The sequence below is a fragment of the Calliphora vicina genome, chromosome 4, assembly GCF_958450345.1.
Source record: "Calliphora vicina chromosome 4, idCalVici1.1, whole genome shotgun sequence".
In the NCBI taxonomy this organism is placed as follows: domain Eukaryota; kingdom Metazoa; phylum Arthropoda; class Insecta; order Diptera; family Calliphoridae; genus Calliphora; species Calliphora vicina.
In genome coordinates, this window is record NC_088783.1 from 102,753,865 (window position 1) to 102,898,043 (window position 144,179).

At 30.5% G+C, this 144,179-nt stretch overlaps 11 protein-coding genes and 1 long non-coding RNA gene across 13 annotated transcripts; 6 read left to right on the forward strand and 6 right to left on the reverse strand.

Annotated features, from left to right (window-relative positions):
- Window positions 1–21,644: 21,644 nt before the first annotated feature.
- LOC135958627 (gastrula zinc finger protein XlCGF8.2DB-like) lies at window positions 21,645–22,472 on the reverse strand. Its single transcript, XM_065509520.1, has one exon. The coding sequence runs from the start codon at window positions 22,470–22,472 to the stop codon at window positions 21,645–21,647; it is 828 nt and encodes a 275-aa protein (XP_065365592.1).
- Window positions 22,473–24,390: 1,918 nt separating this feature from the next.
- Window positions 24,391–25,667, reverse strand: LOC135957975 (protein FAM50A-like). Its single transcript, XM_065508823.1, has 3 exons — window positions 25,078–25,667; window positions 24,959–25,015; window positions 24,391–24,834 (listed from the first exon to the last, which is right to left on the reverse strand). The coding sequence occupies exons 1-3, from the start codon at window positions 25,555–25,557 to the stop codon at window positions 24,421–24,423; spliced, it is 951 nt and encodes a 316-aa protein (XP_065364895.1). The 5' UTR covers window positions 25,558–25,667; the 3' UTR covers window positions 24,391–24,420.
- Window positions 25,668–29,575: 3,908 nt separating this feature from the next.
- On the reverse strand, window positions 29,576–33,341 carry LOC135958990 (zinc finger protein 227-like). Its single transcript, XM_065509959.1, has 4 exons — window positions 32,746–33,341; window positions 32,626–32,682; window positions 31,970–32,447; window positions 29,576–31,157 (listed from the first exon to the last, which is right to left on the reverse strand). Exons 3-4 carry the CDS (start codon window positions 31,997–31,999, stop codon window positions 30,207–30,209), a joined length of 981 nt encoding a protein of 326 aa, XP_065366031.1. The 5' UTR covers window positions 32,000–32,447; window positions 32,626–32,682; window positions 32,746–33,341; the 3' UTR covers window positions 29,576–30,206.
- Window positions 33,342–42,284: 8,943 nt separating this feature from the next.
- On the reverse strand, window positions 42,285–44,030 carry LOC135958858 (uncharacterized). The gene is made up of 2 exons (XR_010576462.1): window positions 43,178–44,030; window positions 42,285–42,632 (listed from the first exon to the last, which is right to left on the reverse strand). It is a non-coding gene; the product is annotated as an uncharacterized LOC135958858 (long non-coding RNA).
- Window positions 44,031–46,463: 2,433 nt separating this feature from the next.
- DMAP1 (DNA methyltransferase 1 associated protein 1) lies at window positions 46,464–48,633 on the reverse strand. The gene is made up of 5 exons (XM_065506654.1): window positions 48,428–48,633; window positions 47,975–48,364; window positions 47,310–47,911; window positions 47,082–47,236; window positions 46,464–47,018 (listed from the first exon to the last, which is right to left on the reverse strand). The coding sequence occupies exons 1-5, from the start codon at window positions 48,526–48,528 to the stop codon at window positions 46,929–46,931; spliced, it is 1,338 nt and encodes a 445-aa protein (XP_065362726.1). The 5' UTR covers window positions 48,529–48,633; the 3' UTR covers window positions 46,464–46,928.
- Cadps (calcium-dependent secretion activator 1) lies at window positions 47,123–61,126 on the forward strand. Of its 2 annotated transcripts, none has more exons than XM_065506653.1 (3): window positions 47,123–47,256; window positions 55,519–55,623; window positions 55,845–61,126. In XM_065506653.1, the coding sequence occupies exon 3, from the start codon at window positions 55,983–55,985 to the stop codon at window positions 60,186–60,188; it is 4,206 nt and encodes a 1,401-aa protein (XP_065362725.1). In that variant the 5' UTR covers window positions 47,123–47,256; window positions 55,519–55,623; window positions 55,845–55,982; the 3' UTR covers window positions 60,189–61,126. The 2 variants fall into 2 exon arrangements, with proteins under 2 accessions (XP_065362725.1, XP_065362724.1); XM_065506652.1 differs by lacking the exon at window positions 47,123–47,256 and adding an exon at window positions 54,893–55,176.
- Window positions 61,127–76,447: 15,321 nt separating this feature from the next.
- LOC135957296 (zinc finger protein 140-like) lies at window positions 76,448–94,536 on the forward strand. Its single transcript, XM_065508017.1, has 3 exons — window positions 76,448–76,854; window positions 92,675–92,953; window positions 93,054–94,536. The coding sequence occupies exons 1-3, from the start codon at window positions 76,522–76,524 to the stop codon at window positions 94,413–94,415; spliced, it is 1,974 nt and encodes a 657-aa protein (XP_065364089.1). The 5' UTR covers window positions 76,448–76,521; the 3' UTR covers window positions 94,416–94,536.
- LOC135957297 (uncharacterized) lies at window positions 78,500–84,602 on the reverse strand. Its single transcript, XM_065508018.1, has 3 exons — window positions 82,426–84,602; window positions 82,147–82,361; window positions 78,500–78,838 (listed from the first exon to the last, which is right to left on the reverse strand). Exon 1 carries the CDS (start codon window positions 84,084–84,086, stop codon window positions 82,566–82,568), a length of 1,521 nt encoding a protein of 506 aa, XP_065364090.1. The 5' UTR covers window positions 84,087–84,602; the 3' UTR covers window positions 78,500–78,838; window positions 82,147–82,361; window positions 82,426–82,565.
- A 6,131-nt stretch (window positions 94,537–100,667) lies between the features above and the next one.
- On the forward strand, window positions 100,668–107,403 carry LOC135958121 (zinc finger protein 135-like). The gene is made up of 3 exons (XM_065508986.1): window positions 100,668–101,010; window positions 104,537–104,767; window positions 105,917–107,403. The coding sequence occupies exons 1-3, from the start codon at window positions 100,720–100,722 to the stop codon at window positions 107,252–107,254; spliced, it is 1,860 nt and encodes a 619-aa protein (XP_065365058.1). The 5' UTR covers window positions 100,668–100,719; the 3' UTR covers window positions 107,255–107,403.
- Window positions 107,404–110,521: 3,118 nt separating this feature from the next.
- LOC135956974 (zinc finger protein 432-like) lies at window positions 110,522–113,528 on the forward strand. Its single transcript, XM_065507612.1, has 6 exons — window positions 110,522–110,915; window positions 111,390–111,584; window positions 111,643–111,720; window positions 111,787–111,852; window positions 111,917–112,003; window positions 112,065–113,528. Exons 1-6 carry the CDS (start codon window positions 110,625–110,627, stop codon window positions 113,466–113,468), a joined length of 2,121 nt encoding a protein of 706 aa, XP_065363684.1. The 5' UTR covers window positions 110,522–110,624; the 3' UTR covers window positions 113,469–113,528.
- Window positions 113,529–120,476: 6,948 nt separating this feature from the next.
- LOC135958170 (zinc finger protein 615-like) lies at window positions 120,477–124,405 on the forward strand. The gene is made up of 3 exons (XM_065509044.1): window positions 120,477–120,790; window positions 120,954–121,118; window positions 122,990–124,405. The coding sequence occupies exons 1-3, from the start codon at window positions 120,503–120,505 to the stop codon at window positions 124,331–124,333; spliced, it is 1,797 nt and encodes a 598-aa protein (XP_065365116.1). The 5' UTR covers window positions 120,477–120,502; the 3' UTR covers window positions 124,334–124,405.
- A 6,778-nt stretch (window positions 124,406–131,183) lies between these two features.
- Window positions 131,184–134,646, forward strand: LOC135958628 (zinc finger protein 615-like). Its single transcript, XM_065509521.1, has 3 exons — window positions 131,184–131,528; window positions 131,655–131,804; window positions 133,180–134,646. Exons 1-3 carry the CDS (start codon window positions 131,247–131,249, stop codon window positions 134,515–134,517), a joined length of 1,770 nt encoding a protein of 589 aa, XP_065365593.1. The 5' UTR covers window positions 131,184–131,246; the 3' UTR covers window positions 134,518–134,646.
- The last annotated feature ends 9,533 nt before the right edge of the window (window positions 134,647–144,179 follow it).

A 144,179-nucleotide genomic window follows, 5' to 3' on the forward strand; every position in this document is an offset into this window, starting at 1 on the left:
TTTAGCTGTATTAATTATAATTCTTTTAGGATGATTAGAATAGTAATTAATTATTCTTCCTGAAGAAGTTGGTTTTTGGTACCAATCTATTAAAATACAGTTTTTCTTTCTTATTACCAAAGTATCTAAATAAGAAAGCATTGATTTGTTTTCTTTTTCTATTGTGAACTTAATGTCAGGATGAAATGCATTAAATTTCATTAAAACATTCTCTATTTCATTATCTGAAATTATACAGAATAAATCATCCACATATTTTGTCAATATCTTAGGTTTAATAGTCAATTGTTCAATGCATTGGTCAAGTAATGTTTCCATAACAATATCTGCTATAATTGGGGAAGCTGGAGAGCAGATTACCAAAAATTCATAAAGAAGAATTTCCTTTAAGACCAATTTGTAATTGTATTAACTCTCCTTCATATGAACTTTGTAAATATATTACTAGTATTCTTAAAAAGTTTACTATAAATTCTAAATATAATGTAAGGAACTCATTAGAATTCAAGGATAAGATAGGTAAAATTAACCTTTCTAACAGATTAGTTTCATTTGATGTAGTATCTTTGTTCCCTAGTATACCTGTAGACTTAGCTATACAAATTATAGATGAAAAGTGGAACAAAATAGGAGAACACACAAATATGAATAAGGATCTATTTTTACGAATTCTTAAATTTTGTATTATTGATAACCGTTATTTTCAATGTAACAATAAGATATATTTACAACAAAAAGGACTTCCAATCAGGAATTCCTCAGACAATTATATTTTCAAAGAACTAGCTGATTTTACTTTGCAAATTATTTGTATGCCATGGTCAAATGCGGAAGTGGAGCGAGTTTTTAATCAGCTTAATAATGTAAAGTCAAACTTAAGAACTTGTTTGCAATCTCAGATGGTTAATGGAATTTTGACAGTAAAGTATATGTATTTTAATTTAATCAAATTAATTTTTATTAAAAATTGCCTTCGTCGCCATGAAAAGTGCTGCTACGATTATGAAGTTTCATGAAAGTTGTTAAATTTGGTTGGTACCTCAGAAATATACTCGAAATGATAGTTTTTAATAGATTGATCTTAATTAATTTTAGTATATAACGTTTTTGGCACACATTTTAATTTAAAATTTAATTATTCGTTAAATAAAAATTCAGTGGTTTTATGCGTTATTTCAAGTGCAATCTGGTGGGATATGGTCTTAAAGTTTTGGCAACACTGGTGGTTAGCTTACACAATTGTGCTATGAAATGGGCTTCTCTGTTCTATATACACTTGAACAGTATCTAAATTTAGTTGATTTTGTTCTTGAAATAATAAATAGGTAAGTGTTTGTCAATTCAAAAAAAAAAGTTTTAACAAATTCATAAAGAAAAATCTAATTTTAAAATTTTTTGTTTGTTGGCCATTCCTTCTTTTCAAGTGTATAAAAAAATCAAAAGCATAAATTAAAAAAATTTTATCAAAAATTATATTAATTCTAGAAAATTAGACTCAGTGAAGTTAAGGAAGTACAGAAAACTAATAATTTGGAAAATAAACACCGTACACATTTCGCCAAAGCAATATTATTGATTCTAAATCGTAATCCCAACAGAAAGTATAAACCAGTAATTTTAATAAACTTTTTCACCATGTATTCGATTCATAATACTTTGCATATCGCATTGAATATGAAGATATTTTTTTTAATTGCATTGATTTGTACAACAAAAAAAAAATAATGTATTATTATTGGAGGCACCATATTAGAAAAATAGACCATATAATGGTAAATCTAAATGGCTGTGAGGAACAAATTATTATTATAAAAGTAAAACCATATTATGATGGTTGTGACCATTTTATGATAAAACATTTTATCAATTTATTATTGTGAGAATAATGTTATAGTTCCGTAGGACAATATTATGATAACTTATAAGAATCATATTATGTTCCTCATTGCGAAATATTTTACATGTTTGTCATGAAGATAAATCCAATCATTAATGATAGTTTCAGATTCTGATTCCCATAACTATGTTTTTTCTTTGCGTGTGTCTTTAAAAAAACTCTGGGCTTTTTTAAAGAAGATGTTAGGCAAAAATGTAATCCTCATATGTTAAATTTATCCATCCATCTGCCAAAAAGTTTGAAATGTAGAAAATATATTAACGTCCTCATTAGATAAATTGGCATTCAAAGCGCTATGAATTTTTTTTCATAGTCCCTTTGATGTTTTTCTAACAAGTTTTTATCGATGTCATCCGGAAGTGGAAAAGGGATAGTGATAATTCCAACTTTTTATATGAATATAAAATTCGTGTAGAACGAGCACATCTTCTGTCATACCGTCTAGCTTCAGATCTAATAATTTTTCCGACTGTAGCTGTACATTAAGGTGGAGCGATAATGTATGAAATTTTTTTTTTGTTTTTTTTTTAATGGAATAGCGATATAAAGTTGCCTTTTAATGAGTAAGTTAAACGTACGAAATATTACTGACCTACTTTAAGTTTTTGAGGCGCCCCAACACAATTGAAAATCCAAAAATTGCCTACTTTTCATATGGTCATTAAACAATCTTATGCTTTATAAACTTTAATTTTTATTGAATATAAATATTTTTATGTATTGTTAGGCCAATACAATTATATCCAATAATTAAAAAAAAAAAAATTTTATACGAAATAATTTGATTGGGATGTTTGGGGCAAATATGTTTGAATTAGGCTGTAGTAGAAACAGTAGAAAAATCTCAGCCACTGGCGAAAAAATTAAAAATATTCCAGTTGGACTGCCCGCACAAGTTTTCTCTGCCAATATCCTTGAAGAGGAGAGAGCAACAAATCACAAAAAATAATCATTCCAACAGCTTTATTATTTGAAGGGGAGTTAAAAGAGCAAAAGTGGCATAATCTGGTAATAGAAAAGTTAAAGCTTAGGGAAGTTTTTAGTTTTGTAAGTGATTTTATAGTTTTTTATAAAGAGTACAGAGCAATTGAAATGTAATTGTGACACCTGTGAATATGCCAATGTGGAAAAGTGGAAAAAGGTAATTTTTGTTACAACAAGAGGAAAACTGGAGTGATGCGGATAAGGTAAGGCGCACAATTACCCAGCTAAAATCCCAATGGACAACCATAAAAACGAGAAGAAGGAGGTGTCCAATTTCCGTGCTAAAAGCAAACAAACTGAGGGAGGCCAAATACCTCCAGAAGTACCATTATCACATAATGATATTAGTGTATGGCTACCCAATGAATTCGTAGTTGATACAAATGAATACGACTGTGAAACTTAATTTAAATTAATTTCTAAAAATGAGTTTTCGTTTTTTTTTGGATGTAGAAAATATTTTAGATTCTCTACCAGAAGTTGAAAAACTGAATACCAAAGTAAACGAAGTTGAAGCAGAAGTCAATATCAACAAAGTTACTCCATACAAAAAAAGTTTGTATAAAAGTAAAAAGTTTACATGTATTTCTTTCAACGATAGATTTAAAAAACTTAAAAGGGGTTTCCTCCTCTAATTGTTTAATACAATTATATCACGCCGACAACAAATATGACAAAAATTTAAAAGTAGTACCTTCAGTTTTCGAGATATTTCCATGCCTGTGATTTAATCACTGTGATTAAAAAAAATCAATCACAGGTAACAACAGTTACTGAATATTGCAAGTACATTTAAGTCGTACTTTAATATTTTTCAACATTAACTCAAAAACGGATTTCTCAAGAACTATTTATTTAAAAAACGAGCTTATGCACTTCTATATACATTAAGGTGGAGCGATAATGTATGCAATTTTTTTTTTTTTTAATGGAATATCGATATAAAGTTGCCTTTTAATGAGTAAGTTAAACGTACGAAATATTACTGACCTATTTTGATGTTTTGAGGTGCCCCAACACAATTGAAAATCCAAAAATTGCCCACTTTTCATATGGTCATTAAGCAGCCTTATGCTTTATAAACTTTAATTTTTATTGAATATAAATATTTTTATGTATTGTTAGGCCAATACAATTATATCCAATAATTAAAAAAAAAAACAAATTTTTTACTTGAAAAACTAAATTCACATTTCATACGTTTTACAGACCACATATGCCAAATTGGGTATTTTTATACCCAATCCACAAAATCGTACTTGTAGCTTAGGAAAGTGGGCCTAATCACTTGGTTATTTTTTTTACTGATGGAGGACATCCAAGGCTACTAGACATAAGGAGGGCATTGGGGACTTCCACTCCCCCCGTTTTCTAGAGACATTTATTTCTGTATTATAATGATGTGGGGCACCTCTATATATACGATCCACCAAATGAAATTTTTTGTGAATATTTAGGAGTTAAAAAGGCAACTTTTAACAGGTATTCCTAAGCGATTACGAAAAAAAATCAAAATCGCTCCACCCTAATGCACATCTCTGATGTTCATATAATCTAAAGGACTATTCATATTATTTATGTCAACAAAGTTTTTGGTTTTGCAAAAAAAAAAGTCAAAAATAGCTTATTTTGAGTTACAAAACATTTATTTTGATAGATATCGAACTCGCATCCCACTAAGCGACCAAATAGGCCTCGAGGAAAATATATAAGCTTTCTTTTAAGAAAAAAAGTTTTTGATTTCGGAAAAAAAATATTAAAATTTTTTTTTTTTTTTTGAAAGATTGAAGAAATTGAATATTCCGGACACATTTTGCTAAGAGCAATAGGTAATAAGTTACATGGATGAGAAAAAAAACACATGTTTGGTCAAATTTTGACCCCCTATAACTCAGAGAGTTATTGACCGATCTTGTTGAAAAATTGTATCTGACTTACTATTCAATAGGTCTAACCTTGGTGCAAATTTCGGAAGACATCGATTTTAAAAATTGGTTCACTTGACATGAAATCCCCGATACAGATATGTTGTATGTTCCACATACAACAGCGCCTAATATTTAGGCCCTAATTTTGTAAATCACGTCATAGCATAGCAAAATGTCAGACATTTTAAAAATTTGTTTTCGTTTTATGTACAACATTTTCAAATTATGAAAGGCAGATCAACTCTTGAATATTGGTGCGGTTGTTTGGTTCAGAATTTGTATATAAAACAAAAACATATTTTTAAAATGTGTGAAATTGTTTTTGCTATGCATATAAATATCACTTTGGTGACGTGATTTACAAAATTAGGCCTTTATAAAATTAGAGCTGACGAAAAACATCACTCATAGTTACATACACAAGTTTATTAATAAATTCGCGTTAAGTCTGTCAATGCAAGCTTTCTAGGTATATTAGGTATATTTTTTTTTTCACAATTTTCAAGCAATTTGTTACTTGTTGTATGCTTATAAGCATTTCATAAATTCTCATTTTCCTTGAGTTGTTGAATACGCAAAATGTCATCTCAGCGATATGTTAATGCACGGAATATCTGTTTGATTTTTAATATTATGTTACTTTAATTATCAAATAAATAATTTTTCAATATGTTATAAATCTGTGGAGAGAGTGTGCCATTTATTCCATAAGTTCAATGTTCTTCAGTTTCATTGCTGCCATTCAATCCACTTTTTTATCTTCCAACCCAAACAATTTAAGAGATTCCATAATCTTTTCACCAAAACTGTTTGCAGTGTGTGGGTGAGGGAAATACTCTGTTTTTAGGGAAATGCATTTTAAATTAAATTTATCAGACAAATGGATTTTTATGTTGATGTAAGACCTTTTTTTTTTACTCATCCGTCCACATATCCAAAACCAAATTCACATTATTTGGACATATCGACCAAATGGTGAGCCTGTAGCCAAAGTTATTGAAGAGGGTAATTAAACGGTAGCATCAATGTGTCTGACATATTTTTGGAATCCAGTTCTTTGGCATGTATTAAATGGTTGTAGGTCAATACAACACATTTCGGCTAGCCGTCTATCATGCGATAATTTGTTATTTTTGGACGTTGATGTCATGTTAAATCATTTATTTTGTAATAATTTTGATGTCTAACATCCATGTCACGTCAAACTTTGAGGTGGTTGCTGTAGTTGGTGTTTGATCCCTAATCTGCTTTAAAACATTGAATATTATTACTAAATTTACATAATTTTTATTCTTTAAATAAACCGGATACTTTTGATTGCAAATAAAAGCCGTTTAGTAGTTTGAAAATTGTAACAACTCTTTATTTCTTTAAAATGTACAACAACAACAGAATTAAATAGCCACTCAATGTTTTTTATACACGTTTATAAATTCTCAGAATTACAGACACAATTTATAATGTACACGAATTTACTTGAAAAACACAACACACTTTAAGGCACATAGATGATGTTTATTCGAAAAGCGTCTCTGATAAACTCACTAACGACTGCAACCTCTGCTACTATTTATAACACTGCCATCTGCACTCTAGATTTCTCTTTAACTGTCTAGAGGTTTCTAATACATACGCCATCTGTGGTGTACTTTCTACAATGTTCTTTAACTGAATATTCGAAATCGAATACAGCGTTGCCAACTTACGATCAAATCAACTGAAGCTGCATACTGGGGAACCACAGATGGTGATACACCCTCAAATTGCAGCCGGGCGTATTGCGGACAGGTTTGTTGAGGCCATGCTTGTTTTGGCCAGGCGTGTTGCGGCCCAGCATGATGTGGCCACGGTGGCAAAACCCAGGCCTGCAGGTACCAATTAATCTACAAAAAAAATTAATTTTATTTACATACATATAAGTATTTTTTATAAATTATAAAATAATTTAAATACTTACCGCGTCTCTTCTGGCACTGCCTCTTCCACGTCCCCGTTTTCATCACTTTTTTTGAAGAATCAATTGGTCATTATACAACATACTGAGCTAATGAGCTAAAAGAGCTACCTAGTTCATTTCAGTGAGCTGAGCTGAAAAGAGCGGTCACTTCACTGAGCTAATAAACCCAACTCTATTACATACATTACAAACATTACGCACATTATATGCATTATAAGATACATTACATATTCCATAGGTGTAGAGAATGGTATGTTAAACCTAAAGCCAAAAGATCGAGGTGTAACATCAACAGAAGCTTGAGAAAAGATACATTATTTGTCTGTTTACCAAATAATACTATTCTGTTATCTGTGGGTTCAAAATGGTCACCTGAAGTTCATTCAACACCAAACACAGATCTCCTTGCAAACATCTGTTGACTTCAACTGATTTTGCAGGGAAGTTTGCGTATATTTTTCATTTCAAATTAACATCGTAATTGGAGGCGAAGGTGTTATAGTCGAAATAGATGAGTCGAAAATTGGTAAACGCAAACATCATCGTGGTCACCATGTTGAAGGCCAATGGGTGTTTGGGCTGTGGAGGATAGGAGCCGCGAGACACTTTTGCCAATTATTTTTAAATATATTGCAAAAGGTTCAGTCATTGTATCCGATTGCTGGAAGGTAAATAATACAGCATAGGTATTTTTGTAAGTTTAATTAAAATAATTTTTTTTAGTCTTACCATACTTTGTATCAAGAATGGTACACTCATTATTCTGTAAACCACTCTATATCATTTGTGGATCCGGAAACTGGTAACCATACAAATACCATAGAGTGTTTGTGGCGACACCTCTATTCCGGAATACAACCGCAGAAAGTCATTTTTCAATGGATATTGTTACGAAATTGTACTTGAATTCAAATATAACGATTTTAAAGGCTGATTTAAAATGCTTTCAAATAACAGTGCTGTAATGGCAGACTGTAACATATCTGTGGGCATTGTTAAGTAAAAGCTTTCAGTTGATTTGATCGTAGGTTGGCAACGCTGTATTCGAATATTCAGTTAAAGAATATTGTAGAAAGTACACCACAGATGGCGTATGATCTAGAATATTCGAACTTTGACAGTTAAAGAGCTTTCTAGATGGTAATGCAGTGTTATAAATAGTGGCAGAGGTTGCAGTCATGAGTTAGTTGATCAGAGACGCTTTTCGAAGAAACGTCATCTAAGTGCCTTAAAGTGTGTTGTGTTTTTTTCAAGTAAATTCGTGTACATTATAAATTGTGTCTGTAATTCTGAGAATTTATAAACGTGTATAAAAAAACATTGAGTGGCTATTTAATTCTGTTGTTGTTGTACATTTTAAAGAAATAAAGAGTTGTTACAATTTTCAAACTACTAAACGGCTTTTATTTGCAATCAAAAGTATCCGGTTTATTTAAAGGAAATAAACCAGCGTTTTGAAAAGGTTAAAAAGTAACAATATGTTAAAAAATATATATTTTTGAGATGGTGCAAGGCCAATAACCGCGACCCATTTATTGAATTTTTAAACATTGCCGGTCGCCTGTATTATCCAATCGAACCGGCAAATGAAACACTTAACATGGTACAACTCCTTGCTTCCACAGAAATTGAAATTGACACACTTGAATTTGATACTAATACGGACCCTAGCAATGAACCAGAAATTGAAAATGACACCCATAACTTTGATACAGATACCGACCCTTGCATTGAACCGGAAATTGATATGGATTACGACAATGATAAAACCGACCCTTGCGCTGTAACTGACATATCTGTTGCTACCCTTGCACCGAACCGAAAATTGATGTTATTGACATTAATGATAATGACCCTCTTTTATAGATAAATAGCTACATATCTCTTTATCTGTATATAGTTATTTTGTAAACTTGAAATTTAAAAACAGAAATTGGTTTATCACTACATATTTCTTTTTGATGAGTGAAGGTGGTGCTTCACGAAATAGTTATAAATTTAAAATATGTATGGCAAAAAAAAAATTTAAAAAAATCGAGAGATTTTTTATTAAAAAACTTAAATAAACAGTCCTAGGCTTACAATGGGCCATATTATCAGTTGAAAGGCCTTACCGAGCTCTTTCGAATGATACCTATATTAATAAAATTTACTTTTTATAATTTTATGATTTATAACTGCGTAATTTAAAGGGCTAGGATTAAAACTTATATATCAAATGAAATCCTGAAAGGTTTTCTACAAAAATGTATATAACATAAATTGTGGTTATATTGGTTAATAAAAATTATAACTATCTTCCTAAAATATATATTTTTTTAAATGGATACTATATTTTTATTATTTTTACCAAAATTATAAATTAGGAAGAAATTTGTATGGATCTACAACGTAAATCTCAAAAATTTATCGTTTCAACTTATATTTTCAAGTAATAAAATACATACAGTAGCCCAATAAAGTCTACATACAGGAATTCAAATTAAATTTCTTTCGTTTAAAGCTGTATTTGTAAGTTAAAAGTAGTGAAATATATTTGTTAAAAAAATAAATTCACACTAAAAAAAATTAAAACAACATCACTTAAGTCGGGTTTAGCAACATTTCCTATCACTTCCAAAATTTCACCGTCATTAAATTTTTTGATTCTGAGTCAAATAACGAACATTTTGTTTGGTTTTTTTGGCTTTAATGTTCAAAATATTATGAAACTTAATAGTCCCGCCCACCCAAAAGTAGGCGTGACCGAGAATAAATTTTTCGTTATTTTACTCAGAATCAATAACTCTAATAACGGTGAAGTTTTGGGCGTTATTTGAATTTTTTTTGCTAAAATCGACATAAGACATTTGTTATTATATATCTCATAAAAAAACTAAAAAAACTGCTTTAAATTAAAGTAACATAATAATTTTTCCTGTATGTAGACTTTCTTGGGCTACTGTATATGATAATAAATTCAATACCTACACCCGCATGGAACGCGAAACATTTGATTTATTAATTAAATTAATTGAAGAAAAGGAAATATAAAAGCAATAAAATTAGAAGAACGCTTAGCCCTAACTTTAAGATTTTTGGCATGCGGTAATAGCTATACAGACTTGTCGTTTTTAACAACAATTTCTCCAAATACAATTACTGGTATTGTGTTGCAAATTTGCCAAGCCATAAAAGGTAACGTATTTAGTAATATAAACTAAATTTTTATTAAATTATAATAATAATTGTCTATATCGCACAACCAGGTCAAAAGTGACACAACTTAAAATAAATTTTTCGTTATATAAACCCGAAAAAATAATTTTGAGCTTAAACTATGCACAATGCACTTGTTTATCTATACAAAAAATGTCAGTGCATTCTGTTGTTGTTAACTGTTATGTTTCCATTGGTATTTATTTATTTTCGATTTCTGAAAAATTAAAATTTTGAGTTGTCACTTTTGAACTGGGTGTGCGATATGGCAGTTGTAAATGCCAAGAGTTTTTAATGGTGGACATTGGAACAAATGGCAGAGTGGGAGATGCTAGCCTAATAGACAATACACAATATTTATCACAATTGATTACCAACAAACTTCAAATTCCATTACCTGAATATTTAAATAACAGTACAATAAAAGCTACATATGTCTTCTTAGGGGACTTACAATTTCAATTAAAAAAAAACCTAAAACCGAAATCAAAGTTAATAACAATGACATGTTGTAAACTACATAACATTCTTCAATGTAAAAAAACAAAAATATGTTGTGATGAAGTAGAGACAGATTTAAATTTACCGAATTTTACTAAATTCAAAACTTATTAAAATACAATTGACCAAATTTCTGTACTAATATTTGAATTTAAAAACAAACAAAATCAATCATCAATCAAATATTTTCTACTGAATTTTAAGTTTAGAATTTGATAATTTTCATTATTGGTTTATCATTAATTAAACAAGTTTTTGGAAATACATTTCTCGTAATTGAAAACACAAATTAAAAATAAATTTGCAATTTTCCTAAAAGTTGCTCACTTTTTTACCAGTAGTACCAACATACATAATTTTAAAATGTGTTTTTCTATAGATATATGTTGGTACTACTGGTAAGAAAGTGATGGCAACTTTTAGGAAAATGGCAGATTTAGTTTTATTTTGTGCATTCAATTATGAGAAATGTATTTCCAAAACATGTTTAATTAAAGTTAAACCAATAACGAAAATTATCAAATTCAAAACTTAAAATTCAGTAGAAAATATTTGAAGGGTATAAAAAGAGATAAATCACATATTATTAATTTTTAAATCTTGACGTATTACATCAAGAACAAATTTATTTTAACTAAGTTTTAGTTTCCCATTTTTGACCTATTACATCGAGAACAAATTTATTTTTACAAATTTTAGTTTATCCCCTTCTTCGAAAATTAAATCAGGGTTTATTTTAAAATCGCAATCAAAAATGTTGGGTTTTAATTGGCGAATTGTTGTTAGCTTTTCCCGGCAAACGAATTACGTATTTTTTGGACTTAAAAAGAAATTTGGAAATAAAACAAAAACTCAACTTACTCCTCTAGGAAGAGGTGGAGGAGGCGCAGGATACTGCCCCTTTCTTATCGTCTGCTGAGGTAGTGGTTGAGATGGTGCTGCATGCTGTTGTTGTGGTGTTGTCGATATTTGTTGTTGGTGTAGTGATATTTGTTGTTTTTGTGCTGCTTCTTGTTGTTTGTTGTTGTGGTCCTGCTACTTTTTGTTGTGGTGCTGCGGATTGTTGTTTCTGTGGTGCTGCTGATTGTTGCTGTGGTGGTGCTGCTTGTTGTTTTGGTGGTACTGCTCGTGCTGTTTAACGTAGATTTTTCTGTAAATATACATTACTGCGGCTCCCACCTTTTTCTTTTTTTGAAATTTCGTTTTGGGACGGCTGGAGTCTGCTGCTCTCAAAATAAAAATAATAATTATTAATTACATAAAAAATTCTATAGGTTACAATGCCTAAAAATATAGTATAAATTCAACTAAGCGCAAAGGTAGAATGGCATTTACAAAGTCATATAGTAAATATGCCTAAAATTTTAGTTGATTTCCTTGTTCGAAAAATCGACAAAAATTTTGGTTAAACTCACTTATAAACTTTCAAAATTACAAAGGATAGCAAAGCAAATTTATTTATTTTATTTTTGGTAAATTATCTATGTAATAAAATATCTGTTTAGTTAAATTAACTATTTTTTCTATGCTCTAGTACTAATAACAATAAAATTTATTTTTTATTTAATTTATCTTTATTTTGAACATTAAAGCCCAATGTTCATAATATTGTGAAACTTAATAGTCCCGCCCACCCAAAAGTAGGCGTGACCGAGAATAAATTTTTCGTTATTTTACTCAGAATCAATAACTCTAATAACGGTCAACTTTTGGGCGTTATTTGAATTTTTTTTTGCTAAAATCGACATCAGACTATTATTATATATCTCATAAAAAAACTAAAAAAACTGCTTTAAATTAAAGTAACATAATAATTTTTCCTGTATGTAGACTTTCTTGGGCTACTGTATACAGTAGTTTTCGCTTAATTGATTTTCAAAAATGTTTCAGTTTTTGCTGCAATTATCCGAAAAATCATTTACCCATATTCTGTTAATTGATTCAACAACTCAATTAAAAGACACCCGTTTATAATTAGTCCAATGAATCAATTAAAGGTTCATATATTAATATACAAATAAAATGCATTATTTTACCAATTTTTTGTTTTCTTCACTCAGTATGCAAAGATTTTTTTGACACCATTCATATTGAAAAAACATATATTTTTGTTGTTGGTGTTGTAACGCGTTTGTCAATTTTAAATATGTTGGTGGAGTCAGATAGTCGTAAGAGGTCCAATAACGGAATGTGTGAAAAAAAAACAAAAATGTAATGAATTTATTCTTGGAATTCTTAAATGAAAATAAAATTTTAAAAATATGTTTACTGTGCAAAGATATTTTTGACAAACTGTATATTTTTGTAGAAAAAAAAAGCGGTTGTGTGAGGCAATACTCAGTCGTTGCCTTGAACTGTTAATTTGTTATGTATTGAACGGTGTTGATTGGTAAATTGTGCTTTGGACAAATTTGTCGATAAAGTGTATTTATACTACATTTAATTGTTTTATACTCTATTTAAAAAATAAAAAGACAGCATCTCAACAACGAGCATCTACACATGCAGCACCTCAACCACTACCAGGAACAGCAGCAGCTCCACCACAAACACAACAGCAACAAACACCAAGACCACCAACTCCACAACAACATCAACAAGCACCACCAACTCCACAACAGCAAACATCTCAACCACTCGAGGCAACAACAAAGAAGCGGCAATATTCTGCCCCTCCTCCGCCTCTACCGAGAGGAAACTATTAAACTTTATTTATTTTGCATTTTTACTTTTTATTTTTTACTTGAAATAATAATTCATTTTTTTTACTATGAACTAATAAATTTTTTTATTAAACTTTTTATAATATCACCCTTATCGTGGTTGGCGTAAACGTCTTACGCCTACGACTGTTTCGTACTAGATTAAAGATAAAATGCAAACTGTTTCTTTAATCTAGTACGAAACTGACGTAATCGTATGACGTATACGCCAACCACGATAAGGGTGAATACCTTAAATATAATGTCATTATTTTATTGGTATATGTGGTACGTATATAAAAACCTAATAATTTAGAAAATTCCAATTTTATTTCAGAAATTTCCAATTAAATTCCAGACTTTCTAAAGTGATATGCATTTAATCAAGAAAAGGAGCTCGATCTGTGATCACTCATATTTCTGACTGTACAAATAGGGAATTTGTACTGACCATAAATCGATTTTTTATATAAAAACTCAAAATATCTAAATTCGATAATAACATGGCCAATAAGCGTTTAATCAAGAAAAGGAGCTCGATCTATGATCACTTATATTTCTGAACAAAAATCGATTTTTAATGAGCGTGGTCAACATTTTTTTCGGCACAAGTAAGAAACAAAATTTGGTACATTTACTTGGTAGAATTTTATGTTTGGTTGTTTTATATAGTTAAAGTGGACACGTAGTTTTGCATATATTTGGTAAGAATTTAAGCACATTTAGATTATTAGATAAAAAATAATTTTTTACCACTGTAACCCAATTTCGTGTAATGTGGACCACTTAAATTACTTGATTATGTACTACTGGTCCACATTACCCGACAATAACCATGTACTTTCTAAGCCAAGAACGCGACTTTTTAGTTTTAATCATTCATGATTTGCTGGTTCATGAATTTTACGTATTAAATACTAGTCCACATTACCCTCATATGGTGTTCCACATTAACCTCCAATTTTTTAATGCTGGTTTTTGGGTTCCTTACAATATTTTCACATAAATTTTTTATCCTTAGACGGAAAAAATTCTCAACTACAAAAACAATTAGAGAATACATTAGCTAATTTATTGCTTCACAGCTTCTTTAATATCCATATTTATTGTGGCCAAAATTTGGTTCATGAATTTTACGTATTAAATACTAGTCCACATTACCCTCCAATTTTTTAATGCTGGTTTTTGGGTTCCTTACAATATTTTCACATACATTTTTTATCCTTAGACGGAAAAAATTCTCAACTACAAAAACAATTAGAGAATACATTAGCTAATTTATTGCTTCACAGCTTCTTTAATATCCATATTTATTGTGGCCAAAATTTAGAAAAAACAAAACGGTAGTCCACATTACCCGAAGTTACTCTATATTATATGTATTTTTTTGTGAAAAGTTTTGTCCAAAAATTATTACACATAATTGGGGTATTCACACGGTCTGCTATTATTCATATTGTCATAATATATTATAATAGTTGTTCTTGTGTTTTAAACAAAAAAAGTATTATTTTATGACAAAACAATAAACATAGTTCAAATAGTCTTATTAGTTTAGAACTATGTTGTTTGAAACACAACAAAAATATTATTAAACTATCATAAAATATTAGGACATTATGACAATATGACCAAATAGTTGAAATATTTGGGTATTCACACGGTCTGTTTTAGATACATACAATAAGTATTCGAATAATGAGTTTGTTTACGTTTGAATTGCATCACTTATATGTTTTGTTACCTGTATTTTCTCTGTGTTATTTGTAAAAAAACGATTTAAAGTGAAAAAAATTAATAAATTATAATAAAAATTAATGGAGAAAATGAATTAAAAAAATTTAAATGGAAAACAAGGTTTGTAAATACATATGTATTTATATTAACAGTCCACAGCCCATATATGGGCGTGGTAAACCATGTACATAAAAAACCTTTGGTAAAGCGAAGCCACGCCCACAAAAAAGTAAACGTGACCTAAAATAAAATTTTCGTTATTTTACTCAGAATCAATAACTCTAATAACGGTGAACTTTTGAGTATTATTTGATTTTTTTTTGCTAAAATCGACATAAGACGTGTATTATTATATATTTCGTTAAAAAAAAACTAAAAAAAAGCTTTAAATTAAAGTAACACAATTATTTTTCCTGTATGTAGACTTTTTTGGGCTACTGTATATTTTTGTAGAAAAAAAAAGCGGTCGTGTGAGGCAATACTCAGTCGTTGCCTTGAACTGTTAATGTGTTATGTATTGAAACGTGTTGATTGGTAAATTGTGCTTTGGACAAATTTGTGGATAAAGTGTATTTATGCTACATTTCATTTGCTGAATACACAACAATTTGTATCGTGTATCTTGTATTAAATACAATTTTTGTTTATTAGTTTGTGAACACCCATTGTATATTGTATGAATGTTTTTGAAAGCGTAGTATGTATAACAAGAAGACCGACTCTCATTTTTTTCAAACTACTCTCTCACATATACCTGTATATGTGTGCTCAGAGAAATTTATAGCTGTAAACCAATACAACTTTTTAAAAACATACAAAATAAAAGTGTATAAGTGTATTTAATTTTTGTATGAGCATTTTCAACAACAAGCTTACACTATTGCATTCTAATACAATAATACACTCAATACACTCGATATTACTCAGTGCTTTCGCGCTGAGTAACAACACACATATTCTTATTCTCTTTAAAAGAGCGTAACAAATGTCTCATTTTTTCAGAAATTCATTAAGCATTGTTGTTGGTTGGTTTTTGGACGAAGCATAGCAAACACACGCGTTTCAATTACAATTGAACACAAAACAACAAAGTCAGAAATAAATAAAAAATTTTAGAGAATTTCGGACTTACAATGTATATTTTTTCATTTCCTTAAAATTTAAATTACATTCATTTAATAAATTGGTTTTATCTAGCAAAAATTCTAAATCTAAACATTCTTTATTTTGTTCTTATTTTAAGTGTTTGACATTATGTTTGCTGGGTAGCTCTCTCACCAATACATCTTCATTTTTATTTTTGAACATCACTGTTATACAATAACATCAGTCCTTAAAAAAAAGGAGAAGGCCAAACGCAGGCTCTATTTAAAAAATAAAAAGACAGCATCTCAACAACGAGCACCTACACATGCAGCACCTCAACCACTACCAGGAACAGCAGCAGCTCCACCACAAACACAACAGCAACAAACACTAATACCACCAACTCCACAACAACCGCAAAAAACACCACAAAAACAGCAACAAACACCAAGACCACCAACTCCACAACAATAGCAACAAGCACCACCAACTCTACAACAACAAACACCTCAACCACTTGAGGCAACAAAGAAGCGGCAATATTCTGCCCCTCCTCCGCCACTACCGAGAGGAAACTATTAAACATTATTTATTTTGTATTTTTACTTGAAATAATAAGGGTCCTCATGTAAACGCTTAAATGCCTCGCAAACTGTGCAATCTGTGCATTTTTACACTCTCGCAAATGAACTGTCAAAAAATGTATGGAAATTCGTTTGCACAACCCCGATAAAGCTGGCCACACACGGATGATTTGTTAGTCCGATTTGTTCGTGTTCGACTAGTTAATGGGGCTGTGCGCGAACAAAATCACAAGTAATTGAAAATTTTCAATCACAAATCAGGCGAACAAATCCTTCCGTGTGTGGCCAGCTTAAGCAAACTTGAATTTATTGTGCATTTGATGAATCAGCTGCTTTTGTTTACTTTTATTAATAAGAAATAAAAATCAAATAAAATATAAAAATGTTGTACATGTGAAAATTGTGTAACTTTGGAACAGAATGATTGTATTAAATGGCATTGTGTATGAAAACATTAACCAACAGCTAGAATATAAACAAAATCTTGCAAACTCTGTATATCACCGTTTGTTCCAAAGATTTAACTTTCATTCAACATTTTTAAAATTAAAATTTATACAATTTGAGAAATTTGTTAAGGCTTTTGTTGAATTTATTTTTATTTGACATTTATATTTTACATTATAATTTAATGTATAAACTTGCACAACATTGATAAGGTGGGTTCATGAAACACGTCGCGCAAATTTGCACAATTGAACAAATGGCAAACATAAGCGTTTAAATGAGTACCCTTAATAATTTATTTTTTTTACTATGAACTAATAAAATTTTTTATTAAACTTTTTATAATACCTTAAATATAATGACATTATTTTATTAGTATATGTGGTACGTATATAAAAACATAATAATTTAGAAAATTCCAATTTTATTTCAGAAATTTCCAATTAAATTCCAGACTTTCTAAAGTGATAAGCGTTTAATCAAGAAAAGGAGCTCGATCTGTGATCACTCATATTTCTGACCAAAAATCAATTTTTTTATATAAAAACTCAAAATATATAAATTGGCTAATAACTTGGCCAATAAGCGTTTAATCAAGAAAAAGAGCTCGATCTGTGATCACACATATTTCTGACCAAAATTCGATTTTTTATATAAAAACTCAAAATATCTAAATTCGCTAATAACTTGGCCAATAAGCGTTTAATCAAGAAAAGGAGCTCGATCTGTGATCGCTCATATTTCTAGCCAAAAATCTATTTTTATATAAAAACTCGAAATATCTAAATTCGTTTATAACTTGGCCAATAAGAGAAAAGGAGCTCGATCTGTGATTACTCATATTTCTGACAAAAAATCGATTTTTTTATATAAAAACTCTGAATATCTAAATTCGTTAATAACTTGGCCAAAAAGCGTTTAATCAAAATAAAGAAGGAGCTCGATCTGTGATCTCTAATATTTCTAACCAAAAATCGATTTTTATATAAAAACTCAAAATATCTAAATTCGCTGATATCTTGGCCAATAAGCGTTTAATCAAGAAAAGGAGCTCGATCTGTGATCACTCATATTTCTAGCCAAAAATCGATTTTTTATATAAAAACTCAAAATATCTAAATTCTCTAATAATTTGGCCAATAAGCGTTTAATCAAGAAAAGGAGCTCGATCTGTGATCACTCATATTTCTGACCAAAAATTGATTTTTTATATAAAAACTCTGAAATCTAAATTCGTTAATAACTTTGCCAAAAAGCGTTTAATCAAAACAAAGAAGGAGCTCGATCTGTGATCACTTATATTTCTGACCAAAAATCGATTTTTATATAAAAACTCGAAATATCTAAATTCGTTTATAACTTGGCCAATAAGAGAAAAGGAGCTCGATCTGTGATCACTTATATTTCTGACCAAAAATCGATTTTTAATTTAAAAACTCAAAATATCTAAATTCGTTAGTAACTTTGCCAATAAGCGTTTAATCAAGAAAAGGAGCTCGATCTGTGATCACTCATATTTCTGAACAAAAATCGCGTTTTTATGTAAAAACTCAAAATATCCAAATTCGCTAACAACTTGCCCAATAAGCGTTTAATCAAGAAAAACAGCTCAATATGTGATCACTCATATTTCTGAGCAAAAATTGATTTTTTATATAAAAACTCAAAATATCCAAATTCTCTAATAACTTGGCAGTAAGCGTTTAATCAAGTAAAGGAGCTCGATCTGTGATTACTCATAATTTTATATAATTTTCTTAATGTAAGTCAGAACCAATAACAAAAAAATAGTTCGGAATAAATGTGGATTAAATTGTTCCTAATATTTGTATTCCTATTCTAATTTTGATACAAATTTTAGTTTTAGAATCTTAATAAGGACTGAGATCGTAAAATTCTTAATACACGTTTTTCATTAAAACTTTTAACATAATTATTATTTGATTTTTGTTATCAAGTTACCTTTGTAAAGCATTTCATTTGTTGTTAACCTGATTAAAATGTGTGACCAGAAAAAAGTGCGTACTAAAATTATTAAATATTTTCAACAAAACCAAACTTGGTTCTACAAAAAGTTGGCCAAACAGTCAAAGGTATGCTATTAAACTGTTTCCAATGTTATTAAACAGTACCGGGAGAACTTGTCCTTAGATAGCGAACCTCGTTCAGGTAGAAGGAATGGTCCAATTGTTGTTTCTGAAGCCAAAAAAATGGAAAGCATTTTCAAAAGAGCTTCCAACACCTCCGGTAAGAAAGCAGCCCGGTTAGCTCAGTACTCGGACTATTTGGTACGAAAAGATAAAGCCAATGCAGTTTTAAAAATATACAAGGTTCAAAAAGTTCCTGACAGGAACTTTGCTAAAAATTTAGAGGACAAAGACAGAGCACGGAAATTGAAGTTCTAGCGTTATGATGGAATATTTCTATTTTATGTCTGCCCGCGTATTCTGGCCATTTTTAATTGTAGTTACGCTGCCACTTTGTTAATACATCTTGCTTATCACCACAGTTGCCAGATAATTTTGGTATAAAATCGCCAAAATATTTTTGAAATCGTCAAAAAATATTTTGTGAAATTTTTCGGTTTTTTTTAGAAAAAACTAATAATCCAATAAAGAATTCACATATTTAATGAATTAATGTTGTAAAATATATGTATTTATATAATACGAATTACTTCACCATGAGTGGTAAGAGTATATACAGTGCCGGACTTAAAAATTCACACACTTAAACGAAGACCACAACTTTCGTACGGGGTTCAAAAAAATATTTATTTACGTATAACTTATTGAAATATATGGAAAAACCAAACATAAGTTGGCACATTTCAGAAAAAAAAATTTAACTAATGTTTCGAAGTTCGATTTTAAGGGGACAAAAATATTCACAGTTTCTAATGTTTAATAGGAAAATAGTTTTTTTTAATAGTTTAAAATTTTGTGGAGTAGCCTATCTTTTTAATGACTTCTTTTAATTGTCTTGGCATGAATCGACCAATTTTTGGTGACGTCTGCTCCAATATTTTGCCATTCTTGTAACAGGACTTCTCTAAGTTGAGTCTTACTAATAATATGGTGCTTTCCTGCACGTTCGGCAAATTTATCCCACAAATGTTCTATGGGATTCATGTCAGGTGATTGGGGAGTAGTCGGGAGAATGTGGGGAACATGATGCACTATTCATATTCGGACGTCATGGGCAGTGTGTTTTGGGTCATTGTACTGTTTATAACAGAACTATTCCCAAGCTTTAACTTTAGAGCGCAATGTAGTTGGTTTTCTTTTAAAATATTAAGGTACACTGTTTTGTCCATTGAACTATCGATGCGAACTAAGTTTCCTACACCAGATGGAGCCATACAACCCCACAACATGACCCCTTCTCCACCATGTTTGACAATGCTTACTACATTGTACTTTTCCAATTCAGTGTTTGGCTTTCTCCAAACTGTTACTCTGCTTTTGTTTACCTAAAAATATTTTAAATTTTTATTTTGAAGTATAATTTGGTGAAGGGTATATAAGATTCGGCACAGCCGAATATAGCTCTCTTATTTGTTTTTTAATAAATTTGTTGCATTGAATATTTTTATTTTTTCATACAAATTTATATTGATACGTTTTTTTGTTTCAGAAAACAACCATGTGAAATTTCGTAACAATATCTCCAATAGTTCCCGAGATACCGAATTATTTGCACAAAAATAAACGTTTCTAAACCACTGTGTGTTGAGTCGAATTACTTGTTATGCTTTGGTTCATAAAAACCAAACCATCCAGTAATAAAAATAAAACACTCGAAAAAGAGTGGAAGGGAAAGAAAAAATATTAAATATAATATACATGTATTTTACAGTTGCATGAGTTAGATTTTTGATATAAGACTTACGTTTTTCCTTTAATTAATAATGCTTCTTACTATGTATATTTTATTCTACACTCGTGAATATTATTTAACTTTATTGGTTTTTAATATGAATTGTGACCAAATATTTACTATTATATTAGCTAAATAAAAATTAAAGATCAAAATAATTTAGATTAAATTTCAAAGTTTATACATATTAAATTTTATAGTGTCACATTAGAACATTGAAACACTGTTTAATTTATATAAAACAGAACAAGTAATAAATTCCATATAAAGATTTTCACCATAATTTTTAGATACCATTATGCACTTACATAATTACATATTACAAATACAACAATATTTGTGATAACTTTGGAACCAATGGGCATATTTAAAAATAATTTGGTAAGTAAATCGTAAAATGAACAATCAGATGGTCAAAGAAATAAAATTTTGAAAAATTACACATGTGACTTTATTGGGGCAACGACAATAAAAGATCATGACGGTGATTTCAAGATCATTATAAATGTAAACTTTGCTCTTTTTTAAATGAATCTGAAGAATTATTTTATTTTTTATTATATAAAAGTACTAATACTTTCAAATAATTATTTTTGGGAAATCAAAGATAAATACTGTATTTTTGTAAAAGTGAACTATTGAACATTATATTTTAGTGAAAATACAAAATTATTTGAGTTTGGAAGAATAAATGCGGTCAATAGACTGTAAATATTTCTTGCAGTCGAAGATATTCCTTGGATTTTACTCTGCATTAGACTCCTTTCTCTCCTTTTTCACTTGAACTGCAACCGAATGTGTTTTATGAAGTTTACGATGTGCCCGTAGTCCAGCTCCCTGAGCAAATTCCTTTCCACAAATATGACATTTGTAATGTTTTTTATCTTCATGTATTAGTTTGTGATTATTAAGGTATCTAGTTGCTGTAAAACCTTTACCGCAGATATTGCACAAAATATCACGCACATTCAGATGGGATTTCACGTGATCATTTAGCGTATGCAAATGATTGAAACCCATTTTACATATATGACATTCGTAACGAAAACGGTTTTCGTGGCGACGAATGTGATTGTCATGGTCTCGACTGGTTCTAAAGCCTGTACCACATATTTGACATAGGAATGGTTTTTCGCCTGTATGATATGTCAAATGTCGGTCCAACTCAGATTTCTTAGGATAACCTTTACCACATATCTCACAACGATGACTATTCTCGCCAAGATGCCGTTTTACATGCGATATACATGTATCGAATTTTTTAAAAGCCAATTCACAAAGTGGACATTTAAACGGCCTAGAGTTAGTGTGTTCAGCTACATGTATGTGATAATTTTCATACTTTTTGATAATTTCATTGCAATGGGGACACATAAATGGCCCCTGGCAATTACTGAGAAATGAGAGATCGTTATAAAATTTGGATGTGGGTGAAAAGTTAGATTTCGACAATTCGCACTTCAATTGGAGCTCCTTATCTTTCGAATATAACCGATTTAGATATTGTATGTGATTTCTTAATCGCTCGAAATTTAAATCAATATTCCAATTTAATTTCAGCTCTTCTTGCATCTTGTTAAATATTTCGTCTCTTTTTGCTGTAATTCCAAAAAATACACTATTAACCTGCCACAAGTCCTCATACTTTTTGTAAAGCTCAATAAAAACTGGTAAATGTGACTCCTTTATATTTCTCTAAACATAAAAAGAAAAAATAGCAAATGTATTTTCTTTTAGCATATATACTTTTCTATGTATTTATTTTTAGTTATTTTATTATGTTGAGAAGTAGAGTAGAAGCAAGGCGAATATATATAAGGTGGAGTCAGTCAAACGCTGATAATTTTTTTTTGCTATTTGGTTCTAACTGTCAAAGCTTGTTTTTATATTTAAATATCTACATATTCTAAGCTTATTAACAAAATATTTATTGTTTACATAAATAAGTAAAGCCCTCACTATTCAATTATCTACACTATATTAAGTTTAAATACTTATTTGTTTAATTATTCGTTTTGGTTTTTTAACATTTGTTAAGACCAATCGTTGTTTTTGTAGAACTGACACCAGCTTGTATGAATTCGCCTTGAGTAGAAGAGTACACACAGGTCTCGCTTTATACGATAGATGCGTTCCAAAAAATCGCATAAATTGAATTCGCATAAAACGATACTCTAGCTTCATATAAAAACTAATGATTCGTTCCAAAATTCTGAAAAACCGCATAAATTCAGATTTTAATTAAAAAACCAAAGCAAAATCGCATAAAAAAATCAACAAAAATATATTTATTTGATTTACTTAAACAGTAAAAACAAATCCCGTTTAAAAAAAATAAACAAAAATATAATATTAATTCATTAATTACAGAAAAACAGAAAAGTATCCAAAAAATAAGCTAAAACATTTTTTAAGAAAATTCTGTAAATATGTATGATTAATCTCTGTATCACTGAATAATTGTCTGCATCACTTTGGATTTTTTTCAACGTCGCTTGCATCACTAGATGATATAATCATATTGTAAAATATGATTTTCATCACTAGAATTTAAAAAAACATCAAAAATTTTAAAATCTGTAGAAATTCTAAAAAAAAATTGTTAATTTAAAAATCGCATGTACTTGAATCCGCATAAAACGAGACCTGAGTGTACTTGATAAAAAATAGTTGGGCGAATAGATTCTACGAAGAATTCTAAGCAACTTTGTTCTAGAAACCGTATGTCTAAAATAGATTTTGACATTGCCGAAATTCAAAAATTTGTAGTAAGTAGTGCTTCACTGCAATGTTAGTATAAAATTTGCGTTAACAGGTAAGTATTGCGAACCAGCATAATAATTCATGACATTTTTCTTTAATTTATCTATTCAACGTCCAATCGGCTCCAAATTTCTGTTAATTTTATTAACACGTCTCAAGAAAAACTTTTGTTGGAAAACATTTTTTTTAGTTATTTAATATGTATTTGCTTATTTCAGCACTAGCATTGTTTCAGTATATATAGGTTATATGTATAATCATTTATAATTGAAAACTATGTGTAACTGATTTACCACAAGGTAAATATCTATTATACCCATTATTTCTAGGGCCAAGTTGTTTAGAATTCTTCGTAAAATTTTACACCCCCATGGTATATGTTAAATGGTCGAAATTAATTAAAAAACGAAAATGTTATTTTAAGATCTTTTCGGTGCATATAGGTCCCAATACAGATGAGAAATAATGATATGATTCTGCTATCTTAAAATCATTGATTTAAATTTTTCTATATTTTCCGATTATTAATTCCGATAAAAATAAGAAACATTTTTAGCCAAAAATTGCTTTGAAATGTTGAAAAAACTATAGTTTTTAGGACCTACGTGCGATTTTAGAAATATCTAAAAGTATGCATTAAATATGTATTTTATGTATATATAGTGTATTATTAATACTTACAAAACGTTTCTTTTTAATCTGAAAATACATTAAATAATGAGTTAAATTTATGTTGTTAAAAAATATTGAAATATATTTAACTTGCCCTATCTTTTGTCAATGTGTCGATATTTTGCTGCAAATACTTTATATGATCAGTGTACCAAGGCAACTTAAAATCTTCTCCATTATGTTGTTTTTCAATTTCGTAAGAGCACTCAAATCGCATGTTGTTTATTCGATTTTTTGCAAAATCCCATGTAATATTGGTATCAAATTGATCGTTAATTTCAATTGCGATTTCTTCATAACCCTTCTGACAAATGGCTTCATTTTTACACTTTTCTTTTACGTCCCAGAGATGGGGTTTTTTCTCAAACGCTTGCAACAAAGCAATATTTAAATCTTTTTCTTCAGAATCTATAGCTAACTCGGGAATGGCTTTATTTGCTTTGTGGCGCTCTAGTTTTATTTTACGGCGTTTTCTTAACTTTTTTGGTTCCTCTTTGGACTGTAAGAGATATTAACTGAATGTAATTAAATCTTGGAGTTTAATGATTTTAAAGTAATTTAAAACCAACTATGTTGGAGCTATGAAAATTAATTACGTTAACTTTATTATTGTATGTATTTACCTCAGAATCGTTATCGTTAGAATCATCGATTTTTTCTTCACATGATGAACTGTCATCCTATAAATAAAATACCAATTGCTTGCTATTTAAATACAAATGCTTATATACAAATTTCTTACTCCTTTAAATGGTTTATAATCATCATCATTGTCATCAGAATCATTTTCGTACATTTCTTCGATTTTAATATTTTGTTCGGTATCAGTGCATTCTTCATCTTCGTCTTTAACCTGAACTTCGCCATGTTCATTATTATCTGATGTTTTCATTTTGTTAACATGTATAGCTTCTGTTTCCAAGGGATCTTCTTTTACAATATCTGTGAGCAGCATTTTATCATCTATTTCTGGAATTTTATTTTCAACTGGCGTCTCAATTTTTATTTCCGGTTCATATATCATTGGAAGTTCATTTGTTTCCTCTTCAAAATGTTGTAAATGTAACTCCTCTAGATGCATTGAAAATTTTTTCATTTGGTCCCATGATGTCTCACAAAATGTACAATGAAATGTGTATGTTTTTGATTTCTTATTTTTCTTTTTTAGATTTATTAGTATTTCACCACACTTTTTTAGATTCGATTTGTTATCTGCACCCATTTTCACAAATTATATTTTCGTTACTCTTGTAGTTTTATTATACTTTATTTTAATATTTTTCTTGTTTTTTGTAAAAGAAAGTTGTTTTGTTTGTCGTATTTACAAGAAATTTGTTTATATTAATTTGTAGTACGTTCAGTTTTTGTAACAGCTGTTAGGACAGTATGTGTTGTTGTTGATTAGTGTTACCATACGAATTCTTAGATATTAAGTGTGAGGGTCGTATAATTGAAACAAAAAGTCGTCTTTTCGATTTTTTTCGAATTTTGAAAAGTCGACCTTTCGAACTTTGGTAATTTATGAAGAGTCGACTTTTCGAATTTTTGGCTTTTTTCAACTTTTTACCATTTCTTGTTTCATGGTTTCTACATTTATTTTTGTAATGTTAGCAGTAAAAATGAAATGTATGAAGACGATAATGTATTAAATAATATTATGACTTTGGTTTCTAATAGTTAGATTTAAATTTATAAAATAGTAAATTTACATTACTAATTTGACATGTTTGTTATGTTGTTGTTGTAGCAGCAGTGATTGCCGGTTGTTATGGGAATGACGAAGGCGTATTAACAAGGTGAGTGCATAAAATCAGCTGTTTCTTAATTCGCTGTGGTTTTATGTACACTATATGTCAAACATTGTTTATGTTTACATTTGTTATTGTAAATAACATTGTAATATTTTAATTCGCCTTGATTTTGACATTTACCGTACATTTTAACAAAAACAAATTGCCTGTTGTTTTTGCATTGTTGTATTTGTTGTCGGGACGCACTCACCTTGTTAATACGCCTTGTGAATGACATGTTTGTTATGAAACATTTTCCTTTTAGTTTTTATAGAAGAATTTTGTGTATTTTGTTACTTAAGGCTTTTATAGACGGCATACTAAGTATTAATATTTGTCAAAAACTTATGTATCATAATACAATTTTACAGTTCAAAGAAAAATTGTATTCGATTTTCAAATAATACAAATGATTTTTTTTTTATTTACGTTCGGTATTTATAAATATGTTAAAACAATTCAAAAAGTTTCTATTTCCAAATGTGTAAATACAAATAAACAATTAACACGAAGAAAATATAAAAAATAAATAAAATTTTCAGAAAAACATCAATATGTAATCAATACAAAAAAAAGCAAACATGAAATGTTATTTTCAAAATGATTTCTTGACAAACTGCATAATTTTAATATTTTAAAATTGAAAGTATTAATACTCAGTATTTCCTTCTATAAAAGCCTTTATCTATTAGTTTTGAATACACTAGAAAAAATGAAACTGTTCCAAATTATAATAACATAAAATTATTTATGTTATTGTGTGCATATTTAGTTTTAGTATAATGATGCAATTAAATATTTTTTACAATCTAAAAGGTCGACTTTTTTCGACTCTGACTTTTGAGTTAACTTAATCCAGGGCACACTTAGAAAGGTGACTGCGATGAAACAGCTGATTATTTTTTTATTCAGTTTGAATTGTCAATTCACTTGTGGTTGTTGTGGCGAAAAATACAACAAACCCAAAAGCAAAAACAACAACAGGCAACTTTGACAGTTCACCTACTTTTTAACAAAAAAAAAGTACCTGTTGTTTTTGTATTGTTGTAGTGATGCAGTCACCTTTCTAAGTGTGCCCGGACTTAATCGATTGTTCGAATATTTTCCTACCAAAAAGTCGATTTCGACTTTTTTAAAGCAAAAAGTCGATTGTTCGAACAAATCTGCTTAAATTATTGTATAGACCAGGAATGGATAAACTTATACGATTGTACTTTTCGATATCATTTCATATTCAAAAGTATGATAGAACTCCTCGACTCATTTTATAATGGAATGGAAAAACTTATACGATTGTACTTTTCGATATCATTTCATATTCAAAAGTATGATAGAACTCCTCGACTCATTTTATAATTTCTAAAAAAGTTCATTACATATTTTATGTAACAGGAGAAATGAGAATGTTGTGAGATCTCATCTAGTAGATTCTATATATATATATACAAATATTTCAAATCGGATCGAGTACAAAAATTAGTCATCATTTTTAATTTGTAATAATCCCGAGACACCCCAATTTGGGGTCTTGAGTCTCCGCCCTACCTTAGTGTTGAAAGTCCAAATTTAAAACTTAAGCTCAGCAACACCTCCTGTATAATCGTTGGAAATTTTATAAAAATCGGATTATCTTAGAAGTTACAGATTTATTTGAAATTTTTTCGGTTTTAGGTTCTCGCACAGCCACGATATGAGATTTTTTAACCGTCCTCGGGTGAAGTTTATTGTTAATCTTCCCCATTCAAAGATTCATCTTTTCTGAATTTCTTTCATTTCGAACAAGTCCAAATATAGTCAAGTTTATTCCAAAAAATTATTTAATTTGTACCAAACTGAGCATAATGGTGAGTTAAACCTAGATTATATAGTAAATAAACAATAAGTGAGAAACACAATTTTTAGTTTTATTTTATCCCAGAAACTAGCTCTATGAGCACAAAATATAACTGTGGTTACACTTAACCTACCTCTACATGTGTATTTTTAATGTTGTTTAATAGATTATTACAACAGCAACAATAAATTTAATTAAATTGTTTGATTTAATATTTAATCCACTACTTAATAATGCAAAACTAAATTAACCAGTTTTTTTCTTCCGGCTCGGTTGCTATTTAAAATCGAGAAAATCGGTCCACAAATGGCTGAGATATAAGGAAAAAACGAGCACAACCGCGATTTTTGACCTATATCTGGATTTCTAAGTCATTAATATAGACAATCTGAATATCTAATGATAGATATTTCAAACACCTTTGCAACGACATATATAAGACCATAGTAAGTTGGACCTACAATGGTTCAAAATCGGAAAAAATATTTTTGAACCCGAATTTTTTTTCACTAAAAAAAAAACTTTGTAAAAAATTACTTTTGTTTACCTAAAAATATTTAAAATTTTTATTTTGAAACATAATTTGGTGAAGGGTATATAAGATTCGGCACTGCCGAATATAGCTCTCTTACTTGTTTTTTAATAAATTTGTTGCATTGAATATTTTTTGCAGTCTTTATGAAAATTTGTAATTTTGTAATTTAAACAAAAAATTTAAAAAAAAATATATATATTAGGTCTATCATAGACAAGTTAAAGTATACTTCTGACGCTGAAGTCGACTCTAAATATAAAACTAGTTGAAGTTGTTTTTAACTCGTTTAACAACAGCATCATCTGTACTTCGCCGAGTAAAAAAGTTCGTCACAAAGTAAAAAATGTTTAAGTTACAAGATATTGGTAGAGATTTTGAAATTATTGAACAGTTATCAATAAAATTAGTACCAAAATATCGTAATTATTATTAATTAATCTTATCTCTTCCATTTTTCCACAACAAACCACTTTCTTTAGATGTCCGGTTACTTTTTTTATTTACTTTTATTTAATTTTGTATGTCAGCTGTTGCCACTTGTCTGTTTTTTGTTGTATATTGTATGAAAACATTTTCTACATTTGCGGTGGCACCCAGTTAAAGTCGGTTCAAAAATTAATAAAAAGCTGGTTTTTATTTTAAAGTTGATTTTAAAAAGAACCGACTTTAGTGTTTAACTATGATTATGGGCCCTTTTTAAAATAAAAAAAAAATATTTTTATTTAAGTTTTTATTTTTTCATACAAATTTATATTGATACGTTTTTTTGTTTCAGAAAACAACCATGTGAAATTTCGTAACAATATCTCCAATAGTTCCCGAGATACCGAATTATTTGCGCAAAATTAAACGTTTCTAAACCACTGTGTGTTGAGTCGAATTACCTGTTATGCTTTGGTTCATAAAAACCAAACCATCCCGAAATAAAAATCAAACACTCGAGAAAAGAGTGGAAGGTGAAAGAAAAAATATTCAACATAATATACATATATTGATCTACATGTATTTTACAGTTGCATGAGTTAGATTTTTGATATAAGACTTACGATTTTCCTTTAATTAATGCTTCTTACTACGTATATTTTATTCTACACTCGTGAATATTAATATTTCTTTATTGGGTTTTAATATGAATTGTGACCAAATACGTTTGGTTAAATATTTACTATTATATTAGCTAAATAAAAATTAAAGATCAAAATAATTTAGAATAAATTTTAAAGTTTATACATATTAAATTTTATAGTGTCACATTATTTTATGTTTATTTTAATTTATATAAAACAAAACATATAAAGATTTTCACCATAATTTTTAGATACTATTATGCACTTACATAATTACAAATACAAAAATCTTTGTGATAACTTTGGAACCAATGGGCATATTTAAAAATAGTTTGGTAAGTAAATCGAAAAATGAAATAAAATTTTGAAAAATTACACATGTGACTTTATTGGCGCAACGACAATAAAAGATCATGACGGTGATCATTATAAGTGTAAACTTTGCTCTTTTTTAAATGAATCTGAATAATTATTATACTTTCAAATAATTATTTTTGGGAAATCAAAGATAAATACTGTATTTTTGTAAAAGTGAATTATTGAACATTATATTTTAGTGAACATACAAAATTATTTGAGTTTGGAAGAATAAATGCGGCCAATAGACTGTAAATATTTCTTGCAGTCGAAGATATTCCTTGGATTTTACTCTGCATTAGACTCCTTTCTCTCCTTTTTCACTTGAACTGCATCCGAATGTGTTTTATGAAGTTTACGATGTGCCCGTAGTCCAGCTCCCTGAGAAAATTCCTTCCCACAAATATGGCATTTGTAATGTTTTTTATCTTCGTGTATTAGTTTGTGATTATTAAGGTATCTAGTTGCTGTAAAACCTTTACCGCAGATATTGCACAAAATATCTCGCACATTTAGATGTGATTTCACGTGATCATTTAGCGTATGCAAATGATTGAAACCCATTTTACATATATGACATTCGTAACGAAAACGGTTTTCATGGCGACGTATGTGATTGTCATGGTCTTGACTTGTTCTAAAGCCAGTACCACATATTTGACATAGGAATGGTTTTTCGCCTGTATGAGATGTCAAATGATGGTCCAACTCAGATTTCTTTGGATAACCTTTACCACATATCTCACAACGATGACTATTCTCGTCGAGATGCCGTTTTACATGCGATATGCAGGTAAAGAATTTTTTAAAAGCCAATTCACAAAGTGGACATTTGAACGGCTTAGAGTTAGTGTGTTCAGCAACATGTATGTGATAATTTTCATACTTTTTGATAATTTCATTGCAATGGGGACACTTAAATGGCCCCTGGCAATTACTGAGAAATGTTAGATCGTTGTAAAATTTGGATGTGGGTGAAAAGTTAGATTTCGTCAATTCGCACTTCAATTGGAGCTCCTTATCTTTCGAATATAACCGATTTAGATATTCTATGTGATTTCTTAATCTCTCGAAATTTAAATCAATATTCCAATTTAATTTCAGCTCTTCTTGCATTTTGTTAAATATTTCGTCTCGTTTTGCGGTAATTCCGAAGAATACACTATTAACCTGCCACAAGTCCTCATACTTTTTGTAAAGCTCAATAAAAACTGATAAATGTGATTCCTTTATATTTCTCTAAACATAAAAAGAAAAAATAGCAAATGTAGTTTATATATAAGTTTCTTTTAGCATATATACTTTTCTATGTATATATTTTTAGTTATTTTATTAAAATGAGAAGTAGCGTACGGATTAAAAAAAATCATAGGGGCGATAGATTTAATCGGCTCCAAATTTTTGTTAATTTTATTAACACGTCTCAAAACTTTTGTTGGAAAACATTTTACGTAGTTATTTTAATATGTATTTGCTTATTTCAGCAATAGCATTGTTTCAGTTTATATATATTATATGTACCTACATGCACTGAAAAGATCTTAAAATAAATAACATTTTCGATTTTTAATTAATTTCGATCATTTAACCATGGGGGTGAAAAAAATGTTCGATTTTTTTCACAAAAAAACATGGGGGTGTAAAATTTTACGAAGAATTTGACAATGGGTATAAAATAGATATTGACCTTGCGGAAATTCAAAAATAGGTTATAAGTAAGTTACAGATTAAGGGTATTCATTTCAAAAAAAGGGAAAATTACACTCTGATTTTTTTTTACACTTCTACACAACAAAAAAATGAAAAAATTCCACAAACAAATTTTTTTGATTTTTTTTCTTGTGTTTGTTGTGTAAAAGTGTAAATAAAATGTTTTCCAACAAAAGTTTTGAGACGTGTTAATAAAATTAACAAAAATTTGGACAGATGAGAAATAATGATATTATTCTCTTATCTTAAAATCATTGATTTAAATTTTTTTATATTTTCCGATTATGTATGTATTAAATATGTATTTTATGTATATATAGTTTATTATTATTAATACTTACAAAACGTTTATGTTTAATCTGAAAATACATTAAATAATGAATAAAATTAAATATTGAAATATATTTAACTTGCCCTATCTTTTGTCAATGTGTCGATATTATGCTGCAAATACTTTATATTATCAGTGTACCAAGGCAACTTAAAATCTTCTCCATTATGTTGTTTTTCAATTTCATAAGAGCACTCAAATCGCATGTTGTTTATTCGATTTTTTGCAAAATCCCATGTAATATTGGTATCAAATTGATCGTTAATTTCATTTGCGATTTCTTCATAACCCTTCTGACAAATGGCTTCATTTTTACATTTTTCTTTTAAGTCCCAGAGATGGGGTTTTTTCTCAAACGCTTGCAACAAAGCAATATTTAAATCTTTTTCTTCAGAATCTATAGCTAACTCGGGAATGACTTTATTTGCTTTGTGGCGCTCTAGTTTTATTTTACGGCGTTTTCTTAACTTTTTTGGTTCCTCTTTAGACTGTAAGAGATATTAACATAATGTAATTAAATCTTGGAGTTTAATGATTTTAAAGTTTCATATATAAACGTATGTCAAGGTGATATAAAAAAACTGTGTTGGAGCTCATGAAAATTAATTACATTAAGTTTATTGCATACATAAATGTGTTCCTTAAGTTAAACATTTTTGTATTTACCTCAGAATCGTTATAGTTAGCATCATCGATTTTTTCTTCACATGATGAACTGTCATCCTATAAATAAAATACCAATTGCTTGCTGTTTTAAATACAAATGCTTGTATACAAATTTCTTACTCCTTTAAATGGTTTATAATCATCATCATTGTCATCAGAATCATTTTCGTACATTTCTTCGATTTTAATATTTTGTTCGGTATCAGTGCATTCTTCGTCTTTAACCTGAACTTCGCCATATTCATTATTATTTGATGTTTTCATTTTGTTAACATGTATAGCTTCTGTTTCCAAGGGATCTTCTTTTACAATATCTATGAGTAGCATTTTATCATATATTTCTGGAATTTTATTTTCAACTGGTGTCTCAATTTTTATTTCCGGCTCATATATCATTGGAAGTTCATTTGTTTCCTCTTCAAAATGTTGTAAATGTAACTCCTCCAGATGCATTGAAAATTTTTTCATTTGGTCCCATGATGTCTCACAAAATGTACAATGAAATGTGTATGTTTTTGATTTCTTATTTTTCTTTTTTAGATTTATTAGTATTTCACCACACTTTTTTAGATTCGATTTGTTATCTGCACCCATTTTCACAAATTATATTTTCGTTACTCTTGTATTTTTATTATACTTTATTTTAATATTTTTTTGATTTTTGTAAAAGAAAGTTGTTTTGTTTGTAGTATTTACAAGAAATTTGTTTATATTAATTTGTAGTACGTTCAGTTTTTGTAACAGCTGTTAGGACCAAGGTTGCCAACTCTTCAGCTCAGAAATATTCGGCTGTGCTAAATACATACTAAATACAAGACCTACAGTGATGAAGGTTTGTGTATTGAAAAAAACAACAAACAAATGTATTCTAAAAATAAACCAAACGCACTCAAATACATACAAATTATGCACGCGTGTCTTTGATTTGTAATTCTCATTTCATTCCACATTGTAGAATGTTGTTGGGTGTTTGTGCTATTTACGTATGATAGAGTTGCTCATATGAGAACTCATTATAAACCAGAGACCAAAAATAACTGTTATTAAATTTTTTGAGATATTCATAATAAATATTTTTTTCGTTGCTCATAACTTTTATTTTCGATTTATATTTTTTACGTTGCCTAATACCCAATTAATGGGTATTTTTAACTCAGCGTCGAATTAAGAAAATCGGGAAGTAAAAATACACAATTATAAATACTATGGGTAGGGGCTTGGTTCAAGCCGTATTATGAAAGTAGACCGTTTTTGGAACAAAATGAGCCAATCGTGCTAAAAATCGTGTGATTGGTTCCTGAAAAAATGGGTTCCTCCAAAATGGCCAAAAAAATCGTTCCAGAGAATTGGTTCCAGAGAAAAATTACATCCTCCAAAATGTCCCAAAAAAATCGTTGCTGATTTATTACGGGGAAGTGGCTCGGTACAAGCCATATATATTATGAAAGTAGACAGTTTTTGGAACATAATGAGACAATCGTGCTAAAAATCGTGTGATTGGTTTCTGAAAAAATGGGTTCCTCCAAAATGGCCAAAAAATCGTTGCTGATTTATTACGGGAAACGTGGGAAGTGGCTCGGTACAAGCCATATATATTATGAAAGTAGACAGTTTTTAGAACATAATGAGCTAATCGTGCTAAAAGGCCTGCACATGTCATCGCGCCACGAAAACCGTGTTGTACCATGTCATGCCTATAACTATTGATGTTGCTGTTATTATGTGTGGTAGCTTAGTTGAATTGATGTTAACAACAAGTGTCGCATTGTTAGGCAGAATAAAATTGCAAAGCAGAATGAAATTGTACGCAACTGCTGAAAATCTGAGAAATATTATTATTTAGCATTATATTTTTTTTTTTTAAATATTTAGAACAAATAATATAAGGATTTTTAAAAAAATATAAATAATAATGTGTAAAAAAATACGCAAAGCAGAAAATGCTCTTTCAACAGAAATCCGTTTAGCCGGCAGTGCATAGATTCTCTTCCTAATATTGCAACAAATTGGCTTTTACGTCCAGTCTCATAGGTTTAAAGCTCTCTATTTCAGCTATAGCTGCTAACAACTCTTGCGATGTATTGCCTTTGTCATCTTCTGAAGATAAATCCACTTCAAGTTCTCTAATTGATGTTCCGAACAACGATGACATATTTAGATTCGTTGATTCGTCAATCAGAAAATCGGATATTGGTTGAAGTGGAGATACTTCAGGTGAAGTTAAATCGAAAATAAAAGTTATGAGTAACGAAAAAAAATATTTATTATAAATAACTCTTATTAGGATACGTAAAAAAATATAAATCGAAAATAAAAGTTATGAGTAACGTAAAAAAATATTTATTATGAATAACACTTATTGAAAAGCAAAACTTATTTTCATTGAGAATAACTATTATTTAAAGAAACAAAAATTTATTTCTACAATATAACAGTTATGGCTAAATTTGTTTAGATATTTCTTATAACAGTTATGTCTCTGTTATAAACAACTCTCTCTATTTTGTTAGAGAAGATTTACAAAGAAACAAAATAGAATTGCTGAATATACTCAATGTGTATTACACACATCTACATACATATATACACACAACTAAACTTTTGTTTTCTTTTTATTATGCTATTATATATGTACATGATTTCATGAAACACTAACAAAATACATGGGTTTTTTGCTTATATCTCGGCCATTTGTTGACCAATCTTCTCGATTTAAATAGCAACCGAGCTGGAAGAATTACGGAGATTTTGATGTATCAATTATGTTTGTAAGTTATTTAGGGGATTTGGAAAGTTGATTTCAACACACAGACGGACATGGATATATCGACTCCGATATCTATAACGATCCAGAATATATATACTTTATGGGGTCGCAAATGAAAAATGTAGAAATTACAAACGGAATGACAAACTTATATATACCCTTGCCACTCATGGTGAAGGGTATAAAAATGGTTAGAAATGGCTAAAACCCAAAAATAACTGAATACGAATTCATAAATATTACATTTTTTGCCCACATTACCAAGAAGTCTGGTTATGTGTTAACTAATAGTTATACTATCAGATTTCAAAAATAATTTTTACCGACTTCGTGTTAATGGGGTTTAGCAGATTAACCCCCATTTTCTCAATCTCCGGTTATCGTTTTTCGTAACGATATACTTCCAATCAGGGCCCACTTAGAAAGGTGACTGCGATGAAACAGCTGATTATTTTTTTATTCAGTTTGAATTGTCAATTCACTTGTGGTTGTTGTGGTGAAAAATACAACAAACCCAAAAGCAAAAACAACAGGCAACTTTGACAGTTCACCTACTTTTTAACAAAAACAAAGTACCTGTTGTTTTTGTATTGTTGTAGTGATGCAGTATTGGGTTTATATAAGTCGATTAGGGTTCTATAAGTCGATTGTTCGAAAAATCGGTCGGAAAAAAGTCGAATAGTCGATAAAAGTCGAAAATAGTCGATAAAAGTCGGAAAAAGTCGAATAGTCGATAAAAGTCGACTTTTTAGATTGTTAAAAAAAATATTGCACTTGCTTTTTTTGTAGTGTATGCTAATATATGTAAATAATAAATAAATGTTTATAAAATAAAGCTTTTTTCTACACAAAATTCTTACAACATTATTCTAACTATTATCGCCTTGATAAATTTAATTTTTATTGCTAAACATTACAAAAGGCACATCAATAAATGTAGAAACCATGGCCCATAATCATAGTCAAAAATAAAGTACATTTTAAGAGAATTAAACTCGACTTTACGGAAGAGTGGACTTTAGGTCTATCATAGACAAGTTAAAGCAAAGTAAATTAATAAAGTAGACTCAGTAGAACAGCTGACTATTTTTTTTATTCAGTCTGAACTGTCAATTCACTTGTGGTTGTTGTGGCGAAAAATACAACAACCCCAAAAGCAAAAACAACAACAGGCAACTTTGACAGCTCAGACCTTAAACCAAAAACAAAATTGCTTGTGGTTTTTGTAAATGTTGTATTTGTTGTAGTACTGTCGCTACTTTATTAATTTACTTTGAGTTAAAGTATACTTCTGACGCTGAAGTCTACTCTAAATATAAAACTAGCTGAAGTTGTTTTTAACTCGTTTTTGTGTTCTTCGCCCAGTAAAAAAGTTCGTCACACTGTAAAAAATTTTTAAGTTACAAGATATTGGTAGAGATTTTGCAATTATTGCACAGTTATATAAAATTAGTACCAAAATATCGTAATTATGATATTGATCTTATCTTTTCCATTTTTCCACAACAAACAACTTTCTTTCTTTAGATGTCCCGGTTACTTTTATTGTTTACGTTTTTTGGATTTTTTTTAAATTTGTATGTCAGCTGTTCAGCGTTGCCACTTGTCTGTTTTTTGTTGTATATTGTATGAAAACATTTTCTACATTTGCGGTGGCACCCAGTTAAAGTCGGTTCAATTTAAAACATACTTTAATTTTGTCTATGGTTGCAAATTAATAAAAAGCTGGTTTTTATTTTAAAGTTGTTTTTAAAAAGAACCGACTATGACTATGATTATGGGCCCATGTATTTTTTACAAGAAATGGTAAAAAGTTGAAAAAAGTCGAAAAGTCGATTACCTAAAAAGTCTAAAGTTGGAAAAGTCGACTTTTCATAAACTACCAGAAGTCGAAAGTTCGAAAAGTCGACTTTTTAAAAAACGGAAAAGTCGAAATGTCGACTTTTTTAAAAACGGAAAAAGTCGAAAAGTCGACTTTTTGTTTCAGTATAATAATTTTTTTCAGGGTTTCGATATTCAGCTCTAGCACAATATTTCTTACATTTGACTATGCAATAAATATGAAATTATCTCATTTCATCACAATCAGCTAATATAAATATTCATACTGTTCGTTCGTATTACTATTAAAATTGCAATGCTAGTCTGCAATTTTTAGTAGCAAACACAATCCATTGCATATCCACCAAAATATATGTACGTGCTTTAGTAGCACACACAGTTTTTTTGTCGTGCTAATATTGCACTCCATTCGTTTTATTTTGTTGTGCTGGCAAACTTTTCTAGCAAAAATACACACTTCTGTAGTTGTGCTATAGCACAATTAACATTTCTGCAATTGATGCTATCAGTTGCTGTTCTTGATAAGTGCATAACAACATATCAGTAAACACACCCAATGTACAGTTGGGCAGAATCAAAATTTTTTTGAAATAAATCTGGCATTTCTAAACGGCTGATCTGATCAGGATAAAATTTGACGCGGGCGTAGCCAAGGTGTATTCGAGTTTAAATTATTGAAATGGGCCCTACAAATGCCCCAGGGGCGGCGCTATGGGGGCTCAGAATAGGGTACCTTCGACATGGAAAATTTTTAAACACGTCCCATTTTTTTGTTTCCCATTTGATTTCAAAGAGTTTTATATGTTTAGAAAGCGCTCGCCTATGTCTTGAAAAAATATGCTTGCGTGTGCTATTTATCTCTTATACTTTTCGAGTTATAGGCATTTCAAAATTGAAATTTTAAAATTTTGCCATACCTTGGTCCGCTTTTTTAAAAATATAGGTCGTACTTTTGTACCGAACGGGCTCGATTTTTTTTGTTAGTTAGACAACTAAATTATCAGTAATATACAAAATATTTCAGAGTAATATCGATTATAGATCCAAAAATAAACGATTTTCAATTTAAGAATTCAAAAAATAGTAGATTTTTGCTGTTTTTTGGATGAAAAGGTGACTTAACTCTTTTTTATTAAAAAAAATCTTTCTTTAAGAACATATAACAATTTTATGTTTTTCTGTAAGGTAGCTTTACAGAGAACATTTTGGTATAAAAAACATGTCCTATTTTTTGAACATGTTGCCCTTTCGTCCTGCGGAATTTGACCTATTTTTTGATAAAAATTTCAACTTTGGGCCACATGTTCTAAAATCCCAAAGTTGGGATCAAAAAACGGAAAGCACTTTAGAAACCTTGATGTGTTCCTTATTTATCCCCAAAGTATTTTCCCAGCCCCGAAGGAAATGTAGACCCTATGGTTAAAATTGCAAAAAATACCATTTTCGGGATTTTCGCTTAAATTTTTAGGAATTGTGGGATTCCTTTTGACCTTTTGAAAAGTTTTTTTACACTTTGTAATTTGGAATGTCAAATTTAAAAAACGTTGAAAATTTCATTGAGTTTTGCTAATAAATAAAGATTTTATTACATATTACATATTTATTGAGTTTCTAAAACTAAAATTTTTATCAAAATTTTAATAGGATTGCAAATACATATTAGGAACAATTTGATCCACATTTATTCCGAAAATTTTTTTTTCTTGTTTAGATATTTTAATTTTTGGTCTTACAAAAAAAATGCAAGTCAATATCTCAGTTAGATTCAAAAATATTTACACTAATGAATAATCGTTATTTCGTATTACATACTTGACAATAAAATAACTAGCAGCATCCAAATAGCCAAAAAACAAGAAATATCTATGCAACCATAGCAGAGCAACCAAAGAAATGTAAATTGCTGCCAGAGAAAATTGCTAGCACAACAAAACAAAAACGAATGTTGACGCGCAATATTAGTTCGGCAAAAAAGTGTGTATGCTGCTATAGCACGAACATATATTTTGGTTGTTGTGCTACAATAACGAGTGGACAACTGGTTGTATCTGCTACTAGAAATTGCAAACTAACATTGCAATTTGTATAGTAATATATGAATATTAACAGCAAATTTATATTAGCAGAGTTATACAAAATTATAATAGTAACTATATTTTTAGTATGCAGATTGATAAAAATGTATATTTACTGCAATTACGGCTAATATAGTAGCAATTGTAAACCCTGATTTTTTTCTTTTTGATAATTAAACAAAATTCTGGGCATTTCAAAATCGGATCCATTGAAGAAATGCAAAATTGATTTTTGAATATGCCTGATGTGTTTGCTTTGGAAACAATTTCGAAGCCTGTTTTCATAAAACCAATAATATTCTCATCAAATCATCAACAGACGAATTTGTTTAAAAAGACTGTTTCTTTACCGTTTGATAAAAAAACCTGTTTTATTTTTAAAAAATTCCAAAAATGTTCAAGAAAAGTATAAAATAAAAAAGGCTTAGACAAAATAAAATGGCTAGATATTCCGGCTAGATTAAATCTAGAGATATTTTTATGGCTAAATGAAAATAAAATCTCTAGATCTAGCTGGAAAATTGCTAAATTGGCAACTTTGGTTAGGACAGTATTTTTTCGTTGTTGATTAGTGTTACATACCAAAAATGTAATGTATGAAGGCGATAATGTATTAAATAATATTGTAACTTTGGTTTCTAATAGTTAAATTTATAAAATAGTAAATTTACATTATTAATTTGGCATGTTTGTTATCAAACATTTTCCTAAAAGTTTTTGCAATTCGAGTATACAGTCCGGACTTAAATATTCACACAGCATACAGATTTATCTTTAATCGTCCATATTTTTTAAACGAAGGCTCCAACATTCGTATGGATTTCAACAAAAATATTTATTTACATATAACTTATGGGATCAGTTTTGAATGGACCCAAGTGAGCTGCTTGAAGAGTGGCTACCCATGGAAATATATGGAAAAACTAAACATAAGGTTTAATGTTTCGAAGTTCGATTTTAAGGGGGACAAAAATATTCACACAGTTTCTAATAGAAAAATTGCAATAACAGCAAATTATTTATGTTACTGTATAATTAAATATTTTTTTAACAATCTAAAAGCTCGGCTTTTTTCGACTCTGACTTTTGAGACTTTTTCCGACCAAAAAGTCGATTTCGATCTGTGTATAACAATATTTTCGAAAAAAAATCCTAAAAATTTCAGTTTCAGTTTTTATAGAAAATTTTCAATATAATGAATTGCTACAGAAGATCTTCAGTATAACAATATATTCATTTGCAAATTTTCAGTATAACAGTATTTTCTATAAAAAAATATTTTGTATACCAGTATTCTATTAATTATATCATAAAAAGAAACATCAGAGTTTGTTTTTTTAAAAAGAAAGTTCTTCTTAAATGTTCCATCATCCAATTGTCAAGCCCAGATGATTATGGTGTTTTCCAAAACCCTTGAAATTACAGACTTTCTAAAGTGAAAAAATTACCCAATTTTTTAAATTAAAAATAATTTTAGAGTTTTTGGACATTTTTAAATAGAAGAACTTTTGTAGATTATCTTATATATAAAAAGAAGTGTACATTTTGATGTCACCACTAACTGCGAAAACGGGTCGACTGATTTCAACCAAAATTTCAGGGTACGTTGGGGATGGTCTGTAGATGGTTTATGTGGAGTTTGCACGAAATTGGCATAGTGGTTCCGGAGATATGGCTGGACCGATTTTTATCAAATTTTCAGTGAATCTTCAGATTTTAGGTCTGTGGGCGGAGGGGCGTTGTAAAATCAAATTTTTATACTATACCGCTAATGATTTCAAGGTCAGTAATTGTGGACAAACTTTTGCAAATAAAAAAAAATCCAAAAAAAAAAATTGTCAAAAAATTATTCTTATTTTTTCATTCGAGAAATAAATGCTTTTTTTCATTCCCAACGATCAAACAATGCTAATTTTAATTTCGTTGCTTAACATCATTCTAAAAATTTTAATTCACAGTGGTGTACTCTGAAGCGAATGATTTGGTGTAACATGTCCGGTAAATACCAAATTTTCATATCGTTCGATAAAACAAGTAGGCCGCTGTTAACATTGTACTATAAAAGTGCTTTTATATTATCAACAGATGATAAACCAAATTTTCGAAAGTACAACTAATATAGTAAACAACGTCGACAAATCAGATTTCGTTCCCGCCGAACTTCTGCCAAATGCAAATGAATATTCACAAGTCTTACAACCAACTACAAAAATTCGGATTGGCTGTGAGAACGTGCAATTTTGCGAAGACGTAATGATTTCACGCATACCAAAGATTTCCAACGATAAAGCATAAGGCCAATCGTTGACTATTGCTGGCTTACATTTTGAAAATTCATGTTTTGTATGTGGTTTGCTCCCGAGTAAATAAAAAAAAGAAACGTATATCCCCTGTCCTTAAGATGAATTCATAAATATATCCCATTTTCCTTAAATACATCCGTTTCTTTTTTTTAATGGCATGCCACTGTACTTATAGATATCTGCTACAACTTTGTCAAATGACCACCTCAGTGTTTCGGGTGCGATGTCAGGTCGGTGGAGTCCGTGCTTTTTTTTGTCCGACACTGTATATTGAAATCTAGATGCAATATAAAACAGAATTATTGTAAGGACCAGCAACGCGGACCGGGTTCAGCTAGTTTAAAATAAAAATCGAGAAAAATAAGAGCTCAGAAAAGTGCAAACATCAGTATTTCCAACACCTGTATATAAATTTCTTTATAACTGCCACAAAAGTAAATTTTTTGCTTACATTAAATGAATACAATGGGCTATTTTCTAAAGGTTTTAAATATTATCAGCCCAATTATGAATACAAATTCCGCGGGAGTTTTTTCACTTTTCTCATTTTTCCTATTCAATTTCAATGAGAAAAAAACTCCCGAGGAACAAACTCCCGAGGAACAAACTCCCGCGGAATTTTTTATTCATAATTGGGCTGTATTTGTTTTAACATTGGAAACAAATACAGAGTTTTCTGTTCTGTTGCAATTTCATTCCGCATACGTTAATAGATTTTTTATTTTAGAATTTTCTAAAATTTTCAATGCATTTACAAAAACGTTGATTAAAAAAATTCAAATATCTTCAAACTTACTTTATCAGTAGAATCTTTCAAAAATTACAAATCTTAACGTTATTGTTTTGATTGATGAGTTTTCGATTTTAACAATTATTTGAAAATTATCAATTTTCTTCCCATCGTGTTACAGAACTTATTCCGTCTTCTAGTTTTATTGCTGCTGATTGTTTTATTTTTTTTTACGCATACGATTGTCCATTGTTGGGAAATCTGCAGGATCATTATCAAAAACAACTAATCTGAAATAGTAAAGGGAAAAAATTTAGGAAACCGGTATAAATCAAGATCAGCGAAACAGCTTGCATTTTTATAATTTCTTTGGTGTCGATAGCTCTCATAATTAGAAGCACAAAAACGTTAATATTTTTGCCTGCTCTCTCTTAGTTTAAGAGTTATATGAATTTAAAGTCAGTACATATAATAGTACATTTCTCATATATTTGGAAAATAAACTGATCGTTATGGGTATCATTGAATAGTGCTTCACAATACCTTTAATATGATATATAATATGGTACAGTTTATTAATATTGTGAACCAAAAATTCGTTATTGATTTTATATGACAGTACTTCAGAAAATTTTGATATACAGAAAAAGTGATTTTAGCGAAGCCGGTGTTCGATACACCCCAGAGTTAAAAGTCCCTTCACTTGGCCGAAGGCCGGCAATACAGAAAATGTGAATATTAACAGAAAAAAATTATGAAAATATAAACTGTTACGGGGATCTTGATTTGTTCCAGGAAACCTAAAAAATATAATAAAAAAATAATTTGTTCTTACTAGATAGATTTTTTTAATGGTATTGGAATACAAAATTCTGCACTGCTTACACAAATTTCAATAGGATGTGATTTTATGAATTGTTCAATTGTACTACATATTTCTCTCTGAGAACTTTCCAATATTGGGACCTGACAATGTTCATTATGTTCATAATTATTATTAGTAATAGAATATGATAACTTATCTTCGTCTTCTCGATAGCATTCATTATAAACTGGCATATCTTCTGGTTTGATTTCGATATACATGGGAATATCTTCATTTCCTTTAGTATTTTCGAAATATTTATTAGCAACGGAATAAGATAACTCATCTCCTCGATAGCATTCATTATAAACCGAAATATCTTCATTTCGATCAGTTATATCAAATTTGCTTTCTCCTTGCTCTGCTTCATTCTCTCGGATGCACACAATTTTACTCTTTTTTTTACTATCCTTTACTTTTTGGTTATATATTCGTTTTTTGTAAAGCTCTTCGAGGTAAAATTCTTCATCCGTTCGTCGTAAAGCCAACCTTTTTTTATTTCTTTCTCGATCGAAACCTCCATGCGTTTCACGGTATTTTTTTAAAGCTTTACGCATTTCACGCCTGCGTCGATCATTTGATCTTTTGCATCTTGGCATTATTATCAAAAAATATTGCAGTTCGGTTTCTGGACCTATTCTATTTGGATCAATATTTTTCTTATTTACCTTTACTATTAGACTTTTTTAATGTTGGTGGTTAACTTGTGTATTTGTTTCTAGTTTGTTTATGTTGATTATAATTTTTGTGTTATTATTCCTATTTTTTTTTTGTAAATTTTGTTGGTTTTGTGCACGATAAAAGTAAATTTTTATTGTGATTCTGGAACATATGTGCCAGGGATGGCAAATGGAGTTTAAAAATTGTACCATTCAGCATTGAAAATTGTACTTTTTCGACATTAATTGTACCAAAACTAGGATTCCTAGGGGTGATTTTTTTAGAAATTCCCGTGAAGTTTTTTCACTAATTTAAACAATCGGTTTAATTTTGTGAGCAACATGTGAAAATTTTAAAATAGAAAAATAACAAAAAAGCCAAAATAGGAGACAAATTTTTATTTTTGTCTATACAATTTAAATTTCTGTGAAAACTAGCAATATTTATAACCTCTAAGGATATTCATATTTAAAGAAAATAATGACAATAATAGCTTAAATTTGTGTATGTACTTGAGAAATATTTGAATAATGATTAAAACTAGGAGTATGACGACCGGTCAAATGCCACTATTGCTTTTTTATTTCAAAAACGTTTGTATTAATTGATATAAATTACATTATTTAATAAAGCAATTATTAGAGATATCATAATTATACTTTTAAGCAATTTATTTGTTGATATTCTGGTAATTGTTAGAGAACAAAAACTGAATGTATAAAACTTCATGATGAACAGCAATTCCAAAATTTGTTTCAGTGTGAAATATATTTACAAATTGTACCAAATAAGTCATTGGTGTACCATTGTACTTTTCAAGATCGAATTGTACCAAAAAAAGTACAATTGTACCAACTTTGCCATACCTGATATGTGCGCATGGCGAATAACAAGGCGTATTTAACAAGGTGACAGCAGTGGCGAATTGAAATAAATACAGGCGAATTAACTTATTTTTTATATATAGAGTTTGACATACGGGCGTACGGGCGGATATTTTTTATATATGTAGTTTGACATTTGTGCGTGCTATTTCTATAATCAGCTGTGCTGCCGATGGCACCTTATTAAATGCACCTTGAATTGGTCTTAACAAATGTCAAAAAACAAAAATGAAAAATTAAACAAATATGTATTAAAACTTAATATAGTCTAGATAGTTAATTTTTATTTAAACGATACGAGTAAATACAAGTCATATCGATACTAGGCTTCTATAGTTGATACAAAAAGTCGACTCTTCGATTTTTTTCGTTTTTAAAAGTCGACGTTTTCGAGATTTCGACTTTTTTCGTTTTTAAAATGTCGACTTTTCGAGTTTCGACTTTTTAAAAAGTCGACTTTTAGTTATTTATGAAAATTCGACTTTTTTTTGTAAAAATATACATTTATTGATGCGCCTTTTGTAATGTTAACAATAAAAATTAAATGTATCGAGGCGATAATAGTTATATTTCAATTCATAAAATAGTAAACAAATTTACATTACTTATTTGGCATGTTTATTATCAAACACATTCCTAACAATTTCAGCAATTCCAGTACATATATACGATATATAAAAACCTTTTACTTTTTATAGAAGAATGTTGGAAGAATTTTGTGTAGAAAAGCTTTATTTTATAAACATTTACCTATTTATTATTTATTGTAGCATATACTAGAAAAAATGGTATAATGTAATTCTTTAACAATCTAAAAAGTCGACTATTCGACTTTGAGAAAAAAATCGATTGTTGAGTTTTTTCCGACCAAAAAGCCAATTTCGATTTCAGCAAATTGTCGATTGTTTGAACAATCGACTTATAGAACTCTAATCGATACTTTTCTTTCGATACAAAGTACCAAGGCGAATCTAAAAGAATTCTTGATTAATTTAAATTAATCAATAAACCTGAATATCTCTTCGACTAATAGAGATAACCTACACATGTTAGCATATTTCAGCTCATTCGGATCATAAATGGAATTTTGGCGATTTTTTTTTTAAATTTGAGACCGAGGTGATCACGTTTAAGGGGTTACACACAGGTCCCTATTAGCGCTAGGAAGCTGAACAAACGTAAATCAACTCGAAAAGACCTCAGGTCCAACCATGTGAAATTTCGTAACAATATCTCTAATAGTTCTAATTCAATAAGAAGCTAACATCCATAGCTATATATGTTATACAGCCCAATTATGAATTAAAATTCCCCGGCAGTTTTTTCCCTTTTCTCATTTTTCCTATTCAAATTCAATGGGAAAAAACTCCCGGGGAACAAACTCCCTCGGAATTTTTTATTCATAATTGGGCTGATATTGTTTCCAGGACAAAAAATGTTTCTGATTACATTTTAAGATAATTTGAAAATCCGAATACATCATAGTAAGCAAATTCCATTTGAAAATATTTTTACATTGTTTTTCTTTTATTGTAATTATTGCAAAATAAATCTATTTTTTTGAGTTAATTTATCAACAAAAAGAATATAAAAAAATTATTATTTTGAATTGGCCCTTTATTCAAGTTCAAAATAATCAAATTGTTTTATTTAAATTTGGTTGTATTTTGAGTTGATACCAAAATACAACCAAATTTAAATAAAACAATTTGATTATTTTGAACTTGAATAAAGGGCCAATTCAAAATAATAAATTTTTTATGAAAATATTCGATGTATTTCTATTTAAATGTTTGTATTAACTCAAAATAATACCTTTTTGTTGATACAAGGTAGTCACTAATTATCACGAAAATGCAAAAAGTGAATTTTTAAAAATTTTGAGTTAAAACAGTATTGTTGAACGAGTGCGATATATCTTTTATAAAATTAAAATATAGTTATGAATTTTGGATGTGGGCCTTATATGGGTGATATAGTCCATTATGGATTGATTTTAATACAATTGTGTGGTGTACTTTTACTAATATAAGACTGGTTTACGTTGAATTTTATATGAACCTCGATATATTTAAGACATTAATCAGGGCAATGCACTTATTCCGGGAGGACATTGGTATGGGGTAAAATTATTGACCGATTAAAACCATTTTCGATAGACAACTCCCAACGATTTATTAGGTCGTACTAGTAGACGAAATATTCTCAAAGGTTTCTGTTTTTATTTGAAGTCCTGCTGGTATCAAAGAGGGAGGTATGTTAAGCGTCTGAATAGTAAAAATATTAGTAAACAAAAATGTTATATTTAATTATTTATAATATTAACCAACCTTTCCAGGACAAGATGCTTCATACTGATGCTTTAAACTCTCAATTTCGTAGACACATGTGGACAATGCTGTACGCAGTTCACATAATAAAACCATATCTGATCGTAATTCATTGAAAGCATTACAAATTTCTTCAGACGGAGGCGGCGTAGGATCTATGGACAAATGAAAAAGTGTAAGTGTTTTTCGAAGTTTTGTATTATTGTAATTTGTAGTTCAATAACATACCAACTTTAAATTCTTGTATAGCTTGTTCAAGGGCCTTAACTTTACGTTGTCCAATATTGGCGGGTAATTTCATTTTCTGGGATCTCAACGATACACCCGTACCACGTAAATCGGAAAATTTAATTCCACTTGTGCCAACCTCAATTGCATTTACCACAGAATCTACTTTCGATGGTCTTGGCTGATGATGCAGTTTTTTCTTGTGTAATTTCTTTTCATACTTCCTAGCATTTTGAGCATTGGCTGAGACATCGCCTTGCTGGTCAGCTTGTGATATAAGCTTTTGTAAGTCTTGCGTTTTACGCTCGCGTTCCTTTTTGCGAGCTTCAATTTTTCTCAGTTCATTGATAAGATTTTGTTCTTCTTTGACTTGTTGACTTGTACGTTCAAAAAGTTTCTTGAGTTGTTCTTTACGACGGCGTTCATGTTCAACATCAAATACAAATGGTTTTTTGTCTCCGACATTTTGAGAATTATTTCCCTTCGATTTAGCCAATAAGCCAATCACTTCATAATAGCGTTCCTTTAGGTCTTCTACATTTTTAATCCCAAACTGGGAACGATCCCATCGATCAGCCATGATAATGAAGCGCAAGTCAAAGCTGATAAAATATTCCCTAATAGATAATTATTTTGGATATAGTTAATATGAAATAAAAACATACCGTTTAGCTAGATCAAACAAATGATCTGTTTGTTCTTTTGACCACTTTTGTGGATTTGTTTGCAAGTGTGCATTGTATTCTGCTACGTTATAACTTGGGATCTCCAATTGTTTGTTAAACTTAGCAAAGGGATATTCTTTAGGTTCATCTGTGATGCGCTTCCAATGATGGAACACAGCACCGTCCATTCTAGCAGGATTACCAAATGGTGCCCATTCCCATTTCCGCACTTTTTTCATTCCCAATCTTGCTTTTGCTTGTTTATAACCTGAGCCTATACCCAAGGCCGTATCCGTTGGTAGTAGCGGTGGAGCATCTTTATTGTCATTATACAGTAATGCAAAAACTTCACGATGCATTCCTTCCGGACGCTTAGAAGCTCCCTTTGCCCTGTTTAAAATATGTGAAAAGGTTAGTAACATGTCAACAAATACCAAGATTTAGTGTACATACTTTTCGAAGTTCCTCTTTTTTGTGGATAGAAAAGAGTCCCTAGTAATTTCAGGTGTATTAGGACGTTCCATGTCCAAAATATCCCTTACATCGGTTGTCATTTTGATATATGGTTTGTATTTATTCCACCAATATTAAAATATCTCTATTAATTTACTGATTATTATAAATATTACTAAAATATAGCCCAAACGTTGATTTTAAGTATTTTTCACATTTATATGTGTGATTTGCTTTATGTAGATTATTCTAAAACAGAGATGTATAAATAATTAATCTTCTTAAAAGTTTCATTCAATCTAAAATGATAGCACAGGGAAACGCTCTGTTCACTTACTTTTTCCAGAAAAAAGTCGAAATCGTCTTTCTGGTTGGAAAAAAGTCGAACAATCGATTTTGTTATCTCCAAAGTCGAAAATAGTCGATAAAAGTGGAATAGTCGATAAAATTAGACTTTTTAGATTGTTAAAAAAATATTTAATTGCAACATTATAACTAGTATACCATGTATTTTGACAAGAAATGGTAAAAAGTTGAAAAAGTCGAAAATAGTCGGAAAGTAGAAAATTACCAAAAGTCGACCTTTTAAAAAACGGAAAAGGTCGAAAAGTCGACTTTTTGTTTCAGCTATAGAACCCTAAAGTAATACTTCCTCAATAAAAATGTTAATCACATTAAAAATTTACAAAATTGTTATATCTTATTTCGCCATGTCTCGCTCTTTTTCCATACAATTAAATAGCTGTGTGTCATCATGTAATGTTTAAAATTTAACAATCACATTGTTCTTTAGGGATGGGCATAATATCGATATATCAAAATATCGATATTTAGAAAAAAAATATCCATATATATCGCCGATATTTCAAAAACCGATATATCGATTCTTATTTACGAGTGTTTTCGATATTTATAAGAGCAAGGGGATTTTTTCATAATTTTTTAATGTGGTTGGTTTGTGTAAGGAAATATGTCTTCGGTTTTGAAATTTTTCCAAAAAATTAAATCAATGAACCCGCTTCTTTTATTTTGTGTGGTAAGATACAAAACGTATGGAAACACAACAAATTTAGGCTCTCGTAATTTATTTGATGCTAAATCTATAAAAAAAATAAATGACAATAATTAAATCATTTATTTTTTTATAGATTTAATTTATTTTTTTATATTTTTAATTCTTACTTTGTTTTTCTTGAATTTTTTTGTTTCTATTGTATTTTTAATTTTGAATTAAATATTCATGTAATATCGTTTTACTTATGTTGGTATGAGTATTTAATTTTTAAATTTGGAATATTTTAAAATTTTTAGTAACTACGTTTCGATATATCGAAATATCGATTTTTTTAAAAAATATATATCGATACATTTTTTACATTTGCCCATCGCTATTGTTCTTTTTTTATTTCCCGACTCCACGCTTAATTGTTATTTTTAACATAGGATATAAAGGCGTCGGAATAAATGAACTTTATTTTTCCACATTCCCACGACAGCCGGTTCTACGCACCGGAATTAACAGAGTTTTCCTAACCAAGGGCTACCAACATAGCAAAAACTGCTGTAACAACAACTTTATTTCCAATTTTATGTTAAATGGGAGAGAGAGAATACGTATTCATTTCTTGATTTTTCTGCTTAATTTATATAATTATTACTTCTGTTTGACAATTTATGTTGAACATTATTTCTTCAAAAAAAGTTTTTAATTATTTCCAAATATATGTTTGTGATGTCCACACGTGACCATATGATGTTGGCAATAGAATTGATGGAATTGACAGTTGAGTACATTATTAAAACAATTTATTTTATTGAAAATTCAAACACCAACTTCAATGATAAATTGTGAGACACCCATTTTCTCAATCTCTGGTTTTTTTTTATGATGGCGCTAAACTGACAGTTCTCATACAAAAAAATGTTAATTGGAGGGTTATCATTACGAAAAAGGATAACCAGATATTGAGAAAATGGGGGTGAGTGTATTAGTAAAAAAGTGTGAGTGTATTACTTGAAAGGCAAAACTTGATCGTGTAACCCCCAAGTTAAATAAATAATCAGGGTTATTCCTGTTCTCACTTTCACCATTCACCTTATTTTTTAAAGCACAATTATGTTTACACGTAATTTGTTTAACTTTAATTATATAATTTTTGAAATTTTATTTTATATTATATTGTTGTAATTATACTTTCAAAAATAGGGTGAATGGTGAAAGTAAGAACAGGAATAGCCATGAATATTTTTATAAACCTAGAACGTTTTCTCCACCTAAAGCAATCAGCAATCACTCTGCTGTTGTTCTGCCGACGTTATTGTTTGAGCTTAGCAATAAAAATTGCTACGTGGAGACATAGGGTAAATAAAAAATTTAATTAATTGAATACATGATTTTAAATTGTGACGATTTTTTTAAAATTTTACAGGATGATACAAAACCATTTATTATGCATTTTTAACCACTTTCTATACCTAATAAATTTGTATCATGATAAACGTCAAAATAGTTGTTAAGATAAAAAATTATTAGGTATAGTCTCCATTTATTAGTATTATTGCTTCGTTATGACAAAATTATTAGTGATTTTGCACAGACAACTTTGTCTTGACAACGAACGTCATTAATTGTTATGATAAATATTTGTCAAGTATAGACAGGGTATGAAGGATAACATGAAATATAAGCGTAATTGACCTAAAACGACACGTTTGGATCAAAACTAATTTTGTGAATGCCATATCAGACCAACAATCAATGTATATCTGTGAACTTTTGACATAACAACTTAAGTGGAATTTTAAAATTTTTCAGGAGAGCACAAAAACTGTTTAATTTATCGATGAATATTTAATTATTTGTCCTTGAAGAAATTTACTATTTGTCTCAAAGAATTATAAAAAGGATAAATAATAAAATAATTATCGATAAATTCAACAGTTTTTGCGAATTAAGTTGTTTTGTCAAAAACAAATCAACTCCAAATAAGTCGATTTGTTTTTTTATGATATCTCGTAAGAAGAAGCAGATTAGTGTAAACGGAGCGTTTTGAAAAGTTAGTTTCATTATAAAAAAACTAAGATATTTTCTTATCTCGACTTAAGATGCTTTGTCCAAACTCCACAGAATATACATTCCGTATGTTCGTAAAACACAACCGAATTTAATGAAATGAACACAAATATTGTTCTAAGCAAAGAAATATCGTCTAATATCTCCGGAAGTTGTGTATATGAGGGAGCATATTATATGTTAAAAATTAAAACTTAATGTATTGGCTATACATACAACCTAAACGTAATATGTAATTCATTACATCATTTGCTATCAACAACAAATTAAGGTATGATATTCGGCTGTGCCGAATACCTCCCTCCACCTAAATACAATCAGAATTATAGAAACTACATACTACTACTACATACACTAGAATATCCAAATTCATTGTTTTCAATAACACTTAGAGCTGATTATGTAAATTGGAACGCATTTTTTCAGTTACGTATTAGTATGTATTTCATATCTTGTTAGAAGGACTTGTTTATGCAGATGATATTTTATTTCAAATGTTTAAAAATGTTATATAATTCAGCAATTTATAATGGAAATAACTACAAATCCTTACCATTTTCAACAGAGTTTGTCCTTTTATAATATTAATAATGTATGTATGCTATATATTTATATATTTCTCAACTTATTTCCTTGATCACAACACGTAAAGATAAATAGTATAAAAAGTCTATTTTAGTTCTATTTTGGGAGAATTTCACCTCAATTTACAAAAGTTTTATGGGTATTATAGTGATTCTCGGAAGTAGACCTTATATGGGAAGAATGGCCAATTATGAAACGATATTCAGAAAATTCTAGTATACAAATTAGTGATTTGTTTTAAATTTTTGTTCAATATAGATTTTATTTACATTTTTGAATAAAATTCGTTACAGCGATAGTTGTATATATGGATGGAGATTTATGAGTATTTAAGTGTTTTTCGGAAGTGGGCCTTATATGGGAGCTATTGTCAAATATGTACTGATATTTACAAAACCCAGAAGTATGATTTTTGAATACTACTGATCTGTGTAAAATTTTGGTTCGAAATCGATATTTTCAGATATTTATGAAGGTTAATGTATTTTTCGGTAGTGGTCCTAATATATTATTGAATGTATATGGGGTTATGGGGGTTATTTATATCGATTTTCAATTTGATAACGATTTTCGAAAGTGAACATTATATAAGGGCTATGGTCAAATATGGACCGATCCATAAAAACTTGTGTCTTGTGATTTCTTTTTGCACAAAACTTATTTCTGCTGAATTTTGTATGGATATTAGTATTCTATTGGAATTTATATACCATAGTGCCACATTTCGGGAAGAAATTTGTATGTTGCTAGGAGAAATCATGGGCCGATACTAACCATTTTCAACGTATTTTGGTCTCTTATCATAGGAATAAATAGTGCAAAATTATATGTATGTATGTATAATAAGGTGATTCATTTAAAAAAAAATGGAAAATTACACTCTGATTTTTTTTACACTTTTACACAACAAAAACTTGAACAAATCCCACAAAAAAATACAACTTTTATAAAGTGTTAAAAAATCAGAGTGTACTTTTCCATTTTTTTGAAATGAATACTCAATATATTACACAAAATACCAATATGTTAAAATGATCACATTTGTTCCAGAACTCTGTTTCTACTACACCGATTTTATAAATTTTCAAAACCAAAGAGTTGAAAATTTTAATTTAAATCAAAATTTAGTGGCTTCAAATAAAAAAAACAAGATACTGTAAAATCGCCCAAGTGACAAAGAAAATCAGATTTTGGCTATCATTTAACCCGACAAAGTCGCATTTTCTAGATATTTGTGCACCATTTTATTTCTAGCATCATTTTCTATTGTGTCTACACTTTTTAAAACTAAACAAAATTACTTGCAATTCATTGTAGAATAATGGTAGATTTGTTGTTTAAAATCTGTGTAAATCTTTTTCCATTTTGATAACAGGGGGCGTTGTTATGATTACTATAGTGCGTACGGATTTTAAGTGGCCACTTCTTTACATGTGGCTTTGCGATAAAGCCAATAATCTGAACAATTTCTGCCGTTTTAAATTTTTCATAATTTTTTTTTAAATAATAAGGAACATTAGAATTCATTTTAGAGGTATGGTTCCTTGGGCAAAGTTTCTTATTTTGATCCCTAGAATACGATTTTTCTTGTCACTGGGGAGATGTTTTTGCGTCCCTACTTTAGTAATTTCCTGCCTCTCTTCCGTTAAAATGAATGAAATGCTCTCGAATCACTCTCGAATATAAATTATTGAATTTTTAAAAAAAAAATATTATATGGTACCCAACAAAATATTGAGTTATTGCTAAGTTTAGACCATATTTGTTAAAATAATACCTAAGTTTCCATTGTTTTGTCTATGCCGTAATAAAGAAATCTTTTAATTTTGTTTTCTCATTTTTAGAATTTAATTAATTATGTCCTTTGTTTTTTGTTAAATTAAGTTAATAAAAGTATACAACTAAAATACTACAAAAATGTTAAAATTTTTTAAAAAATTATTTCAGATTTTAGGCCACTAATGAAATATTTGGAAAAAATTCCATTGTTTTGTCAACCACTGTAAATTATTGAATTTTTAAAAAAAAATATTATATGGTCGCGATTGACCGACGATACTTTCTTACTTATTTTTAAAGAAATTTGAAGATATTTATGGGAAAATGCATGGTGATAATAATAAAAAAACATATGGAAAAAACGTACGTTCGTGACCCGTACGTTTGCGACCGGTACTTAAGCCAACTAAACAAAAACCAATAGAGATATTTTATTGCATAAATACTGGATAGAGACCTACATTAATACACTTTTAAAATGAATTAATCGCTTTTAAATATTCCGTTCCATTTCGCAGATTTTTACATTTCACTACTGTCAGCCAAAGTTAACTTCTATTCTGCGTACGTTCGTTACCACATGTTTATAACTATCTTTATGAAAACTTAAACTCGATGAAATCCATCTTTTGCACTAAACATAGAGCTACCAAAATGTTATCGAATCGCAAAAAAAAATGCTAGGAAAAGTTTTGTTTTCTATATTCTTTGGACATCAAAAGCGTACGAACGTACGTTCGTGACATCAGGAATTGCCCATATATAGATTTTAAAACCAATTGCTTTTCGAAATGTGTAAATAAGTACAATTATACGAACATTTCCATCCCGGGCATGTTAGCCATTTTTAGTTGTGTAAACAAAAATAGGCCTCAACATTATGTTAAAGTTATTCATTTACACAATGTTATCTAACATACAGGCAAGTATGTGTATGCGTAGAAATAACGGTTTTGTCATTTATATTAGGGGTTAATTTTTTTTGAGTGGTTACTTGTGGAAATAAAATCAATACAACTAGTCAGAACGGTTACCGTTAAAAGTCACATTGCGTTAAACAACTATGTGAAATGAAAAGTAAAGAATAGAATAAAATAAAACACTCATGAGTACTGTTTTGCGTACAAATGTATGAAGTGTTTCATACATAAATCTACCCTGCTAAAAGGGGGTTATGCAGTTGAATATAAAAGAATTGTGTTTACGGAAAATCAATATAACATTAAATATTTAATATTGTGTTGGTTAAACTACATTAAATAATAACGTTAATATATTAAATAATAATAAAATGTGTACAAATTGAAAAAAGGTTAAAATAAATTAAAAATAATTTGGTTTAAGTAAATAAATAAGAAAAATTTAATAAAATTAGTAATTTTGGGTAACACGAAGAATCAATGTTGAAATAACAATCAAATAAAAGTTGCAGATAACAATTTAAAGAAGTATTAAGAAAAGTTGTTTGTTTTTACCCAAACAAATATAATAATGAAATAAATATGTACATAAAAACATACATACATATATAATTTATAATATTTTTAGTTTAAGATAACACAACCCTGCTAAATCCGTGTCATCCTTGTTAAAGTATACGAATAATCGTTTTTTATTATTTCTTTATTTTCATGTGATGGCGAAAAATTAACAGTTTATTCACAACAACAACTACTACTACTGATTACATTCACACCCCTAATCAATGTGAATAAGTTGGAAAAATATCAGTAAACCAGGACAACGCACACACAAACAAGTACGTACGAAACTTAAGAAAAATTTGGTGAAAACTAAAAACAATTTAAAAATTCAACAAAAGAAAACTGGAAAACACAGTTACATTAGCATTAAGTGTTTTTAAGTAAAATGTAACAGTATTTTCTATGCAAAAATGTAAATTTAAAATTTACTGTTTGCCTTGCCTTGAATTGATAATAGGAAAAAATAAAAATAATAATGTATGTATTCGTGTTACAGTTACATATACTGCGTGCTGTCTGATTTGTCGTCACACTGCAGAGCACCCGTTATCGCTGCAGAACTATTTAGGTTTTGAACGTGACTTTAATAACAACAACTGCAAAGTACACAGAGGTAGCGTAGAGGCACACAGTTATGATCGACCCCAGCTCCAGTGAAGAGGAAGGTGATGATGAATCCACACCTCAAGCACCCCCCAAGGGACGCTTAGGAGGAAGTTCGTTAGCTAAACCAAAAGCCGTTATAACTGCAGTCGATGCGAGCAATAAAGCAAGTGCTGGAGCAGCTCGACAAAATGGTGATATACCGCACAAAGCAGCTAGTAGTTCTGTCTCAAGCGGGCCAACAGATAGCGAGAAAACTGTAGCTCCAGTGGCCGCAACTAGTGTGTCGAGTAAGAACGAACTGACCGCAAATGATTCTGTAGCGGGAGCGGGTAGCCTATCGCAGGAAACCCTAAATCAAAGTGCTGGGTCGTCATCAAGAGGAAATTCATTGTCGCGACCAATATCACCTTCGCCGTCAGTAGCAAGTGATAAGTATGAATCCGGTACTGGTCAACCAAAGCAGGGTATTGAAGAAGAAGAACGAAAGAAACGCATTCAGCTGTATGTCTTCGTTTCTCGTTGCATATCATATCCGTTTAATGCTAAACAACCTACCGACATGACGAAAAGACAGCCCAAAGTTAACAAAGCGCAACTGGATGCCATAACTCAGCGATTTCAATCTTTTCTTAAGGGAGAAACTCAAATCATGGCTGATGAAGCGTTTCGCAATGCAGTACAAAGCTATCATGATGTTTTCTTAAAATCAGATCGTATTTTGAAAATGGTCCAACAGGGTTCATGTTCAATGCAAGACTTCACCGAAGTTTTTCGCAAAAACATTGAGAAACGTGTTCGTTCTTTGCCCGAAATCGACGGTCTCAGCAAAGACACAGTGCTTACATCCTGGATGGCAAAATTCGATGTGATACTTAAGGGTACAGGAGAGGAGGACTCGAAAAAACCTGCCCGTTTGCAACAATCATTAAATAGTGAGCTGATACTTTCCAAAGAGCAGTTGTACGATATGTTCCAGCAGATACTTAGTGTAAAGAAATTCGAACACCAAATCTTATTCAATGCCTTAATGCTTGATTCGGCCGATGAGCAAGCGGCTGCAATAAGACGTGAATTGGATGGTCGTATGCAGCGTGTTAATGAGATGGAGAAGAATCGCAAACTTATGCCAAAATTTGTCTTAAAAGAAATGGAATCTCTTTATATTGAAGAGTTAAAATCATCAATAAATTTATTAATGGCCAATCTAGAATCGTTGCCAGTTACTAAAGGTAACATGGACAGTAAATATGGCTTGCAAAAACTGAAGCGTTACAATCATAGTACTCCTTCATTTCTAAAAATGATCTTACGTTCTCATGGATCTCTTTCGAAACTGGAAGGCGACTCTGAGGAGGGTATTACCCAACTTTCTAAATTAGATGTAGTATTAACATTCCAGCTAGAAGTAATTGTGATGGAAGTAAAGGGTCTTAAATCGTTAGCTCAGAATCGAATTGTCTACTGTACCATGGAGGTTGAAAATGGTGAAAAACTGCAGACAGATCAAGCTGAGGCCTCCAAACCAATGTGGGATACACAAGGGGACTTTACAACGACACATCCTTTGCCCGTAGTTAAAGTTAAGCTGTACACCGAAAATCCTGGCATGTTAGCATTAGAAGATAAAGAGCTGGGTAAGGTGATAATAAAACCTACACCTTTGTCATCCAAAACTCCCGAATGGCATCGCATGACGGTGCCGAAGAATTTGCCCGATCAAGATTTACGAATTAAAATAGCATGCCGTCTAGAGAAACCACCTAATATGAAGCACTGTGGTTATTTATACGCCATTGGAAAATCGGTGTGGAAAAAGTGGAAAAAACGTTATTTTGTACTAGTTCAAGTGTCCCAATACACCTTCGCCATGTGTAGTTATAAAGAAAAGAAATCTGAACCATCGGAAATGATGCAGTTAGATGGTTATACGGTTGATTATATCGAAGGTGCTAGTGCAAGTTTAATGTTTGGCACCGATTTGAATGGCGGACGTTTTTTCTTTAATGCTGTACGAGAAGGCGATAGCATCGCTTTCGCCTGTGACGATGAAAATGAATGCAGTTTATGGGTAATGGCCATGTATCGCGCCACTGGACAATCCCACAAACCTACGCCGCCAGTTACTCAGGATAAAAACTCGGCCATATCGAAGATTCAAGGTGATGCGGACAAGGCACGCAAGCACGGCATGGAAGATTACATTAGCGCCGATCCATGTACTTTAGATCATGCTGTGTTCTTCAAAATGCTGCAAAATCTCGCTCTAGAATATCGCCTTAATGATCAATACGCTTCCCTCGGTTGGTTTAGTCCCGGACAGGTGTTTGTATTGGATGAATATTGTGCTCGTTATGGTGTTCGTGGCTGCTATAGACACCTTTGTTACCTCTCAGATTTGTTAGATCGTGCCGAAAAAGATTTCATGATCGATCCAACTCTCATTCATTATTCATTCGCCTTCTGTGCCAGCCACGTGCACGGTAATCGCCCCGATGGGGTGGGTAGTATTACTCACGAAGAAAAGGAAAAGTTTACCGAGATCAAAGAACGCTTAAGAGTTTTGCTAGAATATCAAATAACCAATTTTAGGTTCTGTTTTCCATTTGGTCGGCCTGAAGGTGCTCTCAAGGCAACATTGTCCCTGCTAGAACGTGTTCTTATGAAGGATATTGTCACACCAGTGCCACCAGAAGAAGTTCGTCAAATGATTAAGAAGAGTTTAGAATCTGCCGCGTTGGTGAATTATACTCGTCTGTCGTCCGAGGCGAAAATCGAAGAAGACTTACGTGGTGAAGTTGCAGTGCCTCCTGCGAGAAAACTGGAAGATTTGATACATCTAGCAGAACTATGCGTTGATTTACAGCAGCAGAATGAAGAACATTATGCTGAAGCTTTTGCTTGGTTCAGCGATTTGTTGGTAGAACATGCCGAAATATTCTGGTCCCTCTTTGCAGTTGATATGGACCGAGTTTTATCCGAACAGCCACCTGACACGTGGGATTCGTTTCCCCTCTTTCAAATTCTCAATGATTATCTACGAGCAGACGATAATCTCCGCAATGGTCGTTTCCACCAGCATCTACGAGACACTTTCGCACCATTAGTTGTACGCTACGTAGACCTAATGGAATCCTCAATAGCTCAATCCATCAATAAAGGCTTCGAGAAAGAACGCTGGGAGAGTAAAGGCAATGGTTGTGCAACATCGGAAGACCTGTTTTGGAAACTTGATGCCTTACAATCGTTTATACGTGATCTCCATTGGCCTGAGCCCGAATTCCGGCAACACTTGGAACAACGTCTCAAAATGATGGCAGCAGAAATGATCGAGCAGTGCATTGCGCGTACAGATGCATCATTCCAATCTTGGCTAAAGAAAAATATTGCATTCATTTCGTCGACCGATTATATTGTGCCCTCAGAAATGTGCGCCATGGTAAATGTGATATTGAACGCAAAAAATCAAAGCTTTAAATTAACCACCATAGACGGAATTGATTTGTACAAATTTCATGCTAAAATTGACGATCAACTCGATAAAGCGAATGTAGCTATGACACAAGGCCTAATTGGTAAGCTTATGTCAGTGCTAGAGTCGACTTTGTCAAAATTGGCTCGATATGACGAAGGTAGCCTGATTGGTTCCATACTCAGCTTCACGAATGTCTCCAGTTCAGGTAAAGATCTAGGTCAAGGCTATGTAATATTTTTCCGTAACAACATGGAACAGATTCGTGGAAAAATCGGCGATGATCTATGGGCATTGAATTTCTTCGAACAATGGTATACGCAACAAGTTAATATGCTTTGCAATTGGCTTTCTGAGCGTTTGGATCACTCACTCCACTATGCTCAGGTGCAGGCGCTATCACACATTGTAAAAAAAATCTATTCGGACTTTGAGCTGCAAGGTATGCTTGAGGAAAAGCTTAATTCTAAAGCATATCAAACTGTTGCCACTCGTATGGCTACAGAGGAAGCTACTTGTGCTCTAACCATGCCTGACGTTGCAGAAGGTGATGAAACTGCCGAGGATGGTAGAGAACTCGACGGCATTGAAGAGGAGGGTGCCGAAGAGGAGACCGCTACGCCACGCGTTAGAATGCCTCAGCCGAATCTAGTTTCGGCTCAGGCAGCAGCAGTTACCAACGTTGTGGCCGGACGCGTCGGAAATCTCCTCGGTAAAGGTATTGGTGGATTGAGCTCAAAACTTGGTAGTGGTGGTTGGTTCTAATACATATATTGCTGGTGGTTATGATGATGTTGGTCGTTGTCGTGCTGATGGTGGCGGAGCTGTAGATGATAACTTTCTCTATCTATCTCTCTCTCTCTACCCTCCCCCCAATTCTTCTCTAATAGCTTCAGTTATATTAACAACATCAACAACAAACAACAAAATATAGGCACATTTATGGAACAATATTAACGAATAGATACCAAAAATTTAAATTTTAATTATATCTAACATTATATTAAATATATATATTAAATATTATTATTAAAATTATTAATTAAATTATTATACTTAATTACAAAATAGCAAAACAAAAAAAATAATATGTATTGCATTTTGGTGGCAGATGTAGCAGTAGAAATAATTAATTTTTACTAGGCAAATTACTTACATACATACATTTGAAAGAAACGTAAAAATATTATATATACATAACTAATATTTAATTAAAACAATTATACCAAAGATTAAATAAAAAATGCTTATTCCGTAAAAAAAACTTTAAAATATATACAGTGAAAAATAACACCACAACAAATATTAATGGTTTTTTGTTCAATTTGAGAATAAAAGAAAAAAATTGGAAGATGTTTGATTTGATGTCATTTACATTGCTATTATCAAATATTTTCCAACTTTTTATTTTGTTTTATTGTAGCATAGTCTTTTCTTAAAGTAGCTCCCCCTCATCCTACCTTTTAGATCGACAGTCTGCAACCAACAATCAAAACACTTCCGGTCTTTTTAATGTCATACATCAACAGGATAATATAAAGAGAAAAAAATACTTTACTTATAGAACTTGACAGATTATTCAGAAGATTTGTTGTTGAGCTGCTTTAAATGCTGAAGATTTTCATATATAAATTTTGCATTTAATTATTATATTGTATACATTATATTATAATAAATATAAACTTACTATTTTTCTTATTGCATCTATGACTTGTTTTATTAATTTCAAAAGGCTGAAGCTTTTTTTTCTTGGTTTCATTTAATATACATATCGCTGCAACAGCGTCATAACTCAAAATCCGGGTGTTTTGAACTGAGTAATGCAGAATATGCGCCGTTCTTTAATCTTTCATATAGTTTTATCAGTTTTCAAAAAAGTCAATTATTTTTTGTGTGAGAGTGTTTTTCTGTTGTAAACGTCAAAATTAATACTCATGTCTTCTCGTATATTTGACAAGCGAAAATTTGTGTTATACGCAGAATAGAAAGATATTAACATCTACTATTTAAATCAGGGTTTATTTCTGAAATCGCATGATCTGTTGAAAATTTATTTAAGAAATAGTAAAATGTCATAAAACATTCAAAGCCGTTTTTCTCGAAACGACTTTTTTTGAATTATGACGTTGTTGCAGCAAATGAGCGATATGTAAATATATTTCCATTTGAAAAAAAAGAAAATATAAGAATGAAAATTCAAATAAGGAATTCATAAAATTAGGTATTATCATATTTTGAAATTAGATTGTAAAGAAATCTGGAATGTACTTAAATGTTGTGAATAAACTTAGAAATGACCTAAGGATATGTTCAGTATTAAGTGTCTTTGTGTTGTTTTAGACAACCCTCTTGGTTTTGGCCACCGGAAATCAGTATTGAAGTTTATTATGCATGTTAGAGTGACACTAGATCTAAATGTTAAGTGCTGAAAATTTGAGCCAAATCGGACAACGATTTCGGGATGAGCATCGAGGTCAAAGGTCAGATATATATGCAAAATGTTACTATTTATATGAAATAAATTTGTCAAACTTCTTAACATGCTGCATTATTTTACAGAAATATCTAAATTTATTTATACTAGGATCGCCTGGTGGTCAAAATTCGACCACTAATAACGTAATTATACAGTTACTTTTGAGTAAACGCATAAATATTTTTCGGGTTTGTGTACAAATTCACGTGTATTTAGATGTGCATAAACATGTTGTTGTTGTTTTTCAAGCAAATTTAAAACGCTTTTTACCACTTTTATGGAAAGAATTAAAAAAAAATTAAAGAAACCTTTTAAACCATATATGTTTCATCAATATTGGTGGACAATAACATACTTAAAAGTGTACCACAAAAAACGTGTGGCCTATTTATATATAAGATATATAAGAAGATTGATGAAAATTACAATAAAAAAAATCTTTTGGAGATTAACCCTATATCTCCTTTGGGTCAAAATAACCCACAAACTCTATTACAGCTAAAATTCGGAAAGAATTTACTTAATTTTTACTAAAAATATATCCGTATTTACTTGGATACCGCTAACCTATGACCAACAAAATTTATTTTTTTAACTGCAGTTTCAAAATTCATAATTTGTTCTAAGGTTTATAGAAATGTATCTACCAAATTATATAGCAAGAGTTTTAGTAAATATAGTTTTGTAAGCATTATTTTTTTTTCGAAAATCCCTCTTATGGTCGGACCACTTCAAAAAAGGGGAATACCGCCCATTTTTAGTCAAATCGAATAGACGACTGCATACCAAATTAGTTGAGGGAAATTTTTTGCCGCTACTTTGTTAAGATTATGTCGATTTATTTATATTAATGACAATTACAGTAAAAAAATCTTTTGGAGATTAAACCTATATCTACTTTATCTCTAAAATTCGAAAAAAATGCAAATTTGTCAGTTTGTTTTTAAAATTTGCTGCTAAATTATTACTTTTGCTATTTAATATAAAATAATCCAAATGTGTACGTAATTGTCGTTGTATTGACATATTTTGAGAAATGTCAAAATAAAGCTAACTATACCCTTCACCATGAGTGGCAGGGTATACAATAGGGTGGAGCGATTTTTATTTATTTTTGTTAAAAGTTGCGTTTTTAACTCCTAAATATACACAAACAATTTCATTTGGTAGATTTATATATAGAGGTGCTACCACATCATTATAATAATATAAACATAAATGGCTCTAGAAAACGAGGGGAGTGGAAGTCCCCAATGCCCTCCTTATGTCTAGTAGCCTTGGATGTCCTCTATCAGTAAAAAAATATAACCAAGTGATTAGGCCCACTTTCCTAAGCTACAAGTATGATTTTGTGGATTGGGTATAAAAATGCCTACTTCGGCATATGTGGGTTGTAAAACATATGAAATATGAATTTAATTTTTTAAGTAAAAATTTATTTTTTTTTTTAATTATTGGATGTAATTATTTATTATTATTATATATTTTTTCCATTATTCAAATTACTTTTTCAAGTTTAAAATTTACAAATTATGAGATTTTACATACATATGTAAGTATTTCAACAATTAATAACAAATTAGCTTAAACTTATATAATCTATAAAATATATCACAGTTTAAGGATGAAAAATTAGGTATGAAAAACCTTTGGATGTAATTATATTGACCTAACAATACATAAAAATATTTATATTCAACCTATATTAATGTTTATAAAGTATAAGGTTGTTTAATGACCATATGAAAAATAGGCAATTTTTTGATTTTCAATTGTGTTGGGGCACCTCAAAACATCAAAATAGATAAGTCATCTTTCGTACGTTTAACTTACTCATTAAAAGGCAACTTTATATCGTTATTCCATTGAAAACAAAAAACCAAAAAAAAACATTATCGCTCCACCTTAGTACACATATATAAGTTTGTCATACCATTTATAATTTCTACATTTTTCATTTGCGATCCCACAAAGTATATATATTCTGGATCGTTATAGATAGCGAAGTCTATATAACCATGCCCGTCTGAATGTTGAAATCAACTTTCCGTAGCCCCCAAATAACTTACATACATGATTCATACATCAATATGCCGGTACATCAATATAACAACCTCGATTTTTGGCCTATTTTTTATCTATATCTGGAATAATAAGTCATTAATATAGACAATATGGATATGTAATGCTAGATATTTCAATGTCCATTGCAACGATGTATATAAGGCTATAGTAAGTTGCACCTACAACGTTTCAAAATCGGGAAACATATTTTTTAACCCGAATTTTTTTCATCAAAAATATTTTTTTGTCATAATTTTTTTCTCCAAAAAATAAAAAAAAAATTTAAAATTAAAATAAAATTTAAAAAAAAATAAAAAAAAACTTTCAAAAAAAATTAAAAAAACAGTTTTGAAAAATAATTAAAAAAAATAAATAAATTGTTTACCTAAAAATATTTTAAAATATAATTTGGTGAAGGGTATATAAGATTCGGCACAGCCGAATATAGCTCTCTTGCTTGTTTTTACTTAAAATATATCCATAGTTACTTGTATTTGAATTTTTGTCGTCGTAGGATACCGTTAAACTATTTTTAAAAATTTTGTTAAACAATATTATAGGTCCGATATAGGGTTTGGGGTTTCCCGGATAATTTAATTTCTCGGGATTCCCGGGAATGTTTTTTTAACTAGAAAAATAATTAAAAAAGAAAATTATTTTATAAAATTGTGTCATTACAATTCAACTGTACCCACATAAAACCAAAAAAAGTTTGTTAAAATATTTGGAGATCACTTGTTACTATAAAATTAAATATTAGCGGTATTCATGATATAGTAGAGTAAAAGATCTATTAAGTGTCACAAAATTTTATAAATTGTGAACGTATCTATATAATTCGATGTCGATTAATATGTTAATGGGATTTTTAATGCACTTTTTAGATTCTTTCATTTGATTTTTCTGTTATATAAAATATACATATTTTAAAATAAAATTAAATTCATTTCAAAACAAAAATATGAAATTCAAAATTACATCATATAGTTTAAAAAGAGTAAAGCAGTAAAAAAGTAGTTCCAATGTATTTTGTTTTCTGCTAAACTGCTACTTTGCTATAGAAAGTACTCTACATTGTGAACACCGCTATTATATCATAAAAATAATGTTATATGTCCTTCATAGAACTATTTTTTTGAAAAGTTATTTATCAAAATTACTAACGCATAAGTCATTCGACGAGAAAACTCTTTCGCTTTAAACATGTGTTGGCTTTATCGTTATTAAAGCATTATAAAGACAATCAAAATGTATTCTCCGTTTGCTACTTGCTTCAAATAAATCTAATTCCCGCTTAAAACTTTCAGCATTTGATTTTAAATGTTTAGGGCTTTCCTTTTCAATATTGATTGAATATTCTAATTGCTTTTTAAAATTTTGCTCCATTTGTATTTCGGAAACATCATCATCAACGCTTTGAACATATGAGGGAACATTGTGGTCAAATAGACGTTCATACATTTGCTGTCCATAAATTTTTAACATTGTGTTTTTATATTATAATTTATCTTATAATGTTGAATTTTTTAGGTTTAATTTAATTGAATGAACCGTTTTTTGAGAAATCGTAGAATTTTTAGATAACTGCTGTTCATAAAGTGTATTGATTATAGCATCACTTATCAGAAAAAATGTTTCATTTCGGCTTAATGATTCTACTGTATCCTTAATGGTGTTTAAAACCTCCATTAATATTTGGAACAAGCCATTCATCAAGCAGAGATGTCATATTTAAATATATTAAAGTATTATTAATTAATTTTAAATTTCCCGTTTTTCCCGGGAAAAAAATTTAAATTTCCCGGGAATTCCCGACAATAATTTTACGGAAAATGAATTGAGTTTCCATGATTTGATTAAAGAACCAACAGTATTATATTGTGACAACCAAGGAGCTCAATACCTGACGAAAAGAAAAATGGTGATGAAGAGAAGTAAACACATCGACATTAGATACCGCTATACTAAAGATAAATACAATGCAAACGAAATACATTTGGAATATGTCCCAACAGAAAAGAATGCAGCTGATATTTTGACTAAATGTTTAGCAAATCAGAATCATACAAAATGTTGTAATCATTTGAATTTAAAATTAATGTTATTTTGTAATTTTGTTTTTAACTTGATTTGTAATTTTTTGTATAAATTATGTATTTAAATAATGATAGAGAAATTTACATTGAGAGGGTATTTGTTGGAAATGGTTTCAATATACTTTAGTTGAAATATACTTTAGTTTCAATGTAAATTTTCTATCGAATTAGTTTTTGAGAAATATGTTATATGTTCAACAAATATTTTTCAGTTTTTCAGAAATTTTCCTTTAATAAATATTATTTTATATTAAATAAAAGATTTAATATTTTACTAACAAAAACTAATTTGTTAGCCATATTTTGGCGAATGAGACCAATTTTCTTACTGTTATTTAATTTAATATTTTACTAACAAAAACTAATTTGTTCGCCATATTTTGGATAATGAGACCAATTTTCTTACTGTTATGAATTTTAAGTAAAACCTGTTTAGAACATTATAGGTCAGATAATTTTAAATATGCTCTGAAAGTTTTACTAAAATCGGGTAAGGTTAATCCTTAAATCCTGAAGGTCAAAGGTAAAATTTTGCAATATTTGGAATTTCTAAATGAAAGATAGCTAAATGTTATATATTTTTGGGCCGATTTTAATGAAACTTGATAAAAGTTTCATTAAAATCAGCACCAGTTTTCAGCAATACATCATTAGTAAATAGCTACCAAGCGAAGCCAGCTAGTACATATGTATATAAATTTTAATCTAAATAATGATTTTTGATGAAAATAAATTAGAATGTCGCAAATGGTAATCGGATGATAATAAGATGAGAGCCATGAAGCTTCTTAAACAAGAATTTCATGCTGCTGCTATGTCCCTTCTACACTGTAAAACATTTGCTGCAAAACATTTTTTTTTGTTGCTTTAGAATTACTTCGTGCCCCTTTGCTGTTGCAAAGGATGGAAGGATTTACTTGGCTGATCCCAGGGATATAAAGCCACCAACAATTTCAAAAATAGAATATCCTCTTATAATTTCTGGTCAATCAGGCTAAGGAATTCACATATAATAAAGAATTTGGTAGTGTTATTGTAGCGCTCTAGTAGAGGAAAATCGGTCCTCTGAATGTTATACAAGGTGCAGTTAAAGATGATGTGGGAATCGTCATTCGTCTCATCGCATACATGACATTGATCATACTCAGTAACAGCATTCTATAAAGGGAATGTGGGCTAAATGTGTGTCCCGTAAGAATCCTGTTTAACTGCTTAATCTGTATCGGTTTAAGTCTTATAGATTTATCCAAGAACCAGGGTTTCGATCTTATATTGGGAAATATCCTAAAGTAATCCTTCCGCTTTTACTGTACGTAAAAATAACCATTTTATTGATCTTCCTGGATCTTACAAATTTAATCGCCTTTTCAATCATTAGCAGTTCAACTGACATGGATGAGAGTTTCTCGGATAATTTGAATAATTTCATGGTCTCAAACAAAGTATAACAAGTAGTCCGACTCTTTGACAGCAGTACCTAACTCTAAACACGTGTTAGTAAAAAGTATCTAACTCTAAACATGTGTTAGTAACAAATAAGTACATGTGTTTGTGCCTTTTTAATTTTCACCAGACACACAGAGTTCTATAAAAATGTTTAAATTTGAATTTATTTAAATTTTGTTCTATTTTCAATACCAAAAATTTAAACTCTGTATATATTTTAAAATCTACCACAAACAAAATAAAATGCCAAAATTAATAAAAAAATATTTTTTTAGTTTATGCGAAATGGAGTACTTTGGAAAAGAAAAAGTGCTAAATGTATTGAAAAAAATTATAAAATAATGTGTGTTAGTGAGTTTAAGTGCATTAAACTATATTTATTCGACAATTTAAAGTTAAAATTTCGAGTCTTTTGATGTGTTTAATTCTGTCACAAGGGTGTTGAATTCACACGGAACCCGTATATGTGAGAGAGTAATACAGTAATTTTGACTTACCTGCACAACCTACTTTGCACGATATTTTGTGCAGGTAAGTTAAAAGTGCAGTTAACATCAGTTAAATTACCTGCTCATTGATGCTGGTAAGTGCATTTAAGTTTACTGCCCAAAAAAGCAGCTAACGGCAAATAATTTACATGAAGTTTTGTGATGTTTCCCTTTAAAAATAACGACAAATTTGGTATTTTAGCTACTTTTAAAATTATTAAGAAGTTTACAACACAATTTTTTATTCAATTTTATATTAAGCAGCTAAATGAAATTTTTTTCATGAAAACCAGTTACAGCTTCCAAAAGTATTATGCACTTATCTTAAATGTGCAGGTATGAACAATGCACTTAAATTAACGAATTTGTATGGAGTTTGATAAATAAATATACAAAACACAAGTTTTGTGCACTTATATGCAAAATGCTCTTAAGTGAAAGGCAGGTAAGTCAAAACTACTGTATTAAAAAATATAGAGTCGTACTACTTGGTATACTTTGGTCTCAAATTTCGGGTGATAAAAGGCTCCTCCAGTTAGGTTCTCCATTACGGAACCATCGGTGAAAATTACATCCATTCCCTTTTCAACCAGATAACTATGCTTCTCCTCAAAAATATGCTTAGCCATATCAGCATTCAATTCCTAATTACTCCCATGGTAGAATTCCTCGAATAGTTTCATCTTTGTAGTTTTCGATCGGCAGTTTGGAAGAGGTTCCAGGTTAGATAAAATGGCCTTATATTCCCGATATACCCTATGATAACTAGTATCGATTGTCGTCTCCATCAGGAGTAAATCCGCCGTGATCAGGCCTAGTTGGAATACCTTAATCAATTCCTTTGCCGTGGCCAGTTCCGATCTATACTTGGTAGGTAGTTCACATGCCATATGATACATGGAGTGCACTGGTGTTGACCTAATCAGACCAAGTGATCTTCTCAAGTGGGCATTGCTAGTACTTTGAAGTTTAGTTAAGGCGCTCTTCGTCACATTTGCAAATGATGATGCTGCATATTCTATTTTAGAACGCACAAAAGCCTTGTAAAATATGAGGGCTCTTTTGGGGTCTATCCCAAAGGAACATCCACTGATAGTCTGGAGGAAAAAACATGTTCTGTTAACCTTTTCCACAATCCTGATTATAGAGTTATTAGATGATATTATCCTTCCCAAATAACTAATCTGATTGACTTCCTGTATCGTAGTGTTTCCAATGACAATGTTCGTTTGTGCCCCGCGTTTACCAAAGGTAGTTATGTTGGTCTTCTCAAGATTGATCCTCAAATTTAATACACGACATTGTTCCACTAATTCGCAACTCTTCGATTGTAACCTCATTCTGGCCTCTTCCCAAGTATCGCCAAAAACCAATAGAAAGAAATCATCGGCAAATTGGAAAATATAACAGTTATCATCCTTAAGTTCGTGAAAATCTGCTGTGTAGATGTAGGAGGATCTATCCGCTACCCTGTGCCAAACCGCTGTTAATCCTTCTTTCCGCCTTACCCAATGACAAAATACGATCCCTCAAATAAGAGATGATCCATCTAATTATCTTCACATTAAATTTCAATTTCAAGAGTTTTTCCTCAAGGATATCAATGTTGACAAAATCGTATGCCTTACTAATATCCAAACATGTGGCCATCATCTTTTGCTTCTTCCATCTATGATATTGAATAATATTTATCAATTCATTTATACACAAAGTAGTACCAAAATTCTTGCGGAATGCATATGAACGGTTTGGCAATAAGTTCTTACGACTAGTGTGTTTCTCGAATTCGATCTTAATCAAACCCTCTATACACTTCAGAAAAATTGGAAGTAAGAAAATGGGTCTGAAATCCATGATGTCTGTAGAGTCCTTCTTCTTCGGGATGGTGTGAACCCTAATTCTCCTCCAGGAGGGTGGAATATTATCGGAAATCCATATTTTATTCAGAGCATTAAAAAGAATGAGACGGTTCTCATTAGTTAAGTTCAAAATCATCCGATAGTTAATGCCATCCAGTCCGCTTACCGATTCCGGGTTACGAGATTTGATGAATTCCAAGAAGTCGTGGAATTTGATGGTTTCCGTTGACTCAGGATCTTCTAGTGTGCCACTGCTATGTAAACCCAAGTCCAATTCGCTGGAAGGATTGTCATCAACAATGGTAATATCTTCGACCGCTGTCATAGTTGGATGCGTGAGATCAAATTGCCCCTGGTGACAGTTCATCAAATTAGGTGAGGTATCAGGAACATCTGGTGACCCTTGAGATCCAGATGATGAAGATGGATTATCAGAAGTAACGTTGCGTTGACATGCCAGTGACGTATAGCTCTGTGTGATATTGACATTTGATGTTATATGTTGGTTAGGAGAGTTCCGCATTTCATCCGTTTGTGAGGTTAATAAACGATTGTCTGGTCATCGTTCGAAATAAATTTCAGAAATTTCTCATTGTCCTCCATATTCCAAGAGTTATTAACCCTCTTGCATTGTTTAAACTTCTTAAGATTATTCATTCGTTTCCAAGTGTCCTTAATTGATATTGGATTTGACAGTTCGCCCTGTAGTTTGATAAAATTTAGCTTCCTTCTTGATTTAATGTAAGTATGTAAATTCTTGTCTGCCTCCATAGCTCTAGAGATATTTTCAAAGGTCTTGCATTTATAATATTTGAGTCTTGCCGCATTACGTAGTCTGAAAAGTTTCGTGGCTTCCTCATCCCACCAATTCTTAGCAACAAATGCATGACCAGGTCTCAAGTTCACCGTACTTTTCCCAATGATCTCCTTAAATTTCTCTGTATCTCCTCTATTTATTCCCCTAATACCATCGATTTCAAGAGACATTTCAACTTACTGTGGATCAACCTTCGTTTGACATTACATGTTCCATTGCCTGCATTCCATTCAAAAATTATGGGTTTATGGTTACTACCAGAAATCTTAATATCAAGTGTCCTCCAAGAAATTTCCTCGCCATAGTTCCTGGCCATGGAAATTTCCGATAGAATTGCACAATCTATTTTCCTGTTTTCCAAAAAAATATCCAAAATTTCCTTGTTACCACTTTTGGCTAAACTCTGTATATTATATTGTAAAAATAACATTTTGCCTGTTTAAATTTTAGAATTTTCGTTTCGCACCACTGGTGGATGCAAAAATTTAATTTCTGTCCTTAGTTATTAATATTCTGTCTATTGTCTTGGCAATTTCTCCAATAAAATCTCTGTCGGTTTTCTTAAGGGACTCATCACTCCATTTAATAAAAAAGGAATTAGCTGCTGTTCTCAATTGGTTTGCCATTTTCTCTAACTCAGATACTGAGTGAGGGTTTACGATTTCGGATCTGTTTTCATAATTAATCTCATGTTCCTTTGTAATCTCGTGTCATTTGTCCATATTCATCTTAGCATTGGCTTCTTCTCTTTGTCTATTGGCAATGTTTCTGACCACCTTTGCAAAGGAGTTTGACTTGTGTAAGTATTTGGCCGCCTCTGTTGCGTTATTTATCAAATTATTATTTCTGGTATTGATTCGTGGAAAAGCATTCTCCATACCTTCATCCCCTAATATTTCAAAACGGTTTTCTCCAACCAAACCTGCGTATTTCATCCTCGCCTCCTTAATGCTCAAATTTTCCAGTACCATTATCCACTTCAGATTCAGGGCCTTTTCTCTGGCCGGACAATTTCTATTAGTTGGAGCATGGTTATCACCACAATTGGAACATTGAATATTACTTGCATCACATAATTCCCCATCAGTATGTCTCTTGAAGCAGTTGTTGCATGTCTTGTCCCTTTGCTTGCAATTGTCTGCTATGTGATTGAATCTATAACAGTTATAGCATTGTCTAAATGGAATGAATAGTTTCGTTATCAATCTGGTATATGCAAAAATCATCTCCCTAGGAATATGCAGTCCCTTAAAAACAACCTTCACCTTCATTGTAGGTACTCTTTCGCTACCATTCTTCTTCGTCATTCTGATGAGTTTCACAATTGGTACAGGGGAAGATAATAGGTTGAATAATTCACACACCGAAATTTCCTCAGGTATGTTAAAAACAATGCCGGTCTTCGTCAACAAATGAGTAAAAATCTGAGCAACATAACCAAATTCCTCCGATCGTTTATCCACTACGAAGTTGTTGGCTGCCATTCTCGTCTTAAAAATTGCCTTGCATCGGCAATAACCAATTTTAATAATATAGTCAATATCACCTACCTTGAGATCCATGAGCATTTTCGTGAGTCTGAATTGATTTATAGGCGTTCTTGGTTCAGATTTGGTCGTGTCCACATATACTATAAAAGAACCCTTGTGATCCTCCTCATATTTTACTGGCATGTCCATAGATGTAAATATCGTTGGGTCCTCATTAGTATCCGTTATATCCATACCATCTTCACGTGCTGATAAATTATTCGGCGATAAAATGTCTTCAGCAAACTTTTCAAAATCCATATTTCGGGCAGTCAGGGGCAATTTAAACGAAGATATGCGTGATAATTTTGGTGGGGGCTCCATTCTACCCTGACCCAGACGGGCCATGGACCCGTCTGGACTTTCCTCCATTACACAAAAATATATGTAACTCTCAGAGCAGTACAAACAATAACACTCCCACAGTCGTAAATAAAATAATAAAAGGAAATGTAAACTAATTCAAAGTTAAATTAAAGAAAGAGGTTTGTGTTTAAAGTTAATTTTTTTTTTTTTAAATTTAAATTTGGTTGGCGGAGTTGAAAACTCCAGGTTATCCCACGTTGATTTTAGTTCCCAGTCGACCTATATCTTCATATAGGAAGCTGGAACTTTATATCATTTATTAAAAAGTTAGGTTATGAAAACCAAAAACGATTTCATGTGGACAAGTTATACGACGATAAACATTATCCAATGCGAGAGTGAGCCGCAAAACTCTCGAAGGCAGCGAAAAAGGGACGGCCTGATTGCCCTTAAGCGATAATGACAATGACGCGCGAGCTCTTTCTCCACCCAGAGCTGAATTACGACTGTTGTTTAAAGTTAAGCACAGTCCAAGGCGAATCTATAGAAGGTGACGACAGAACTACAACAAATACAACATATACAAAAACAACATGTACTTTGTTTTTGTAAAAAGATAAGTGAACTGTCAAAGTTGCCTGTGGTTGTTTTTGCTTTTGGGTTTGTTGTATTTTTCGCCACAACAAACACAAGTGAATTGACAGTTCACTTGTCTAAACAACTGAATAAAAAAAATAATCAGCTGTTCTTCTGTCGTCACCTTCTATAGATTCGCCTTGGCACAGTCTAGAAATTTTCCACAACCGACGTGTTAGGCGTTTCTACACCGAATGCAAAAAATTTTTAAATTCTCTTTTGAAACTGCATTCGTGTTCACAGTGATGTGAAGTTTTTGCTTTTCAGTTTTTGACATTTCTGTACAGAACGAATAAACGTGGATGATATAATATACTACGTCTACGAAAAATTTTAATTTTTTTAAATGCAAAAATGAAAGAATTAAAAATTATTGTTTGTCTTGCAATCCAATTAATGCAAAAACGCAATGAAATATTTAAAAAACGAAAGAAAAACTAAACACGTTAAAAAATATGGCAATGTTTAAAATCTTATTTGCAAATAGTGTCGTTAATCTGGAATTGTTTTCGTGAGTTAGCTATTTGCAAATAAAAAATTAATTCACTGTTTATACGCCAAATTTTTCTACTTTCAATATATATATATATTTATTTGCGAATAAGTCGTGCGTATAAACGTAGTAATCATAGAGAAACATAGACCGGAAACTAGAAAAAAACTCAAACAAAAAAATTACTCAAAATAATCACACATACGAATGTTGTTTTTGTTTTCACATAGTTTTTTCTACTAATACATTTTCACCACTTAGGCTTCTGACAACTGAGTTAGGACTTTGACAGGAGAGTTTCCGCTCTATGTCTATTCTCTATTCTCAAAAAAAAACTTCATGTACGTGAAACAGCTATTACCGCTATTCCATAAATAATTTTAAATTATGATAAAATGATTTTATGACTTCAATAACGCAGAAAAAGTTTCAACATAAATATTATGATTTGATTTCGTAGATTTCAATTCATAACATTTATAAATAATTTCTTAAATATTAAGATTTTGTTCATATTTTATGTTTTCAAATTAAATCTAAAAGGCTTGAAAAATATAATTTCAATTTCATTTATGTATATTTTTCATAGTTGGGGGTAGTGCACTAATTTTTAACTATCACTAATAATTAGTGGTAGTGTAAAATAATTCACTAATTTTTTTAATGTTTAGTGATGAGTTGAAAAAATATAAGCCTCACTCAATAATAGTGATATTGTAGTTAAAATTTTTTAACTAATAATATTTTGAAAATAGTAAAAATATTTTTTTTTGCAGCCTAATGAAATAATTTTTTCGACACTAAAATTTTTAGTTAAAAAAATATTCCTGCATTATTTTTTTCAACAAAGAAATGTTTTACTCTATTCATAGTTTAAGTTAATATATTTAAGGAAAAAACGTAAAAGCGGTATATAAATACACAAATTACAATAAAAAGAGAAATAAGCAATTACACAGAAAATAATTAGCGATTATTGGCTTTAAGTAAAACAAGCTTTTCGAAATTCGAATCACTTAATTTATTTCTCCGAGGAGAATCCACCATTCCACTAAAATAAAATAACCGCTCTACTGGAGCAGAAGAAGCCAAAGGCGTGTTAAATTTTAAAAAAAAAAACATTTTCCTTATTATTGGATATTTGTTGAGACTGCAAATATGAGTGTCCGAGCTTAAAAGGAACGCACGTATTTCACTTTCTATGCCATCTTTCAGCACAAAGGTTGAGGTCCTAATATTGAAGATCTTAATAAACTAATTAATTAGTAATTTCTTGAATAACTTTTTCACTTACACATTATCAGTGTTTTTTTGTGTTATTATTTCTTTGGATGCTGAAAAACACTTTGAAGCTTGCTCAACAAACATCTGTATATTTAAATTCTAGTTTAAACTGGAATAACTTCATGATCACTAATTTTGAATATATTAGTGCAAAGAAAATTATTGAAGCTTTTTTTTAGTTATTGTTAAATTTTTTAACTATTTGAGTTTAGTGCTTATTTCTACACTACCACTCAATTGATTTATAGTTAAAAAAAATATCACTATCACTAAAAAATATTAGTGATAAAAATATAAGCTTCACTACCACTAAAGCTGATGAAAATTAGTTAAAAATATTTTTTTTTAAATAATATTTAGTGCTAGTGAAATGTTAATTGCACTCAACATTTCGTGCACTACCCCAACTCTGATATTTTTATGTTGTTGAAAAATGTTTGAAATTTTCCTTGGACATTTTTTTTTTATTTATTTTTATGATTTCAGTTACAAAATGAGCAAATATGCGCGAAATTGATTAAATTTTTTTAATGTTTATTTTATTATGTTATGTTACATATTTTCAATTTTCAGATATTGTAGCTATTATGCAAATAGTTTTGAATTAATTCATTAGATAATGCAATTTATTATAAAATATTAAATTTATGCAAAAAAAGCAAAAATTTCCGTTATGAACAATTTTATAATATTTATGAACATGTTCTTATTCTGAATGAAAAAAGTTTGGGAAAAAAGTCAAGTTTGATTAATAATATTTATTACAAAATTCATTCCAATTATGAATTTCTTTTTTCTGTGAATAGTTTTTTTTAAATCTTTAAAATTTTTGAGTTTAAAATGTTTGTAAATTTTATCATAAACTAGTTGACCTCCCCGAGTTTCCGAGTTTTACCCCGAATTTTTGAATTTTTTTCTTTTACAAACCATCTCCTGAAAATTTCGAATCGAATAAAAAAAAATCAGCAAAATCGCTCCAGTCGTTCTCACGTGATGCCATTACATACATGGACCTTTTCATTTTTATATATATAGATTTAATTCGGGCCGAAATCGCTGTTATAATGTTATACATATAAACAGCAACAACAAAAAAACCGTTACCGAAATAATGTTGCCGTAACTTTTTAAACCTTTCGAAAGTTTAACTATTATTCGATTATTCTATTACTCGAATTATTTTCAAAAATATACAATCATATTTCCCTACGCCTTGAGAAGCCATTAATTTGTTTACATAGCGGACAATTTCATGTCCACACATGAATTTGTGTCGTGTGGACAGAAACATAACATGGAAAAATTCATGTGTGCGCACATGAATTTGTCTTGTTGGACATCATTTATCATTTATCAAATGTGGGCAAGAAAATGTCCGCAAAGTAAACAAATTAATGATTGTGAAGTCGTAGGGTGCATACATTTCAGAGAAAATTTCTCCCAAAACCTTTCGGGCAAATAAAATGATCTGGCAACTTTCATTGAAAGAATTCAAACAAATGGAATTTTTGATATGATTGAACATACACTACCATAACGATATTTGTTTTCCGTGTAATAAATTATTTGGTGTACAAAATAAATATAAAACTTTTCCTTTCAAAATGCAGACAAAAGTGCAAAATATGCAAAATTACTATGGATATACGAAATGTGGCGAAATATTAAGACCTCCGGCAGAAAGCTACCAGCGTCCATATGTTTTGAAATGTTTCACCTGCAAGGAAATACATTTACTCTTGGAGGCATTCATATTTCATATCGAAGATCATTGCAAAGGTGAAATTACAAGAGAGGAACCGCATACGAGTGCGAAAGGATTCTCTGATACTATACAAAATAACAATGATGTTGACGAGCAAATGGAGCTAGGGGATAGAATTGGTGTTACAGATGTAAACGTAAAAGTTGAAGAAAATAATTATGGCATGCAAACGGTAAGAGTGTGAGACTTTTTAGTTTTAACTATGTCAGCGCTCAAAACTAAGTAGAAAATTTGCGAATACTATTTGCAAGCATTATAAGTCAACTTTAAATTCTGATGAATTAAGTTTTCGCTCCTATGCGATATGAATTTCACTGGAACAATGGTCACCTTAGCTATACATATGTTGAATAAAAATTATTTTCACCTGGGAATAACATTCGACAACAAAGCAGCATGTCAGTTCTCGTTTCAAAAATTATAGGTATTTTTGTATCATGCTCAGTTGTAAGATTTCTCGATACAAACGGAACTCTTGACAGAATTTTGTGGATTAGTGTATACAATGCCGGCTACTCTAAATATACCTTTTCTGGATACAAAAAATAAATACAATTGAGATTTAATCCCCGAACAATTCCAATCATAAAGAAATTTTACGACTTTTTTAAATAACCATTATAGAATCTTTGACAGATAATAATTATTCTTGAAATGTCAAGATACACAATTTTCTAATTTTTCCTATTAAAATTCTATGTTAAAAAAAATAAAAGGGAAAAACACCCGGGGATTTTTTTATAATTGGGCTGATACTTATATTTTTCCGCGAATCAGTTTTATATACAAATAAAACACACCTTAAAATTTTGAGCGTATCGATTAATAATTAACCATAGCTCCCATGTAAGGCCCACTTCCGAAAATTACCTTACGAGCATTAAACTCTTATAAGTTTAATATTGAAAGAAATCACCAAATTTATACAAATAAAATTTAACAAAGAATTTTCGTATAGAAATAAATCACGCGACCTAATTTCATGGCGATCGGTCCATAATTGATCATAGCTCTCATACAGGGCCATCTCCCGAGAATCACTTTAACGAGCACAAATCTCATAAAAATGTTGGTATGCTAATAAAATTTAACATTATAAAGTTTCATATAGAAAGAATTTAATTTCATGGTAATTGGTCATATTTTCCATATAAAGCCCACTTCCGAAAATCACTCAGTATGGCCTTACTTGTTTTAATATGGCCTTATCGCGATTTAAAAAAATTATGCGATCCAAATCGCAAAATAACCTAATTTTGCTTGAATTTAAATTTAGCTTCCGTTTTTTAGTTAATATGCAAAAATAACAAAAGCTTTGTGTTTACATTGGTAACGGTTTTGTCAAAGATTATTTACATTGTGTGTTCACATAAAAATAATAAATTTAAAAATTCTAACAAAAATCAAAATCTCTTTAATTCTGAAAAGCAAAATTTTGAAGCAAAATTTTGCTATAATCAGCGTTAATAAAAATAATAATAAAAGACTCAAAATAATTAGGTGAGTATCAATAAAATTTAACTTAAAAAATAAACATCTCATTAAAAAAATCTAAAAGATGCCAAGATGAAATTTGTTTATTTTTTATTTGACAATTTCAATTTTGACAAAACCTATGCACTTGTCAGCAAGAAATATTAATCACCCTTATCGTGGTTGGCGTAAACGTCTTACGCCTACGACTGTTTCGTACTAGATTAAAGATAAAATGCAAACTGTTTCTTTAATCTAGAAACTGTCGTATGCGTATGACGTTTACGCCAACCACGATAAGGGTGATTGTGTTTGTTGTCGAAACGCTCTCACCTTACATACACTTAAGGACTTAAGTCTTCATACATACCAGAAATTTCAGATAACCGCGAACCAAAGAGTACTAGGAAAAAATTTATTATACAAAAAACATTTAATTACATTTTAATTAATGTACCAAAACAAAAAATTTCATTATCCTAAGAAAATAACGAATAATACAGATTCAACAAATAATAACGATAGACAAAAGTGTTCATACATAACGAGAAAATTCTTTAACTTTTAGAAAACATCTAATTTTTGAGTTAGGTTAGGTTAGGTTAGGTTTTCCAGGCAGCCACGAAATAAGGAAGATAGAAAGAGCAGCTCACATGGGTCCATCAATGGTCCTTTTGTGTTACCTGAAAGTAGAAGAGAGAAGAAGAAGGAGGGACAGATATAAGTGAAAAGGGAGAAGAAGAAGATTGAAGAAGTTAAGGAGGAGATGTAAGAAGAAAAAGAGAGGGAGGAGGGAGGAGATCTTGGAGAATTTACGTGCCAATGAGTCGGCGATCATTGGGTCACTCTAAAGTGATCCCCGTGTCTGGTCTTTTCAACCAATTACTTCTACCTATAAAGGCACTAATGCCCTCAAGCCTCATATTCGAGAGCTCAGAGAGACTATCAAGGGAACGATGCCCCAGAAACCTTAGGCGTAGATCTCCTAATGCCGGACAATGACAAAGAAGATGAAAAATAGTTTCATCCTCCTCCTCATTTTGACAACTTCTGCAGAAGTCGTGGTACGGCAAACCAAGTCTCCTAGCGTGATTACCAAAGGTGCAGTGTCCAGTTATGACCGCCACTACACCACTCAATTGTGAGCGTGTAAAGCCAAGAAGATGAATTGTCCGTCCCCGATTTAGTCGGGGCCATATCGTCCTGGTCATAGTGCATGTGGGTTCACAGTCCCATCTTGCCTGAGCGAGCTCATAGTAGAAGTTACTAATTTGTAGCTTGCATTTGGATAACGGAATCCCACATAGGAAGTCTATGTCTCCGTCAGGTAACATGGCGCCTTTTCTCGCCAGATCATCGGCAACACAGTTGCCCGTAATAGTAATATCCCCGTGTCCCCGTACCCACTTGAGTACGACTATTGAATGTCTCGCCATCCTGTTTAAGGATGCCCGGCATTCCTGGACTAAGTTAGATGTTGTGTATACACCTGTCAGGGATTTTATAGCTGCCTGACTGTCAGTATATATACAAATATCCCTGTCAGATATCTTGTTATAACTAAGCCAGTTAGCCGCCCTTTTGATGGCCGATAATTCAGCCTGAATAATGCTACATTCATTCGGAAGTCTGAAAGATAACCTAATATCGAGTTCCCGAATATAGACACCTACGCCAACTCGATCTCCCTTCACAGAACCGTCCGTATAGACTGAGAGACCCGTTGTGTCATGTGAGGGCCCGTTCATTGCTTCCGTACCACACGGAATTGAGAAATCGAAATTCCTCGCTAAGAAGGGCCTAGAAATGCAGTAATCGATATTCTCCGGAAGAGTCTGAATACTACCTATTATGCTGGCGTGACCATATGGAGCGTGTTTCCACGCACCAATCGCGTTTAGCCTAAAGGCAGAAGTAAATGCCATTTTTCTTGCCATAAGATCCACAGGGATCCAGTTCAATATAGTAAAGAGCGACTTTGTTGCGGTCGTTCTTAAAGCTCCTGTTATCAGGATTGCCATTCTCCTTAACACTCTCTCGAATAGCATACACGTCGAGCCACTGTCTAGTGCCTTCCACCAGACAGAAACTCCATAAAATAGTGTCGGCTTAATAACCGCATCACATAGCCAGTTGACAAACTGGGGTCTAATACCCCATTGCGTACCTATCGCCCTCTTACAGACATACATAGCCGTCAAGGCTTTTGACGTCCTTGAAAGGGTATTGGGTTTCCAGGATAGTTTACTATCCAGAATAACTCCTAAGTATTTCGCATTGTCCGATAGTGTTAGTTCAACACCATTTAATCGGGGAAGCGAGAAATGAGGAATCTTGTACCTCCTTGTGAACAGTACAAGTTCAGTTTTGCCTGGGTTTACACTCAATCCACTGTCCGTACTCCACCGACTCAGTATACTGAGTGCATGTTCCAGGCGTTGTGATATCGTGTCCAAGTGGATCCCAGAGACTGCCACCGCGACGTCATCCGCGTAGGCGACAGTTTTATAACCTAAGAGATCCAATTTCCTGAGCAGACAATTTATGGCCAAATTCCACAGAAGTGGCGATAAGACACCTCCCTGAGGTGTACCCCTAGTGGCCATTCTCGTGATCACTGCCGTTCCCTTTTCGGAGCGAATGATCCTGTATCGTAGAAGGTTTGTGACGAACCTTACAGTTGATTGGTCTAAACCAAGATCCTGTAGAGCTGAAACGATAGTTGCAGATTCTACGTTATTGAAGGCTCCTTCTATATCCAGAAAGGCCACTAACGAGAAATTACCAAATTCAAGGGATTTCTCAATATATCCCACTAAGGAGTGAAGTGCTGTCTCAACGGATTTGCCTTTCATGTAGGCGTGTTGAGAGGGAGATACTGATCCTTGTTTCAAAGACACTCGTATGTGGATGTCGATGATTCTTTCAAGGGTTTTCAGCAAGAATGATGATAGACTTATCGGTCTGAAATCTTTTGCTTTGGTGTGTGACGCTTTCCCCCCTTTCGGGATGAATGTCACAGTGCATTCGGTCCACCGTTTTGGTATGTAGGACCATGCAAGACAGGCATGATAGATAGTTATCAGCCAAGGAGTGACTAGATCTATATTATTCTGTAGATCAGCGGGTATTATACCATCTGGGCCCGGAGACTTGTAAGAGTCAAAACTCCGTATGGCCCATTTTATTAAATGTTCGTCAAGTATAATTGACGAAGTTGTCCGATTGTTCGGTTGGGATGCACTAGCAATATCCGGAGGCAAGTTCCCCGGAAAATGAGTGTCCATGAGTACTTCTAGTGTCTCACGTCCATCAGTAGTCCACCTACCATCCTGTTTCTGAATATAACCTTGAACAGTTGGTGTTTTCGATAAGATCTTGCGCAGACGATTTGTCTCAGAGGAACTTTCGACGCCGCTGCAGAAATTCCTCCAGGACTTACGTTTCGCGCTCCTGACCATATTCTTAAATTTGTTCAACATAGACTTATACATTGACCAGTTGCCTGATCTTTTCGCCTCGTTGAATAGTTTACGACAATTACGCCTAGTGTTCGCTATGTCTAAAGACCACCATGGAGGTCTTACCTTTCCTCTGCGAGCAGAGGGAGTGCATGTACGTCTTGTGGCCTCACTGAGAGAAAGTGTGAGCTTTTCCACAGCGCTTTCAATGTCCCTAGTGTCACCTATGAGAGGGGGTGAGGGAAGTAAACCATCAAGGATCCGCCTGTGATCATCCCAATTGGTTTTCCTCCTATTTAGAAAAGGCTTTTCCTTCTCAACTTCCAATTCTATTAAGAATGTCAGATACCTGTGATCAGACAGAGAGCAATCATCTGAAACCTTCCAATTCCTTATGAGTTGCGAGTGGCTTGCACTGACAAGCGTAATGTCCAGAACTTCTTGCCTATTTGCTACCACAAAAGTAGGTTCTGAACCTCGATTGACAACTACCAGATTAAAATCTAATATGAAGTCTAGAATGTACTCACCTCGTTCGTTTCTATCTGAGCTACCCCAGATTGTGTGGTGAGCATTTGCATCAGCTCCGATAATTACAGGAGTTCTGGCCCTATTTGCGGCACGCATCATATTAGATACCAGGTTATTCGGTGGTGGTTCAACCTGGTCGTGCGCCATATAGCTCGAGAGCAGCCACACCTTACCTGCACCTGTCTCCCAAGCAGCAGCTACTGTATCTTCATCGCTGTAATCAGGAAGAATGAAGATATTAAGATGGTTCTTAACCAAAATGCAAGATCTTATTTTACCTGTGCGTCTTATGTACAAAAGTTTGTACTTTTTGGCGTTGAGTCCACGAATTTCGCCATTGTGTATCCACGGCTCCTGGACCAACGCAATGTCCTCCCCATATTTAGCAATGTGGAGGAGCAGGGCAGCCGAAGCTGCCTTAGAGTGGTGAAGGTTCACTTGGATCGCCTTCACCATGGTCTGGATCATATATGACCGTAACGTCGATGTCTTCTGGGTCTGATTCCAGAAGAACATCTTCATCCTCCACATCACCCAGAGCGCAGAATAGGTCCCCAACCATACTGGAGTGTGATTGGGTCTCCATTTTGTCCTCAGAGCTTGCGGGGTCGTCCAGTTTAATTTTGCAGTCCATATCCTGCGGAGCTTCCAGTTTAACACCAGAAGTTTCGGGGTCGAGCTTGTCGTCACCACGGTAGATGCGCAGCTTGATACTATCGAAACCATAGTAAATCTTGCTTTGCCTCTCACGTAGTGGCGCCAAGGATTCCTTGTTAAGGACTACGACCACCTTTCTATGCGCACCTTCAGGAGCGGAAACCTTAACCACCTTCCAGTTATGGGTTGGTAGATCGGGATTACCGCTCTGAATGTATGCCAGAATCTCCTCAGGTTCATGTGGCTCCGCCGGAATAACTGTGACTGATCTCGGTCTACGAGGTATCTCGTTTACCGGGATCACGTCCAGTTTCGCGCCAGGCCACAATTCCCCTAGGGACGCAATTGCTAATTTTAGCAGTAGAGCTGAGCGGTCATTGGTACACGCTAGCAGTTTTACATGGCCTTGATACCAGCCAGCATCGTCGTTTTGCGGGGATGGACCGGGATTCTCCTTGAGAATCTTCCAGTATACCCCCAGCATACCCTGACGGATTTTCAGCCATTTCTCCTGGGAGATAGCTCCGTCATCAACACTCCTGTCGATAATAGCCCTTACAAGTGGATTGCGAGCAACTTCACTGTAAGGCCTTCTTATCACACGAGCCTCTTGCTTCGGACGTTTAGTCTTCGGCTGTGTGTTCTGCTGCTGGAGCAGCTCCTCCTCTGAGCGTTGCCGTTTGGGCTCAGCAGATGCGCCTTGGTTCGCTGCATCTGCGCTTGGAGGAGTGTTTGAGCTGTCCAGCTCAGCCAGTTGAGCCTTAGCCCAACTTAGTTTCGACAATTCGTCGATGTTAAGCGCATCGGCCGACTTGGATCCAAGCCGGTCGATAATGCGCATGGCGGCACGCCTTTGCACGAAAGCCCTCCTGGATGGTTCTTTGCGAATGGGGGCGTTCGGTTCTGCCGTAGTGGCGGGTGGGGCTACGGTGGTTGGACCCGACTTCTGGTTCGACGATCCAACCTGTAGCATTTTCGCAGGGACAACTGTCTTCTCGACAGTGTCCAATGCAGGGGCTGTTGCTGGTATATTACCAGCGAGGGCTAATGCAGCTTTTGAGGTGCTTGGCTTAAAGTCCAAGGCTACCTCGCTGCTTTTAGTCAAACTGTCACCAGAAGGTTGGACAGTCGACTGTTTGCAATCAGCCAGCATAGGTTTCCCCTGCTGGCCTTTTGCTGTTTGTTTTTTGTTATTATTATTGTTTTGTATTGTGTTATTCATTTTTGTTCCCACGAGTGAGCGCGTAAGGGGATGGACACTCCATGCAGGGACGGCGTACATGGATTAGGCGAAAACTGTATTACAACCGACCCGTGCCCTGGCGTCGGAGGGGAGCTGTTAGCGACTAGTTATCTTTAACCACTTACTAGCCATTCAGGTCTTCGGCACTGCTACCATCACCTTGACCTTACAAGTGGGGGGGAAAGAAAGAGTAGAGAGAGAAAGAACAGTTTTGGTCCGCGGGTAGTAACACTAGAAGAGAGAGAGAATGTGTTAGCACTAGGTAACCATTTGTCAAAAATGTATCACCAGTAATAACAGTATCCTAACACCAATTACATCCTACTGTGACCATTTGTTATAAAATGCATCACAGTATTATGATAGTCGGCTGACACATTTCCGTTTACCGACCTAGCTATGTCAAGAAGTTCAGACCATTTGTTAAAAATGCATCTTAAGATATTGACATCGCTTGAGCATTTGTCAAGGCTAGTGACCTGTTGTCAAAACAGTATCACTAGACTAGGCAGTTGCTCCCCCTATCCGCCACCTGGGACGCGTCCGATGGGAGACTGAGAACTCCACACGGAGAGTTCGTTTTAATAAAATTAATAGTTTGTTGGTCCGCCGTTAGCATCAATCACTGCCTGCAGACGTCTCAGCATCGATGCGACCAGATTTTCGGTCATATCAGGAGTAATTTCTAACCAACACTTCTGTAATGCTTCTTTTAGCATTTCTCTGTTGGTCACATCAACATGAGCAATTTTTCGCTTTAAAATATCCACACATGCTCAATAGGGTTAAGATCTGGGGATTGGGGAGGGGATTTCAGCTGCCTTGGTGCATAATACAGGAGCCAATCTCTCACAATATTCGCTGTATGCTTGGGATCGTTGTCTTGTTGGAAAATCCAACCCTGGCCAAGACCCAACATATCAACTGATGGCTGCAAATTGCATTCTAAAAGGTGTTTATAATAGTATCGATCCATAATACCGTCAATAAACACTAACCGGCCAACCCCAGATGCAGCTATGGCGCCCCAAGCCATTACGTTGCCACCACCATGTTTCACTGTAGGAATAACATTCTTAGGATCAAGTGCTGTATTCTTTTTACGCCAAACTTTTCCACGCCCGTCATTTCCGAACAAGTTAAACTTGCTTTCGTCCGTAAATAAAACCTTCTTCCAGAAATCAATGTCTTTGTTAATGTGCATTTTTGCAAATTCAAGCCGAAGTCTTCTATTCTTTTCAGATATCAAAGGTTTTTTACGGGGAACTCTGCTTGCATAGCCATGAGATCGTAACGTCCTTTGAATGGTTTTTGGATGAACTTTCTTATTAGTAGTATTTTCAATCCTTTCTGCTAATTTGGGCCCTGATATTCTCGGATTTTTTGACACTTCTCTTAAAACAAGACTAACATCTCGTCTGGAAAGTTTCTTTGGTCGTCCTGGTCTTGACTTATTTTGTACGGAACCGGTATTTTTATACTTTTTAACTATGCACTGAACCGTAGCAAATGATATATTAAAAAGTTTGCGATAGGATTTTCCGTTTTTGTACTCCTGAACAATAAGATTTTTTACTTCGATGCTAATTTCTTTACGCGAACTCATCTTGACACTTGATAAATACTTATTTCAACAATATAATGCTAAAAAGATAATTCAACAATTACGCTGCCTACTGGGATTGCAAAAAAAAATGGTACTTGAGTAGCAACAGTTTCCAAATTATGAAGAAATTTCATTGTATCGTATTTACCGTTATATTCTTAAGATATTAAAAATTTTTGTTTTGGTACATTAATTAAAATGTAGTTAAATATTTTTGGTATAATACATTTTTTCCTAGTACTCTTGGATTAGCGGTTATCTGAAATATCGGGTATGTATGAAGACTTAAGTCCTTAAGTGTATTACATCATGATACTATTTAAGAAATTAATTATAAATGTTATGAATTGAAATTAATGAAATCATACTATTTATGTTGAAACTTTTTTCTGTATAGAAAATGAGAAAATATTCGCGCATATTTTTTATACCCTTCAGCTTTATCAAAACGGGGTCCCTTCGTCTTTACTTGATTGTTCGCACGTAGTGAACTACCACGTAAACCAACCAACCTTCAGCTTCGTGAGAAGGTTATATATAAGTTTGTCATTCCGTTTGTAATTTCCACAATATAATTTACCGACCCTATGTACATATATATATTTTGGGTCCTTATAGATAGCGGAGTCGATTAAGCCATGTTCGTCTGTCTGTCTGTTGAAATCAACTTTCCGAAGCCCCCAAATAACTTACACGATTCATACATCAATATCTCCAGAATTCTTCCGGCTCGGTTGCTATATAAAATGGAGAAAATCGGTCCACAAATGGCTGAGATACAACCTCGATTTTTGACCAATATCTGGGAAACCAAAATATGCAAATGCATGTTTTTTCTGGTGAGTCTAATGAGCACATGGATAAGATATTTACACGTTTCAGAACTATTTAAGAATTTTGGCATCGATTTGTTAGTGCATATTTTTGCATATTTTACCCTTAAATACATATTTTTGCATATATTTGTTTTAAGAGCATATTTATGTCATATTTTGCGTTTTTAGAGCATATTTTACTGTTTAATAGCATATTTTGAGTTTATCAAAAACAAATTTTGTCTTACTAATTTTTCGCTGTTGTGTTACAGGTTTTTACTTCCTTTGTTTAAAATTCAAAATTGAAAAATAGATGGCTTTTCACCAAAAAAAAAAATTTTAAAAACAGAATTTTTTTTTTTAAAATTTAAATAACAATTCGAAAAAGTTTTTTATCCAAAAAATTAAAAAACTGAAAAAAATTTTTGTTCACCTAAAAATATTTAAACTTTTTATATTAAAATATAATTTTTATTTTGAAGTATAATTAGGTGAAGGGTATATAAGATTCGGCACAGCCGAATATAGCTCTCTTACTTGTTTTAATATAAAATAAGCACTATTTTAATAATAGCTCCATCTAAATATCAAATTTTAGTTCTAATTCAAACTTAACCGTTCTAAGTGTTAAAGAAATATTGTCTTTTAAATTTGCTCCTGTAACATCAGTTGATGTCGAAAGAACATTTTCTATGTTTAAAAATGTTTTCAGATCCAATAGACAACGATTTTAATTTGAAAATTTAAGTAAATTTTGTTTGGCTAAAAATTATGTCGAAAGAACATTTTCTATGTTTAAAAATGTTTTCAGATCCAATAGACAACGATTTTTATTTGAAAATTTAAGTAAATTTTTTTTGGCTAAAAATTATGTAAAAGTTTGTTTTTTTAAGAGCATATTTTTTAAATTTTAAGAGCATATTTTAAAGTTTTTACTGCATATTTAAAGCGCCTAAAACGCTTTTTTTAGAGCATATTTCCGGTTTCCCTGGTCATTAATATAGACAATATGGATATCTAATGATAGGTATTTCAAAGACCTTTGCAACGTTGGACCTACAATGGGTCAAAATCTAAAAAAAAATATTATTTAACCCGATTTTTTTTCACCAAAAGAGTTTTTTTTCGCTAAATATTTAAAAAAGTTAAAAAAATAAAAAAAAAACAATTCGAAAATTTTTTTTTCCAAAAAAATTAAAAAAACATGTTTGGAAAAAATTTTGTTTACCTAAAAATTTTTAAAATTTTTATTTGGAAGTATAATTTGGTGAAGGGTATATAAGATTCGGCACAGACGAATATAGCTCTCCTACTTGTTTTGACACAATTTTGTTAAGAGGACGAAATGCTTTAATGTTTATAGATGTTTTATTATGATTATTGATATTTTTAAGTTTCAGATATTATTAAATTGTCTTTAAATATTGGCCAATATATGGCTATTATGTAAACATTTTTGAACAAATTCATTGTATAATACAATTATAATGCAATTTATCGTAAAATATCATACAATTTACGTAAAAAAGGCAAAAATTTTTGACATTTCCAATTTTATAATATTTATGTTCTTATTGTGAATGAAAAAAGTTATATTGTGCACATTTAGAGAAAATAATCTTTTAAACCATATAGGTTTCATCAATATTGGTGGACAATAACATACTTAAAAGTGTACCACAAAAAAACGTGTGGCCTATTTATATAATTTTTATTACAAAATTCATTCTCGTTATGAATTTTTTTTCTGTGTAGTAGCATAGCATTTTTAATTGAAATTGAGAAAATTTCAAATGAAATTGAGAATTTCCATTTTAAATTGAGAAAATTCCAAATGAAATTGAGAATTTCCATTTAAAATTGAAAAAATTCCAATTGAAATCGAGAATTTCCATTTGAAATTGAGAAAATTCCAAATGAAATTGAGAAATTCAGTTTTAAATTGAGAAAATTCCAAATGAAATTGAGAAATTCAAATTGAAATTTAGAAAATTACAAATGAAATTGGGAAAATTCCAATTGAAATTGAAAAATTCCAAATGAAATTGGGAAAATTCTAAATAAAATTGAGAAACATTATATAAATTATTTTAAACTAAAATGAACAAAATTAACGATTATATCAGATGTGGAAAGATGTGGTGGTCTGGGTAGAGCGACCAATTTCAATTTATTTTTTCGTAGAAAACATGGTTGGTCTTGTGTTGGATCCCGAACATTTCTTTTGATACCTACTTCCCGTGGCCCCGACATCCACCTGATAGGTGCAATAGTTACCGCAGGCATTATTTCAAATGGATAGTCGCAGAGGTTCGTTCACTGCCGAAAGCGCATTGAAAAAAGTTTGGGAAAAAAAGTCATGTTTGATTAATAATGAGGGTATTCATTTCACTTAAACAACAAACAAAAGAAAAAAAAATTTTTTTATTTTTTTGTGGAATTTGTTCATGTTTTTGTTGTGTAAGTGTAAAAAAAATCAGAGTGTAATTTCCCTTTTTTTGAAATGAATAACCTTAATATTTATTACAAAATTCATTCCAATTATGAATTTCTTTTTTCTGTGTATTCACTTTTTGTAGACTGAAATCATTAACATTTCTTAGTCCGTATGGTTGTACATCTCTGACATATTTAATTTGTTCGCATAGGTCAAAGAATAACAAGAAGGGAAGCCTCTCATTTTTTCTACAACAACAACTTCTCTCTCTTCTCACATACAAGTAGTATGTGAATTCAACACACTTGAGAGAGAGATTTAACTTCAAAACTTTTTCTTGAAAATTTCACAAAATTGCAATTCTAACACACACTTTCACCATCACATAATATTTCTATTATTTTTTTCCACACATTTAAACCATTTAAATAACCGAAACGTGAATATTTTGCACAAACGAAAAAAATATTTTTTTAATTTTTTTGACATTAATTTTTTGGGGGTTGAAATAAAAACTAAAATAAACACATTTGTTAAATTTCGTATTGAAAATTAATAAAAATATTCAAATAAACTTAATTTTTGCAGAAATTATGTAATAAAAAGCAGAAATTATGTAATATAAAACTTCTCCAGATCAAATATAATCCAAATAATTTGAGAATTGTTTGAATTTTTAAATTTAATTGTAATAAAATTTACTTATAATTTTTAAGGTCGCTTTTTTACAACTCTGTGTGTTTGAGGAGTGTGGTGAAAGTGGTTTGAAAATCAATACATATAAATAAACTGATACCAATCCATTCTTATAGTTAGGTTTTTTTTGACAACCGACTTAGGTTTTTTTTGACAGCGTTTCACTTCTTGTTATTATTCTTTGATATTAAGCTTGATGTGTTTACAAAATATCATTCCTTGTTTTATACTCAACCATTTTACATTCTAAAATAGATATATCTTTTAATACAATTAATAATTGTAATCTATTTTTTTCCTAATAATGACAATAAAACAAAATTTGCTTGGATTTGGTTCGTTACCTTTATAAATTTTTGAGAAATTTTTTTTATTTTTCTTATTTAAATCATTCCAGTTCTAAGCCTTGAACACCATACATGTATAATTTCTGAATCATTAAATCTTTGTCAATCGTCTGGAACGCTCGTTTAAAATCTAAAAATATAGTCAGTTTCTGTTTTAACCTATGTGTTTCCAACGTTTTATCGCATAGTTGACAGCAGTTTCACATGAATTTTTCTTTCTGAAACCAGATTGACTTGTTTTCAATATAATTCTCCAATTGTTTCTGGAAAAACACCTGCTTCTAGAGATTTGTTTATTACTTTTAGTAGAATTGTACCAGAGTTGGGGGTAGTGCACTAAATGTTGAATGCAATCAACATTTCACTAGCACTAAATATTATTTTAAAAAATATAGTTTTAACTAATTTTCATCAGCTTTAGTGGTAGTGAAGCTTATATTTTTATCACTAATATTTTTTAGTGATAGTGATATTTTTTTAACTATAAATCAATTGAGTGGTAGTGTAGAAATAAGCACTAAACTCAAATAGTTAAAAAATTTAACAATAACTAAAAAAAAGCTTCAATAATTTTCTTTGCACTAATATATTCAAAATTAGTGATCGTGAAGTTATTCCAGTTTAAACTAGAATATTAAATATACAGATGTTTGTTGAGCAAGCTTCAAAGTGTTTTTCAGCATCCGAAGAAATAATAACACAAAAAAACACTGATAATGTAGGATTCTTAGATTTTGGGGAAATTGACAGTAAGTGAAAAAGTTATTGAATAAATTACTTAGTTTATTAACATCTTCAATATTAGGACCTTCAACCTTTGTTCAGAAAGATGGCATAGTGAAATACGTGCATTCCTTTTAAGCTCGGACACTGATATTTGCAGTCTCAAAAAATATCCAATAATAAGGCAAATGTTTTTTAAATTTAACACGCCTTTGGCTTCTTCTGCTCCAGTAGAGCGTTTATTTTCTTTTAGTGGAATGGTGGATTCTCCTCCGAGAAATAAATTAAGTGATTCGAATTTCGAAAAGCTTGTTTTACTTAAAGCCAATAGTCGCTAATTATTTTATGTGTAATTGCTTATTTCTCTTTTTATTGTAATTTGTATATTTATATACCGCTTTTACGTTTTTTCCTTAAATATATTAACTTAAACTATGAATAGAGTAAAACATTTCTTTGTTGAAAAAAATAGTGCAGGAATATTTTTTTAACTAAAAATTTTAGTGTAGAAAAAATTATTTCATTAGGCTGCAAAAAAAATATTTTAACTATTTTCAAAATATTATTAGTTAAAAAATTTTAACTACACTATCACTATTATTGAGTGAGGCTTATATTTTTCAACTCATCACTAAACATTAAAAAAATTAGTGAAATATTTTACACTACCACTAACTATTAGTGATAGTTAAAAATTAGTGCACTACCCCCAACTATGAATTGTACCTATTCCAATTCTCTAAAATAATTTTAGAAGATACTTTTTTATAGTTGGTTTATTTTTTTAATAGACTTATTATTGTCCTAAGTTTAAAAATTGTTATTGCACTAAATTTAAAAGTCCCGTTAACCATTTGAATTTGGTTTATAATTGTTCATACGTCGAGTTATAAATGGTACTCCACCAGTATCGATGAGTTTTTATGGTCTCCACCAGTGTTTATTCAAAAAGACATGCAAACGAGGTAGAGCAGGAAACGTTATAGCAAGCACGCGCCAGAATGAAATAATGATAAAGACGCGCGAGTTGTTAATCAAGACAATTATCAAAGTTAAAAACATTTTTGTTTATATTTTAATTTTCTAAAGCAGTATAAAAGATCACTGCGAGAATAATTCTCACACAAATAATAAAAAAATATATATAAAATCGATGTGTGCGAAAAACTGTATATAATCAATGGCAGAATTAAAAAAAGTACCATTATTAAAAATATTACATTTTCTATAACGTCAAAACAAATGATAATGAAAATATATTAAAAAGGTTTATTTGAAAATTTTAATTTGGAAAAGTTTTTATCAAAAAATTAGCAAATTTATTTTATTATAAATATAAAAAGAAAAAAGTGAGAAAAAAATCCATGGTTTGACGTTCTAGGGGAAAATATTAATGACTCTCTAATAATTCTACCGTGTTTATTGGAAAGAAGAGTTTTAATGAATATTAAATACAAACAAATATTGAGAAAACCGATTTATAACATGTTAAAGCATTACGATCCACAAATATATGAGAAATGTATAGTTTAAAAATTATTTTTTGAATATTGAAAATTCCTCAAATTAATAGATAATTTATTCCATAGACGAGACACTCTGACCAGAAAAGATCGTTCATAAGTAGAACAGGTAATACGTGGTACAATAATCTATATATTCCTGCTTGATATAGAAAAGTGAAAAGTATTCCGCAGGTTAGGTGGTGTCTTACTTACTATAAGCCTATAAAAAAATAGTAATAGTATTTTATTTGCTGATTATTATTTTCTTTTTGTATAGATATTTTTATTACCTTAATATATTGTTCTACAATTTGTTTGAGACCACTGTCATTTAAGATACTCTCACTTTTATAATATAAGTTATAATCCGGTTTCAGTAAAGAATTACATATTTTAAAAAGAATTTTTGTTTAGATTTAGTTTTAAATAACATATTTGCAAAATATGTTAAAAGATTTTATTGTCTACTTTAGATGCATTCTTTGTTTCCAATTTTAGGTCGATCCCTTGATTGTCATAAAACCAGAATATTTTTCAGACGAAGAATTCTCTTCAGTAAAAGATGAGTCAAAAATACCAGACAGTAAGATCACGAATAAAATCAATGAAGTCAATAGCGAAGTAAATAATTCATCACTAGTGAAGGAAGTATGTGAAACAGATGATTCGATGGAAAATGTGGACAAAATTATGGGCGAAGATTCAGACTGTAGTTATGATGAAATAGAAAATACCTCTGATAATAGTGTATCTTGCGATGATGATGACGACTACGAAGTATGTATATAAATTTTCGTATAAAATATTAACAAATATAGCTAATATTATAATGGCATGTTATTAACTTGGCTACATTTCTTCTATAAATCGAATACAGATTGTGAAAAAATCTAAGAATGAATGGGAATGCACCAGAGGACAGTTACCTTATATAACCGAATTTCTGAAATCAAAGAAACATGTAATGGCTCTCATTGAGGCCTACAAAAATCAACCATCTTTATGGAATAAAAATTTCCCATTTTTAAGGCATAAGTTAAAACGTCAAAACTGTTTACAACAAATTGCTCAAGAACTTAATACACAACATAATATGGATATTACTTGGAACCAAGTTGCAAACATTGTCGTATTTTTATGTCGAAAATATCGTGAAGATTTAAAAGGTATAAAAGAAACTAAGGAAGACGAAAAGAAATACATTTCATCGTGGTTCTTCGAAGATTTAAACTTCTTAAAACCTTTTATGGAAAATAATCCGATTGCAAAACTGGACTCACATTTGCCGGATCTATTGCCAGATCAAATAATACAAATATTAGAAATATATAAAGGATTTCCCCACCTTTGGAATACGGAATTGATTGAACATTATTGTAAAAATAAAACAGTTGCTGCCAAACAAGAAATGTTGCAAATATTAGAAACGAAGATGGGTTTAAAAATTACAGAGCACATATTGGAGGATTATTTTCGCACTATAAATAATTGTTTTACACGAGCGAAACGCAATAAATTGGACAATAAACCAAACAAGAAGAGCAAAGTATCAGTTACAGATGACAACGCACAGGAGGACTATTACGAACACATGCTTTTCCTATATGATCACGTAGGTTTCTTTAAATGTTCTGAATGTGAACGTTCATTCAAAAGTACATTATACTTAAAAATACACCAAACTCAGGTTCATGGAGCTGAACCGCCCTCGTGTTCCTTGTGCCAAAAGGTTTTCAAAACTGTCAATTCGTATACAAATCATGCAAAACGTCATATGGAAGATCTTAATCACGAGTGCAAAGAATGTGGAAAGAAATTTCTACATTCCAATGAATTACGCATACACATGCGTAATCATACCGGAGCCAAACCATTTTGTTGCGAAATATGTGGTGCTTCTTTTCGGCATATTCAAGGTTTTAGTAATCACCATAGACGTCATATAAAAAATTATCTACATACTTGCCACATTTGTAGCAAGGGTTTCTATTCAAAAGATCGTTACAATGATCATATGAATGCGCATTCTAATATACGTTCGCAAATATGTAATGTATGTGGCAAGACATTTATCACCAAAAGATCATTGCAGCAACACGTCGTAATACATGATGATGTTCGAAGACACGCGTGTAAATTATGCGGTAAAACGTTCAAACACAAAACTGGAGTTAATCAGCACATGAGAACACATGGCATAGCCAACAGTGAAGAAAAGAGTACGATTAATAAAGAATAAAACATATTTGTATTCAAAATGCACTATTAGTTATCGTTACTGTTTAAAAACAATTAATGTGAATTATAAGTTATAAATTATTATTAACAATAAATTCTGATTACTTTCATTATTAATTTTACTTAACTCACTCTCCTTAATAAACTATACTTGCACCAGGGTTTACAATTGCTACTATATTAGCCGTCGATTGCAATAAATATACATTTTTATCAATCTGCATACTAAAAATATAGTTACTATTATAATTTTGTATAACTCTGCTAATATAAATTGCTGTTACTATTCATATATTACTATACAAATTGCAATGTTAGTTTGCAATTTCTAGTAGCAGATACAACCAGTTGTCAACTCGTTATTGTAGCACAACAACCAAAATATATGTTCGTGCTATAGCAGCATACACACTTTTTTGCCGAACTAATATTGCGCGTCAGCATTCGTTTTTGTTTTGTTCTGCTAGCAATTTTCTCTGGCAGCAATTTACATTTCTTTGGTTGCTCTGCTATGGTTGCATTGATATTTCTTGTTTTTTGGCTATTTGGATGCTGCTAGTTATTTTATTGTCAAGTATGTAATACGAAATAACGATTATTCATTAGTGTAAATATTTTTGAATCTAACTGAGATATTGACTTGCATTTTTTTTTGTAAGACCAAAAATTAAAATATCTAAACAAGAAAAAAAAAATGTTCGGAATAAATGTTGATCAAATTGTTCCTAATATGTATTTGCAATCCAATTAAAATTTTGATAAAAATTTTAGTTTTAGAAACTCAATAAATATGTAATCTGTAATAAAATCTTTATTTATTAGCAAAACTCAATGAAATTTTCAACGTTTTTTAAATTTGTCATTCCAAATTACAAAGTGTAAAAAAACTTTTCAAAAGGTTAAAAGGAATCCCACAATTCCTAAAAATTTAAGCGAAAATCCCGAAAATGGTATTTTTTACAATTTTAATATGCAATGGATTGTGTTTGCTACTAAAAATTGCAGATTAGCATTGCAATTTTAATAGTAATACGAACGAACAGTATGAATATTTATATTAGCTGATTGTGATGAAATGAGATAATTTCATATTTATTGCATAGTCATATGTAAGAAATATATTGCTAGAGCTGAATATCGAAACCCTGACTTGCACATTATTTTGCGATCAACAAAAAGTATTTCGCAAAAATCATTGATTTTTTTTAGTATAAACCAAAATTTCCTACCGATTCGCATCAGTTACAAGTTAAAGAACGCGGTAATTTAGCAGTAAGGGTACTTTGGCTTATTTATTTCTTTTCATAAATTCAAAACAAAGCCCATTGGGCCAAATATGGCTTATATTATACTCAACAACAATAATACTTTTAAAATTATAAAAATGATTTTAATTATGACAAAATAATATGTACATATACAAGGTGGCGCAAAACTAATCCTCCTATCAGAAAATGCTATAAATTTTGCGATTGTGCGGACCTTTTTTCTTCGAAGACGTCGCGGGCCAAACGGTTACTGTGAATGGTGAACGCTACAGAGCAATGATCAACGAGTTCTTTTTGCCGCAACTTGATGAATTGGGATTGGAAAACATGTGGTTCCAACAGGACGGTGCAACGGCACACACTGCACGTGCCACAACCGATATGCTGAAGGATGCATTTCCCGGGCGCCTAATCTCCCGTTTTGGCGATTTGCACTGGCCAGCAAGATTGCCTGATTTGACCGCTCCAGACTTCTTTTTGTGGGGCTTTTTGAAGTCGCTGGTTTATGTCAACAGCCTCAGACTCTTGCAGCTCTTAAAGACAATATCCGTCAAGAATGTGAGGACCTATCGCCGGAAGTTTTGGCCAAATTGATGGAAAATGCCAATGACAATCAAATGCTCAAATGACAATCAACTGTGGCGACGGCCATTTACATGACATCATATTCTCAACATGATGTAAAAAAAATTAAAAGACCAAATAAAAATAATCCACAAAAAGAATCAAAGTTTTTAATTTTTTTTTAATTACAGCCAAAAAACATCGGAAGTTTACTTTTGCGCCACCTTGTATAAACATTTTTAATATAAATTAATACAAAATAATAATAATAATACTTTTTAAATGTAGCTATAACAAAGTTGTTAATGCAAAAAAATATATATTCAAGGATTACATATTTCTTTCAAATAATTAATTAGTTTTTTCTTAAAAGTCTCATCAGAATAAGAAACAGATTTTAATTCCCTGGGAAGCGTATTCCATACTTCAGATACCCTCCCTTGGAATGACCTTTCATATACGGCAGAGGCAATCTGAGAAAATATCTGAATTCCTCAATGATCTAGAAAATTTAAAGTTATCAGCTATATATTTTGGACAATTTCTCCTGATAATTTTGTAAAATGGTAACAAAATTCTTGAATCAATCAAATGTAAAACCCATAAATTTTAAAACAAATTCTGATACATGCTCTCTAACCCGCAATCTGTATATATACAGTGCCGGACTTAAATATTCACATAGCATACATACAGATTTATCTTAATCTTCCATATTTTTTAAAAGAAGCCTACAACTTTCGTACGGGTTTCAAAAAATATTTATTTACATATAACTTATTGAAATATATGGAAAAACTAAACATAAGTTGGCACATATCAGAAAAAAAATTAACAAATGTTTCGAAGTTCGATTTTAAGGGGACAAAAATATTCACACAGTTTCTAATTTTTAATAGGAAAATAGTTTTTTTAAATAGTTTAATATTTTGTTGAGTAGGCTATCTTTTTAATGACTTCTTTTAATCATCTTGGCATTGAATCGACCAATTTTTGGTGACGTCTGCTCCAATTCTTGTAACAGGACTTCTTTAAGTTGAGTCTTACTAATAATATGGTGCATTCCTACACGTTCGCCCAATTTTTCCCACAGATGTTCTATGGGATTCATGTCAGGTGATTGAGGAGGAGTCGGGAGAATGTGGGGAACATGATGCACTGTCCATATTCGGACGTCATGGACTGTGTGTTTGAGGTCATTGTACTGTTGAAAATATAAATGTTCCCAATTTTTAACTTTAGAGAGCATTGTAGTAGGTTTTCTTTTAAAATATTGTTACGTTTTAACCTTTTCAAAACGTTAGTTTATTTCCTTTAAATAAACCGGATACTTTTGATTGCAAATAAAAGCCGTTTAGTAGTTTGAAAATTGTAACAACTCTTTATTTCTTTAAAATGTACAACAACAACAGAATTAAATAGCCACTCAATGTTTTTTTTATACACGTTTATAAATTCTCAGAATTACAGACACAATTTATAATGTACACGAATTTACTTGAAAAAAACACAACACACTTTAAGGCACTTAGATGATGTTTCTTCGTAAAGCGTCTCTGAACAACTCCCTCACGACAGCAACCTCTGCCACTACTTATAACACTGCATTACCATCTAGAAAGCTCTTTAACTGTCAAAGTTCGAATATTCTAGATCATACGCCATATGTGGTGTACTTTCTACAATGTTCTTTAACTGAATATTCGAATACAGCGTTGCCAACTTACGATCAAATCAACTGAAAGCTTTTATTTAACAATGCCCACAGATATGTTACAGTCTGCCATTACAGCACTGTTATTTGAAAGCATTATGCTACTTTTAAATCAGCCCTTAAAATCGTTATATTTGAATTCAAAACGCGAATTAAGTAATTCAGACTGCCGTGGAAACATGGCATTAAGTAATAGGGTTCTATCAAAGTAAATTAATAAAGTAGACTCAGTAGAACAGCTGACTATTTTTTTTACTTTGGTCTGAACTGTCAATTCACTTGTGGTTGTTGTGGCGAAAAATACAACAAGCCCAAAAGCAAAAACAACAACAGGCAACTTTGACAGCTCAGACCTTAAACCAAAAACAAAATTGCTTGTGGTTTTTGTAAATGTTGTATTTGTTGTAGTACTGTCGCTACTTTATTAATTTACTTTGGGTTCTATAAGTCGATTGTTCGAAGAATCGACTATTTCCTGAAAAAGGTCGAAAAGTCGAAATCGACTTTTTGGTCGGAAAAAAGGCGAACAATCGATTATGTTATCTCAAAAGTCGAATAGTCGAAAATAGTCGATAAAAGTCGACTTTTTAGATTGTTAAAAAAAATATTGCACTTGCATTTTTTGTAGTGTATGCTAATATATGTAAATAATAAATAAATGTTTATAAAATAAAGCTTTTTTCTACACAAAATTCTTACAACATTATTCTAACTATTATCGCCTTGATAAATTTAATTTTTATTGCTAAACATTACAAAAGGCGCATCAATAAATGTAGAAACCATGTATTTTTTACAAGAATTGGTAAAAAGTCGAAAATAGTCGGAAAGTCGAAAAAAGTCGAAAGTTCGAAAAGTCGACTTTTCATAAACTACCAAAAGTCGAAAGTTCGAAAAGTCGACTTTTTAAAAAACGGAAAAAGTCGAAATGTCGAAAAGTCGACTTTTTGTTTCAGCTATAGAACCCTATTAAGTAATTCAGACTGCCGTGGAAACATGGCATAAAAACTAGCAAAGGAAACCCAAGGCAAGGCGAATTTATACAAGGTGCTATCAGTTCTACAAATACAACAATTGGTCTTAACAAATGTCAAAAAACAAAAATGAAAAAATAAACAAATTTGTATTAAAACTTAATGTAGTGTAGATAATTGTATAGTGAGGGCTTTACTTATTTATGTAAAAAATAAATATTTTGTTAATATGATTAGAATATGTAGATATTTAAATATAAAAACAAGCTTTGACAACTGTTAAAACCAAAAAAAAAAATTATCAGCTGTTTGACTGACTCCACCTTGTATAAATTCGCCTTGGCCCAAGGCTAGTTCATACAAGGTGGTGTCAGTTCTACAAAAACAACGATTGGTCTTAACAAATGTCAAAAAACCAAAATGAAAAATTAAACAAATAAGTATTTAAACTTAATATAGTGTAGATAATTGAATAGATAGGGTTTTAATTAGTTATGTAAACTATAAATTGTTTTCAGCTGTTTGACTGACTCCACCTTGTATAAATTCGCCTTGGTAAAGGCTGTGTGCGGGTTTTTTTCTTTTACACTAGTTTTATTCTCTTTGCACTGATCAAAACAAATGTGCACAAATATGTTTGCTATTGAATAAAAACATCAACGGATATTTTCATAAGAAATTTGGTTCAGTGTACGCACATCGTAACACTAGAATTAGGGTTCTATAGCTGAAACAAAAAGTCGACTTTTCGACCTTTCGACTTTTTCCGTTTTTTAAAAGGTCGACTTTTCGAACTTTCTACTTTTTTCGTTTTTTAAAAAGTCGACTTTTCGACTTTTCGAACTTTCGACTTTTGGTAATTTATAAAAGTCGACTTTCGACTTTTTAGTTAAATCGACTTTTTTGACTCCGACTATTTTCAACTTTTTACCATTTCTTTTAACAAATACATAGTTTCTACATTTATTGATGCGCCTTTTGTAATGTTTAGCAATAAAAATGAAATTTATCAAGGCGATAATAGTTAGAATAATGTTGTGTAGAAAAAAGCTTTAATTTATAAACATTTATTTATTATTTATATTAGCATACACTACAAAAAATGCAAGTGTACCAAATTGCAATAGTTTTAGTATAATGTTGCAATTAAATATTTTTTTTAACATTCTAAAAAGTCGACTTTTATCGACTATTTTCGACTTTTATCGACTATTGGACTTTTTTCGACTTTTATCGACTATTTTCGACTTTTATCGACTATTCAACTTTTTTCGACTTTTGAGATAACATAATCGATTGTTCGACTTTTTTCCGACCAAAATGTCGATTTCGACTTTTCGACTTTTTTCAGCAAAAAGTCGATTGTTAGAACAATCGACTTATAGAACCCTATGTCCAGGGCGAAGCCAGTAATGGAAGTACCAACAAAATTTAAATATATTTTTGCACTAAGGACTTAATGAAATCCAAATATACATACATATGTATATTTTCTAAAAGGTATTTTTTAATTATAATCACAAATACACACATATTGCCCAAATTTTAAAATATTTCAGATAATACATAGTACCTATTGACAATTTTGAATTAATTGGAATTTTCCATTCCTGATTGATATGTGGTAGGTAAATTAGCTTTACGTACTGTAAACAAATAAAAACATTACTGAACATACCCCATTAAAAATATACATAAGTATATTTTTGTTTGGTTCGATGAGTAGTGTACATAGTGAATAATTATTTACAATTGTAACAAATATTGTAATAAATAAAAACAAAAATGCAAACAATAGCACAAGAAATGCCAAATTCAGTTGGCTACATTAAATGTGGCGAAATTCTGAAATCTCAAAAGAGTTTCCCGGATCCATACATCCTGCGATGTATACAATGTAAAGAAATTTACCTGCTGCTGGAGTCATTCATATTTCACTTGGATGACACTTGTAAGAAAACAGTTGAAGCCAAAAAGAACTTCAAAGAACAAATCAATGAATGCGAAGTGGTAAATGAGCCAATGGGATGTGAAGAAGAGCCACCAGTTAAATTGGAAAATACAAATGCCCAAATGGTAAAATCATAATATTTACATACATATATACACAGCAATATGTATATGCTCATTAGGGTGGTTCTTAAATACAATTCATTGAAAATTTAACAAATTCGCAAACAAGGTACAATATTATCAAACCTATTTCAATACTTTCTGCATTATCAAATGTAGTTGAGCATGAATCAAATGATAAGTTCGTTATCCAATAAAGTCTCTGAATAACAATATCCATTTCGTAATGACTTAAATATTTCTTCTGAATATCCATGGACTTAACCAATTCGTTTAATTCAATGAATTTTCAAAAAAAAAAAAAATATTTAGCTTGTATATGGGCATTCCCTGGGGTCACGAATGAGTGATTTTCGGATGTTATGGGTGCTATGACCGATCACCATGAAATTAGGTCATGTGATTTGTCTTTATGAAAGTTATTTATGTTGAATTTTATGTGTGTACCAATATTTTTAGGAGATTTATGCACGTTAAAGTGGGTCTTATATGGGAGCTATGACTAAGTATGGACCGATCATAATAAAATTTGGTGACATGAATTCGGTATATATAAAACTTATTTGGAACGATATTTGTTTATATACCTATACAAATTAAACATATATGACCGATAAAGTACAATTTCGTACGTATATTTGTATGGAGGCTATGTGAAATAATGGACCGATTTCAGACAGTTTCAATAGGCTTCCTTCTTGGGTCGAAAAAATTATATGTACCAAATTTTATCGAAATATCTTAAAAATTGCGACATGTACTTTGCGCAAAAGGCTTACATGGACAGCCAGCTAGACGGACGGACGAACATCGTTTCAGATCGACTCAGAAAGTTATTATGAGTCACAGAAAATCACAGAAGATGAAATGCATCATTCTGTTACGTGCTAAGAAAATAAATGCATTCTTTATGAAAAAAATTTACTTATTTATTTACACCTTTCTCTTCTTAATTTATTTTAATAGAGTGAATTTGAAGAAAGTGTGCAAACATAATATTTTTTTTACATGTAAAATAATTAAATATAAAAATGCCTTTAGAATCTAAAGTTTAGATTCTAAAGTTTAGAACTAGCTTAAAAAGAAAATATAAAATTTTCCAGTTTCCAGCCCAAATTTCTCAAATAAAACAGCTGGGATATGCTATGAAACCATTCTATTATAAAAACATGGAACTAAAACACGATGATTATCAACATTTTATTTTTCGATCCTGGTAGACCATTCAGGGAAAATGCCCATTTCGAAAATTATTATTGTTAACAATGTTGTGTCAGAAAGTCTTTTTCTCCACTCTGCAGTCCCTCAATGTTCTGTAAAGATCCACTTATGTTTAATTTATAATGGAATCTACTCAATATACTCCTTTCCTCTTATATTCAGAGGTAATAACTAACTTTTTGTTCTTTTTGTAGATCACCACAAATGCTAAGCTATTGTTCTTGATAAGAAACTGCGTTTTAATAATCATATTGATTCTTTTCAGGTAGAATTTGGAATTCGCATTGGCTTTTTGGGCTTTATACTGAATAAATGAAATAAATTAATAAAATATATAAAATAAAATATTTGTTTGCCCTTCATGTGAGGATGAAACTAGCACATGCGATTTTGATATGTCATCTTATGTATGGTTTTGAAGTTATATCTGGTACTGTTAGATTTTTCCGTTAAAGATTAAGATGATATGTTAATGCAATTGTATGATTTGTTTACAATATTCGACATAGGCACCGTACTTCATATTTTGTGGAAATTCCGTAATTTGCGTATGCTTTACAAGTAAATAAAGTGCCAGAATTTCTCCAGAATTCTAAGATCAACATTTGCTAGGTCTTTCTTTGTCAGTGGTTCATGCCATTGAAACCGAGTGCCTCTAGAGTTACGTATTTTCACCAACTAAAAACGACTTAAAATTTAAACTAGTGGGATACATTTCTACTTGTAATTAACTTCGGCTGTTTCTGTTGTTTATTATATGTATATACATATACACTGTCTCAAACAATTGTCCGTACCTCATACAGCTGAAAATACATTTGATTATGATTCAAAAAATATTTAACCGATTCGAATAAAGTAAATGTTTTTTAAAAGTTCAACAAGTGATTATTAAAATTGCCAATTAATAGTAAAATAAAAAAGGTTCACATTTATTTTTAACAAAAAAATTAAAAATTGTTCAAAATATCTGCAAATAAATCACAAAGCTGTTTAAATCACGAATAAGAATTTTACGAATGTACAACCGTTTGTGTAATCTCTTAATAAGATTTGAGAGACAATTTCATTGGGACAACTGTCAGATACATGCTATGATGAATAATACAGTAGAATATTTGACGATATTCCACTATATCATTCAACAGCTGGCTCTGTTGTGGTTTTATCTTCTTATCCGCCACCAAAGATTCTAAAATAAACTGCAAAGTCTCCGGCAATGCAATTGAATTGTCCCTTTACGCCGCGCTTTATCTCAATAAACTCCCACATCCCTGCACACTATCAGCTTTTTCACGCTCTATAGTTGTCAATATAAACTCCAGGAACTTGCCATAATCACGAACATCCCGAGCATTAAATGACAAACGGCATAATTGGTAACACGTTCTTCATAGCGTCTCTCGTCCAGCAAGGGTGGTATACAATTGAAGACAAAGCCTATATTGCGTTTCAAATAATGCTTAAGAACCATAAATAAATAAGCGAAACACACTAAAAGGCCACTCCAATTGGTTAGCATCGTGACTATTTAGCAAACATATTAATCTATCCAGGACACGTTGAAAATAGGGATAAAAGTCTTCTCTCAAATCTCTAGCCAACACATAATGTAGTTAGTAAAGACTGCAGTATCACGTTTGTAGCACAGGCTAGTTTTATAAAAGAAAGTCGACCACAAAATCCTTTTGATGCAACAATTGGGACAACGTAGAATTCCTCTGATAAACTTAAAAACATCCATTTTTTTTTAAGTCTGATTGAAAAAGGTATCACTATCTTCGGGCAGCTTTTAATTGTCATGGTCTATGTCTTAGATTAATCCGTTTTTTTTATTTATTTTAAATATAAATTGTAGTATTGTGAACTGTTACATACTACACATATTTCATTGAAAATTGGACTCCAAAGATTTTCATATAAATTGGTTGTTAATCATCTTGATTTGGTTGATATACAATGTCCTATAGTTCTTGGCCAAGTAAAAAATCTCTGTATGGAAATGGAAAAAATATCTGTCGTATATTTAACTAGCGTTGCCACGCAAATTATCAAGAGACTTCTCAACTTATTTATGACCTAGATGTAAGTAAGCAATAAGTGGACAATTCGAGCTATAAATATTGGTTAGTGGTACTTGAAAATATGTGATATTCATAGGGAATATATAAAATCCTTCAATAAATAAAATGGCATTAGAAAGTGATATTCGAAAAAAATGTGACTCGTCTTTTAGGGAAGCTGTACGTCTTACACTAAATCGATGCCAAGTATAGTGGAAAAATAACAAAAATATATTTTTATTTAGGAGGATCCATTAATTGTTATCAAAAATGAAGCCGATACTGAAAAATCCATTATTAAAATAGAGCCTAGTCACTTCGATGAAAGTAAAAGCCTTGCATTTGAAAGTTCATCATACTTTGATGACACAAGATATCTAGATCAAGATGAAGAAGAGTATGTCGAGGAAGGTGAAACCTCTATAAGCAGTCAAGAAGAATGTGAATCTCAAAATACTGAGCCGGAAGAGGTTGAAGTAAGTTCAAAATAAAAAAAAAAAAAATTATTACATTTTCGAAAATCCAAATTTATATTCGAAATATTCAAGGTGCTCTAAAAGGATGCAAATAAATTAATAATAAAATAATAGCGGTATTCACAATCTTGTGGAAATGATCTTGCGTCATTGCAAATGCAAAATCGTATAGGTTTTTGTGTGTATTTTGTTATTGGATTACCGTATAATTTTGCATTTGCAATGATGCTAGACCATTTACACAAGATTGTGAATACCGCTAATGTTTCATTACACTATACAACACCAAAAAAAATTACGAGGTCTGACCAATAAATTTTGATAGGGGAGACAAAAAAAAAGACACGTGAATCGGTGTTTTCAAAGTTTACATCTGAATTTCATTTGAGGACACGTTAAAGTTTCCCAACTCTGGCACATTCTTATTGTTAATCGTCATAAGAAACAATGTGATCCTTACATTTTAGGTATAAAATATGTTCAGCAAAGTTATGTAAAATGTTACGGAGAATATTTTTGTATAATATGTTAACCCTCTAAATCCTCAAGGCATGTGTCTTTTTTGTCCTTTTAAAAATGAGCAAAAAAACACCATTACAACAGGGATTTAAGGGGTTAAATGTTGCGCAAAAATATTATCCGTAAAATTTTACTATAAGTCCCTGAATACACCAAAACGGAAAATTCAACCAGAAAGTCAGAAATAAGACACAACAAAAGAGAGCATAGGGTTAATTTCGCATTTAAAAAGAATTTTATTTCACGTATAATTAATAATCCGTTTTAATGGTAGTTTTTGCACTTTTTTAAAAGAAGGACAAAAAAGACCCATGCCTTGAGGATTTAGAGGGTTAACATATTCTACAAAAATATTCTCCGTAACATTTTACATAACTTTGTGGAACACATTTTATACCTAAAATGTAAGGATCATATGGTTTCTTATGAAGATTAACAATAAGAATGTGCCAGAGTTGGGAAACTTTAACCCGTCCTCAAATGAAATTCAGATGAAAACTTTCAAAACGCCGATACACGTGACTTTTTTTTTGTCTCCTCTATCAAAATTTATTGGTCGGACCTTGTAATTTTGGAAAAAATTTGATTTTGTTGTATAGTGTTATTTATTAATTGTATATTATTTTCCAGGTCATACAAAAACCTTCTAATACAAATGGTGTATCATCGTCTTTTGTCAGCAATTTTATGAAATCAGAAGAAAACGTTACCGTTTTAATTGCAGCCTTTAAGGATCAACCCCAATTATGGAACAAAACTATGCCATACTATGGAAATAAATTAAAAAGACGAGAATATATGGTGGAAATTGCTCAAGATCTTCATTCAAATCATAACATAAATATTAATGGAAGTCAAGTGTCTGCGGTTATTGTGCATTTGTATCGAAAATATCAAGATGATTTACACAGAGCGCAAGAGAAAGATGAGAGCAAAAGGCAAATGTATGTAAAGCCTTGGTATCTTACACAGTTAAACTTTATTAAACCTTATTTAGAAAATTTTTCACTGGAGATTATAGGTGTAAATCAGGCCAATTTGATGCCAGATCAAATTGTTCAGATTTTGAATATATACAGATGTTTACCACATCTTTGGAATTCCAATCTAATTGAGAACCATTGTAAAAATAAACGACATGAAAGTATACTGGAAATGCTGAAACAGGTGGAAACAAATATGAATATAAAAATTAATGAAAATGAATTGGAATTATATTTACGTACAATTCATAATAACTTTTCAAGAGAGAAACGACGAATATTGAATAATAAAAAATCAAGCAAATCCGATAATGTCGATCAGCCTAATAATGATTATTACGAATGTTTGATGTTTCTGTATGATCATGTTCCTCCCTTGAAGTGTTCTGTGTGTGGTGGTGAATCTATAAGTCCATTACATTTTAAAATACATACATCTACGCATGATGGTTCAATGCCTTTTTCATGTTCCCAATGCAATAAAACATTCAAACGAGTTAATGTTTACACAAGTCATGCGAAACGTCACTTCGAGGATCTAAATTACATATGTAAAGAATGTGGCAAGAAGTTCGTTAATTATACCAATTTAAGATTGCACATGCGTATTCATACCGGTGATAAACCCTATTGCTGCGAAATGTGTGGGGATTCATTTCGATTCCTACAAACTTTAAGTAACCATCGTAGACGACACGAAAAACGTTATTTACATACATGCAAAATTTGCTCTCAAGGATTTTATTCGAAAATGCGCCACGATGATCACATGAATTCTCATATGAATATACGCCCGCATATATGCGATATATGCAATAAAGCATTCATCACAAAGAGAGCCCTCAAGCAGCATAAGGTTGTTCATGAAGATGTACGAAATTATGCTTGTAAATTGTGTGGTAAAACGTTTAAACATAAAACTGGCGTAAATCAGCACATGAAAACACATGATATTGCTACCACTGATGAAAGAAGTACTATTTAAGTGATAAATACTAAAAATTAACTATTAAAATATCTTTTTATTTATATTCATTTGTATATTCTGTTAATTGTATAGAAAATAATTTAATGTTTATATTAATATCATGACTACAGGATTTCGGTCAATAAAACAGCTATTTAATTTAATAATGGGTACGTTCTCAAATACTAGTAATATTGCATAAATGCATCAAATTGAAACACTGCTTTATTTTTTACGTTAAACATTTTTTTAATGCAATAGTTGTGAGATCACTGCATTAATGATTTTGGAAAGTTCAGACGTTAGGATGCTAAAATGAGCAATAAAGGATAAAACTTTGTATATCCAAAACATAATACCTAACTCCCATTAACACGAAGTCTGGTTATGTGTTAACTAATAGTTAAACTGACAGTTTTCATACACAAATAATTTTAACCAACCGTATAACTAAATGGGGGTATTATGAAGTTAAATTTAAAATTTATTACAACTGTCTGTTACTTTTTCAGAATACTCTTGTAACAGTTGTATTTTCTTCTGGAAATAAAATTTAGAATGTGTTCTGCCCTTAACAAAGAGGTAAAGAAATCTTGTGGGTACTTTTTAAGAATTTAAATTTTAAAGTGTACTTTTGGTACATTTTTATTAAAACATATTTCCTGAATCAATCTCCGCCGGGCATTCGCGGTGTAAGGTCGTGTTTTTTCATTGATGGCAGTTTTTAGCGTTTACTGACTTTGAGTGTGTTTTTCTGCAAAGTAAAAAAAAAACTAACTAATATTTTTCTTTCTGTCTCTTGCTACTTTTTATATTCGTTTTATTCTTATTGGATTACTTTTAATAATTTTTTTTAAATCCTATCGAATGTTCGCAAAATGAACGGGGTTCATCCCCCTGACTATAACCGGTTTCGGAAGCTAGCTTACTCGTCCGCAGAGACCGAAAATAACGGGTTCACTTTTATTTCAATGGTAAATTCTCATTTGCAGCCATTTAAAAGTAATTTTTTGTGATATATCACTGAGAGAGTGATTTATTCGAGAACATTTTAGGTTTGGGGTTGAGAGAAACCAAGATGTTAAATATGCCTTGAGAGAAACAGAAAAGAAACAAATACAAAAAATAATCTGGATGAGTGATTTATAATTTACTTTTTTCGTAAAGGTCAGCTTGTGACTTTTATTTGCGAACATGAAAAATAAATGGCAAAAATGCATTTGATGCAAATCAACGCTTAAATAGGTATATAAAATTTATCAAAAGATTAATAACAAATTAAAAAGAAATCTCATTTCTGATACTCAGACTTCATTACTTCATATTTATCATATTATTTCCATAATTTTTTAAAAATTACTAACAATAGGTCTGTTCATTTACTTTCCCAGTAAATACTTGCAACGAGAGAATAAAATCAAAATTTACAAAATTACTCTCTTAATTTCTCAAAAATAGTAAAAAGTAAATGAACGCTTTTCCAGTAACAATTGTTTTATACACACAATTTTCTTATTTTATTCCTTTTAAAATGTATAAATACTCACATTTTCTTTAATTTTATTGAAAATTCTTTTGTTTTGGCATTTTTTCACCACAAAACAAATGTTCGAACAATCGACTTTTTGCTGAAAAAAGTCGAAAAGAAAAATTGACTTTTTGGTCGGAAAAAAGTCGAACAATCGATTATGTTATCTCAAAAGTCGAATAGTCGATAAAAGTCGAAAAAAGTCGAATAGTCGATAAAAGTTGAAAATAGTCGATAAAAGTCGAATAGTCGATAAAAGTCGACTTTTTAGATTGTTAAAAAAAAATTTAATTGCAACATTATACTAAAACTATTGCAATTTGGTACACTTGCATTTTTTGTGGTATATGCTAATATAAATAATAAATAAATGTTTATAAATTAAAGCTTTTTTCTACACAACATTATTATCGCCTTGATAAATTTTATTGCTAGAACTATGTAGAAACTATGTATTTTTTACAAGAAATGGTAAAAAGTTGAAAAAAGTCGAAAATAGTCTAAAAAAGTCGAAAATAGTCTAAACAAGTAAGAGTGCTATATTCGGCTGTGCCGAATCTTATATACCCTTCACCAAATTATACTTCAAAATTTTAAATATTTTTAGGTAAACAAAATTTAATTTTTTTTCAGTTGTTTTTTTAATTTTTTGGAAAAAAATTTTTTTCGATTTAAAATTTTTTTTTTTAAATTTAATTTTTTTTTTTTAAATTTTAAAAAATTTTTATTTTTAAATTTAAAATTTTTTTTTTTTTAAATTATAAATTTTAATTTTTTTTTTTTTAAATTTTAAAATTTTTTTTTGTTTTTTAAATTTTTTTTTAAAAAAAAAAAAATCGGGTTAAAATTTTTTTTCCCGATTTTGGCCCATTGTAGGTCCAACTTACTATGGTCTTATATACGTCGTTGCAAATGTCTTTGAAATATCTATCATTAGATATTATTTGTCTATATTAATGTCTTAGTAATCCAGATATAGGTAAAAAATAGGTCACAAATCGTGGTTGTCTTGGTTTTTTCCTCATATCTCAGCCATTTGTGGACCGATTTTGCTGATTTTAAATAGCAAAATTCTCGAAAGCATGTCTGATAGAATTATTGAAGATTTGGATCCCGAAGATATCTGGGGTCATCAGAAAACTGATTTCAACAGACAGACAGACGGACATGGCTTAATCGACTCCGCTATCTATAAGGATCCAGAATATATATACTTTATAGGGTCGGAAATGAAAAATGTAGAAATTACAAACGGAATGACAAAGTTATATATACCCTTCTCACGAAGGTGAAGGGTATAAAAAGTCGCAAAGTCGAAAAAAGTCGATTTAACTAAAAAGTCGAAAGTTCGAAAAGTCGACTTTTTAAAAAACGGAAAAAGTCGAAAAGTCGACTTTTTGTTTCAGCTATAGAACCCTACAAAGGTGCTACTGCTACCAGACTAAAAGAAGAAGACCAAGGCGAATTTATGTAAGGTGGTGGCTGTTCAGAAACAACAATTTGTCTTTCCAAATGTCAAAAAACAAATGAAAAATTAAAAATGTGTATTAAAATTATTAATAGTATGGATAATTTAATAGCGATAAATTAATTTATTTACATATGTAAAAATAAATATGTTATTAATAAGAATATATGTAGGTATTGAAATATAAAAAACAAGAGTTGGCGTTAGAACCCAACAAGCGAAAATAAATTATGTGACTGACTACACCTTATATAAATTCGCCTTGAAGAAGACAATACAAACAATTCCATGTAAACAACTAAACATACCCCAATTTTGTATAGTATTTAGATTACATTTATTAGCAACTACAGCATAATTTTTTTTCTTCGAGAAAAACATATTTTGGAAAAATGGGGACACAAATACAAAATATTCAAGATTATACTAGCTATATTAAATGTGGTGAAATCCTGAGATCCCCATTAAAAAACTATCAAAATTCTATTATCTTAAAATGTTTTGAGTGTAAAGAGGTTCATTTCATCTTGGAGTCATTTATTACACACATTCAAGAGCACTTTAAAGACGTTTTATCATTAGAGGAACATGACACCAAAACGCAATTTGAAAATGTACATGATGTTGAAATGGAAAGTGAAGGAGTTGGTATTGAACATCTTGCAATAAAACTGGAAGAATTAGTAAGTATTGGCTATTAACTATAGAAAAAATAAATGCAGACTTTTTTCAATTCATGCATATACATACATATGTATGTACATATGTATGCCGATGTTATCCTACTAATCATATTGGCTGGCGATTAAGTGAAAAATATTAATCGATGCCGATTTGGATTAACCCCATTGTGGACGGATGACGGATTTTTGACAATAATAACTTTGCAACAATAAAAACATTTATGCTAATTGCCAATTTAAACTACATATAATCCCACTATTGGTATAGAATGTCTTGTCATATTTTAACGGATTGTCGGTCTGATATTTTACAAATTCTTTTGGAACATTTTTCTTTGCTATAATTATACTATTTTCTACTTAAAACAAAGGCCGGCTAGTCGCACCCCACTGATTAAAAGATCTCAACAAATAAATTTATATTGTAGTATTATTTTAATTCTATTTATGTATGTTCAAATGATTTATTTTTAGGAAGATCCATTATTTCCAGTAAAATCTGAAATTGATGAAGAAAAGAGCAAAACAAATGTTGAAACAATTTCAAAAGACTTAACAACCTGTATTAAAAGTTACGATGTAGAAAATCTGGATGAATTCGAAGATGTATTTGATAGCCCAGATGAATTTCAACCCGATGATGATGATACCGATTTAGATGAAGATTATGTAAAGAGATTAGAAAATTATTGTTTATTCTCTAAATAAAATTTAAAATATATTACAGGTAATAAAATCACATACAAATAAAAGAAAGAAAAAATCCGATGACTCCGAAACCGATGAGGATGAAGTAAACTTGAAAGTAAATATTTCATTATTCATTAAAGAAATTAGTTATTCTTTAACTAATATTTATAATATATTTCAGGTAAGAAAAGCACGAACAACTAGAAGAAAGAACAAAGCCGAAGACTCCGAAACTGAAACGGATGAGGTAAAGTGAAAAGTTACACTTTAAATAATATTATACTTTAAACTACATTTAAAATATATTTCAGGTAATTAAAGCACCAACAAATAGAAGAAAGAAAAATAGCACTGAATCAAAACCCGATGACTCCGAAACCGATGATGGTGATGATGAGGTATAGTGTAAAGCAATTATTATTCAAATATTCTTTTAACAACATTTTAAACACATTGCAGTTCAAAAAAGAAATGCAAAATAAAAAAAACGTAAAATTATCACCATTCGTAGATGAATTCATGAAATCTAAAAAAAATGTGTTAGCACTAATAGAACTATACAAAAAACAGCCAAATTTATGGGACAAATACGCTCCATTTTATCGGTTAAAAGACAAAAAGAAACAATATTTAGAGGAAATTACTCAAGATCTTAATAAAATGTGCTCTTTAGAGCTTAGTTGGGATGAGACTGCTGAAATAATCTCTCATATTAATGCAAAACATCGAGATAATTTTAAAAGAATGCATTACCAAAATAATAAAAAGAAAGAAACGAAAGGAAAGAAAAGCAATAAAAAACCAAGTAAATATGAAAGGAAACCAGAGAAGAAAGTTAAATTGTGTTGGTTTTATGATGATTTGCATTTCTTGAGATCAAAAGTAATAATTCGAATGCAGCATTTGGATACAAATCTGCCCGATTTAACATTAGAACAAATTAAAGAAATATTAAAAATTTATGAAGGATTTCCTAATCTTTGGAACACACATCTTATTGAAAATATATGTTTAAATAAACGTAATGATGCTATCGACGAAATGTTAAAAGCTTTGGAATCCAATATGAATCTCAAAATTGATGGATGTACTCTTGAACGATATTTACATACTATTCATGAATATTGTTCAAGGGAAAAAAGAAGAAGATTGGGAATATCCACTCCAGAGGATTTGCAACATACTAAGAAAGATAATTCACCAAACTACTACGAGCACATGACTTTTTTGGAGGATCACGAGGGACCTTTCAATTGTTCTGAATGTAGTGGTATTTATACAAAACCATTATGTTATAGAATTCACAAATCTCAACATGATGGTTCAGCAGCTCTTAAATGCTCTCAGTGCGATCAAGAATTCAAAACTGTTGCTTCTTACACAACACATGCCAAACGTCATTTAGAGGATCTTCAATTTATTTGTAAAATATGCAATATGAAGTTCCTAAGGCATTCCGATCTCAAAATACATTTGCTAACACATACCGACGCTAGGCCATATTGCTGCGAAATATGTGGTGCATCCTATCGTCAATCTAACAGTTTTAGAAAACACCAAAGACAACATCAAAAACGTTTTTCTCATACATGCCATATTTGTTCCAAGGGCTATTACACAAAATATCGTTATGTCGATCATATGAATTCGCATATGAATATACGTTCACATGTTTGTAACATATGTGGCAAAGGATTTATTACCAGTAGAGCATTAAAGACACATGCTGTTACCCACGAAGATGCGAGAAATCATGCATGCAAACTATGCGGTAAAACATTTAAGCTTAAAATTGGTGTATTACAGCACATGCGAACACATGGGAGCAAAGTGGAAACTGAAAAAAATAGCTTAATCATATAATTATTATATTTAAAATATATGCACTAATTTATTAAGAAAATAAAATTACATATTTTGAAACATATTTTTTATATATTCTAGGGATTCTCCCTGGGGACTGTCATTCCAAATTGCCAGTCTATTCCCCTGATAATGATGCTTAACTAGATCATATCTAACTATATACCATAGTTCATCGTAGCCATTTCTGTCTGAGACCCTGTAATAAACTGGTATTTAGGTTCTATAAAATTATTTTTTTTATTTAGGCATTGGAAGGAGTTAACACAAACTAACTTTTTTTGTTTATAGTCATTTTTTTATGAAGTAATTTTTAGTATAATTTTTTTCATTGATATTCTCTCTCCCTTCTCTTCCCTTTATTTATTATTCTATGTTTCACTGGCTCTAATCAAGAATTACTAGCACAGAATTAACAAAAATCTATTTCTCTAGGTAGCCGAGCACCGAATGTAAAAAATCAATCTTTGAAGGTTCACTATTAAACTAAATTCTGGGTTAGAATTTATTGTCTCAGTCAAATGGAATAGTGTAACTATGTTACTAAATATATAATTAATTATTAGTTTATTTATTTAATTTTAATCAAAAAATTTAAATCAAAAATTGTTTAAGAAATTATTTGATAATTTTAAAATTTACTCCATTTGTTTTTAAGAGCAACTTTAGTGACAATAGAGACTTTAAATCAAATTACAGAGTTAAATCGATAAAAATAAAAAAAACGTTATAAGACTCTAAAAAAATAAAATCAAAAAAGGACATAAATCGCCAACACATTTCTAAAGTTGGCTACCGTAAGCGATAGGTAGCGTTATCCCTCAAATACCGTTACCGAAATAACTTCAATTACCGTTATCGATATAATAGTAAATTTCGTTATCTCTAAATACAGTTTTTATACCCTTCACCTTCGTGAGAAGGGAAATAATGACAATATAAAAAGTCGTTGTCGACACAAAGTCACGTCGACAGCAAAAAATGGTATATGTTTCGTCGATATCGATAACAATTGGTTACTATTGACAGAATTTTGTAATTTTATAAGTCGGGTTAAATAAAGTACAAAACGCTGCCAATAGTTAATAATTCTTATCGATATCGGCGAAACATATACCATTTTTTTGTTGTCGACAACGACTAACATAAAAGGGGTGATTATTTATCATTTTTAAGGTAGCGTTATCCCTCAAATACCCTTACATCTCAATTACCGTTACCGAAATAACTGCAATTACCGTTATCGATATAATAGTAAATTTCGTTACCTCTAAATACAGTTTTTATACCCTTCACCTTCGTAAGAAGGGTATATATAAGTTTGTCATTCCGTTTGTAATTTCCCGACCCTATAAAGTATATAACAGTGCCGGTAAAAAAATACCACTTATATCGAGTATATGCTTTCTCTTCATATAAAACTTTTACTATACATTTCATATTGTTTTTAGTTTTCTGTAATATACAGTGATATGAATACTATCTTTCTTAAAGATATCGACTCTCTTAACTTCTACGTTTTTTTTTTTTGTATTAAAGAATTTTAAGAGTGCAATGTGAAATCTAACGGTAAAAAAAATAAAACTGATCTTTGTTTTGCTTTGTAAGCTGTAGAGTGTCCAAAAAACCGGTTTTGATTATAGTATTTTAAAAAAACCCGGTTAAACGGTTTCGGTTTTTGTCTTCAAAAAAACCGGTTAACCGGTTTATGTATATTCAATTTTTATTTAATATGAAAAAGTTCTTAAATTTATTTTTATTTGTGGACGCTATTGGGAAATGTGTTATGAATTGTGTACTAAATCTTCGGAAATTTTGCATTTTTTAATTCTTAATTTTATATCTTTTTATTTTACATCTTTTACGAAATATTGTCAAATGCTATAATTTTCTATAAAATAAATTAATATTTTTAAAAATGGTATCAAAGTTTTTCTTAAATATATTTGAATGAGCTTTAGAAAACATATTTCATTAAAACTGGTTAACCGTCTTACAAAAACCGGTTTGTAAAAACACCGAAAAGTTAAAAAAACTGAAACCGGTGGAGTTTACAATGATGAAAAAACCGGTTGACCGGTTTTCGGTTTTGGATACACTAGTAAGCTGCTTCTTTAGTATATAACATGTTGTTTTTTATGCGTGTTCTGTAATTAGGCAATTTATTTTTAAAAATATAATACATTTTCGTGATAAAAGTATTAAAGATTTACCAATAATGGACCGCGGAAAACATTGTACGGAAGAAAAAAGAGAAATAATTAAAAAAATGTACTCAGAAGGCAAAACATATGCCGAAATAGGACAAATACTCAACTGTTCAAATAAAATGATTCGGAACGCTCTTGTATACACAAAAAAATCGAAACCCGTGAAAGAAAACCTGCCATGTCCAACCTATTGGTAAAAATATTGGTCCGTGAAAGCAAAAAAGATTCGTTTAAGCCAGCTACAGTGCTAAAAAAGGAGATTCAGATAGAAGCATGTGTTGAAACAGTTCGTAATCGATTGAGAGAAAATAATCTTAAAGCTTGTAGCCCACGAAAAGTTCCTCTGTTGTCATCAAAACATGTGCGGAATCGTTTGGAATTTGCAAAGCAGCACCTTGACTGGCCAGTCAGTAAATGGAGAAATATTTTGTGGACGGATGAGAGCAAAATTGTGCTGTATGGTGGAAAAGGATCTCGTTCGTATGTAAGACGACCACCTAAAGTAGAATATAACCCAAGATTCACTTCTATGACCATAAAGCACAGAGGTTCATGTGTAATGGTTTGGCCATGTTTTTCATACTACGGAGTGGGGCCAATATATTGGATAAAAAACAACATGTTTGCGTTGATATATTGGAAAACGTGATGTTGCCTTATGCTGAAGAGGAAATGCCTTTGTTATGGGTCTTCCAACGACAACGATCCCAAACATACCAGCAGAAAGGCTCGACAATGGTTTTTAGACCATGCCATTAATATTATGAAGTGGCCTGCTCAGTCGCAAGACCTGAACCCAATTGAAAATCTTTGGGCTGACGTTTAAAAAAGTGTGTCAGAAGCAAAACCTACTAACAACGAGCAGCTATGGAAAGTAATTAAGGAGTCGTGGGAAAAAATTCCGAAAAAAGATGTGAGGACTTAGTCAATTCAATGTCAAATCGATATGCTGCGGTTATTGCCAACAAAGGCCATGCAACAAAATATTAAAACCTTCCATTTATTTTATATTTTCTTAATTTTTTTCTTTTTTTTATTGTATTATTTTGTTTTTGTATAAGCTAATATTCATAGTGCTATTTTTTACCGCCCAATTTTGAAGTGTCAATTGTTTTTTTGCTAATAATATTTTTCGAACTAAATATGTAAATATAACAAATATTCTTGTTTTCTTAATGCAATTAAATATCACATGTCATTAACGTGTTTCAAGCTCAATTCAAATAGAATATACAAGTTGAAATCAAGCACAAAGTCTAACAATGGCTATAGTGCTATTTTTTCCCCGGCACTGTATTCTGAATCCTTATAGATAGCGGAGTCGATTAAGCCATGTCCGTCTGTTGAAATCAATTTTCTGAAGACCCCAGATATCTTCGGGATCTAAATCTTCAATAATTCTGTCAGACATGCTTTTTCCTATTTAAAATCAGCAAAATCGGTCTACAAATGGCTGAGATATGAGGAAAAAACCAGGACAACATCGATTTTTGACCTATATCTGGATTACTAAGACATTAATATTGACAATATGGATATCTAATGATAGATATTTCAAAGACCTTTGCAACGACGTATATAAGACCATAGTAAGTTGGACCTACAATGGGTCAATATCGGAAAAAATATTTTTTAACGCGAATTGTTTTTGTCCAAAAAAAAATTTTTTCAAATTTAAAAAAAAAATTTTAATTGAAAAAAAAAATTTTAATTAATTAAAAAAAAAATTTAATTAACAATTCGAAAATTGTTTATTCCAAAAAATGAAAAAAAAACAACTTTGGAAAAAAATAAAATTTTGTTTACCTAAAAATATTTGAAATTTTTATTTTGAAGTATAATTTGGTGAAGGGTATATAAGATTCGGCACAGCCGAATATAGCTCTCTTACTTGTTTAATTTCAATAATTGAGTTTAAAGAAATCTACGAAATTTAAAATAGATTAAATCTAGCCATTTAATTTTGTCTTAGCCTTTTTTATTTTATACTTTTCTTGAACATTTTTGGAATTTTTTAAAAAATAAAACAGTATTTTTTATTTGTTTAATTTATCAAAAAGGAAAAAGAAATTATTGGTATTACAATAATTATCCCCATTTCTTCAATCTCTGGTTATTTTTTATCGTGACGATATACTGACAGTTCTCATACAAAAATTCTATTAATTGGAAGTATATCGTTACGAAAAATTATAACCGGAGATTGAAAAAGTGGGGGTTAATCTGCTAAACCCCATTAACACGAAGTCGGTAAAAATTATTTTTGAAAACTGTCAGTATAACTATTAGTTAATACATAACCAGAATTCGTGGTAATGGGGTCAAGAAATGTAATATTTATGAATTTGTATTGTTATTTTTGGGTTTTAGCCATTTCTAGCCATTTTTAATTCAATATCTAGCCATTTTCTGAGCTGAAGAGTTGGTAACCTTGGTGAGAGGATTTATTTTTGCGAACCTCTGCCCTAGAACATCGAATAACATAGAATAAACACATAGAACGGAAGGAGAGAGTAATATATATGGAAAAATTACTCTCTTTCACACATACGGGTGATACAATAACAAAATACATGCAATACATTCTCATGAATTAGGTTTTTGACAACAGACTTACGTTTTTGGCTCTCAGTTACCTATCTAGTTGTTGTCTATGGTTTTGAGGTTGTATTGGTGCCTTTTTTAATGTTCACCAGACACATAGAGTTCTATAAAAAAATTTTAAATTTTAATTTATTTAAATTTTCTTCTATTTTCAACACCAAAAATTTAAACTCTGTTCTATAAATCATTGTAGAATTAGCAAGGTACAATTAGTAGAAAGTATGTTCTCAATTATACATTTCCTATAACGTCAAACAAAAGAAAATTAAAAAATATAAAAAGGAAATGCCAAAAAAAAATAATTGAATTTAAATTTTTATTACAAAAATTTACTAACAATTGAAGAAAAACTATATTTTTTTAATATGTGTGTATAATTTCAGTTAAAACGTAACAAATTAAAAAAATATCGCGGTAACAAATTAAAAAAAGTTAAGTGATTAAATACATAGTTTGACGTTTTAGGGGTGAACATTGGAAACTCTCTCTAATAATTGTACCTGGTAACTGATTGTACCATGCTATAAATGAAATTCTACCACAAATAAAATACGGCGAAAAGAAGTAGTAAGCAGGCCTTCTGGAAGGCCTTATTTTGCAGACACAAGGACTTATTGACCCATTCCATACTCATACATTTTTTACACACGATGTTCTAGCCAACCAAGGCCTTCTTTAACAGGCCTGATAGAAGGCCTTCTTCAACAGGCCTGATAGCAGGCCTTCTTCACAGCCTTGTTTTCAGGCCTTTTGTAAATAAATTTTGTTAAATAAATTGTATCTTTGATTAAACCTAAACTATGTTTAAAATTTAATAACTTACCTGGCCTAAGCGATATCTTATTTATTTTAATTTTTTATAATAAAATCCAATAATGACCAAGTAAAAAATGCTCACAACTGCTTTGTCCAAGAATTAAAGCAAAACTATTTTAAGTTTACTTCTTTTTTTCTCTTCACTTTTTGCATTTTTTTGTATTTGTAGTTTTGTCTTTGGAATGTGAGTTTTTAACGGTATTTTCTGCTTGTACTACGTTTGTATCAACAAAAAGAAGGGATCAGGTAGGCCTTCCATAAGGTCTTCCTGAGAAGGCAAGCGAGCATGAGTACTGGATCTAAAAAAAGGTCCAGGAAGGCCTTATAGCTGAAGGCCTCAAAATTTTCGCCGCTGGGAAATGTTTAAAAGTGACCTAAAACTCAATAAATTATAAAATTTAAAAACTATTTTATACAAAGCCAACATACCATAGAACTTAAAACCTTACAGTTAAACCCGATATTTTAAAAGTTATGCGGTCATGTAATACATTGAATCTGCAATAACTCAATTTGTGTTAATACATACCTTTATATCGACCATTTTTCTAAATAATGACAATATAAAAAATTAAGTGCATTTAAATTTTTTCTTCATAAAGGGTTAATATTTTCGGCAGATTTATAATAGAGTCCTATTATATGACTTATAGACTTTTAGTCATTTTTCAATTTTTAAAAATCTACTTTTCGATTTTTTTTTTATTTTGCATATTTATTTCAATTTTTTTTTTTTCAAAAAATCACCATCCTAACCTATAAAACTATTTTTTTAGTTCGATTCTTCTCGTATACTAGATTTGTTTCAAACAATTATGTACAACACAAAATGCTATCGAAAATTACTAATTATTAAATTCATGACTCTATGATATCCACGCCCTAGCATCACGCGATGGCAAATGTTGTGTTATCTATGATAACATTTGTTTCGGGTCATTTTGGAATAAAAATCTCTCATAAAAACGATTTTTCGAAGTCAAAATTTTCTCAATTTTGTATTACTTTTTTATAGTAAAACAGTGGATATATTCATAAAAAAATATTTCAGTTTTTCGCGTTTTGTGAGTGAACTTTTTTGACAACCTCGAAAAAATAATACCATTTTTTTAAATAATTTTCAATGCCCTATTCAACTATAATAGGGCGAATTTGATATTTGCAAATAATTTAAAGAAGTTACCACCCATATGTACATATATCAAATGAGATTTTCTGTGACATGGCATCCACGTAATTATTTCAAGTTGATATTTTCGAGTGAATGATTTAATTAAAGAAGAAAATCTAAACAACATAGCTTTTTCACTGAACAACCCTTCAATTTTTTTTATATATGTATGATTTTTTTGTTTGCATTAACTACATTTTAACAGCAAAAAACATAAAAAATTATCCTCAAAAATGGCAACAAAAATGCTAAACATGCAGGACTATACTGGCTATATAAAATGTGGAGAAATTCTAAAATCACCTTTACCGAATTACCAATATCCATTCATTTTAAAATGTTATCAATGTGATAAAATAAATTTCATTTTGGAATCATTTATTATACATATTCAGGAGCATTGTAATGATGGTGTTGAATCAAAAGAAAGTGTTGATATCAAAATTGCAAGTGAAGATGAAGTGGATGGTGAGCCTATTGAAAATCCTTTAATTAAAATAGAGACCATTATTATGGAAGTGGTAAGTAAAAGGCAATTAAATTCATAATTTTGGTATGTATACATACATACATCCATTTATCAGAAAATGGATGTATTGTGTTAATAATACTATAATTGCTCAATAATAATAACATATTTTTATTTATTTATAGTAGATAGTTTGACATTTTCATTTTTTTCAGGATGACCCTCTAATTGTCATTAAAGATGAAGTTATCGAAGAAATTCCTCAAGAAGATGTTGAAACGCACAGTAATACGAGGGAAGATAACGAAGACTTTGAAGATTATTCATCAAACACAGATGATGACTTCCAAACAGATGATGCCGAATCGGATGATGAAGAAGTAAATTTCAAGGCTTTCAGGTTTTTATTAGAGTTTATACGATAGTGTATTCGTACTCAATAATTAATTCAAAATTTCTTTAGTAAAAATTATTTAATATCAAATTTAACAATTTGATATGCCAGTTATTATAAGGACTGTCATAATTTTTTCGTTTTTAAGTGATAAATGGTTAGAAACGTTTGAATCAATTGTAAACAAGTTTTCCACCAAGCACGAGCTTTTTGTTTTTGCCGATCAATATTAATATGTATAAAAAACAAGTAAGAGTGCTATATTCGGCTATGCCGAATCTTATATACCCTTCACCTTTGTTGTGGATGCATTATTATTTTTTATAATTAGTATATATGTATGTACATTGCCCACTTTCAGCGTACAGCATCCTAAATTTATCAAGAACACAAAAAACAACAACAACGCCAAACGAAACAGAACACCAAAAGAAAAAACAAAAACAAAATACGCAAGGCAATGAAACCAACACACATCCAAACATACGTTTAATTGTATAAAAAACAACAACAACGCCAAAAGAAACAAAACACAAAAGAAAAACAAAATACGCAAAGCATGCACATTCAAACATACGATTTGTTGATTTTTTGTCAAAAAATCCAACACACAACCAAACATACGTTTAATTGTATAAAAAACAACAACAACGCCAAAAGAAACAAAACACAAAAAAAAAACAAAATACGCAAAGCTTGCACATCCACACAACCAAACAAACGGTTAGTTGTATAAAAAACAACAACAACGCCAAAAGAAACAAAACACAAAAAAAAACAAAATACGCAAAGCTTGCACATCCACACAACCAAACAAACGGTTAGTTGTATAAAAAACAACAACAACGCCAAAAGAAACAAAACACAAAAAAAAACAAAATACGCATAGCTTGCACATCCAACCATACGTTTTGTTGTTTTTTTGTCAAAGCATGCAATACATTGTGTTTTTTGATGAAATTTTCAGAGGTTGTCTCGGATTTTTGCTCATATCTCCGTTATTTATGGACGGATTTTGCTGATTTTAAATAGCAAAATTCTCGAAAGTATGTCTGACAGAATTGTTGAAGATTTGGATCCCGGAGATATCTGGGGCCTTCAGAAAATTGATTTCAACAGACAGACAGACAGACAGACGGACAGACAGACAGACGGACATGGCTTAATCGACTCCGCTATCTATAAGGATCCAGAATATATATACTTTATAGGGTCGGAAATGAAAAATGTAGAAATTACAAACGGAATGACAAACTTATATATACCCTTCTCACGAAGCTGAAGGGTATAAAAAGTTAATATGTATAATTTTTTTTCATAATTAATTTACTTATAAGCTTATACGCTTTTTATATTAACGATACGAAAATAATAATTGTTAAAACATTTTTCTTATGTCTTTAAAAGGGGGATAATTACCGCAGTCGAACACAATCGAACACTTATTCGAATTTACCACATTTTTATTTTATTTTTGGAATTCTGTTATTTGATATATATCGAATAAAATGTATATAAAATTATAATGATTGTGCTCGATAACGAACGAGTTTTTATTCGAGTGCGAGGATTTACCCCCTGATAAATTTTTCTCATAATAAACATCATATTGGTTGCCAAGAACAAAAATTATCAGGTATAGTCTCCGTCTAAGACAGGTAGTTCCTTCCGGATTTGAAGGGCGATTAGTATTAATACTATAAGTATGACGAATTTCAACTTCCTAGATCTTTGATGTTCATAAAAGTGCTTAGGAAATTATATAAATATGTAGATAGATAGTAATATAATTAATTTTCATTGTTTTATTCCTGATTATATTTATGTATATAAAAATATATATTTTTTAAATTTCAGATAGCTAATAAATCAACTAAAAAGAAAAAGAAAAAAAGTGCATTACCGCCTACCATTGAGAAATTTATAAAATCCAAACCTAAAATGCAAACATTGATAGAACTATATAAAAATCAACCAAACTTGTGGAATAAAGATTTACCTTTTTATCGTTTTAGAGATAAAAGACAGTCATTTCTTGAAGAAACTACTAAAGATTTGAATAATAAACTGAATTCTAAATATACATGCAAAGAAGTATCAGATATTATAACCTACATATATCGAAAACACCGAGAAGATTTCAAAAGGCTTCGACTTTACGAAGAGGACGACAAGACTCCTAAAGATATGAAATATAAACGTTGCTGGTTTTTTGATGATTTATATTTCTTAAGGCCTAAAACGGAAATGCAATTACAGAAATTGGATGCAAATTTGCCAGATTTAACTACAGAGCAAGTTACCAAAATAATACAAATATATAGAGAATTTCCACATCTTTGGAACACAAATCTAGTAGAATTTATATGCACAAATAAACGTCACGAAGCTTATATCGAAATGATGAAGAGTTTGGAAACAAATATGAACATTAATATAAGTGTAACCGTTTTGGAAGAATACTTACGCACTATACATTATTACTTTTCAAGAGAAAAACGTCTTCGTAAGCAAAAGAAAATTGATGCTAAATTGAAAAACCCTGCAGAGGATTACTACGAGCACCTGTTATATTTGTATGACCATGAGGGACCATTTAATTGTTCCGAATGTAATCGGTTATTTGCAAAACCTTTAGGATTTAAAGTTCACAAATCCACTCACGATGATTCAATACCATTTACATGTTCTCAGTGCAATAAAGAGTTCAAAACAATTCAATCGTATACAGTTCATGCTAAACGCCACTTTGAGGATCTTGAATTTGCATGCACTGAATGCAATAGAAAATTCGTGGCTTACGCCGATCTTAGAGTACACTTACTAACTCATTCTGGCGATAGACCATACTTCTGTGAAATATGTGGCACATCCTATCGCCATGTTCAATGTTTTAAAAGACACCAGAGACGTCATGAAAAACGATATACCCACACATGTCATATTTGTTCGAAAGGGTATTATTCTAAAGATCGCTATGATGATCATATGAATTCTCACATGAACATAAGACAACATATTTGTCAATTGTGCGGCAAGGGATTTATTACTAGCAGAGCATTAAAGACACACTCAGTCACCCATGAAGATGCCAGAAATCATGCATGCAAGTTGTGTGGCAAAACGTTCAAACTCAAAATTGGAGTATTACAACATATGCGAACTCATGGCAGCAGATTTGAAATTGAAGATAAAAATTAAATACATTCATTTAATACATTTGCATATAATATTGTAGTCTATAAAAATCAATAAAATTAAATTTATAAATTACCAATTATTGTAGTTATTCGTAATTTCTCATTAATGAGCGATATCTTCAAAGATATATTAATTAATGTTAATATTGTTAGAGTAAAACGCGTGTGTTTATCTTACATTTTACAGAAACAACCGTTACTGTAATAGTGATACTAAAACCAAATGATTATTCTATTTACAACACCATTCGTGAATAAACATTTCAATTAACCAATATTAAAATAAATCAATTCAAAAATATAGAAATCAATCAAAATTATACATACATATCCACCTAAAATGCAAAACAACGTATCATCAAAAATTTCATATTCATCATATTACATACAGTAGCCCAATAAAGTCTACATACAGGAATTCAAATTAATTTCGTTGAAAGCTGTATTTGTAAGTTAAAAGTAGTGAAATATATTTGTTAAAAATATAAATTCACACTAAACTAAATTAAAACAACATCACTTAAGTCTGGTTTAGCAAAAATTCAAATAACGTCCAAAAGTTCACCGTTATTCAATTTTTTGACTCTGAGTCAAATAACGAAATTTTTTTTTGGTTTTTTTGGCTTTAATGTTCAAAATATTATGAAACTTCAGTCCCGCCCACCCAAAAGTAGGTTATTTTACTCAGAATCAATAACTCTAATAACGGTGAACTTTTGGGCGTTATTTGAATTTTTTTGCTAAAATCGACATAAGACATTTATTATTATATATCTCATAAAAAAAAATAAAAAAACTGTTTAAATTTAAGTAACATAATAATTTTTCCTGTATGTAGACTTTCTTGGACTACTGTACATATGTGTACAAAATTTTAAACTTTTACTATCAAAAATAAGCAAGTTATAACCAAAATTGAAACTAAATTATCATCAAGTACGTGACAGAGAAGCAAGCCGATTCAAAAATTTCGGCGGCGGCTTATGAGCAACAATTTGTAACTTAATATTAAATAAAATACGATAGAAAAAAATGAGAATCGGCTAGCAACTGAGCCGCCAACAAGCCGAGTAATTCGGCGGCGGCGCACAGTGCTTTGTCCCCATATAACGATGGGACAAAAATAGAAGGAGTTGGCGTAGACTTTTGAAATTTGGTATGCTAATATAAAATACCTTAGTTAAGAAAAATACAATTTTTTGAAAAAATTGGACCAAGGACACGCCTACCTCCTATATATGCGATTATGAAGTCAGCATATTTATGTTTTCTGTTACTCATTTATGTCTTTATGTATGGTAACTCTATTTTTAAAAAAAAATAAAAATTTTGATATCGATAATCTTGAATGTGATGACAAAGAAATCTGCTAAAACGATCCTAGATTGTATCTCCATTTTCCTTTTATAATTCGATATTTCTTTTTTTGATTTAGGTTTTTGTTTCATAGTAGTTTTATTACTTTTTTGCCATCTTATTTGCTATCCTAATATCTTCATTTCATTCATTCGTTTTAGAGACCTAATAAGTATGTGTAAATTTCAGGTATTCCTATTTAGTTTAAGTTTTTGTTAATATATTATATATACATAATTACATTTAATGAATTAAATAAAAATATATTGTATTGTATTGTAGTCTAGCCAATTAGGCCCTATGGGCTTGCGGCATCTTTTTTTGAATTAACTAAATAAATATATGCCAAAAATATAATTTTTAATATTGGCTATATAATTGATCTAAAAATCATGAAAATCTGCATTTATTATACGCACTAAGCATACAATATTTTTGTTAATTTATATTGTGATTGCAGGAAGGATTCTTGGTGCTGCCATATATCCTTAATTGTAAAAATTCTATAACTTTTGCAAAAATGATCTGATTGTAATCAAACTTGGTATGTTTATTTATATTTACTGAATAACTTTTGGATCTACCAATTTCGGTTATAATCGGTTCACGATTTCACCTAGCCTCCATACAAATGTCCTCCCGGAGTTGGACTTTAACATATATAGCTAATTAATAATTAATCGAATTTTAATAAAATTCAACAGAAACATGTTTTATATAAAAGCAAATGTGCTTCCCATCGGTCTATTAGTGGTCCTCCCAAATAAGGCCTACACCCGAAAATAACCGTAACGCTCATAACCTCAACTCAGCAAAGCACCCTAAAACAATAAAAATTTACTAAAAGTCTCAAAATGTGGCTATATTAATAAACTGTTATCGATAATATGTGGTGGAGTTTTCTTTTAATAAAAATAAATTAAAACAAATAATACTCAAATAATAATTCAAATATATCCTTCAATTTCATTTACACAATAACTGATGTTATAAATAACTAATTTAATCATTATACATATTAATTATGAAGTATCATCACTACTAGAGTCATCCCAAAACCAATTTTCGCTAGACGAAGAACTTAACTCGTCCTCTTCAATTACTTCATCTTCCACAACAGTTTCCCCTTGTACATATTTCTCAATATCTGCTAAAACAAATTTATGTTTATTCTTTATGTTTATTTTGCAACGCATACAATGATGGCAAACAATTAGGATGTAATTCGTTGATTGCTTGACGCAGAACTATGTATTTCCTTTCCGAAAGATCTAAATCCATATAAAGCGCCAAAGCCTTTGCTACTGATAAGCATTTTATATTAGTGTTTTGCCTTTCGGAAACAGAATTTGATTTTCTTTTCAATTTGTTTACAGCAAATTCTAGGTCCTCAAGCGAATATTTATTAATTAAATCTGCAACTCGATTTTTTGTTTTAGTTGCAGCCTGATCAAAGATTTTTGTTGGTCTGCCGAGCTTTTTTGTGGTTCCTGTGTCCTCAATTTCTATGTCCGTTGCTCCAGATACCGAGTTCATTGTTATGTCTGCATCTGTTGGGTCTGCTATTATGTTTTCGGCACCTACATTTTTAAAACTCGTGCTGGGCTCCTAATGTTTTTATTTTCATTAACATACTAATTTATTGTTACTTTAAATAAAATAAAACTCACATTATCAAGGTCAAAAAATGAATAGCTTAACCACTTAGAATATTTCCTTTCAAAGTATTTTTATTGTATTTACTTTCTTTCCAAAACTTTTTCATTTTACTATTAAAAAACGAAATAGTTCTCATTAATTTTTTTTGTTTAAATTTAAACCGCCTATTTTATGTGTAACATATTTATATATGACCGATGTTTTATTTTTCGAAGATGATGTTAACCAACAATCAACTATATGTGTAACATATTTATATATGACCGATGTTTTATTTTTCGAAGATGATGTTAACCAACAATCAACTATATCTGCGTTTTTTAAAATATTAGCCATCACCACAGTTTAAATACTCCAATTATTTTTATATTTTCAAAACATTTGTTTTCATTATAAATTGGGTTGGACCCGTGAGCTTTTTGATTTTCCAGCACTCACTTTTTATTATAACGAAACTTATTATTTTTGTTTGATTTTGTATTCAATAGTAAGATTACCCAAAACTTTAAACATAAATTAAATTTTAATACCAACTCTAAAACACCACTCACATGATTGTAAAATGTGAGTATATTTTAATAAATATTAAAAACGAATATTAAAAAATGTTTTGTCACGTTCTCATCTCTAATTTGAAATATAAAGTAACGGCATATATTATATGAAAACAAAACTAAAAAAAATATAAAACAAATATATTTCAACTGTCAAAGCATAAATTACATGAAAACAAAACTAAGAAAAATATAAAACAAATATATTTCAACTGTCAAAGTTGATTTCAACTTACATTTAAAAGACAGTAGTGGCTAATTGAACTTGTAGTTCTTTTGGTTTTTTAATATAAAAAGGTTGCACATATCAAAGCACATAGAATATTTATGGAAAAAAACAATATTATTTTTTCTTAATAATAAACTAATTTATTTATAAATACGTAGTTTAAATTCTTATCAAAAAATAAATATTTGTAATTTTTAATAATGTTTTTTGTGTATAAAGTTAAATAAGTATTGCGAGAGATGTGTCACAAAAACAGGTGGGAATATAACGTATTACCACCTCATCATGCTTAAAATTATATAATTTCAGCGCACTCTGGTTAAGGTTTGGTGCACAATTTGACTTCCATATAATACCTTTTCACTATTTCGTTAATCTAATTTAAGATATTAATATTATTTGTAACATTACTTTAACATTATTACTCTATAATACATAAAATTTAAGTAAAAACTGTGAATTTAGACCTATTTTAAAATGCATTTTTTTTAAGTTGTGGCAAAAAGTTGGCACTAATCTTTTCACGACTTTTTTAATTGTACGATAAATTGTACGATTTTATACGATTTTTTTTAAAATTCCAACAAAGTTTTGTAAATTTTGAATTTTTAAAAAAAAAAATTATTTTTTTGAGCGATAAAAAATAATTTTAGTCGAAATATCCAATTAAAAATTTGCTACTGGCAATTTTTGACAATACTAAAGAATACAAAAAACAAAAATTTAAAATCATTTTTAAAAAAATGAATTTTTGAGAATTTTTTTTGTTGAAGCAATTCAATTCATTTTTTTATTCATTAATTTTTTCTTAAATTTGACTGACTTTAGCGACCTCTGGTGAAGTCTAGGAGAGTCAAATAAAACCAATTCCTAAAAATTTATTTGAGTTGTGTTGTTAGCTATCGATCAATATATATTTTATCCTATTTTGAGACTAAAATTTTTTTTGATTTTTGTCTATGAGGCAAAGCACCTTTGTTGGAAAAAATTTGCTGAGCGGCTAGCCGTCAGCCGCGCCGATACGGCTTGCTTCTCTGGTACGTGATTTTCTTAAACAAAATAACGTATACGCTTTGAGTAATTAATTAATAAATTGTTTTTACCTTACCTTTTTTTTTAATAAATTTGTTGCAATTAAATATTTTTTGCAGTCTTTATGAAAATTTAAGATTAGTTTAAAAAAGTAGTTGTTACCCAGTATGCAACATTTCGAGTCAGTTCTTTTTATCGAACTTATTTCGAATTAAAATCGAAAATATGAATTTATTATGATGCTCTATCCAATCTACATTTTTTAGAATATCGTATTTTAATATTTTATAGAAATGGTGAATAATGTTCGAGTTTTTTTTTAATGTCAAATTTTATTTTTTCACAAATTGACAAATTCATATAGTACATACATATTATTCCTTTGTCAATTTGTGAGAAAATAAAATTTTATTTATTATCCTATCAATAACATATTCATAAAAATATAGTTTAACACGAAAAATGAATCGAAGACGTCTTAAAAGAAAAGCGCAGCCAATTATTGATGTTGTTTTTGACAATTCCAATCTTCAAAATCAGCAAACATCAGAAATATGTGCAGAGTTTATTGCATTTGAAAATGAAAACACATCTAGCAACATTATTGGATAATAATAAAGGTATTGAATATGCATTATTTCAAGAAGAAATTGCTCGATGGTATAAAGTATACGAAATTGTTCATATATTTAATCGAAATCGAATCATTTTAGAACATTTCTAATACCGAAAAAGGTATAGTATATCGATAAAAATTAGAATCAGAATAATAAACGATTTTCGACTCTTTATCGCTCTGCACTCTACTTAGGAAAACACGCACATTCTCGACATTACATCGAAGTCGATATCGATAAAATTTTACGAAAAAATGATTCACTTTCGATATAACTTCGAATCATTTTGCATACTGGGTACTAATTAAAATAAATAAACATAAAAAAATTAAAAATGTATATAAAATCTATAAATTAAAATAAAAAAAATATTTTTATTTAAGTTTTTATTTTTTCATAAAAATTTATATTGATGATACGTTTCAGAAAACAACAATTCAAAAAAACGTAAGCCACATATCTTAAAGTGTGCTTTTAAAAAAAATAGTTTTTTTTATAAAATATATTTCTAGTGTCATTGTAATTCAGATTTTGTTTCAATATCTCAAGTAGTTTTCATTTTATATCCTTTTTTGCTTCTCCTATAAACTTATGAAAAGTGATGTTACGTTATTTTGGATTTTAGGTGACGATATGTATGTATTAGGGTTCTATAGCTGAAACAAAAAGTCGTTTTTCGACCTTTCGACTTTTTCCGTTTTTTAAAAAGTCGACTTTTCGAACTTTCGACTTTTTTCGTTTTTTAAAAAGTCGACTTTTCTAACTTTCGACCTTTTAGTTAAATCGACTTTTCGATTTTTTTAGACTATTTGCGACTTTTTCAACTTTTTACCATTTCTTGTAAAAAATATATAGTTTCTACATTTATTGATGCACCTTTTGTAATGTTTAGCAATAAAAATAAAATTTATCAAGGCGATAATAGTTAGAAGAATGTTGGAAGAATTTTGTGTAGAAAAAAGCTTTATTTTATAAACATTTATTTATTATTTATATTAGTATACACTACAAAAAATGCAAGTGTACCAAATTGCAATAGTTTTAGTTTAATGTTGAAATTAAATATTTTTTGAACAATCTAAAATGTCGACTTTTATCGACTATTCGACTATTTTCGACTTTTATCGACTATTCGACTTTTTCACACTTATCGACTATTTTCGACTTTTATCGACTATTCGACTTTTTTCCGACCAAAAAGTCGATTTTGACTTTTCGACTTTTTTCAGCAAAAAGTCGATTGTTCGAACAATCGACTTATAGAACCCTAGTAGACATGTTTCAAATGAGATTTTCTGTTACATGGCAGCCACGTTATTATTTCAAGTTAATATTTTCGAGTGAATGATTTAATTAAAGAAGAAAATCTAAACAACATAGCCTTTTTCATTGAAAAACCCTTCAATTTTTTTTTGTTTGCATTAACTGCATTTAAACAGCAAAAAACTTAAAAAATTATTTTCAAAAATGGCAACAAAAATGCTAAACATGCCGGATTATACTGGCTATATAAAATGTGGAGAAATTCTAAAATCACCTTTACCGAATTACCAATATCCATTAATTTTAAAATGTTATCAATGTGATAAAATAAATTTCATTTTGGAATCATTTATTATACATATTCAGGAGCACTGTAATGATGGTGTTGAATCAAAAGAAAGTGTTGATATCAAAATTGCATGTGATAATGAAGTGGAGCCTATTGAACATCCTTTAATTAAAATAGAGACCATTATTATGGAAGTAGTAAGTAAAAGGCAATTAAATTCATAATTGTTGTATGTATACATATGAATATTTATGGATACAATCCATCAGAAAATAAATGTAATGTGTTAATAATCTTTTTTTATATAAAATAAATTTTTTCAGGATGACCCTCTAATTGTCATTAAAGATGAGGTTATTGAAGAAATTTCTCAAGATGTTAAAACTCACAGTAATACGATGGATAACGAAGATTATTCATCAAACACAGATGATGACTTTCAAACAGATGATGCCGATACGGATGATGAAGAAGTAAATTTCAAGGTTTTTAGGTTTTTATTAGAGTTTACATGATAGCATATTCGTACTCAATAATTAATTCAAAATTTCTTTATTAAAATTATTTAATATCGAATTAAACAACATTCAGGTTAAAAACACTTATAATAGTGGACTGTTATAATTTGTTCATTTTTATTGGTATGAAACGTTTGAATCAAATATAAACAAATTTTCCACCAAAGCACGAGATTTTTGATTACACTAGACATATAATTCAATACCTGTTTCGAAATTAGTAAACATTGGGTTTCGGCCAATAATCGGCATTCGAGAAAATTTTGAACTATTTCGGAAAAAAATCATTAATTTTTCAGATAAATTTTTACATTTACTGATTTTAGTGAAACCAAAAACTGGATACAAAATTATACTAATAGCAACACATATTACTAACTTATTCTTTAAATTTATTTTGATTTCAAAGTTACAGCAAAAATTGTGGATCATGTTTTTTCCCAAAAACAAAAAACGCATAACAGGTTAAAAAAAATCTTCATACTTTTTTTAAAGCTGTGTTTTTATGTATTAATGATTATTCATTACAAAAATTTATAATCATAAGGTAACATAGAAACGAAACGGTATTGTCAAAAACCTAAGTCTGTTGTCAAAAACCTATATCTTGCAACAACAAAATACATGCTAGACAATGTATTTTGTTGTTGTATCAGAAATATTATTTGTTGTATTTTTGTTTGACAAATCGGAGTGTCTCGTCTCTATGTATAATTCTCTATATTTATAATATTCTCTTTTGTGACTTTTTTGAACAAATTTGTACATTTATAAAATTTCATGTAAAACAAGAATAAATTTATAATTTGAATTTTTTAATATCACATTTGCCCAATTCACAATTGATGTCGTAGTGTTGTAGAGTTGTATGTCATAAATATTTTTCAAACAATTTTTTCGAAACAACAACAAAACATTAATAAAAAAAATCTACGACATACAACGTACAACGCTACGATACCAATTGTGAATTGGGCAATTATGTAAGCTTTAATTTCCAATTTTGTTCATTAATTTATCGCTTTTCATTCCAAAGTTACAGCATAAATTGTGAACTAATGTCTTTTTTTCAAAAAAACAATAATGCGCTTAACGGGTTAAAATTTATTTTTTTATAAACTACTGTGTTTTTATGTAACTACGGCTTCTACGAATTAATCGCCACTTTGGGTACCATTGAACCCACTTTGCATCATGACAAAATTGTGATTTTGCTCATAAAAGTGCTTAGGAAATTATATAAATAGATAGATAGTAATATAAATTATTTTCAATGTTTTATTTCTGATTATATTTATGTATATAAAAATATATATTTTTTAAATTTCAGATAGCTAATAAATCAACTAAAAAGAAAAAAAGTACATCACCGTCAACTATTGAGAAATTTATAAAATCCAAACCTAATATGCAAACATTGATAGAACTTTATAAAAATCAACCAAACTTGTGGAATAAAGATTTACATTTTTATCATTTTAGAGATAAAAGACAGTCATTTCTTGAAGAAACTACTAAAGATTTGAATAATAAACTGAATTCTAAATTTACATACAAAGAAGTATCAGATATTATTAACTACATATATCGAAAACACCGAAAAGATTTCAAAAGGCTTCGACTTTACGAGGAAGACGAAAAAACTTCTAATGACAAGAAATATAAACGTTGCTGGTTTTATGATGATTTATATTTCTTAAGGCCTAAAACGAAAATACAACTACAGAAATTGGATGTAAATTTACCAGATTTAACTACAGAGCAAGTTACCAAAATAATACAAATATATAGAGAATTTCCACATCTTTGGAACACAAATCTAGTAGAATTTATGTGTACAAATAAACGTCACGAAGCTTATATTGAAATGTTGAAGAGTTTGGAAACAAATATGAACATTAATATAAATGTAACTGTTTTGGAAGAATATTTACGCACTATACATTATTACTTTTCAAGAGAAAAACGTCTTCGTAAGCAAAAGAAAATTGATGCTAAATCGAAAACTCCTGCAGAGGATTACTACGAGCACCTGTTATATTTGTATGACCATGAGGGACCATTTAATTGCTCCGAATGTAATCGGTTATTTGAAAAAACTTTAGGATTTAAAGTTCACAAATCCACTCACGATGATTCAATACCATTTACATGTTCTCAGTGCAAGAAAGAGTTCAAAACAATTAAATCGTATACAATTCATGCTAAACGCCACTTTGAGGATCTTGAATTTGTATGCACTGAATGCAATAGAAAATTCGTGGCTTACGCCGATCTTAGAGTACACTTACTAACTCATTCTGGAAATGGACCACACTTCTGCGAAATATGTGGCACATCCTATCCCCGTATACATAGTTTTAAAAGACACCAGAGACGTCATGAAAAACGATATACTCACACATGTCATATTTGTTCGAAAGGGTATTATTCTAAAGATCGATATGATGATCATATGAATTCTCACATGAACATAAGACAACATATTTGTCAATTGTGCGGCAAGGGATTTATTACTAGCAGAGCATTAAAGACACACTCAGTCACCCATGAAGATGCCAGAAATCACGCATGCAAGTTGTGTGGCAAAACGTTTAAACTCAAAATTGGAGTATTACAACATATGCGAACTCATGGCAGCAGATTTGAAATTGAAGATAAAAATTAAATACATTTACATATAATATTGTAGTAGTATATAAAATTCAGTTGAGTATTGATGTTTTTCAAGATAATGTTTTTATTGAAGTGAAAATTTTTGATAAAAATACAAAACATAAAATACAATATTCAAAAAGCTTACTACAAACATTCTCAAACAAAGTATTTACAGTACATACAAATAACATTGGCGCATATTCAGAAATCATAACTAAAGTCGGAACTAGTAAAACAGAAACTAAAAAATAGTTCATAGATAGTTGTAGATCTTATTCACAATTCATAACTAGCTTAGTTACTGCTTTGACATGTAGAGAAAACAAAATGTCGATAATATTTTGATCGATATATACTGTAATTAATTAAAAGGCTTATAAAGCTATTAAAAAACTATTTTTGTTCTCTAAAAAGTACATACAAAATTTATAGTTGTAATTTTTATGTAAATCAATTAAAATAAGGGCATGTAAAATTAAATTTTTCAATAGAATTTTGTTGACAAAAAAAAAACATCTCTAGATTATTTTCTTTTTGTATACATGTATTAAAATGAAATCAACCCAGCGGGAAAAAATGATAGGACTGCAATTTGTAGGCCTTCTAAAAGGCATACTTACACATTCTAAAAGATCCGATACTCATTCCACCCTGCCTGCTCTTAGAAGGTGTTCAAGAAGCCCTATGAATCCCCTTCTAACAACAAGTGAGCTTGTTGGCTGCCAACAGCCCATCATAAGTAGGCCTTCTTTCAGCCCTCTAACAGCAGCGAGTATGCAAGGCCTTGGCTCGCAATGACACGCCGTGTAAAATTGAAATGATTTTGCAATGCGGCAAAATGATTTTGCAAGTCCTTGTGTCTGCAAAATGAGGCATTTAGGAAGGCCTCTTTACTGCATCTTTTTCCCGCTGGGAATCAGCTGTTTTTTTGAATGTATTAGTAGTTGGCATTTAGTTACAACTTTACCCATGATTAAGTGCTAACTAATTGTGCTGAAAGTAACCAATTGTGAATAACTTAAATAGGTACTTAAAAAAGTCAACACTTGGTGATCGTTTATGAATATGCGCCATTATAATCAACACCTCCCCTTAATGTTACAATTGTATTACACATATATCGCAAAACGAAAACTTCATCTAATTAACAGAATTATGAACAATATTTAAATGTTTTCTAAAATTTTCAAAAAGTGGCTTTGAAAGCGGTTTAGTTAAAATATCTGGTAATTGTTCCTTAGAATTAACAAAACTTAGATCAAATTCGTGTTCACAAAATTTTTCTCGAATAAAGTGACATTTCACATCAATATGTTTGGTCCGTTTATGATATTCAGGATTCTTTATAAGTTTGATTGTGCTCTGATTATCCAAATATAAATGATTTTCTGCTATGTTGTAAGTAATTTCATTCAAAAAACGTTTCGTCCATACAATGTCTTTAACAGCTTCACATGCAGCAATATATTCAGCCTCAGTAGTTGACAGTGCAACTGTACGTTGTTGTTGAGATCTCCAAGTAACTGTGCACTCACCCAGTTTTGTTACAATTCCGGAAGTTGATATACGATTTTCAATATCTCCAGCGTAATCAGAATCCTAAAAGGTTTTTAACATACAACCGTTTTGTTTTGTATACAACAAACCTTAATACTCTTTTTGCAGCATTTATATGCACTTGACATGGTTTCTCCATATATCTACTCAACACACAAACGGCATATGAAATATCAGGTCTGCTTATTATTGATACATATATTGAGCCAATCAATTCTTTATAAGGAAACCGTTCATTTGATTCTCCAGCATTAATATGATTTATCCAGCCTGGGTCCAAAGGAGTAGATACAGAATTACAATCTTGCATAGAAAATCTTTTAATAACCTTCTCCATGTATTGCTGTTGATTAAGAAATATTGCTTCTGAACTCAAAATTTGTATTTGAAAACCAAGGAATTTATTTATTTGGCATTCTTTTATTTCAAAATTCTCACTGAGATGATTTAACAGATCATTAGCAAGTTTGTCGTCATTATATATTAACCACCCATCATCCACGTATATTGCCAATATAATCTTTGATCCTTTTATATTTTTGATAAAGACACATGTATCACAATTGCTAACTTTCATGCTGAGTTTGTCCAGAATTTCACAAAATTTTTTATTAAAACATCTTGTAGCTTGTTTTAATCCGTAAAGACTTTTCTTCAACAGACAAACTTTGTGTGATTCTTTAATATATCCAGGTGGTTGACTCATATAAATTTCTTCATTTAAATCACCGTACAAAAAGGCAGTCTTTATATCAAATTGTTTTATAGCCATTCCTTCAGATACTGCTACTGCTAACATAAGACGAACAGAGTCATACTTTACGACAGGACTAAAAGTCTCGTCGTAGTCTAGTCCATATTCTTGAGTAAATCCTCTAGCCACTAAGCGAGCTTTGTATCGCTCAACTGTGTTATCAGCATTATATTTGATTTTATATACCCAGCGACAATCAACTAATTGTCTTCCATCAGGCAATTTGCAAAGTTTCCATGTCTTATTTTTCATTAGCGCATTATATTCTTCGTCCATTGCTATTTTCCAATTTTTGGAGTTTCAAGATTTTATAGCTTCTTCATACGTAATAGGTTCTTTTAAGTCTTCATCCATAATAGAAAGAAACATCTTATCAATGTTAATTTTTTTTCTTGGATTAGGTCTTAAATTATATCTGGTACTTTCTGTTCTTCTTGTATTAGTGCTTCCATTTTCAATATCAACTAATTCTAAACTTGAATTTTCAGACTGATGTGAAATTGAAATAACATCTTGGATACTTTCTTGTACTTGTTCAACATTTAAGTTATTAGTTTCCAAATTCTGATTTTCTTGACTTATTTCTTGATTAGTTCCATCTATTCGCTCAATATTTATATCGTTACATACATTTTCAGATTCTACATTTTGACCTTCTTGATTTATTTCTTCATTATTTAAACATTCTTCAAAAGACTTGAAAAAAACAAATACTATAATTATCATCGTTGTATTCATTGTTAATTATAATATCAAGTTCATCACAAAAAATTACATCTCTATATATTTCGATTTTATTATTTTCAAAAAATATACGGTATCCTTTAACATTTAAATCAAATCCGACAAAAATACCTTTCTTACTTTTTGCATCCCATTTTTTTCGTGTTTGTTTTGGAATATGTGCAAAAACTTGAGTACCAAAAACCTTTAAATGTTCAATTTTAGGAATTTTGTTAAACCATACTTCAAACGGGGATTTATTTTTGAGAGAACTGGGGCCGGTCCTACTTAATACATATACAACATGATGTACAGCTTCAAATGTTTAGTTTGTAATATACATCTTGCTAATTCAACAATTGTACGAATTTCTCTTTCAGCAACGTCATTCTGTTCAGGGGTATAAAATACTGACTTCTGATGATGTATTCCAAAATTTTTGAGTAACTGATCCATATTTTGGTTTACGAATTCATTGCCATTATCAGATCTAAAAATGCTAATTTTAATATTTTGATTCTTCATCATATTTAAGAAATTCTTGACATTTTCGAAAACTTCACTTTTTTGGTGTAAAAAGTAAACCCACTTAAATTTTGAAAAATCATCTTTTAGTAATAAAAAGTATTTTGATTTTCCAATTGAATACTCTTCCATCGGTCCGCAAACGTCTGCATGAATTATTTCACCAGGAGCTTTCGATTTATTTTCACTAGAAGTATATGGTAATTTATGCTGCTTCCCAAAACAGCATCCTTCACATATTTTGTTCTCATCATCTTTGAATTCAACATTTCTTGATATTAATACCTCTTTCACATGTTTCATATTTTGATGAACAAACCTTTGGTGTCATATCTTTGAATTGTTGCTGGTGTTTGCAATATAATTGCACTCGTTTTTTTAGTTACTTTTATTAGTTTTTAGTTACCTTTATTTCAAGTTCAAATAAGTTTCCATTTCTATGACCAATAGCTTCAACTTTGTCATCTCGCATAAAAGTGCATTTATTTTTATTGGATTTCATTATATATCCTTTGTCCATTGCTGCTGTGGTAGAAAATAAATTAACTTTCATCTCTGGTACGAAAAGAACGTTTTCTAAATATTTTTGCTTCCAGCCATCATCACTATTAATTAAGACATCAATATTTCCTTCTCCTACAGCATTTAAAGTTGTTCCATCTCCAATTTTTATTTTGGATGGCTCTTCAAATTTACGATAATTAGAAAACCATTTTCTATGTGAGGTCATATGTTCAGAAGCTCCTGAATCTACCAACCAAGATTCATCTTGTTTGGAAACACTTGATCTTCCACTCATGAAAGCATTGGATTTTGAATTATTTAACTTAACAATTTTCTTTTTCTTCCATAATGGACAATCTTTCTTCCAATGTCCTTCTTTATTACATTTAAAACATTTACCTGGCTTTTTGCTATCTTCACGTTAATTTTGTCTTCTTGTTGTAAAAGCCTCTAATATGAGACGATTAGTTAAATTCGAAATATTTTTTCTATTTTCTTCAGTAGATTCCCAAGCCGTAACAAAATGATTAAATGTTGGTGGTAACGTCATTAAAATTTTTGTTATAATCATATTTTCAGTTAATGGTTCACCTAAAACTTCTCAATCTTTCGGCAAGTTCTTCTATTTTTGCAATATGCATTTCAATCGAGTCTTCAGAATTCTTTTTTAATTCATAAAACTGCTGTTGCAACAAATGAATGCTTACTTCTGTTTGCATTTCATGTATGCTATGCAATTTTTGCCACATCTCAATTGCATCTTTGCAACACATCAAATATTTTAAAATAATATCAATAGATGTTATAATTATTCGTTGAGCCTTAATATCAGCTTTCTCCCAAGTCTGAAGATTTTGAAGATATATAGCATTGTCTGCATCTCCATTGCCATCCGGCATAACAGGCTTTCTAAAGGATCCATCAACAATTTTGTAAAGGTCCATCGATTTTAAAATTATACGCATCTGGAACTTCCATGAACACCAATTCAATGCTCCGCGTAGTTTTTCAATTTTAAATTCTTCCATGTTTACCCTTACCTTAATATTACTGATAAACCCCTTTCACTAACCAATAAATTGTTGTTAAAATCCTTTCTTTTTATTTTTTTTAATCGCAATTTCTTTTCTCCAAATCCTTCTAGTAGTCTTGAAAAAGCTAATTTATTTTATCCTTCTAGGAGTCTTGAAAAAATGTCTCCAAATTCTTCTAGTCGTCTTGAAAAAATGTCTCCAAATTCTTCTAGTCGTCTTGACAAAGAAATTTAATTTATCCTTCTAGGCGCCTTGAAAAATCAAATTTATTTTATCTAGGCGTCTTGAAAAATTTCTCCAGAATTCTTGAACTAATTTTTGTTTAATCCTTCTAAGCTTCTTGATATTTAAATAATCCTTTTTAGCTTCTTGATTATATTCCCTTAGCAAGAGTATCCTGGGCCCATAACCAGTTGAGTATTGATGTTTTTCAAGATAATGTTTTTATTGAAGTGAAAATTTTTGATAAAAATACAAAACATAAAATACAATATTCAAAAAGCTTACAGCTTACATTCTCAAACAAAGTATTTACAGTACATACAAATAACATTATAATCAACAAATTCAATAAAATTAAATCTATAAATTATCAATTATTGTAGTTATTCGCAATTTCTCATTAATGAGCGATATCTTCAAAGCAATATTAGTTAATTCATTAATGTTAATTAAAATAAGTGGAAACTTTCATCATATTAGTTATATTTTTATATATTTTATTCTTCTTTTAAATTACAATTTTAAACCAGAAAACCATGTAATTATTAAACGCAAACTCAAAAATCGTCACTTTATTTTTTACTGATTCGTAACTTTTGAAATGTTAGCCTAATAATATCTCTTTTGGCCCTACATTTGCGATCCCTCATATTAGACCCGTGTTTTTGAATTTTTAAAAACTGATTTTATATAAATAATATATTTATAGTATCTAAGTTTCTAAGAATTTAATAACACCGACTTCAAATCAATCGGATGTGATTATTAAAAATATGATTAAAATCTTGTCGCGACAAGCTTTTATTTGATATAAATTTTATAATGTAAGAGTTTGATTTAATTAAAGATAATTAAAGTGAAAAACCCAGTCCAATGAAAAAATAAGAAAAAAAAGTATAGACTGGTATTCACGTAGTAGCCTAGTAGATTATATCTAGCTATATCACTTAGTTCATCATGGAATCTTTCCCTAGCCATTTTTGATTGAGACCCTGTAGTCTAGGACAGTTACACAGAATATGTTCCACTGTTTCTAGTTCCTCAATATCCTCGCACAACCTGTGTATAATAGTGGCATATAGGAGGTTTAACTTCACCGTCCTTACTAATTTAGTTCAGATCCGAACCCTGTCTGGCCAGTTCATTTGCTATCTCATTCCCTTGTATGTTACAGTGCCCTGTTACCCAACACAATCTGAGTGTGTATAGTTCTATTAATGCTTCTTGAGCATTGGTGGCCAAACATGCCCTTGAGGGCATTGTGTTATTCTACGAATGTTCTCAGCAAAAACTCAAAAAACAAAACAAAAACAATTTAATTTTCGGTGCAAAGTACACATGTATTCATTTGTGTTCTCTTTTATATTTTACACTACACCATATGCATTTTAAACACTCTCTTTCTGGCCACCATTGTTCTAGAGCCCTCTTACAGTTCAGCACTATGCTCGACTGTATCATATGGCATTTCAAAGCCCTCAGTGCCTGACTATCTACATAAATTGTCACCACAGACCCCCCTGTGACGTGTGCCCTTATAAAGTCCTTAGCTTTCCAGATCGCTAGAATCTCTGTCTGGAAGACGCTGCATTTGTCTGTGAATCTATATGACACACTAGGTAGAAAAAGTCTGCATACATAATGCTTAGAAACAGTATTATTTCTCAAATGTTTATTAAATATCAAAACATCTAAAAAAAACAGGTGTTTTTTAATAGATCGACTCCTTACTAATATATTGATGGCAACTCTATTTCACAATGATCGATAACATTACTTACTCGATGTTAAATTGGGAAAAGTTCCATCTCTTGCTAAAAAAAAGTCTGAGTACATAAATAATGTAACGGGATTATTTAAGTTGTTGATGTAGTTAAATGATCGTTGTGTATAATTTTTGTTAAAAATCGTGTTCTTACGTGGTTTTAGTATATTTTAAAGAATATTTAATTTCATAATTATTATGGACCGTAAAGTTTCCGGCAGAGCGGGAAATTATCGTTAATTTATGGAAAAAAGGAGAAAGTTTAAGAAAAATCGGTCAGACGGTGGAGAGGTCGCATTCTTCTATTCAAAGAGTAATAAATACTTACAAAGAAACTAACCAATTTGTCTCAAAGCCTCGATCTGGTCGTCCATCCAAGCTTACTGAACGAGAAAAGAGGTACGTGATTCAATCTGTCAAAAAAATCCCAAGGTATCAGCCTCGAAACTAGCAAAGGATGTTGAAATCAACTTTGGAAAAACTGTCTGCAATGATACTGTTCGAAAATTGCTTAAAAAAATGGTTACCATGGCCGTGTAGCACGAAGAAAACCATACATATCACTCGTTAACAGACAAAAGAAAATTGCATTTGCCAAAGAGCATATAAACAAACCTCCAGAGTTCTGGAAAAAAGTAATTTTTTCAGATGAGAGCAAATTTTGCATTTTTGGAATAAAAGGAAGACAAATAGTGTGGAGAAAAGATGGCACTGCTCTTCATAAAGAACACTTGTCTGGTACAGTGAAGCATGGAGGTGGCTGTATAATGGTCTGGGGGTGTATGGCAGCAAACGGGGTTGGACAGCTGCAATTTATTGAATCAACTATGGACAAGAGAGGCTATTTAGATATCTTGAAAAGCAATTTACATCAAAGTGCTATAAAATTGGGTCTACAGGGTCAATTTATCTTTCAGCAAGATAATGACCCTACTGTGGCTTCTCTATAATGTTCCCAAACAACTGCGAACACCTCCCCAATCGCCAGATCTCAATCCCATTGAGCATCTTTGGGATTTATTGGAAAAGAAAATACGGCAACATCAAATAACTTCAAAAGCCATGCTTAAAGATGTTATGCAGCAGGAATGGAACAATATAACACACGAAGAAACCACAAAATTAGTACAATCTATGCCAAAAAGATTGACAGAGGTACTGAGACGCAAAGGCTACCCAACAAGCTACTGAAAACTTTAAAATTTTGCAATTTCAAATAAAATATAAATACTTTCTCAAAGTCGTACGCAGACTTTTGCGTGTGTTTTTCAATGAACTTTTTTGTTTTCCTGTTTTTAACTGTGAATTACTTTTGTTTGATTTTTAGGTTATTTTCAAAAGACTGTATGTATTTAACAAATAAAAATAAATTTTAATTTAAATATATAAAAAATTTCATATTTATTTTTCTTTTGTTTAATAGACTAAGTTAATGTACGCAGACTTTTTATACCTAGTGTATGTCCTCGTCTACTACATATATCCAATGCTACCTAAGGTGTGCAACCGATGGTACCATCTTCGTATAACTACTTCCGTCAACTCCTGCACATCATTACCTGGTGGATCTGTTGATTCGTACGGCATTGGTAGCATGCGCTCACCCTTGGCTTTTCTGTTTATAACGGTGATTTGAGTTCATTCTTTACCAAAATACATCTAACATTGTCAATGGTACTCGATTAATAAATAATATTATTATTAAAATAAATTTTTATATTTATTGTATTATTTAATAATAAATTGTATTATTAAAAAAAAATATTTTTTTGTCAAGTAATAAAAAATGAAGATAAAATCATGCCTTTCTGTTGTTCGGAAAGACGTACGTCAAAAGCTTGAGGTTATCCGTTATTTATTTTCATAATTTTTAAATATGCACATTTATAATAGCTTACAATTCATTACGCAATGATTTCGTTCAAATATTTTTTTTGGCAAATACGAGCCAAAAAGCTTAACATTTATTGCAAGGCGAATTTATCTGGCCTACCTAAATAAAAGCGTAAGACGGAACGCTTTTTTCCGCTTAGCTTTAACGCTGATATACCATACCTAAACAACAGCGGCAACGCTACGTCAAACAATAAAAATAGGGTTATCGAAAAACAAGTAACAGAGCTATATTCGGCTGTGCCGAATCTTATATACCCTTCACCAAAGTACACCTTAATATAAATACTAAGGGCCTCATTTTGTAAAACGAAACGTTTGGAAGCGTAAGCAATATATATGATGAATACTGGGAAAATGGTTTAAAACTTGAATATTTGCCATAGAATTTTATTTTAACGTTTGTCGTTTCATTTTATAAAATTAGATCCTAAATACAAGACCTACAGTGATGAAGGTTTGTGTATTGATAAATAACAACAACCAACAAATGTATTTATAAATACTAGGATCGCCTGGTGGTCAAAATTCGACCACTAATAACGAAAATATACAGTTACTTTTGAGTATACACAAAAAAAATTTCTCGTTTGTGAACAAATACACGTGTATATAGATGTGTATAAACATGTTGTTTTTCAAGCAAATTTAAAACGCTTTTTACCACTTTTATGAAAGTGGTAAATCTAGATGCA

Bases quoted from the DNA above. Each gene is read 5' to 3' on its own strand.
- LOC135958627 (XM_065509520.1), bottom strand. From the start codon at position 22,472: ATGCAAGAAGAGCTGAAATTAAATTGGAATATTGATTTAAATTTCGAG.
- LOC135958990 (XM_065509959.1), bottom strand. From the start codon at position 31,999: ATGTATTTTCAGATTAAACATAAACGTTTT. The intron at 31,158-31,969 runs GTAAGTATTAAT...TTTTATGTTTAG, and splicing joins AGATTAAACATAAACGTTTT to AGAAATATAAAGGAATCACA.
- LOC135958121 (XM_065508986.1), top strand. From the start codon at position 100,720: ATGCAAACAATAGCACAAGAAATGCCAAATTCAGTTGGCTACATTAAA. The intron at 101,011-104,536 runs GTAAAATCATAA...ATTTTTATTTAG, and splicing joins AAAATACAAATGCCCAAATG to GAGGATCCATTAATTGTTAT. The intron at 104,768-105,916 runs GTAAGTTCAAAA...ATTATTTTCCAG, and splicing joins CTGAGCCGGAAGAGGTTGAA to GTCATACAAAAACCTTCTAA.
- LOC135958170 (XM_065509044.1), top strand. From the start codon at position 120,503: ATGGCAACAAAAATGCTAAACATGCAGGACTATACTGGCTATATAAAA. The intron at 120,791-120,953 runs GTAAGTAAAAGG...CATTTTTTTCAG, and splicing joins AGACCATTATTATGGAAGTG to GATGACCCTCTAATTGTCAT. The intron at 121,119-122,989 runs GTAAATTTCAAG...TTTAAATTTCAG, and splicing joins CCGAATCGGATGATGAAGAA to ATAGCTAATAAATCAACTAA.
- LOC135957297 (XM_065508018.1), bottom strand. From the start codon at position 84,086: ATGTACGCCGTCCCTGCATGGAGTGTCCATCCCCTTACGCGCTCACTC.
- LOC135957975 (XM_065508823.1), bottom strand. From the start codon at position 25,557: ATGGGTGCAGATAACAAATCGAATCTAAAAAAGTGTGGTGAAATACTA. The intron at 25,016-25,077 runs GTAAGAAATTTG...TTTTATTTATAG, and splicing joins ATTATAAACCATTTAAAGGA to GATGACAGTTCATCATGTGA. The intron at 24,835-24,958 runs GTAAATACATAC...TATCTCTTACAG, and splicing joins CTAACGATAACGATTCTGAG to TCCAAAGAGGAACCAAAAAA.
- LOC135957296 (XM_065508017.1), top strand. From the start codon at position 76,522: ATGCAGACAAAAGTGCAAAATATGCAAAATTACTATGGATATACGAAA. The intron at 76,855-92,674 runs GTAAGAGTGTGA...TTCCAATTTTAG, and splicing joins ATAATTATGGCATGCAAACG to GTCGATCCCTTGATTGTCAT. The intron at 92,954-93,053 runs GTATGTATATAA...AATCGAATACAG, and splicing joins ATGATGATGACGACTACGAA to ATTGTGAAAAAATCTAAGAA.
- DMAP1 (XM_065506654.1), bottom strand. From the start codon at position 48,528: ATGACAACCGATGTAAGGGATATTTTGGACATGGAACGTCCTAATACA. The intron at 48,365-48,427 runs GTATGTACACTA...TATTTTAAACAG, and splicing joins AAAAAGAGGAACTTCGAAAA to GGCAAAGGGAGCTTCTAAGC. The intron at 47,237-47,309 runs GTATGTTATTGA...ATTTGTCCATAG, and splicing joins TATACAAGAATTTAAAGTTG to ATCCTACGCCGCCTCCGTCT.
- LOC135958628 (XM_065509521.1), top strand. From the start codon at position 131,247: ATGGCAACAAAAATGCTAAACATGCCGGATTATACTGGCTATATAAAA. The intron at 131,529-131,654 runs GTAAGTAAAAGG...AAATTTTTTCAG, and splicing joins AGACCATTATTATGGAAGTA to GATGACCCTCTAATTGTCAT. The intron at 131,805-133,179 runs GTAAATTTCAAG...TTTAAATTTCAG, and splicing joins CCGATACGGATGATGAAGAA to ATAGCTAATAAATCAACTAA.
- Cadps (XM_065506653.1), top strand. From the start codon at position 55,983: ATGATCGACCCCAGCTCCAGTGAAGAGGAAGGTGATGATGAATCCACA.
- LOC135956974 (XM_065507612.1), top strand. From the start codon at position 110,625: ATGGGGACACAAATACAAAATATTCAAGATTATACTAGCTATATTAAA. The intron at 110,916-111,389 runs GTAAGTATTGGC...ATTTATTTTTAG, and splicing joins CAATAAAACTGGAAGAATTA to GAAGATCCATTATTTCCAGT. The intron at 111,853-111,916 runs GTAAAGTGAAAA...AATATATTTCAG, and splicing joins CCGAAACTGAAACGGATGAG to GTAATTAAAGCACCAACAAA.